This window comes from Ammodytes marinus (assembly GCF_949987685.1).
Source record: "Ammodytes marinus genome assembly, chromosome: 15".
In the NCBI taxonomy this organism is placed as follows: domain Eukaryota; kingdom Metazoa; phylum Chordata; class Actinopteri; order Uranoscopiformes; family Ammodytidae; genus Ammodytes; species Ammodytes marinus.
This window is the reverse complement of record NC_137219.1, coordinates 27486107-27630285: the sequence shown is the minus strand read 5'-3', so window position 1 is coordinate 27630285 and position 144179 is coordinate 27486107. Positions and strand designations below refer to the sequence as shown.

General features: G+C 40.6%; 2 protein-coding genes across 2 annotated transcripts; both read left to right on the top strand.

The window, feature by feature from the left end:
- Positions 1–24055: 24055 nt before the first annotated feature.
- Positions 24056–86401, top strand: rragd (ras-related GTP binding D). The gene is made up of 7 exons (XM_080042101.1): positions 24056–24195; positions 29198–29493; positions 31488–31687; positions 34660–34774; positions 56398–56540; positions 73340–73488; positions 85749–86401. The coding sequence occupies exons 1-7, from the start codon at positions 24078–24080 to the stop codon at positions 85901–85903; spliced, it is 1176 nt and encodes a 391-aa protein (XP_079898227.1). The 5' UTR covers positions 24056–24077; the 3' UTR covers positions 85904–86401.
- Positions 86402–130858: 44457 nt separating this feature from the next.
- LOC307262024 (C-reactive protein-like) lies at positions 130859–134152 on the top strand (the record flags this gene model as incomplete). Its single annotated transcript, XM_080042756.1, has 4 exons — positions 130859–130913; positions 132512–132525; positions 133629–133802; positions 133940–134152. The coding sequence occupies 4 exons, from the start codon at positions 130859–130861 to the stop codon at positions 134150–134152; spliced, it is 456 nt and encodes a 151-aa protein (XP_079898882.1).
- Between the last annotated feature and the right edge of the window lie 10027 nt (positions 134153–144179).

Sequence of the window (144179 nt, the reverse complement as noted above, 5' to 3'; positions counted from 1 at the left end):
ACCCCCAGACACAAGCTGGCTCTAAGGGTCCTGTGTTCTGACCCCCAGACTGTGTTCTAATCTAACTGGTTCTATCTTTCATTAGAATCTTATTAAAACCTTTTGAATTATAATATGTTGTATTTGATTTTGTTCAGAGTTACTTTCAAGTGTTTAGAACATTTGCTTTGCTTAATTGACCAAACCCCATCATTCTTTTACTAGTCCGACATTAGTTCTGGAATGTGTGGCTAGCTTTCAGGATTCTTACTGTTACAATATGTGTTGTTATGGTAGTTTCAGAGTGGAAAAAGTCAGTTTACCCCACAGCTGGGGTAAAGTGAGCCACATGACAACTTTTTTTAAAACAATCATATTTTCACTGCCCTTTGTCTTGAAATAATTCTGCTAATGCCCATTTCTAGGAAACATCCTGAATTAATGGGAAATGTGTAAATTTGAGTGATAAATAATTTTAGCTCGCTTAGGCTTTTTAGATCAAGGTTAGCGGAGCCGCGGCTGTGTATTAACACCCAACTTCTTTTCAGTGTGCACATATGATGGAGATGTTGTGGATGGTGAGTAGATATTAGCTTTTTTTGACAAAAAACATCTCTGGATTGTGATCACTTAGTATGCCTCTAAAGCTGTGATTTGTAAGGGAAGAGAGTAGAAGTGGACCTGGTGTCTGTTCCTGCAGTCCATTTCGCCCAGCCTATTGTTGACCTGCTCCTGTACATTATGAATGCGTAGCCTCATTTCCTCCTGCGTGGCCTTCAGTTGGCCCTCCAGCTTCTTCACCTTGGGCGCACAGTGGCACCCATTGGCCTGAGCCTAAAAAGAATAGTCACATGTCCTCATGAAAAAAGAGCCAAAGTTAGATCAAAATAATTAAATGCGATAGTGTTATATTTATTTATTTACTACCTTCTGCTCTGTTTTTTACATGCACTTTTAATTATGCTCAATGTTTCTCACCTTTTATTGACTTATCTTACTGACTTTTATTGTTAGTTAAAGGCCTACTTCACCGGTTGGAATATGAAGGTGTATTGAACTCGGAGATCCTATTTAGTATAAATGTGCAAAAAAAATTAAATCGGATCATCTTAGCCTGAGAAAAGGCAGAAAGAGTGTTTTATGGTCTCACTGTCTAACCCTACAGTTTCCTTCTTGTGACATCACAGTAAGGGTTAGGATTAACAGGACAGCTGGGCCAAGGGAAGACTAAGGGAAGACTGAGGGAAGAAAAACCTAATTCATTATATTATAATAGTTATTTTATAATGATAGAACGCTGGTTCCGTATGGGTGAAGTATTCCTTTAATTGTACTGCAGGATCCCATAGAGATTCCTTAGAGAACCTTACCCTGTCTATGCTACGTCTCACTCAACATATAACATCATGCTCAACATGTAAAGCTTGAGAACCAGTACTTCAAAAAACACTGCTCCAAGCACTTGTTTTGTTCCTTAACCATTGTACCATATGTGATTGCAGCCGAGTCGTGAGATCGACACGCATGGACCGGCGGCTCTATTACACGCCTTGCCTGACCAGGGCGTGTGAGTTACACGCGCACCTCCCGTTGTCAAGATGGCCGCCGCGGTCGCGCACCTCCCGTTGTCAAGATGGCGGCCGCGGTTTTCCGTCAATGTTTTATCTATATTCTAACCTGTCCCTGTCCCCTTGCCCTAACCCTAACCACCCAGGGGGCTGCAGCTAGATAGTATTGAAATGCTGGGAGAACATGTCGTGCTATTCCTGGGAGAACATGTCGGCCAATGTTGGTGCTATTCCTCCGTTCATTTAGACTATTTCTCCGTTCATTTAGACGGCGGGAGGTGCGCGTGTAACTCACACGCCCTGGTCAGGCAAGGCGTGTAATAGAGCCGCCGGTCCATGCGTGTGGATCTCACGCCTCGGCGTGAGACCGGGTTGGTGATTGTGGGGTTTCCCCAACCCCCAACCCTAACCCTAATATAAATTAAGATCTGAGCATAACCACTGTTTAAAGGTGCAGTGAGCGATATATGTAGGTTAATATACATATTAAATCGCTCTATATTCATACAGTGATCACTTATACAGGTCGTTCTCATATAATTAGCATATTGTGATAAAGTTCAATATTTTCTGTAATGTACTGATAAACATTAGACTTTCATATATTTTAGATTCATTACACACAACTGAAGTAGTTCAAGCCTTTTATTGTTTTAATATTGATGATTTTGGCAAAAAAGTAAAGAAAAACCAAAAATCCCTATCTCAAAATATTAGCATATTTCCTCCGACCAATAAAAGAAAAGTGTTTTTAATACAAAAAAGTCAACCTTCAAATAATTATGTTCAGTTATGCACTCAATACTTGGTCGGGAATCCTTTCGCAGAAATGACTGCTTCAATGCGGCGTGGCATGGAGGCAATCAGCCTGTGGCACTGCTGAGGTGTTATGGAGGCCCAGGATGCTTCGATAGCGGCCTTAAGCTCATCCACAGTGTTGGGTCTGGTGTCTCTCAACTTCCTCTTCACAATATCCCACAGATTCTCTATGGGGTTCAGGTCAGGAGAGTTGGCAGGCCAATTGAGCACAGTAATACCATGGTCAGTAAACCATTTACCAGTGGTTTTGGCACTGTGAGCAGGTGCTTGGTGTCTTGTTGAAAAATTAAATCTTCATCTCCATAAAGCTTTTCAGCAGATGGAAGCATGAAGTGCTCCAAAATCTCTAGCTAGCTGCATTGACCCTGCCTTTGATAAAACACAGTGGACCAACACCAGCAGCTGACATGGCACCCCAGACCATCACTGACTGTGGGTACTTGACACTGGACTTCAGGCATTTTGGCATTTCCTTCTCCCCAGTCTTCCTCCAGACTCTGGCACCTTGATTTCCGAATGACATGCAAAATTTGCTTTCATCCGAAAAAAGTACTTTGGACCACTGAGCAACAGTCCAGTGCTGCTTCTCTGTAGCCCAGGTCAGGCGCTTCTGCCGCTGTTTCTGGTTCAAAAGTGGCTTGACCTGGGGAATGCGGCACCTGTAGCCCATTTCCTGCACACACCTGTGCACGGTGGCTCTGGATGTTTCTACTCCAGACTCAGTCCACTGCTTCCGCAGGTCCCCCAAGGTCTGGAATCGGCCCTTCTCCACAATCCTCCTCAGGGTCCGGTCACCTCTTCTGGTTGTGCAGCGTTTTCTGCCACACTTTTTCCTTCCCACAGACTTCCCACTGAGGTGCCTTGATACAGCACTCTGGGAACAGCCTATTCGCTCAGAAATTTCTTTCTGTGTCTTACCCTCTTGCTTAAGGGTGACAATGATGGCCTTCTGGACAGCAGTCAGGCCGGCAGTCTTACCCATGATTGCGGTTTTGAGTAATGAACCAGGCTGGGAGTTTTTAAAAGCCTCAGGAATCTTTTGCAGGTGTTTAGAGTTAATTAGTTGATTCAGATGATTAGGTTAAGAGCTCCTTTAGAGTACCTTTTCATGATATGCTAATTTTTTGAGATAGGAATTTGGGGTTTTCATGAGCTTTATGCCAAAATCATCAGTATTAAAACAACAAAAGACCTGAAATATTTCAGTTGGTGTGCAATGAATCTAAAATATATGAAAGTTCAATTATTATCATTACATTATGGAAAATAATCAACTTTATCACAATATGCTAATTATATGAGAAGGACCTGTATAGTGTGCGCGTTTCATACCTCCGATCTCTCCGTCACCCGCTCTGCATGTAATCGGCAAATTAAATTGTTCAGGGATCCCGAAAGTGGTATCCAATCAGAAGAAAGAACGCTACAAACCGGCACCCGTCTCACTGCCGGTGCACCCGCAGAGCAACAGATGGGTGAATGTTTATTCGCCTACAATGGCGGAGCAGGTAAAAATCCTTCCCAATGTCTGTTTTGATGGTTTTTATCATGTTTTATCACACTTATGTATCTGAAATTATGCTAGATAACTCGCTGCTTGAAGACCGCAGTGCATTAATGTGGTGACGTAGGGACGAGGGAGGGGACTGCTAACTGCAGTAACTGACAGGAGGTTAGCTAAACTGACCATTCCGCTTACAGCACCTTTAACAATAAAATACAAGAATCACTAGTGACCTGTCTAATGTGGCCATCTTTGTCACGGTACAGTGTGTAAAGCTGATACGTTTTTCCATTCTGAGCAGTATTATCTTCATCCTCATCAAAGTGCAGGCCCTTCTCAATGTGGCAGTGATGCTTGTCTTTCCTCAGATCATCTTCATTCAAGGCCTGCAAAGGAGAAAGAGTTACTTATTATATTGAGTCATTTTCTGTATTGTTCATTAGTCTGTATACTCATAAACACACAATAGTTAGCCTGGTGAGACCAGCCTGATCTTGCGGAATCTTCACGTTAGTTTTTTTTTTTTTTTTAAGATATTTTTTGGCATTTTTATGCTTTATTGATAGTGTAGAGACAGAGTTGAAATGGGGCAGAGAGGGGAGTGACATGCAGAGAGCGACCGCGGGCTGGAATCGAATCCGGGTCCGCTGCTGGCCGAGGCCAATGGGGGCGACGCCCTACCAACTGAGCTAAGGGCACCCCTACGTTAGTTTTCTCTCCCACAGATCAGTCTGGACTTTCCGGGTTCTTCTCCAATCTCCACGGGGAAGAACCCGGACCTGTCTGTTGGAAGGCAGCCCCTGATTGGTTTATTCAGTCATCAATCTAGCCTCCAGTAAGACCCGACCCTCCTAACTTCCTGTTTGTCAGTGGAAGGCAGCCCTTGTGCCACTTGTGAGATATGGGCTGTGTTTGGAAAGCCATACTAACGTCCTAGTCATACTCATTTTCACTTCAATTTGAGTATGTGGCGGTTTGGGTATGCAAGTTTGGGTATGCGAGAATTTCCCGGATGAGTACTAACTTCCAGGAAGATTTTGGGTATGGATCGATTGGATGCTTTTCCTACTCAACCGCCCCACAAAGCATTGCCTCTTTTCAAACAACAAGGAAGGTTTTTTTTTTATTCTTTATTTACAATTCTGCATTTCCTGCACAACACAGGACTGTATGTAATAATCTAGTTCTATATCTAACCTGTGGAGGGCCGAAAGATGCTAAACAGCGTCTAAACGGCCGGAATCTTATAAGAAGAAGAAGAAATTCTTTATTGCTTGAGTACAGTATACTTCAGTGTGACTGTTTCGACGCACCTCGCATACACAATCGATCTTTAAGTAGACAGTATGTAGTATATACAGTACATGTTGAGTATGTAGGAGGGAGAACGTTAGTATGGCTTTCCGAACACAGAGCTAGATTGAATAAAGTGATGAAGGCACAAACATTATGTCTGAACGCAGGCCCTGATTGGCCCCGTGCATTTTTTGACCAGGCTGTCCCCATGGAGACAGTCCAGACTTACAGGAGAGGAACAAATGTCAAGCTTGCAAGATCAGGCTGATTTCACCAGGCTATCAAATAGTGACCATTTATTGAATATGACACATTCAGTGGACAGGGCTCATTTCTATTATACTTTCTTCGTAGGAAAATGTGATCCCTGGAACACTGTTTGAAGTGAGAAAGTTTCCTGAAAAGTTACTGTTTCACTATTGTTGTTTACAGCAGCAGGGCCCAAAGTGTTGCTCACAAACATATTCCTGTCTTACGTTTGGTTCCAGGTTCCTCAAGATAATTTTGTCTTGATTTATGATGATATAATTACTCGATTCTAAGAATTACATGGAGTGAAAATATGTTTTGTAAAGTAACTGCGTGCTCTTCAAATGTATACAAATCCCCCTCCCCTGAAACTTCTTAAAACACTTCAAACAACCCAGAATATGTCTGTGTTGTTGAGCTACCTGGAGCATGACTCTCCTCCCTCTCTTGTGGTGTCTGTGAGGGCTGTTCCTGGCCTGGGTCTGGGGGTGAGGATCCGCCTTGACAGCAGTCCCAATCTGCATCTTTTCACTGCTGGTGCTCTCCCCTATGGGATAACTGCAGGCCTGCTCAGGACACACACACACACACACACACACACACACACAAGAGGCACAACGTGGAACTCAGTTCAGAATTCAAAATGAAAACTGCAGTCAATGAAACAATGATGGCAAATGCTAGGATCATGTATACATTTTTGGAATCTTAACGATTTGATGTGACATGACTTACCCTGCCGTATGGTAAGAAGCTCTCTAAATAGCTCATCCTATTTACCTCCCCATGCATGTCCTTACTTTGTCTGCTAGAATGTCCTCTCTGGTGGCCGACTGGGTCCTGCGCTCAGCTCTCACTTTTGCTCTCCGTTTTCTTATGGTTTTTCCTCGCAAGAAGCAATGTATCTAAAGCCAGGGTTAGAGTGTTAGAGTCAAATACAATTCATATTGATAGACATCTAATGTGGGATGTTTTGATTTAAAGTATCTATCTTAAACAAGAATATGAGCAATGAATGAATAATCAAAAGCAGCTCCGGGGTATGATGCGGATACCAACCTGAGGAGCTCTGGCCAGGAGAAGAGCCACCTCTTTGTGGTTGTTATCTCTGGCCTTGTCCAGGGCGGTTTTACCTGCCTTTAAGTCAACACATGGATTTAGCTTGACTAAAGAGTAGGACCACTCAGTCTGTTAAAAACAGTTGAATACGTTTTCAAGGTTTAGGTGATGTCATCAGGGTTATCTCAGCTTGGGTTGTGTTGGAATGATGTAAGTAGGGATTTAGGAAGTAGGGGGGGATTTGATGAAAGACACAATCAAACTGCAGTATGGGAAATGTAGGATCCAGTGCTTTTGTATATATTCACCGAAACTACTAAATCACATCAAAGCAGGTTTTAAAGGTCTTAGTCAACATTGAATTGAATTCTGAGAGATCTGCATGGAATAAATAACGGTGGTGATGGTGTTCATATCATTCATTTTTAGGTGTCATTAAATGTGCCATTATCTCATCGAGCAACACATGAATCTACACATTCTATAGCTGCAATGAGCACCACTCGTTACTGCATCTAGACATAAGGCCATGGTGGTGAGCGTTGATGGGACTTACATTGTTTCTGATGTTGCCGTCAGTCCCTGCCTGCAGTAGCAGCTGAACTGTCTTCTTATGGTTGAGAGCAGCAGCCACATGGAGAGCTGTGTCCCCTCCCTACAGGCACAGTGCACACATACTATATATGCATGGCTCTTTAATAATAAGAATAATTGATAGGTTTTATATAGCGCTTTTTTGGAGGTCACTCAAAGATGCTTTACATCACATAGAATATACATAAAGAAAAGAAAAAACAGGAAAACAAGATAAAAAAACTAATTCAAAATGAGGTTTGAAATAGAGTCTTTGTTTGCTGGTTTGCAGCTCCTCTTGTGGTAACACTTTCATTTCACTGGTCCATCATTATATAAAAACGTTAAAGGAACGGGTGTTTTTATGTCATCTTCTACTTTATAAGTCTACTACAGTATTTGAGACTGAGATATTTGCCTTCTCGCTGCTGTACACACTCTACCTGGTTTGTCTCTGACACGGAGCACAGAGAAGTCAGCAGGATTTCCACCAGGGCCACGTTGTTGTAGCGAGCAGCCACATGCAGACAGGTGTCCCCCACCTGGAACCAAACACACACTCCTGTCATAGTGTCTGCCTCTGTTCCACGCCTGCCATCCTCATGCTGTCCACCAGAGGCCCTCAGACATTCTCTCCTTTCCATATGTTTAAGTTTGCTTCATTTGATACTTGCTAATGTCCCTGTTGACTCTTCTGAGCTTCTTTAAACCTGCCTGCTAGCATGTATATGCAATCAAATCTGCCTATTGGCTCCTCCGCCTACTGCCTCAGCTTCAAACTCTAACCACCTATTTGCCCTGAGTTCCAAATCGCATACTCCTTTCTTTTGACTGTACTGCAGCTGCCCTTAAAACATAGTATACTTTTGTTCTAACATGCTTAGTGATCGGTCACATCCCTGGTGGTTCTCTCTCAGTGTCTCAGTTGATAGGACATATCTCACACTGCACAGAGGATTGTGGGTCACAACAGACAACATAATTCTGGATTACATACTGCAAAATACAACAAATTGTAGTAGGACTTCTGGGTATCTTCCGGCATACTGCATTTAACATCATGCATTGAGACATTTTAAATTATTTTCTGACATGCTATAAGTACAGCATGGAATAATTGTATTGGAACTCAGGGTCAAAAACAGACAACCCAGTCTTGTACCCACATTCTGTTCCTATGAAGCCAAGCTGTATTAAGACGTGCAGAATGTGGCACTGTATTGTCTTGCTTAAATAAGAAGGGACGTCCCTGAAATAGACATTGTCTGGAAGGCAGCATGTTGACAGAGAAGTCAGCAGGATTTTCACAGTACATACCTGTCTCCTATTGAAAGAATGTGCTGCATATCATAATGGAGACCCCGGAATGTTGAGCATTTGAAGTTGTATTTCAAGGGTTTTCTTTACACATCAGGGATTTGTAAATTGCATTGTGAAACTATTCCTTTACTGTTGGACAGTGGTAATATAGATCAATGGTGTCATGGTGGGAGAGTCTACTTTAAATCATCCCTGCGTTCCAAATCGCATACTTTTCTTCGTACTATACATACTATACATATGCTGGTTTGCATACTGCAAAATGCAATTGGATGTATTAGGGCATCCATGTATTGTTGGCATACTGCATTTGACATGCATGTATTAGGACATTCTAAATATTTTTGTTGCATACTAAACAGTATGGAAGTACGGGGATTGGAATGCAGGGCGGTTGTTTATTCTCTGAGGAGAGCGCAGTGCATTGTGGGACAGTGGAGGACTCACATTGTTCTGTGTGTTGGATGTGGCTCCTCCCAGGAGCAGCAGGCGAGCGGCCGCAGCGTGTGCATTCTGACAGGCCAGGTGGAGGGCAGTGTTTCCTGCCTGAATCACAATACTACACTTACTACATAGTCATGGGTCAAACCACCTCTTCTTTGGGGGGGGGGTGTCCCAATACTGAGAAAACACCAATCTGCACCCCCCCCCCCCCAATCTACAGTAGAAAATGCATTCTCCTTTAACTATCCCATCTCAGAATTGTGAAAAGGCTCGTTTTTTGACCCCCCACCCCCCCCCCCCCCCCACAGAAATTTGCTATGAACCAGACTCGTTGTTGTACCCCATTATGTATTTTCTAGAGGTTTTTACTGATACAGATTTCGCGGTAATTAAATATGTAGTCAATAAAAATAGATAATTTCATTGGTAAAACAGTCCTTTGCAGCTACAGTATACCTTAGATTGATCGTTAATTGTAGTGCCTATATATTACAGTAAATTATTGAATTTACAGTCACCTCTATGTCAAAGCATACTCATATTTTTTTGATTCCCTGCACAGAAGTCATATGCTGAGTGGATACAAATCTAAACATTAATATGTCCTCTCCGGCCCAAATATGGACATTGCAATACAATATTATACGAAAGGTCTGGAGTAATTAAACAAATTGTAAGTATGTATGGGGCAGCAGTGGCGAAGTGGGTAGGGAGGCCGTCTCTGGAGTGCAGGGTCGGAGGTTGGGTCCCCAGCCAAACTGTCACATGTCGAAGTGTCCCTGGGCAAGACACTGAACCCCAAATCGCCCTCGATGGTTCAGAGAGCGCCTTGCATGGCAGCTACTGCCATCGGTGTATGAGTGTGTGTATGAATGGGTGAATGTGGTAAGAAATGTAAAACGCTTTCGGGATTAAGAAAATCGGCTAAAAAGCGCTATATATAAGTCAAGTCCATTTACCATTTATGTATGTTGTTGAAATGAAAGTATAACCTGTTTTTTTTAACCTTTATTTATACAGGTAAATCCCATTGAGACCGAATACTCTTTTGCAAGGGAGACCTATTTTCCTTTCCCACGTTACCATTCACACACATACACCGATAGCAGACTAACTATTGACATTCACACAAGGCAAGGTGGGTTAAGTGTCTTGCCCAAGGACACAACAACTATGACACAGGTGGCAGGGCGGGGATCGAACCTCCAACCCTTTGATCATCGGCCAACCCGCTCAACCAACACAGTCACCGCTCGTGTATGGTCCTACCTTGTTCCTGATGTTGACATCAGACGTGGCCTTGACCAGCAGTTTGACACAGTGAGAGAAGCCGTGCCAGGACACCTCATGCAGCGCTGTGTTGCCCTCCTGAAGACACACATTGGACACAGTGTTACCACAAACTCTTACCATTTTGGCAAAAACCTCACCAATTGAGAATACACAAATGATTATTTGTTTTCTTTGATGTTTTCTAAGATGCTATTTATTTTAATACTGCAGTATAAATGAATTAAAGCTGGGGTATATGATTTCTGATTGGTCAAAGTGAACATGAGCGGTACACTTTGACCAATCAGAGCAAGGCTCAGATTCTAAAATAAATAAATAAAACGATTCTCTGTTCTTATTGGCTGTTGGGACTGTCCATTCACTTTGGCATCGACGGTGTTGGTGTAGAGCGTGTCAGGGAGGGACCATAGGGGAGGGACCAAAGAGAACAAGTGGAGCGTTGAGGTATTTGGATTCAAATCTCTATCCCAACTGCTATTTTCTCCCCAAATCATATACCCCAGCTTTAAAGTTAGTAAGTAAGGATATTAGTATAATGCTCTTTTTAAATCTTTTTTCGGTAACACTTTACAAGAAGGGTACATTCATTAACTGTTACTTAATGCTAAGTTAATGCTATAAATGATTAGTTAATGTGTAGTTCAGGGGTGCCCACAAGTTTTCAGCTTGTGAGCTACTTTTATAATGACCAAGTCAAGAAGATCTACCTACTATAAAAATGCAAAACATATTAGGCCCTGGGGCTGAGAGGTTTCGTGGGCCCCTGAGAGTCCGTCTTACAACACAAAACGTGTAATATTTATTTTGATTAATAAACAAATCATATTAAGGTAATACTCAGGGCCTTTTAGTGGGGTCCGGGGGCATGCCCCCCCGGAAGAAAAATTTGAAACTACTATTTTCTGGAATAATGTGGGGACACAGAATTACCAAAAACCAGAAAGAAAAAATGTACAGTTTTAAAAAACCTCTCTGTGAAGTCTTTTTTTTTTTTTTTTAATACATGCGTACGTACGTGCTATACTCACTATAGGCCCCTGATCTTCGTAGCCACGAACAATGTAATTTAAAAAATATCAAAAATGTACTGGTGCCAGATCTCTGTATGCCCCCCCCCCCCCCACACCTACTAAGGTTAGGGGCCTGTAATGAGCCAGTCAATTGTTTATTTTTTTAAATAAAGTTGTTCGGGGTCTTCAAAGATAAGGAGCCTATATTGAGCCAGTAATTTTTTTTTTTTTTTTTAAGAATGCCTTCGCGATCTACCCACAATGCCTTCGACCGGTCGTCGATCGCGATCGATGTAATGGGCACCCTTGGTGTAGTTTATGCTTATTAGGCATTAACTAACTGTAAATGATTAGTTATTAACTGTAGGTTAATGCTCGGTTTATCATTTACCATCCTTAGTTAACTAATGCAGTTAGGCATTAACTAAGCATTGCAGTTACTAAATGACATTATTTTAGCAGTTAACAGTTAGTTAATGCTTAGATGATGCGTATTGAGCATTCACTAAGTATTACTATAATTTAATTAATGTACACTTATTGTAAAGTGTTACCCTTTTTTCCTTAACTCTATGTTATTTATCATACTGAGTTGTAAAGTGTTACCCTTTTTTTCTTAACTCTGTTATTTATCATACTGAGTTATTGTATGATTCCGATGTGTTATATTGGGTTTATGATACCTTTTAATATAGCCTACCTTTCAATTGTCATCCTACTACAGGTACCAATTAGCTGTCACAGCTAACCCCTGGCATATACCTTGGTTGTAATATTGAGGTTGATAAATGTGCGTTGTGCCATATAAAATGTGTTTTTTTTTCTTCTCCTGTGTGAAAGAGGTGTGGCATGTAATGTGTGTCCTGTGCTCACTCACTCTGTCCTGCAGGTCCACAGCACATCCGCCCTGGATGAGAGCAGCCAGGGCCTCACTGTGGCCCACCATGGCAGCTCTGTGCAGGGCCGTGTGGTGACCACGGGCCGGGGACTGCTCACTCATCCCTTCTTACTCATGCATGAAGGCCTACGGACTCTATACAGCATACAGTTGATGGAGAAAGAATTCAGAGGCCTTCACTTGTTGCACACATTAGGCCAAATCCACTAAGGATAGATTGCACACTACGTGTAGTGGTTAAATAATCACTGTCTAATAAAAGCAAAAATGCCATAAAAATAATCTTTAAGAAAAAGAAATAGTATCCACAATCTGCACAGTTTTAGCACCATACACAGAAAATGATTTGCACCTTTAGCCGGCGCTAACACGCCCACACAGTTTGGCAGCTGAAGGTTAATTGCCCTTAGTTTGTGTTTGACTGAGTTAGCAGGGGCCTATTTCAGGTAGCTGGTTTTACATACTCTGGGTTTAACCCTGCGCTCTGAGTTGGTAAACTCAGAGCGCAGGGTTGATAAGCAACTCTGGGTTTTCGGTTTCAGAACAGTGGATCAGCGTTGGGTTTATCAACTCTGAGCGTGTTCACTCTGGGTGGAGCGTGTGCATAAAAGCCATCGTCAATGGATCGCTGATAACATGATTCACCATGGAAACAGAAGAAACAAATGATTGATCCTCCCACTTCTCCACTTCTCAAAAAAGAAAAAAAGAAATCTCCGCTCCTCCCACTAGAGTTAGAAATATTAACGAATGAGCTTATGGTAGTCTATGGAGAAGAATTAACGGGATATTGTCTCATAACTCTGATCTAATCTCCTCGGCAATTCAGAAAAAAACAGAGCAAACATTTTTTGTCATTTCGCTTCCGTATGAGAAGCCATAGTCTATTTTAAAAAGTTACGCATATCAGCTGTAAAGTAATAAAGCTGGCGCGGCACAGCATTGCTTACAGTGCCTAAAGCCCACTGTGCAGTAAACAGAACAGACTGTCGCTTCTTTTAAATGGGGAGTGAAATACATTAACGTCAAGACACATAGGTGACAGTTTCCATTGAAGAGCCTGATTGATTTATTACCAGATCCATTTTCCTCAAGTGATCACAGTTTAAATTATTATATCATTTTTATATTCATATTAGGCTATTTAACGAGGCTTGTCTGTGACTTTAGGATCGCACAAGTGAACTACAACGATCGCGTGCAGCCGCAGCGTTACATGAATCCACCTGACATAAATCTGTTCAGTGGCACAGACGTTAAAAAACATACAATAGGCTACAAATAGGTATATTAATCTGAATGTAGAGCATGTCACGATGTGTAAGGTGACCGCCTATATGAACGGACCGAGGGCTGAGAACAAGGCTACTGATCAGATAAATGATTGGTCAAACGTAAAATCATCAGGAAATGATAAAAACATCCCGATGGAGATTTCTATAGAGTGATTTTGCTTCTAACTGTACAGGGACGCGTGTGACAGTGACACTCTTTCTTCAGTCGGAGCTTCAGCGTAAAGTGAAAACAAACTCAGAGTAGGTCTAACCACCTCCCGAGCAGGTTAGACCCATGGCGTATGTTGCCGCAGTAACTGACTCTCGGTTGCGCTGAACCTGCTACCTGAAACGGAAAACCCAGAGTTTCCACCAACTCAGAGCGAACAAACTCTGGGTTGCCTCAAAACCAGCTACCTGAAACAGGCCCCTGATCTGGTCCCAGTGTTTGTTGCTTCACTAGGACGATCAGCCAGGAGGTCGGCTGTTACACACTGATCAGATAGAAGTTCACAACCCAATCCCCCTGCCTGTAGATTTCACCTATAATATCCCTCAATATCAATTCAATATCATTCAAAGATCACAAGCATTGTACACTCTAAAAAGAAAATAGTTGAACCAACTTAATTGAATTAGGGCAACCGGTAACACACAATTGAATTAAGTTTATTGAAATAAAGAATGTAAGTTACACTTACACAATTGTTTCAAGTCAGATCAACTTAATAGTTTGTTTGTTTTCAAATCAAAAGTTTGCATTAATCCAACTTATAATTAAGGGACGACAACTTAAAATTTCAGTGTTTTCTGAATTAATTTCTTGTTTAATCCTAAAGTAAAATATTGCTTCTGTAGAACCTAAAAGAAAATAGTTGCACCAACTTAATTGAATTAAGGCAACCTTGACTAAATGTTTGTTATGTTGCTGTTTGCACCGTGAGCGAAGGGGATGTTATATTTCATTGGGCAGATGTGTTTCAACCCTATATAAGTTTACTATGTCCCCTATTTGTTAAAATTCTAAACATAGACAGCAGCTTCTGTTTGTTACTTCAACACACTTGTTACAATATATCAAGTTCAATGGAATGATTAATTTCTTTTGTAATTTGTCTCCGTTCTGTTATAACCAACAAAATCACAGTTAGTTCACAAAGAGATATTTTATTAAAACAAAATGCATAGTGACGTAATGGAATGAAACATCCCCTTCACTGAGGGTGCAAATAGCAACATAACAAAGGTTTAGACCAGTATACGTCATTGTGGGAAAGGGGGCGTTAGACAGGAAAACCTAATTGAATCGCTTTAATTTGCATAAGAAAATCAAGTCAATGTCAGGTCAATGTAGTAAAGTACAATTTCAATTTGATGTAATCCACAAAAGTACATTGCCATCACTAAAGCAGAAAACTGAGTCAGACTTATTCAAAAAAGTGCGTTACTTCAACTTTTCAAAAATATACTTTTTAGAGTGTAGTTATATTCAGGCCTATCTATTCTTATTGTATTTTGATGTATTATTATACGATGCTTTGGCAATATTGTTTTAATATATTCACAATAATAATTTAATTGATTGACAGAGACAACCAGATTCCCTTATTTAATACACAGGTCTCAATGGCATTAAATAGCAACACTGTAACTGTCAATTAGTGCTGGTCTTTGTGAAAGAGTATTTGCAACTAGGCTTATTTGCATAGGAAGGGGGCAATCTTGCGCTGAATTTTTGAATATTCCCTAATTCACACAGATGCAAATGGAACAGTTTGACTGTCTGCTTGTCAGCGCAGTTTGCTTGCATTTTTGTGTCCTTTGCGTGTGCCTTGTGAATTGGACAACGCTATCTTTTTCTCTCATTTGCAGAGGTTTAGCGGCCACAAAAGCAGAGCAGTCCATTTGTAGATTTGGCCCTTTGTGTTTTAGATTTCATTTTAAATGATGAAATTGCCATTTGGCTATCAATAACCCACACTGACAAAGTGAAAGTGAACTGAAAGTGGCCCAGTTAAATGCAGAGTTGTGATGGTGTGTAGGTGATAATTCTTCATTGTGTTTGATGGGAACGTGAATGATAAAACTTACACCCAGTGTGTTAGCATATTATTTTAAGATTCATATTCCTAAACAAAAATGTAAACCATAAATGTCAGTCAGGTATTGTTCATCTCAATGGCAACACGCTAACATGTTGTCAGCTGACCTGAATTCTCCTGGTCACTGTCCTGCTCCTCCAATGGTAAGCATCTGACCTTAATGACAAAAGGATTTCATGTGAATGCTGCTGCACTATCTGATCGGGTGGTGGGATTATGCTCTATGTCAATGGTCAACCTTTAATCTTTGTTGGTGATTATAAACAGTCTTCAACCCAAAGCATGGACAGCACATACAACACCCAAATCATCAGTCATTCATTCTTTACTAATCCAACATGTATTTAACAGACATCTTCTGTATCAATCTGGTCTGTCTATTTTTTATTTATACTGTCTACACTTTGTATGTTGTATGACGTTTCCTTGTGTGTTTGAGTGAGTGTTTAAAGGGATAGTTCAGTATTTCTGATATGGGGTTTTGGGGTACAATGCTGACATGATCTGCTAGAGCGGCGTCTCCCCCAAACTCCTTATAGTGACTGCGCTGACTGCCATCTCCATAAGGTAACACACTAACTATGCATACGTCACCTAATACAACCACACTTCAAAAATACTGAACTATCCCTTTAACTCCTGGAGCTTGTTGATGCACTTTTTCCAATCCCATATGTGTCTGTGTACTGAGCATGTGCAGAGTCAGGTTGCCTTATTGGTGCAGTGTGCTCATGGTCCTTTACAATGATGTGTGATGTCTTCTTGGAGTCACCATCAGCTCCATCAGATCAGAATTGACCCTTCACCAACACTTTAATCCATGCAAGCAAGTGGTGGTGGAAAGTCACTAAGTATATTTACTTCAGTACTATTTTTTACTTTATTCTTTACTTGAGCATTTCAATTTTTCTGCAACCATACTTTAACTCATCAGGTACAGTACATACTGCTTTTAACTGCACTAAATGTATGCCACTGCACGCAAGAGTGACTAGTAACCTTGCAGAACAAGATTTTACAAAGATCCTACTGCTAAGAAAAAAACCTGGACCTTACCTTCTTGTGATGGGTCACAGGAGACATTTCACTGCACAATCACTACTTTAACTTTGATACTTGAGGTGCTTTTTGCCAATAATTCATCTGTACTTGTGCTGTATTATGAGAGAAAAAAGTGATTTAAACTCATATTTAAATATGTTTTACTTTTGTGGTACAATTTTCTTGTACCATACAACGTTGATGTAGCTGTGGTTGGCTGTGACACTAGACTGAGGTTAGTGAGGTTGTAGTTTGGCTTTTGTATTGGACATGTTTTGTGCTTCAACTAACTTATGAGCCTTTCAATATTTGCACAAGACCACGATACTTCTCTTCCATTAACCAACTGTGCTCTGAGTGCCTCAATAGAAGCATAACACGTTGAAAAAATGCTTTACAAGCAGATACTGTAGGAGAACCAATTACATTACAGTCAATGTGTTGTTGGTATGTTTACAGTGGTCCATTTATATTTTTTTATGAATGATTCCAAATGCTTTTTTACATTGATCAAAAAAGTAATTCATGCAGAATTATGATTCTTTCAGAACTGCAACCCCAATTCCGAAAAAGTTGGGACATTATGTAAAACATATATAAAACAGAATGTGATCATTTGTCAATCCTTTTTCACATTCAATTAAGTTGAAAACAATACAAAGGCAATATATTTTATGTATTATATATATACCCTATCTATTTCATTGTTTTTTGTAAATACATGCTTATTATGAATTTGATTACAGCAACAGATTTCAAAAAAGTTGGGACAGGAGCATAAAAAGATTAGGAAAGCTGTAGAATGTTAAAAAATACCTGTTTGGACATTACTGACATAAACATGTTAACTGGTAACAGGTGATATTATCATGAATGGATATAAAGGGTCATCCCGTAAAGATTCAGTCTCCACAAGCAATAATGGGGTGAGGCTCACCACTTTGTGAAGAACTGCAGAGGAAAACAGTCTAACAGTTTAAAAACAACATTACTGCAAAGAATTTAAGGATTTCATCATCTACAATCCATAATATAATTAAAATATTTAGAGAATCCAGAGTAAGGGGCAAGGTCCAACATTAAATTGTAATGCCCATGACCTCAGGTGGCACTGCATTAAAAACTGACATGATTTTATAAAGGGTATCACTACATGGGCCATGGAACACTTCAGAAAACCATTGTCTGTAAACACAGTTCATCACTACATCCACAAATGCAAGATAAGACTCTACCATGCAAAGTGAAAGACATATATCAACAACATCCACACATGCTGCAGACTTCTCTGGGCCTGGGCTCATCTGAGACGGACTGATGCAAAGTGGAACAGTGTGCTGTGGTCTGATGAGTCTACATTTCAAATAGTTTTTGTAAATCATGGATGTTGTGTCCTCCGGGCTCCAGAGGAAAAGGACCATCCAGATTGTTACCAATACAAAGTTGAAAAGCCAGCGTTTGTGATGGTATGGGGGTGGGTTAGTGCCTATGGCATGGGTAACACATCTATGAAGGCACCATTAATGCTGAAAGGTACATACAGGTTTTGGAGCAACATGCTGCCATCCAGACAACGTCTATTTCAGGGACGTCCCTTCTTATTTAAGCAAGACTATACCGAGACACATTCTGCACGTCTTAATACAGCTTGGCTTTGTAGGAACATAGTGTGGGTACTAGACTGGCCTGTCTGCAGTCCATACCTGTCTCCTATTGAAATTAAGTGGTGCATTATGAAGCACAACATATCACAATGGAGACCCAGGAATGTTGAGCATCTGAAGTTGTATTTCAAGCAAGAATGGGAAATGATTTTGCTCAAAATGTCAACAAATAATGTCCTCAGTTCCCAAACGCTTACTCAGTGTTGTTAAAATAAAGGGTGATGTAACACAGCGGTAAACATGCCCCTGTCCCAACTGTTTTGGAACGTGTTTCAGGCACCAAAGTTAAAATGTGTTTCTATATACAAAAAAACAATAAGGTTTATGAGTTTAAACAGATACATAGGATGTGTTTGTACTGTTTAATATTGAATACATGTTGAAAAGGATTAGGAAATTATCCTTTTATTCACATCTTTCACAACGTCCTAACTTTCCCGGAAATGAGGGTTGTATTTACTGTTGCACACTAGTTGTAAATAAAGTGTCAAATGTTTCCAGGTTGACTCATTCTTAAGGTTTGAAGTGCCATTGTCAATTAGTAGTGTAAGAATAGTGTAAATGTGGTACCGTATTATCAAACAAAACATCTACAATAAAAAAATATAGCTTATATACTGTACATCATACATATGTAGACAATGTTTGCTTTTGTCAAAAAATGTCTATTCAATTCTAGGTTCTTCTAGGAAAAGAAGTGCATTGTCCAGTTGCGTATATTTTTACCTTATCCTGCATTGAGCCTGCAGACTTCTGTTCAACTCCCCGTCGTAGCAAAAAGACGCATCCATGCAAAATCCAAAACAAGCCCTTTCCAGTGAGCGGGGCAGCAGCTGTGTTGTGGTGTGTAAGAGGATGACAGTGATGTAACAGCAGGCTCACAACTCTGTGTGTGAACCATAGGAGGCCATCTGCTGTAGTGTATTACAGAGGAGAGAGAGAGAGAGAGAGAGAGAGAGTAAAAGAGAGGGAGAGAGTAAGACAGAGGGTGAGAGAGAGATAAAGAGAGGGTGAGAGAGGGAGAGAGAGATAGACCTTCCAACTGCATGTGCACACTGTCATGAAAAAAGCTTGTCTTGTGTATAGGGTGCTTCGAATATCCCTTACACACACACATACACAGATTCACATGCTGTAGCTTGGACCTTTTTACACACACACACACACACACACACACACACACACACAGATACACACGCTGTAGTAGCGTGGGCCTTTACACAAAAACACACACACACACACACACAGACGCACACACTGTATTAGCAAGAGCCTGCATGTCTTTGATGATTCTGTCTAAAATGCATTATATGTGGATTAGGATCAGGACCGTGCAGATGAAATCTCTGGCTTAACCCCAGCTGCATGTTGTCATTGTAAACTTAGCTTTTATTGCACACGTTAACAGAACAGGATAGAGAAGAAGATAAAAATACAATGAAACTATTCAAACTGCGAGCAGTGATGACCGGGCCCTCGCACTCTCGTGCTGGACGCCGCCCCGGCCGGCCGGTGAGAGAACGTGCCGCAGCGCTCCTCTTCGGAGCACGCGGCGCGTTCACAGCAATACTAGTCACCGGAAGTGCAGAAGTTGCCGCGACGCGCTCGATACGGACGCGAGGACGTCCTCAGGCCTGGGCTCTTACCAGGCGGGTGAAGTTTGGAGCACATGGGACAGTGCTGAGCAAAATTACAGCGACTTCCTGTTTCGTGGCGATGACGCAGAGAAAGTACGAAGGCCACACGGAGCCGATAGAAGCAGCTTCCCGTGTTATCATTGTCTCTAGACCTCCCTGAGCTGCTTGGAGGTTGATCTGATCAAAGTGTGTCGGACATGTAGCTAAATCACCAACATGCAATATTTGCTTTGCCCAGCAGGTGGCGCTCTAACTTTATATGAATATTAGTGTGTGGGCCTCCTCAGGCCTTGGGTCTCATTAACCATAACACATTTGGAGAAGATGAGACAGACCCTGCGTTCCAATACCCGTTCAACATGCCCTCGTTCACTTGCCCTCGGGGGAATCCCCGCCGCCATCTTAAAGGCCTACTTCACCGGTTTGAATATGAAGGTGTATTGAATTCTGAGATCCTATGTAGTATAAATGTGCGAAAAAAATTGAAATCGGTTCATCCTAGCCTGAGAAAAGGCAGAAAGAGTGTTTTTTTTAACCCTATATTTCTCCTTCTCGTGACATCACAGAAAGAGAAATATAGGGTTAAAAAAAACGTACTTTGTAAATATTACTGTGATGTCACAGTAAAAGACATCACAGTAATATTTACAAAGAAAGTTTTTTTGATTTCAATTTTTTTCACACATTTATACTACATAGGATCTCAGAATTCAATACACCTTCATATTCAAACCGGTGAAGTCGGCCTTTAAGTGTCGTTCCAATTGTCTGGAAACTGAAGTGAACTTCGTGATATAGACCCTCGGAGGGCTGAGTGATCAAGTTAACATCCATGGTCACTCCGAGGTGAATATCACCCACAGTGCATTGCAGTTCGTCTTCTTCTTCTTCTCCTTTTATTTTCCGGTAGACTGTATGCTTTTAGGGACATCGCGGCCACCCGCAGGACAAATATATATATATATAAATATATTCAAAACGCCTCAATTAGGCTATCCTATTTCCATACGAACAATCCAGTGAATGTATTGCAGTTTACACATTGCTGCTATAACACAGATGGCTGCCAATTAGAGGACTATTTAAAACAAATGTTTTTGGTTGAAACTAACATAAATAAGAAAATATGTCGGAGCAAACAATTTACATGTGTAAGTAACAATATCTTGATAATCTGAGTTACCGTGTCGAAATTCAATGTTTGTTATGCTATGGAAATGGCTTTCTGCAACATAGGCTACCTTAGCAGAATGTTATAATTCTGTATATTTGCATTCAGAACTACCTATGTAGACTGACGGTCCATTGCGACTACAAGGGCAAGTGGGCAAGTGGGTTCCATTTAAATCCCCCGCTCCTCCCCCGCCCAGTCTCCCTCCGCGCTCCAAGTTCCCTCCGTGCAACGTATGCTGTTACGTCATACCAAGGGCTGAGGGTAAATGAACGAGGGGAAGTGCAACTACTATTGGAATGCAGCTAGAGTATGGTGGAGTTAGGCCAACTTCCCGTTTTTTGGCGAATACTTCAAAATAAAAGACTTCCTGTTGATTTTGGGGCGTCAAGAGGCTGTTTTGTTTGTACTGGGATTGTACATTGTCATATGAAATTGTGTGGTTCTAAGTATAACACAGCCTGAGTTAAGATCAATTAAAGAGTTCATGACGTCCGTTTTTGATGTGTTTTGGCGAATGTCGCGGCGGTGCTGCAAGACGGTAGTTCCGGATAAAACGAGCTTTCGGGTATATCATCTTCCATGTCTGAGGACTTAACCTATCATATTTTTTTTTTGCACAAAAAGTTGTTATGAGTCCACTTTACTCTGCAATTCTGCAGAGTAATGTGGAGTTATGACATATTAGTGCATTTTGGTGAATATTGGCCGGCATTTCGTCATAGTTATTGATTTTGGGGCGGGGCTTCAAGAGGCTTTTTTGTGGGGCCTGCAAAGATACATTTGGGTTTTAAATTTGGTGCAGCTAGGTATAACACAGCCTGAGTTATGATGAATTAAAGTTTCATGAGGTTCGTTTTTATGATGTTTACGTCAATTTTGACCCCCAATAGCTCCCTGGTACAATGCTAATTAAATTTTTTATTTTTTTTAAAGATATTTTGGGGCATTTTTATGCTTTATTGATAGTGCAGAGAGACAGAGGTGAAATGGGGCAGAGAGGGGAGTGACATGCAGAGAACGACCGCGGGTGGGAATCGAACCCGGGTCTGCTGCTGGGCACGGCCCGGGAGGGGGACGCCTTACCAACTGAGCTAAAGGCGCCCCCTACAATGCTAATTTTTTAATCTTTTCGCAATTTAACATCGGGCAAGCGTCTTGAGTATTTGAGAGGTGGTTCGACGTCCCTGGCGTAAAAACTCTAGGACGAGTTTGTCCATCTTTGAAATGTTGTAATATTGCGATTTTAGGCACTAAATCCAAAATGGCGGACTTCCTGTTGAGTTTGGCCCAGGACATAAAATTGCAATTGCCAATTTTTTTAGATCAAATCTTGAAACCACTGATAAGTTGCAATTTTTTGCAGGTCTGATGTGCTAGTCAAGTTTTTTCAACTTTTGCATGACGCGAAGTAGGTGAAAAGTGCCAAAAATGACTAAGAACGACGACGCGTAATACAAATCCTTAGGGTTTCAATAGGGCATCGCACCAGTCGGTGTAAGATGATGATATAACGACAGCTGTGTTCCACTTCCATACTGTGTTCCTTATCAGACAGGAACATACACTGGTCACACAGACCTCAGGTAGACTTTCATTATCCCTTACATGAACTTGTCCCTCTCCTATTTTCCTATATCCCGTTAGATGGAAACTACAGATGATGGGTAACAAATGTACAGCCTCCATAATAAAGTGTATTATTATTAATAATGGATTTATATAGCACTTTATTTCCTAGGAACTCAAAGCACTTTACAGGGTTCCAGGTTCCATTCATTCGCACACAGTCATACTGGTGGTGCTAAACTACGATAGTAGCCACAGCTGGGCAGACTGACTGAAGCGTGGCCCTCCGACCACCACCTCAAACATACGGCAGTCATACACATTTTCACGTGGCAAGGTGGGTGAAGTGTCTTGCCCAAGGACACAAGTGGCAGGGCGGGAATCGAACCGCCAACCCTTGGCCAACCCGCTTTACCACTTGAGCCACACTGCTATGTATTAAGGTACTATTGGTATTGGGCCTAGTGTGCAATGATGTGATCAGTAAGGGATAGTGATTGAAAGTGTTGACTGAATTAATGATGAAGACGTTGGTCACATGCTAAGGTGTAGGCCTATGGTGTCGTATTGAGCTAGTAGAACTTCAATGTTTAGAGATTAGAACATCAATGAAAGGGTGCTGGTGTAGGTTGTTCCATAAAGCAACATTACAGTTTCCCTACTGGTTTGTCCCTCAAATAGAACACTGTTCAGCAGATGTATTCATTTATCAGACACCTTTCTTTTTCTCATTGCATGTTTTTAATCATACAAACATTTAAGCAGATAGCCTCTGCCACTTTTTCTTTTTTTTCTCCCAAATATATAGGCCTATTGTCTTTCCAGCAATTCCATTGTGTGTGAAGTACAATATGTCGTTTTATCTGGGCTACTCGACATTATTTGAACTGTTTTCTTTTATGAGTAGAATATGAGAGGCGAGTATGCACATACTGTACGTGCAAGTCATTGTGGCATGTGTATCAATTTCCATTTCCAATCCAAAAACACTATTATTGTTAATACTTTTTTTGTGGACACAGTATTTGAAGCACAGGTCTAAATGAAAGTTGTGAGCAAGTACTATAGGCTACATGTAGGCTACCCTTAGCCTACTGTAGTAAATGCTTTTGATTTATTGTTACCTTGTTATCTCCCCCCCCATACACACCTATGCTAGGCGGCATTAGGTTGTCTACACATATTTGTGTTTTTCCTTGTTTAGTTTTTTCTTATAAACAGATTTGTATACAAATATGTATGTATGCCTAAACCACGCAATGAAGTTTATATCAAACGTTTTCATCGTTGAATTATTTTTGGTAGGCCTAATACACTTAATTTATTGGTTCCTTGAATTGATTGACTGCATGGTCTCCTCCATGACAAAGCCCCAGCAGCAGCTCGCCCCCTCCCCGCCGTGTCGCTGCAGTGTGAAGGTTCACCAGCATGGCCCTCACGGATCAGATGACAATGTTAGAAAAGTAAAAGTTGGGACGGCACGAGCGGCTTCAACCTAGCACGTACCGACATCACAGAGGGGACTGACGGCCTGACAGACAGACAAACATACTGACAGACAGACAAACATACTGACAGACAGACAGACGGACGGACAGACAGCAGTCATGACTAGCGAGTGGGTTCCTGCGCTGAGCAGGGAGGCGGAGGACGAGGCTTTGGGAGACTACGACGACGACGACCTGGAGGCGTTTACAGACGAGGAGCCGGGCGCTGAGGAGGGAGGTAGGGCCGATGAAGGTCACACTTCGGCGGGGGAGCGAAGGGGGACGCTACACACTCCACACGGCTCTATGTAGGCTACTGCTCCTAACACAGCCCGTTTTACACGGCTCTATGAAGGCTACTGCTCCTAACACAGCCCGCTAAAAAGCGGGCATACGGAGGCTGCTTTAGGCTACACACGGACACACGGACACAACATAGCCGATAACGTTTCCTTCTGCGTCAGCTGACAACGTGGGGGGTGGACGTCTTTTTTAAAGTTACCACAGAGGTAGAGACACTGCTTAAAACTGACACACACACTATGCCTATATGAGACTACTATTAACTATATTCATATAATAGGCTATTGCAGAACGGTAAATGAAGATTACTCAGGCTTCTCACAGAGCTGCTTATGATGCCTGGAGATGAAACTAGATATGTGACAGTTGACACTCACTTGTTTATTTAGGCTACATAGGCCTAAAGTGGGTCAGAATCAGGGTTGCACAGTGCGGAAAGTTTCCATGGGAAGTTAAACTGGGGAAATTTGGGAATAGGCTATTCAAAATTGGGAATTGGGCTAACTGGAAATGGGATAATAAACATAAACTGGATCATATCCAAACATACATAAACATTATGTTTTGTCATAGACAGACATCCATGAAAAATAATACAATTCAAACATACATTTCAAAAGAGTTAAGAGTAAGTAGAACTTCATTAAGTTTGAATTAAATCAAATAAAAACATGAATGTTGAGGTAAATATCACCTCATCCACCCAATGACAATGAGCTCATAAATGTGGCCTCAGTAGTCCAGGGTTCTAGAAATCATCTGTGCACGTGATGGAGAGACAGTGTATGTAGGGGCCTCAATACCCCTGCAGATGTGCGTGTGATTGAGGAATAGCATAAATATTCTCAAGTGTACATGCATGAAATCGAGTTGTTTTAGTCAAGATTATTCTAAAATATAATTTCCCCAAATATATTTGAAATCACAGTTAATGGCATACTTCAATGTAGTTATAATTCCCTGTTTATTCCCGTTTATTCCCATAATTCCCATACATTCCCATGGCAAGTTTCCAATTTAGAAAATTCCCGAAATTTTGCAACCCTAGTCAGAATTTGAATCGGTCAGAGTTTTACTGGCCCTATGCCAAGCCTATTCTAAATGTTTGGTTTTTATGAGGTGTTGTCAAATAACGACTATGTGTAGCTAATTTAATTCTTTATTTATGGACATGGACAAAGCGTCATATATCCTAGGTGACAAAGAGTTACAGTTGAAAGTGAAAGTAGGCTACAGGCTAAGAGAGGACAAGAGAACCACTGGGTTATTTAGTGCTGAACAATTTGGTAATTTCATTTTTGTTTACCAATATTGCAAATTAATTTGATATGTGGTTACTTTAAGTTCCTATTATTCAACATACACAAACAATAAGTAATTCTGTAATATGACAAACACAATATTAGATAGAAAGAACTGTTGTTTCCTGTAGGCCAGTTAGGATGAAATCAGATTATGCATGTATATGGAAGATGACACATTTTTAATTTGACTAGACTGGCTACTTCAATCATAGTAGGCTGACTGATTTATTACATTTTCAGACTTGTAAAGCATGCCATCATTTTTCAGGCTAACATGACAAAGGACTGCCAAATAAGCCTGGTGTAAACATCAATATGACATTCAGTAAGAAATCACACAAACTAAAGTGCAGATGGCAAAACAATAAATACAAACCAATCTGTGGCTGTGACCACTGTGTATTAAGATTATTTAGATATGTTATAGCTTGATAAGGTTTTGTACATTTGGTACATAGGCTACAATCTTTACCCCATTCTTTATTAGTCATATGCAGTAATTGGCCTACTGTACATGTAATAGAATAATGTTAAATATAATTTAAAAAAACATGTGTATGCGATATGGTGTGGTTTACATTCTAAATATGTGCAGCATGAACATTAATATGTGAACAGACCTGTATTTTATTTGAATGTTGGTACCAGGCTAAGAGGTGGCTGTTTATGGCCTAACCTGATCAGTGCGTCATGAACCGTTAGCTGACGTGTCCTAGCATGCACTCACTGGAGTCCCACTCACTCGCTTTCTGCAAAACTGCTCCATGCTCACAAAGGACACGTTTAGCTTAGATATGTTCATTTTCATGCTGTGTTGTTGCATTTACCAAACCAGTTTTATTCCACAAAATCACTTTTTATGTCAAAATAGGTGAATATCTCCTCATGGTCCACTACATGTACCTAAGTGTGTGTTCTGAAAAATTTCCTGCATAAATACACAGCCTGGGCTCTGTAAACTAGTATCTCAACAACGATTATGTTAACAAAGGGGGCCCACGCTAGCTAGCAACATACCTGTTTACAGAGCCTAGGCTGTGTATTAACACTAGATTTGTTTTTCAGCGCACACATAGAACGGACAGGTAGCGGTTCGTCAGGAGATAATCACTGATTTTGACAAAGTGATTTTGTTAAACAAACATTCAATCTTTAATATGCTTTCTCGTGTTTTGCACTTACAGCTCTGTAAAAAATGAAGAGACCACTCCAAATGTTCAGTTTCTCTTGTCTCTTACTCTTTATAGGCATATGTTTGAGTAAAATTAACATTTAGATTTTATAGTATAAACTACTGACAACATTTCTACCAAATTCACAATACAATAATTGTCATTTAGAGCATTTTCAATAAGTAATGTAGAGTTGAAGATTGAAGAAAAATCCAGACTGGTCTCTTAATTGTTTAAAACCAAACCACTTCCACACTATAACTGCATACATGTATTTGTGTCTGTGACTGGGCCAAATAGTGTCACAGCACATGACACAAATATAAAATACCTCTATGGGATTTGCACTCAGAATGGATTACTGACTAGACGGGTGAATTTACATCACATTGGACAAGTCAGAGACATGTTTACAACAAGGAATATAAATTTTATTTTCCTAATAAATGACAGTTTTATTCCATTGCTAACCCACAGTGGGCACACCTGTAGCTCAATGCGCAAAACTCTAACTACAGTCTGCACTACCAACATTCACTGGAGCTGAACAGTTCACTTTACCTGCAAAATATAGGCTCAGTGCAGCAAACGCTATTAACCAGCCTCATTGAGATAACACACACTGTCACTCAGAACCTGCTCAGAGTATAAACACTAGCATCAAACCCCAATACATAAATTACAAACTTTTAATCTTTATAGTTTGAATAATTTGAGTTACTTCACACAAATCACATAATATTTTCTTTGATGAAAGGGTGAAATTCTTTCACATGAAATTGTTTTATAACATACCAGTTTTTTTAGGAAACAAAAATAAATGAAAATCTGAAGTTTGCTTCAATAGATACATATTCTGTACATTTTATTGATACCATTTCCAAATGTAGTATTTATCTGTGTAAATAATATTCTATCAATGTAATACAGAATTCAATTCCTGTAATGTTGTCGTTTGCTGTAAGATGCAACTCTGAGCTGTTAGTTTGCTGGAAAATTCGTATTACAGATGCTACTTTAGATCTTAGCAGATTGGGTTGCACCCTCAACCCTGCCTCTCTCAATGAGAGACCATGATTCACAACAGGGTCTATCAGTGTTGCCCTTACTGCGGTTCATCAGAAATTACAGCTCTTCTAGGTCTTCCTCCACACATCCAGTCTCACTGCCACTCTTCTCCCTCCAACAACCTGTCTTCATTGGTCCATTTCCAAAATAAAGTATTTTTGAGCTTTCCCTATATAGCCTACTGTATATACTGTATGTTCACTAACAAGTCTAAAACAGGACACCTTCTTAGTGATTCAGTTGAAATTGCAATCCATAGTGTTTAAAATGCACCAGGATGAAATCCATTCTGTTTTGAATGTGTGGTTTACAGTTGTGACAGCAGTGTGTTAGCATTTGAACAAAGTGCTGGAAATCCACAGTGTTGTGCAGGTTGTGATATAAGCCATGAGATAAGTGTGTAGGGTTTTGAAAATTGGGTTGAAGCAATGGAAAGCAAGATAGAGTTTGGTCCACATGAACTGTATCTGTGCATAGTATTGTTAGAGTTTTGCACATGTCGCTCCAGTTGTGCCTACTGTGGTTTAGCGATTGAAAAAAACGAGGCAACGGCTTGGAAGATGTGGCGTGAAACAACTGGGGGTATTTATTTGGGAGTGAGTGATTGGCTTTTTAGGGTGTTACTTAACCAGCTGGTTACAAGTCAATCCCTTTGATAAACTGAGTTGAGTTGTTAGTTTTTTTTTTTCTGGAATAGGCCGTTATCAACTAACCATTTCAAAGCACTTTAACTTTGGATGAGACTATAAGCACAGTTCACTTGCTGTCCAGTCAGAATCTTAAATCGTGAAGTGATTCCAATGTCAGACAGTGTAACGGATGAAGAAGACATATGACCTAATGAATAGTCTAGCAGTGTCAAGTGCTTTTCCATGGGCTCTGCAGTATTCAGCTCTGCACTCCTTCATGCCCACGCTGGAATACAAAATGAGAATTGTGCATTTTGTAGGATAGGAAGTCAAAAGGAGTTGAGATATAATGGAAGCTATTGTTTGACCAAACACTGTGTTGGTGACTTTCTACAGAGAATGCGGTTCCCCCGTGTCTTTTTAGGGCAGGAAGCCTTTTGGTGAGAATGAACTTGACAAATCCCAACATAGCGCAATTAAGTAGGAATGTGACACACACACACACACACACACACACACACACACACACACACACACACACACACACACACACACACACACACACACACACTTGTCTTGTACTGAAGTAAGTACTGTAAATTTGCCTGTGGGAATAGAAGATAACTCATCTTTTGTTTTTCCCTCAAATAAGGACAACATTTTTATCATCATCTTATTACATTAAGAAATAATGTCTGTCTATCCCCAGCATACATTCTGCTCCACCTATTTCTCATCTTATCCGTCTTCTTGTTGGTGTGTAGAGTTGGAGGTGAGTGACCCTCTGAAGAGGGAGGTGAAGCCCCGCATACTGCTGATGGGCCTGAGGAGGAGTGGCAAGTCCTCCATCCAGAAGGTGGTGTTCCACAAGATGTCTCCTAACGAGACCCTGTTCCTGGAGAGCACCAATAAGATCTGCAGGGAGGACGTGTCCAGCAGCTCCTTCGTCAGCTTCCAGATCTGGGACTTCCCCGGACAGATCGACTTCTTTGACCCCACCTTTGACTACCAGATGATCTTCAGAGGCACCGGAGCACTCATCTTTGTCATTGACTCACAGGTCTGTTGGTCAATGTATTTTAACATGTAAAGTTAAGCCTATCAGTCCGCAAACCAGGAGTGAAAATATCCTAAAATATGTAGATGTATGATTGAAGGGATAATTATTTTTTAGGTAATATATATATACTGTATATATATATATATATATATATATATATATATATATATATATATATATATATATATACAGGTCCTTCTCATATAATTAGCATATTGTGATAAAGTTAAATATTTTCTGTAATGTACTGATAAACATTAGACTTTCATATATTTTAGATTCATTACACACAACTGAAGTAGTTCATGCCTTTTATTGTTTTAATATTGATGATTTTGGCAAAAAAGTAAAGAAAAACCAAAAATCCCTATCTCAAAGAATTTGCATATTTCATCCGACCAATAAAAGAAAACTGTTTTTAATACAAAAAAGTCAATCTTCAAATAATTATGTTCAGTTATGCACTCAATACTTGGTCGGGAATCCTTTCGCAGAAATGACTGCTTCAATGCGGCGTGGCATGTAGGCAATCAGCCTGTGGCACTGCTGAGGTGTTATGGAGGCCCAGGATGCTTCGATAACGGCCTTAAGCTCATCCACAGTGTTGGGTCTGGTGTCTCTCAACTTCCTCTTCACAATATCCCACAGATTCTCTATGGGGTTCAGGTCAGGAGAGTTGGCAGGCCAATTGAGCACAGTAATACCATGGTCAGTAAACCATTTACCAGTGGTTTTGGCACTGTGAGCAGGTGCCAGGTCTTGTTGAAAAATGAAATCTTCATCTCCATAAAGCTTTTCAGCAGATGGAAGCATGAAGTGCTGAAATCTCCTGATAGCTAGCTGCATTGACCCTGCCTTTGATAAAACACAGTGGACCAACACCAGCAGCTGACATGGCACCCCAGACCATCACTGACTGTGGGTACTTGACACTGGACTTCAGGCATTTTGGCATTTCCTTCTCCCCAGTCTTCCTCCAGACTCTGGCACCTTGATTTCCGAATGACATGCAAAATTTGCTTTCATCCGAAAAAAGTACTTTGGACCACTGAGCAACAGTCCAGTGCTGCTTCTCTGTAGCCCAGGTCAGGCGCTTCTGCCGCTGTTTCTGGTTCAAAAGTGGCTTGACCTGGGGAATGCGGCACCTGTAGCCCATTTCCTGCACACGCATGTTCACGGTGGCTCTGGATGTTTCTACTCCAGACTCAGTCCACTGCTTCCGCAGGTCCCCCAAGGTCTGGAATCGGCCCTTCTCCACAATCCTCCTCAGGGTCCGGTCACCTCTTCTGGTTGTGCAGCGTTTTCTGCCACACTTTTTCCTTCCCACAGACTTCCCACTGAGGTGCCTTGATACAGCACTCTGGGAACAGCCTATTCGCTCAGAAATGTATTTCTGTGTCTTACCCTCTTGCTTGAGGGTGTCAATGATGGCCTTCTGGACAGCAGTCAGGTCGGCAGTCTTACCCATGATTGCGGTTTTGAGTAATGAACCAGGCTGGGAGTTTTTAAAAGCCTCAGGAATCTTTTGCAGGTGTTTAGAGTTAATTAGTTGATTCAGATGATTAGGTTAAGAGCTCGTTTAGAGTACCTTTTCATGATATGCTAATTTTTTGAGATAGGAATTTGGGGTTTTCATGAGCTGTATGCCAAAATCATCAGTATTAAAACAACAAAAGACCTGAAATATTTCAGTTGGTGTGCAATGAATCTAAAATATATGAAAGTTCAATTATTATCATTACATTATGGAAAATAATCAACTTTATCACAATATGCTAATTATATGAGAAGGACCTGTATATATATATATATATATATATATATATATATATATATATATATATATATATATATATATATATATGGAGAAAAAACGTTAATCCGGCCCCTTCAGCAACAGTAGAAAGGGAAGATCAAATTCTAGTTATTGGAAGCAAAGGAACTGCCAGGTATTGCTTGCTGTGTTGTGTTAATCTTTCTCCTCCTGGTGACAGGATGACTATGTGGAGGCTCTGAGCAGACTGCATCTCACAGTGACCAGGGCCTACAAGGTCAACCCAGACATCAACTTTGAGGTGTTCATCCACAAAGTGGACGGCCTGTCAGACGACCATAAGATTGAGAAGCAGAGGGACATCCACAAACGAACCAACGATGACCTGGTAGACGCAGGCCTGGAACGGATACACCTCAGGTGGGGTTGGCCCGCAGCTTTGGGACTGTTTGTGCTTTCAGAATTTGCATGGATGAAATGGGTAGAGTAATGCAAGAAGACTTCAAAGGTTTACTAATAATAGATAAGTGGAGAAGGAGTAGGATTGAACAAGTTTATTCTTTTTCCTACTCCTTTTCAGACATATCAATACTTGTTTATTGAATATAATGTAATATGTTTTCTTCTTCTATTTGTGAGCTAATTGATTTTTTTTTTTGTGTGTGATTTTCTTGTTTTGTTTTGTATAATTGTTGATATATCTGAAATAAATGTATGCAATTCCATTTAAAATACTGTAAATTGAGTGATACATCTTAGCAGTCCTTTTAAAGTCAGTGTTCTTTTATTTTCAGGCCATGGACACGTTCAAACTGACTTACTCCTACATTTGATTAGGACCCACATACACTCGGACAGTTACATAGAGATCTAGTATTGTAATTGCACAACTTTCTAACTGGTGATGATGTAGCTTGGTTTGGATAAAGTCATGTAGAAAAAAGACAACTTCTATTGCTACAGAAACACCAGACCTCCACCAGAATAGTGTTGGTATCTGTATTGAAAGTTACTAGTGATATAAGATGTAGGATACCCAGCCCTCAGCCCTAACACCTTTATTTCTATCAAATAATATAAAATGAATATGCTCAATGGGCGTCTCATTTTTGCCTTTTACAAGAATTGCATTGTTTTGTTTTTTTCAAACATATATTTATTGGATTTTTGTTTGTTTTTACAGCATAGACAAGCACAACAACAGACAGTGTGCAAAAACAGCGCACATAACAGAGCAATCACTCAAAACGCATCACCCCCCACCCCTCCTCCCCACAAAAAAAAAACAAAAACAAAACAAAACAACAGTTACGTTAAATTAACATAAAGCGTATGTGATTGTATGACAAATTCAGCATACATCTCTGAATAATAAAACAACATATGTGCACATAAGCATGCCTTCACACAGTAATGAATAAGCATAAATTAAGAATGGATGAAAAAAAAATAAAAATAAAAAAAAGCCACAGTTACAATCAGATCAGTTCAAATCATCACTCCCTCCATCACTTCGTATACCTTCATTTTCAAGGAAATTATAAAAGACCTTCCAAATTCTCCAAAACCTATCGATCCTGTTTTTTGTGAAATAACTGATCTTTTCCAGTGCCAGATAGGAAGTCACTCCGTTTAACCATTCAGAAACGCCACAAACAGTTGGTTTTTTCCATGACCTAGCAATGCACCTTTTAGCCTCCAAAAGGCACATACCAATTAAAGATTTCTTATCATTAGTTACCACAAAATTGGCAGGGTAAATATTTAGGATACATAGCTTAGGATCAGAAGGCATCACCTTGCCAATAATACGACCAATAATGTTCAGGACCTCTCGCCAAAAGAGTGCAACCTGTGGACAGCTCCACATACAATGGAACAGTGAACCCTTCTGCTGGCTACATTTAATGCACGTGTCGGGAATATTGGGGTTAAAGTGGTTTAGCTTCACAGGAGTAATGTACTGTCTACTCAGCCATTTATATTGTAAGAGTATAGAATGTGTGTTTACAGATTGGGTTTTTACCAAAGAGCAGGCTTTTGACCATTCTTCCTCTGATACATTTTCCACTAAATCCATATTCCAGGCCCGTAAAATATTATTTGATGACTTATTAGATCCACTAACAAGCAGATTGTAAAGCATAGACACCCCCCCCCCTAGCTTTCAAATATTTTAAAGTGATGTCTTCTAAAATGGACAAGGGGGGGGGGGGGAGCGTCAGGCTATTACATTGCTTTGATAGAACAACATTTCTGATTTGGAGATATTTAAAGAAATGTTTTGTAGGAATGTCATATTTGGATTTAAGATCTTCAAATGACATACATTCACCTCCATTGTACAAATCAGATATTTTAGCTAGACCTTTGGAGGACCAAAGTTTAAAACCCGGGTCTGCCCTTCCTGGGTGAAAGTCATCATTATCGAAAATGGGCGTGAATTGGGAGAGACTTTTTGTCATACCCCAGTAAGCAATGGCATTATGCCAAATCCTTATCGTATTTTTCAAAAAAGGATTTTTGGTATTTTTAAGGAGCTTTTTTTTGTCTGCCGAATACATGTACAAATGCAGTGGCACTGTAATATTTTGGGATTCCATTGCAACCCAAGCTGGGGGGTGGTCATTCACAAAATAAAACATACCGGCCCTAATTTGCGCTGCCCAAAAGTACCAAAGGAAATTTGGAAATTGCAGTCCACCTCTGTCATATGGTAAATACAACAAGGAAAGTCTGAGTCTAGGGCGTTTGTTATTCCAAATGAAGTTTGTGAAAGTTTTGTTAAGCAATTTAAAGAAGGAAGGAGCTGGAGAGAGTGGAATTGACTGGAAGAGGTATAAAAATGTACTTAAAATCGACATTTTTAGGACATTAATGCGTCCGATTAAGGATATGGGTAATTTGGTCCATCTATTTATCAATTGTGTGACGTTATCCACAAGGGGGTCATAATTAGCTGAAATGATTTTGTCAATAGTAGGAGTAATTTTGACACCTAAGTAAGTAAATCCTTGTTTTGACACAGTAAATGGTGTAGGGATCGGGGGACTATTTCTCTCATTTTCTGTCAAAAACATTATCACTGATTTACTATTGTTTACTTTATAGCCTGAAAAGGTACCAAATGTTCTCATCAAACTCAGCAGGCTAGGAAGCGTTTTCTCCAATCTGGAACAAAATAAAATGACGTCATCCGCATACAACGAGATACGATGTTCTATGCCTCCGACTTTAATTCCTGTAATGCCAGCATGCTTGCGAATTGCCATGGCAAGTGGCTCAATAGCAAGAATTGCATTGTTGATTTGTAACACTATTTATTGTTGTCTTGGCCTTACCTGTGTAAAGCTAAGAAGACATATTCTGATTGCGTTTCTTCTCCCCTGCAGCATCTATTTAACCAGTATATACGACCACTCCATCTTTGAGGCTTTCAGTAAAGTGGTTCAGAAGCTCATCCCACAGTTGCCCACACTGGAAAACCTGCTGAACATCTTCATTTCTGTGAGTAACAATGTGACCCTGAATGAGCTCTATCTCAAAGACATTCTCCATACATCACAACCTCTATGGAAACCCATGGCTTCTGTATTTCCTTCGCATTGTATAAACAGCTCCGGAAAAAATAAAGAGACCACTCCAAATGAGTCTCTTGTTTTTACTATTTATAGGCATATGTTTGAGTAGAATGAACATGTTGATTTTATAATAGAAACTACTGACAACATTTCTACTGAAATTCACAATAAAAATATTGTCATTTAGAGCATGTTCAATAAGTAATGTAGAGATAAAGATTTAAGAAAAATCCAGACTGGTCTCTTAATTTTTTTTCCGGGGCTGTACTGTATATCAAGTTGGACAAGGCACATTACTGTATTTTGGATGTGCAAGTCCTCTTGTACTTGTACCATTCAGTCACTAGGTGGCAGGGATACATGACAAATATACTGGTTGCTTTTCATGAACCCAGACATTTGCCAGCACTGTTTTTTTGTGTTCTGCCTGCGCAATAGAATAAAATAAAGGATTTACATTATATTTGCCCATTGATAAGTATTATTCACTGACTGCCTTTGGCCACCACACCACCAAGAAACCCATACTCGTGTGTCCCTAGTCAATGAATAACAGAGAGAAAGAGCAGCTCTCTGGTGTAGTGGTTACAGGTCATTCAGATTAATTTTGCTATTGGAAATGATCTGAAATTAATTTTACTTTAATGATAATTGAAGTTCCAATCGGGACTCCACCATTCCCTTAGGAATGGAAAAATAGTATGTCTGGTTTTATCAATGGTATATCTTTAATGTTGATGAGCTTAGTGATCAGTTAAATAAATCAATATTAATAAAACCTATAGTCAAATGATCGCTCTATAAAATCCTTACAAAAGGAAGTGACTCCTCAGGGAACTAAAAGGTTTCCTTGTTTCTCTTATACATTTATTAACAAAGTCAGTCAATCAGAAGTTACCGCGGCCAAGTGGTAACATTTAGAAAAACGTGTCTCTTTGTTCATTTAGGAAGGAGGGGAAGAATACTTTTGCTCTAGAAAGAGCATCTCTATATAACAAAGCAGATTACTGAGACAGAGAGACTCTACCCAGCTTGGCTTTTTATACGGGTCAAAGGTGGAGTCCTCTCCGGCCACCCTGGCCAATCAAAGGGGAGATTTGGTGTCTGTGGGAATGGCAGCCAGGTAAAATGGCCTTAAAACACCCCCCTCCATGTGGTCGGCCGCATGGCCTTTAGCCCGCTGAGCTAACATGGCAGCTACACTGGGCTCCAGGGGTTTTCCTGGCTCAGGATGGGCTTTCGGGGGGTGACTACACGGACACATTTTGGTCACCACTTTTGGTGTCACAACTGTAGACAACAGTAAAGACAAGACGTCTGTGTCTGTTATCTTTATTTGACGATTTAAAAAATAATTTTATCTAAAAACAAAAGTCTGCGATGCTTGGACAGGAATCCTATTGGGAATCATGGGTCATTTTCTGAATTATACCGATAAAGAACACAAAGGCATGAAGACATTTTTTTTAATACTGATTAGTAACCTGTTAAATATGTGACTATTTAGAATTGATCCAATCCAGGGAAGCTGCAAGAACAAGTATTGAATTGGGCTGAACTAGAAAAACATTTGGAGAAGTTTTAAAGTGCTATTTCTATTTTCAGTTTTTTATCATTTTGGTGCTGGTGATTTTCCTTTGGTGCTAGTTGAGACTTTGGCGGCGCCAAAACAATCTCTGTGCAGGAAAAACCCTGGGTTCCTATCAGTAAGAACCGGACCTGGACTCACCACATCAACACTATTATGCCTTATTAAACTGCTCAACACATCTCCAGGGCAGAGCTGCTATCATGGAGGATCTCTAGCACACCCAGCAGGACCGAGGCCAACAGGATTATTAAAGATCCCAATCACCCCAGCAACAAACTGCTCTATCTGCTGCAGACGGTTCCACCACACCACAAGCAGCCAACACAATGTGGGAGTGGCTTAGTGCCTAATGTCCTGGGGCTGTATTTTTTTTTTTTTTAACAAATTTTTATTATTTTCCAAACAAACAAGACAAACAAACAACAACAACGAAAACATAACAGAGACACACAAACCCCCACCCCCCCACCCCTCCCACCCACAGGACAGGAAAACAGATCATACACTACAACAATAATTTGACACTTTCTGCGGCATCAACTAAAATGTTCAAGTTCTTTGTTTTTGCACCATGAAATTTTCCCACTGATTGTTCCATGTTGAGAATGTCCAGAAAGGCAAGCAACCATTGTTGTCTGTACAAAGAATGTGGGGCCTTCCAACGTAATGCAACCATTTTCTTTGCTGCCGTTAGACCGGCCATCCACACTCGCCTTTGTTGGAAGGAAAAACCTAGAATAGAATCATCATTCAAAATAAGAACCAAAGGAGAACAGGGTACAGTGCATTCCATGATAACTGACAGACAAGAAGAGACACATTTCCAAAATTTGAAAACTTCAGGACATTCCCAAATCATATGAATAAAAGTGCCCGGAAGACCCTGGGTGCAAAGTGTGCAGTTCGGGGAGTGTCTGGCTTTCATCAAAAATAATTTCCGGGGCGTACAGTAAGATCTCCAGACAAAATTATAATGTGTCATCTGATGGTTAGGGTTTCTAGAAGAAATTAAAATATTGGACCAGACTCTAGGCCAATTTATAGAAGAATGAATTAAAGATAAGTCCTTCCTCCATTTGTTATCAATTGGCAAAGGATTTAATGTTGCCTTTATCAACATGAAATATAATTTTGAGACCAGACCTCGGGTAGCAATGCATGAATATATACAATGTATTGGATGTGTTGGTAACTCTTGCCCCCAGGGGATTCTTAAGGTATTTAGAGCAGAACGCAACTGCAAATAAAAGAAAAAGGACGACGTTGGTACATTGAACTGCTGCTGAATGTCATGAAATGAGCCAAGATCTAAGTCTTTTGTGATATCAGAAATGATATGGATCCCTCTATCAGACCAGTAAGGAAATGAGACAGGCCGACCTCCAAGTCGTAAGTCATAATTATGAAATAAAGGAAAATGCTGATGAATTTTTATGTTGCTCTTGGTGTGCTTGCTCACCAGGCGCCAGACTGAAATTAAATGTGAGATTATTGGCCCAAATTTAAGGTTACAGAATTTAAGAGGAATATTACAATGTACTACATCTTGTAGTCTATGTGGAAACACCAGTTTTTCCTCTATCGAGCGCCAAGAGACAGAAATATCACTGTTCAACCAAGAGTGCAGGGGACGAAGGGTAAAAGCCCAAAAATAAAATTTGAAATTAGGGAGATTTTGGCCGCCTGCACATTTTCCCCTTTGCAAAGTGGAAAATTTAATTCGAGGGCGTTTGGCATTCCAAATAAATTTAGTTAACAGTGAATTCAGCCTATCCCAGTATCCCACTGGAGGTGGCAGAGGAATCATAGAACTGAAAAAGTTTATCCGAGGGAGAACATTCATTTTAATTATAGAAAACCTTGACTGAATAGAGGTTGGTATTTTAATCCATCTCTCCAAATCTGATTCCACAGCTCTAAAAATAGAATTAAAATTGTTTTTAGTTATTGTATTAACTGAAGAATATATTTGAATACCTAAATAACGGAAATGTTTGACAAATGGGATCCCAGAGATCTCTTTGGAATTACACATAGCTTCATTCAGGGGAAGTAGGGCTGATTTGGACCAATTAATTTTATAACCAGAGAGACTGCCAAAGTCATTAAAGATCTGAAGAAGATAAGGTATAGATTGAGGAGCATTACCAAGATAAAGCAAAATGTCATCGGCATACAACGATATATGATGGTCTGTATTATGCACAGTTATGGGAACTTGGTGCTCCGATAAACGTATAGCCTGTGCAAGTGGTTCTAAAGATAAATCAAATAAGAAAGGGGAAAGAACACAACCTTGCCGGCTGCCCCTTGCAACTTTGAACTGCGATGAGCAGATCTTCCCCGTTAATACCATAGCTGTAGGATTGGAATAAAGAACCTGAATCAGAGAAATAAAATGTTCCCCAAAGCCCATATGTCTTAGGACCTCCCACAAATATCCCCACTCCAGCCGGTCAAAAGCCTTCTCTGCATCTAAAGACAAGACCGCCGCCGGAGTGGGGACACTGTGGGAGGCCCCTATGATATGCAGTAAACGGCGTATGTTATCCGAAGCTAGGCGGGTTTTAATAAAACCTGTTTGTTCATGGTGAACAAGGGAGGTCATGTACGGCTCCAAACGCCGGGAGAGTACCTTTGCATACAACTTAACATCTGAATTCAACAAAGAAAGAGGACGATAGTTTGCACAAAACAAGGGATCTTTATCTTTTTTGAGGAGTAATGAGATCATTGCAGTGTCAACATCTCTGGAAAAAGAGCCCTTCAAAATAGCAAACTGGATCATATCCAAAAGTATTTGTCCTAATTGTGGCCAGAAAGCTAGGATAAATTCAGGGGGAATCCCATCGAAACCAGGTGATTTTCCTATATTCATACTGTGCAATGCTTCCTTCAATTCAGGCAGGGTGATGGGAGCATCAAGTGAAGCCCTATCTTCTTGATCCAACTGAGGTAATTGAAGATTGCGGAGAAAATTTTTGCATTTTTCAGCATTATATGGGACTTCAGAGCTGTAAAGCTCAGTGTAAAAATCACGAAAAGCTAAATTTACTGCCGAAGGTTCAGAGGTTATTAAACCGTCCTGCAAGCTAATGGCAGAGATATTCGAAAAATTTTCATTAACACAAAGTTTCTGAGCAAGCAAGTGGCTAGGACGTGAGCCTTGGAAGTAATGGTTCGAACGGGATCTACGGATAAGAAATTCCGCACGGCTTCTTTCAAGCAGCCAAAGTTCTTTCCTCGCAATTTCACGTTCAAGGGAAGCTTGAGCAGAGAAGTCATCATGCAATTTTGCATCCAAATATAACAATTTGGCTTCTAATGCCGCCATTTTACTTAAGCGAGATTTATTCAAGTTAGATGCAAAGAGAGTAGAGTTAGATCTTATAAAACCTTTAACCGCATCCCATACAATCCGTGGGTCTTCCACCGAATTCCTGTTTAAATCTATAAATTCTTTCAAATGCAACTCCATCTGAGATAAAAACATTTTATTTTGCAGAAGTGTAGTATTGAATCGCCAGCGGGCTGCACGAGTTAATCCTTCCTTGAGAGAGGCTTTGCAGATCAACGCATTATGATCGGATAAAGTGAAGGGAATGTACTCAATGTTGTGGACATTCGAAAATATATCTTTAGAGGCAAAAATGAAATCTATACGAGAAAAAGTTTTATGCCTTGGGGAGTAAAAGGAATAATCTTTAAATGTAATATTTTTGAGGCGCCAGAGATCCACAACGGCCATATCCTCAGCCCATTGACGCAGAGCAGAAGAAGCCAGGCGTTGATCTCTAGACTCCGTCTGACCCGTCCTATCCAACACATGATCCCACACTGAATTAAAGTCACCGCCAATAACTAAATGGAATTCTGATAGATCTAATAGCATGGTGTTTAATAGCTGCAAAAAATTCTTGTCAAATTTGTTAGGAGCATACACTGAAACAAAAGCGACCTTTTTTTCTTCAATTATAGTTTTAACAAAAGAAATTCTGCCCATAGTATCGCCTCCTGAGCCCAAATTTGTAAGTTGAAGATTTTTTTTAGCAACAATAGCTACACCTCTTGACTTTTTATCAAATGAGGAGGAAGCTAACACATTGTAGTGTTTGCTGTTAATGCGATACATGTCTTTTTGTAACAGGTGGGTTTCCTGTAGAAATGCAATGTCTACCTTCTTCCTCCGCAAAAAATCCAACACACTCACTCTTTTATAAGGAAGATTCAGCCCCCGTACATTACAGGAAAATAATGTTAAATGATTCATTAAAGGAAGCAAAACTTAGGCGATGCAGTCATCATAAAGAAACATAGAATGCCAGCGATAAGTGTCAAATATTCAAATCCTGTCCCAACCCTCATCCCCACAAAAAATACAAAAAAGACAGGATGTACACAAACACGAATCCAAACAAATACCCCGCCCACCCATGTGGGACAATGGAGAGTACAGTGAAGTTCGCAAGGAACCTCTGGCTCTCCCGTCTCCATGAAAAAAAAAGGTTGAGAAGAAAAAAAAGATCTCAACCTAACCCATCCCATCAAAAATGCGATAGGTGCATCTACCTTGTTCATAATAGGCATAAAAAAAAAATAATGGTATTGGCATCTTGGAGCTTCCTTCCACAGTGCACCTAGATAATTACAAGAGTCAAAAATATTCTACATCTCCCCCCTAAACGTAAAGATAAGTAAGGGAACTATTTTGTAGACTGTTATTTAATATACAAAGTAAAATTAGAATGAAACAAAAGAGCGAGAGAGAAAAAAAGAAGAGAAAAAAAAGAAGAGAGAGCAATCGAATGCCAAACATTCTTGCTATCTCCCCCTCCTGCAGACCAACGTGGTGTAATCCATTATTTCGTACGTAGCACATTTGCACACTATTAAATAGGCCGGCCTAAACATTTACTGAGGGGGGAACCCCCGCACTTCCAAAAACAAGAGGAGAGAAAGAAAATATATATAAATATACATATATATATACACACATACATACACACACATACATATATATATACATATATATATATATATATATATATATATATATATATATATATATATACACACATATACATACATACATACACACATTGAAGAAAAAAGGAAGGCAACGATCACCAATCATATAATCGTGATATTTGAAGGGGAGAAAGAAAGAAATGTTATACTAATTAAAGCCGGACTATCGTCACCGACTTGTAAAGTCCCCCCTCCCTCTGCTCCTACATTCAACCATGGTATTGAACGACTATCGTCATTCATTGTTGCAGGAAGTAAACACTGGTAAAAATAGCACACGGGTGAACCAGCTATCAAAATAGAAGTATCCACTTAAAAAAAAATAAAAAAATAAAATAAAATAAAATGCCCTTAACACTATAAGTCTTAACAGTCATATCGAAGGGAGTAGAATAATAACGTTTTACCTCCACTGGTTTTCAATGCTGTAGACTAGCCGAGACTCATTTCAGCTGCATAACGAAGGATTCTGCTTCTTTTGGTTCGTCAAAAAAGACGATACTGTGTTGATGAAGAACACGAAGACGATGGGGATATGCGAATCCTCGGAACATATTCTTTTCAATGAGCATTTTAATCACCCGATCGAAGTCCTTGCGCTTTCGGCGAACTTCTGCAGATAGATCCTGGCGGATGGTGAGTTTAGCATTCCCATGAAGTATCGGCATTTTCTTTGCAGACTGTAGTATCATTTCTTTATCTCTGAATCGTAGAAAGCGGATTAAGACTGGCCTTGGAGGCTTGCCTGGTTCTGGTTGTGGGCGTAGTGAGCGGTGAACTCGTTCCAGCTCAAGTTGTTGGTCTGTGGAGAGTTGCAGCCAGCTGGGCAGCTTCTGTTGAATATATTCGAGTAGCACTTGGTTGCCTTCCGACTTTTCCGGGAGCCCCAGCAAAATCAAATTCTTCCTCCTCCCTCTGTTTTCAAGATCATCGGTCTTAGATTCCAACGCTTTTATCAGTTTTTCGGCTCGGTCTAGTGCTCGCTGGGAAGTGTGTACGGTGTCCTCTAATGTTGAAATCCTTTGTTCGGCTTCGACCGTGCGCCGCTGCTGTTTCTCGAGTACTTGATTTGTTTGTGTCAGCGCTTCTTTCATGGTTGAAACTTGCCTTGTCACGTTCTCCAAACGAGTATCAATGCCATCCAGTCGGCCCAATATTACATGGCGTTGTGATTTTAGCTCTGTCATTATCTCAACAAGAGAGGGGTTCACCTCATTTTCCATAGCTGCCATACTTTGTGCTAGTTCCTCTGTGTCTTGTCTGGTTTGTACGTTTTTTCTGTTTGGCATCCTTTTTTCACCCTCTATCTTTTTAAGCAAGAGTATTAGTATGCTTAACTCAAAGGTTAAATAGAAATGTGGGTGATGATCCAATTCAGTGGAGGTAAAAACTCACTTTAAGCACTGAGGTAATGCGGAGCTCTCAACTCAAGCTGCCATCTTGTCTCAAGGCAACACCTCCTCTGGGGCTGTATTCACAAAACATTTTAAAGCTGCGAACACACCGCACTGGCCCCCTGCAGCGGTTGGCCACGTGAACGCAAGTTGCTCGCCGCTTGATCATATTGGGCCATATATTCCTGACGCCGACGCCGTTTCTGAGATCAGACCCGTCACACTTACGGTGCAACAACAACAACAACATGGTCCAGCTGTGCCAAAAAATACAGATGTAGGTACGCTGTGTAACCAGCGGCAGTCATGTCACAAATAGCATTAAAACAGTATGAAGACGCACCCCGATCGCAAATACACACACATTAAAGGGGTAGTTCGGAATTTTGGACATGGGGCATGATTCCCAAGTTAGCCTTAGTGTTCTTTATCATTGGAGACAGTTTTCAACACATTTCATTCAGGCCTTCTAGTTGCAGAGTTTGCTCGTGCTAGGCTAGCGTGAGGCATTAGGGTCAAATTAGCCTGCTACTAAAACAGTCTTACCCACTCCACAGTCCACAGTACACCGTAGGCAAATCAAATATAAAGCCAGACTATAGATGTAAATGTCTGTGTTGATAGAATAATGTTAGAAATAAAACCAACCTTGCATATTGCATTTTGAGGGGCTTGCTGTGTCTCAGCAGCAGCGTTATATTCCTGGTAGCGGCGGACTGATATTACCTAGGTTACAGGCTCTAATAGTTTGTTTACCTGCCGCTGTCATTGCTACAGAGGCAGAGTACAGTGCACAAAGGAATTTTATTAGGCCATGTTTGGAGGATTTAGCGATGCGTCTGCTTTTGAAGACGATTATGAGGAATTTGTTGTATCCAACACTAATCTCCACTAACGTTGTCATCAATCTGTCAGTAGGCTAACATTATGAAAGGGACCAGCTTTATTAGCTAGTGTAGCCTACCAAAAGTTATTACCTGTTCATCAGTGGCTGTTGGTGCATCTGAAAAGACGGATGGCACCGCTTTCGTTTTCAGTGATGTATTGCTCGTCAGATTGCGGGGGTTTCTCGAAGTTGAAATTATTGCTACAAATACTCCGTTTGCGAACAGTTTCCACCGGTGTTTTTATGTCCAAACCAGCAGCAACAAGCCATTGGAAATTGGTGGAACTTTGAGGTGCCCATATGTAGGGTTTATTTGTACAATTCCTAAATGCACACTGAACCACCGTGTTGCCTTGTCCTTCGTTTCCGCTTCTGTCGCACGCTACTCTGTTTACTTTATGCTGTAGTGATTCGGTTACACAACTAGCCGGAGCAAAGTAAGATTCCGCTGCTGCTGAGAAAGTAGTCCCTCAAAATGTGATGATTCATGCGATGAGAGGTTGGTTTTATTTCTAACATACAACACAGACATGTACATCAATAGTCTGCGTTATAATTGATTTGCCTCGGGTGTACTGTGGAGTGGGTAAGACTGTTTTAGTAGCTGGCTAATTTGACCCCAATGCCGTGTGCTAGCCTAGCACGAGCAAACTCTGCAACTAGAAGGACTGAATGAAATGTGTTAAACTGTCTCCAATGATAAAGAACATTAAGGCTAACTTGGGAATAAGGCCCTATGTCCAAAATTCTGAACTACCCCTTTAACAGCAATTCAGCAACATACTAAACACATTAACAACAGCAGTGTGTGCTCAGCGGCAAAAATAAAGGCAGACATCAGCCTACCTTAAAATGAATGCGCGGTCTGGCGGAGGACAACACCGGTGCTTCGCTGTACTATATTGGAATTCCACACGGACACTGCCGTCAAGTTTGGGTTCATATTATCCTCCGGAACAGCACACAGCTGGGTGAGTTTCACTATGCTAACCGGCGCTACCTTGGCTAAAGTACAACCAACAGCTAAACAGATGCAAAATACACATATTTTCAGAATGTATTGGAAGCACAATGTCCTCACTCCACACGCCCACCTCGGCTTGCAGACCACCGGGCAATCTCAACGCTGATTGACTATCGCGCAAATGGTCCTCGAGAGGACTCCTAAGTCACTAAGAGTAAATCACAGACAACCATTTGATGGCATTTTGGAGAGATTTAATGCTAGTGAGCTTTACAAAAGGTAGCTTTAAGGGTTTAATGATCTTAGTAAAGCTATATTTAGAAAGTATAGACACATTTATATTTATTATATTTATATAAAAAAATATTTATTAAGTTCCTTTTCCTGCAGTTGCTTTGGGTTTACGATGCACTGCAAGTTACTGTTGGTGTCACATTTGGGTTTAATTTGTTACTAGAGTAGGCCTATATGTGGCGCTTCGCAGCATCTCCTCCGTTCCACAAGTCCGCTACTTTATAGTTGCGCGTCTCGCCTTTTTCCTTCCGCATGCACTTTACGATTTCGCCGGCTGTTGTTTCTAAATTGTGAATTTCCTGGTTTGTCGCTGTCTGACTATTGCTGCATAGTCCGCCATTGAGAGAAATACAGTGAGAGTGCATGGCGTGCAGCTGTTCAATGAGGATATTTTTTCCGATTCAAATCATTGTAAAATTTAAAATTAATAGACCTATGTGGCGCTATTGTAGGTTAATTGTGAACGAATGTTTGGGAAACCCTGCAGTATCTTGGTGTCATGTTAAATCAGTGTAATTAATTGTATATAAAAACGCTATACTTTAATATAGCGACATGCAGGGGTGGACTGGGACAAAAATTCAGCCCTGGCATTTTTGGCCATGGCAGCCCACCATGATTATTTATACGATATGTGGAGGCAGGGGCGTTGCTCCAAATTCTGGGCCCCTATACAGGAAGTCCTGATGGGCCCTCTGAGAGGCAGTGTTACAATACAAACATGTAAAAGCTATGTTTGTCTATAGTCCAAAACGTATGAGTGACTGGTCACTCTCTGAGCCAGATAACAACACAATGTTTCTATTGATGAATGACCAAATCATTACGCGTACTTGAACACAACCCCTGGTCTAATGACTCTTAATAACCATGCACACACACAGTGTTTCTCACAGGAATTTGGGAGACTGTGTCGTGGACCCTGGACCTTCTAGAGCAGGGGTTCTCAACCTTCTGCAAGCTGGGTCATTGCAGTTGGGCCCCCCCACCGACCCTGACACCCCCCCCCCCACACACACACACACACACACACCACCCTACACAGATAGATAGATAGATAGATAGATAGATAGATAGATAGATGGATAGATGGATAGATAGATAGATAGATAGATAGATAGATAGATAGATAGATAGATAGATAGATAGATAGATAGATAGATAGATAGATAGATAGATAGATAGATAGATAGATAGATAGATAGATAGATAGATAGATAGATGGATGGATGGATGGATGGATAGATGGATGGATAGATAGATGGATGGATAGATAGATAGATACTCTATTATTGTTATTATCACAAGGGCTAGGCCAGTGGCGCACCTTTGAGTTGAACATTGGGTTTAGGGTTGGGGTCCGGACATTTCTTATAATTTAACGTTAAATTCTGGTGCACTTTTATGTGACACTGAGGAAATGTTTTTTTTTTAAAATCTCCTTAGAAGAGAAGAAAATAGTAGCCTAAATAGAACATACACAGAATAAATTCTACAATAGGTATACCTGTTATGAAAAAGCTTCACAAAACAAAGTCTATGATCAATGGGAAACACTGCTGTCTGACAACCCAGTTCAGAGAATGTTTCAACTATTGAGTCTTGGATTTGGAAAGTGGCCAGATTTAGCTCAAAATGCTACCTGCGATTAATGTGCTGTGCAGCCTGAACGCGGAGTTGTGTGTGTCTCAGTGGCGATTCCAGGAAATTTTGACTGGGGGTGGCCAAGGTGGGCCACAGAGCTAGAGTGGGGTGGCCATCACACCCCTGAATGAATAGCATGTGATATGCTGTACAACCAATTCAAAGATGATTTATAATCCCAAATGCCCAAATCATGTTAGTATCCATTGTAATGTTTGTCAGAAAACTAAACCCCTGAAGGGGGGTCTGGGGGCATCCCCCCCAGAATATTTTTTTGTGTTTTTAACATGTAATCTAAGCATTCTGGTGCATTCTGGTGAAGATAATAAAGGAAAAAGTCAATATTCATTTCAGTTCAGATGAATAGTAAAATTAGCAAGACAACATAACTTGCTAGCAGCCAGATGCCTAACAACTGGACAGAGGGACGGATGACAACTAGATTTTGACCAAATATCTTGCTAAAAAAATAAACCTTTATTTATGAAATTCTGCTACGTTACACTTGCTAACTACAAACTTAAATTTTTTTATTCAGATTTCAAAAATCTGCTGGGACACGTGCCCATACACATGCATGGGTGGCACGCATGTCACAAGCACATTTATGCTGTTTTCAAGACCTTTGCTGACCAGAGACCAGTTCTAGTGGCCACAGTCCTACCATTAATTCAGTACTTGAAAATTGCAAACTGATCTCATATCAGTGGATTGGAGTGTTTGTGTGATGAACTTGGCAACTACCTATCAAAAAAAGTTAAGAAAGAAAAAAAATACATATCATCTCTGAACTAGGCTACATATCAGGATTAAAATTTAAATTACAAAAAAAAAAAAAAAAAAAAATTAAGATTAAGATTTTGAATTGAACTGGTGGCGAAAATAAACGCAGCAATGTTTCTATGGGGATATTTAGCTGTACAGATATAAGTGCTGGCAAAGCTAGAACAGTTTAAGACTCCACATCACTGTGGCAACACAACCTATCTATCCGCTCAGACAGCGCAAAGAAAAGTCTGATAAATACATGAGAGTGATGGCCCAGGCAAGTTTCAGTAAGTTTAAAGAAGTGCCACACTGTTACTGACTTTGAAATGCATTTAGACATTTTAAGGGGAAAACACATTGTATTTATTATTTCAACTATTGAGTTATTTGTAGAACAGCATGCTAGTGTAGGACAAGAAGATTGATTTTCTGAATTTTCAATGCTGCTTTATTTTTATGTTTTAAATTGGGAAAGACATGTTCCAAAACGACCAATAACCTTTGTATTTAAAAATAAATCAATCAAGTAGGCTAATAATAACCATTAATGAATTATAGGCTATCGCATCACAGTAGGCCTATTGTCCACAATAATCACAGCCCCCCATCCATAAAGGAACTTTAAGAAGTTGAATTTGCACTTGTTGTGCATACATAAGTGTATGGTCTATTATTTGTATTTAGTGTCTGCATAGCATTGCACCAAAACAGTAGAAGTTTTCTTTAATTGTGTTTTGTACTGTCTGTAAAATGTTACCTGCACATAGCAAACAAAATTGCACAACTGTAAGGTCAGTGTCTGTTGTATTTTTGTATTCAAATAAACAGTTGTTTATTTCTATAGTGCGCATTGGCATCTTTGAGCAAAATACCCCCAACATTTTCGCCGCGGCGCAACTCGCCACGCCTCCTGTGACCCTGGCCAGTGACCACCTTGACTAAGACATTTTCTGGGGGAAACACTGGTAAAAGTAATGATTTGGTCATTCTTCAAATAAATGTATTGTGGAGTTGTCTGGCTCAGAGAGCCATGTGTAATGTAAGACCGCCTTTCAGGGGGCCCATCAGGACTTTTTGTATAGGGGCCCATAATTTGGTGCAACGCCCCTGCAATTGCGCTTGCTAGCACTTAAAAAAACTTTTTGGTCAGTTGGAAATCAAGGCAGCCAGCGCCCCTCCCCCCCCCTGACAACTCACGGCGCCCCCCACCATTTGAGAAGCACTGCTCTAGACTGTGGGACCTTGATTTCAAAATGAAACGCAACATTTCATTTGGATCAGTGATGATTTGAGGTATCGTGTCATCTGCTGCTGTTAGTCCACTGTGTTATCAAGTCCAGAGTTACCACAGCCGTCTACCAGAAGATTTTAGAGCACTTCATGCTTCTGTCTGCTGACAAGCTTTATAGAGATGACAATATCCTTTTCCAGCAAGATTTGGCACCTGTCCACAGTGCCAGAAACCACTAGTGACTGGTTAGCTGACCATGGTATTACTGTACTTGAATGGCCAGACAACTATCCTGACCTGAACTCCATAGAGAATCTATGGGTTATTGTCAAGAGGAAGATGCCAGAGGCAGTGCCACAGACTGATCGTCACCATGCCATGCCACATTAAAGCAATAATTCATGCAAAATAAGAACCCAGACCAGATTATTCTTCATATTAAGAGAAATACTTTTTGTATTACACTTTGTCTAAAAAATGTAATACAATATGCAAATGAGGCAATATCTCATTAAATATGCGTAGCCTACAACCCTTTAGACTTTTTTTTCCCCTTTATAGATATCCTCATACTTTTTTACCAGATTAATCTTCATATTAAGAGAAATACTTTTCGTATTACACTTTGTCTAACAAAAAAAATGCAAAAATTAGGCAATATCTCATTAAATATGCATAGCCTATAAACCCTAAAGTAGAGGTCCTGGATACGATTTGTATGCGCTTCATTTAGCGAAGAATATCTCAACTGTTATAGACTAATATGACCCCAGTGAACAACGTGGGATATTCTTTGCTAAATGAAGCGCATACAAAACATTCCCAGGACCTCCACTAGTAGATGAATGAAAATACTAAAGAGCGACATTTCTGTATTATAAATATTTGTTTTGATTGGCCTTATGGAATATTCTAATATTTTGAGATGCTCGATTTCTGGTTTTCATGAGCTGTAAACCAGAATCCTGTAAATTTAAACAAAAACATGCCTGAAATATATCACTATATGTCTAATATATCTAGAATATATGGAACTTTCACTTATTTAATTAAATTAGATAAAAAAAGAGCTTTTCCATGATATTCTAATAATATGAGTTTCACCTGTATATTGAAGAAAGAACATAAATCACATTGACGAGCGATGTGACAGCCATTTCAATGACTGTGTGACACTGCCTATGTGTAGGCTACATCTGTTTCTGTGTCCCACTTTGATAGACGGGTTACATTTGAGCATGCATAAGCTGCTGCTTTCTACGGGCACTGCACTACTAATGTTAATACAAAACACTGTCTGTGCTTGGCTTTTGTTTAACTGCAAAAGAGGAAGATTTCAAATATGATTTCATTAATGAAGAAAAAATAATAATTCTTATTCTAGGTTGGCTAATAGTGATTGAATGTGAATCTTGAGCAGCAGAGGAAAGCTGCTCACTGTGGATGAGGAGGCCTGCACACATAGATATGACCTCATAACCTCAAAAGCTCCTCTAATGGTTTGTAACTGAAACCAAAATTCAATATACACTGCATTCCAAATTATAAGGCAAATTATATTTTCTCACAGATTTTCCTAAATAGTCGATGCAAATCACAGTCAGTATAATTTTCAAGTCATCAACCGTTAGAGTATAATTCTAATTTTATTGAACAAACCTCCAAATGATAAAAGTATTTTTTTCAAAAATAAAAAACTCCAAATGCACTGTTCCAAATTATTATGCACAACAGAGTTTCAAAACATTTTATAGGTTGTAAACAACTAAAAATGGTCATTTGTTGAATTTGCAGGATGTGGAGGTCATATTTAGTGAAATCAAAAGCTATTTCAATCAAAAACATCTTAACAGGCCAAGTTACATGTTAACATAGGACCCCTTCTTTGATATCACCTTCACAATTCTTGCATCCATTGAACTTGTGAGTTCTTGGAGAGTTTCTGCTTGAATATCTTTGCAGGATGCCAGACTAGCCTCCCATAGCTGCTGTTTTGATGTGAACTGCCTCCCAACCTCATAGATGTTTTTCTTGAGGATGCTCCAAAGGTTCTCAATAGGGTTGAGGTCAGGGGAAGATGGGGGCCACACCATGAGGTTCTCTCCTTTTATGCCCAAAGCAGCCAGTGACACAGAGGTATTCTTTGCAGCATGAGATGGTGCATTGGCATGCATGAAGATGATTTTACTACGGAAGGCACTGTCCTTCTTTTTGTACCACGGAAGAAAGTGGTCAGTCAGAAACTAAACATACTTTGCCGAGGTCATTTTCACACCGTCAGGGACCCTAAAGGGGCCTACCAGCTCTCTCCCCATGATTCCGGCCTAAAACATGACTCCGCCACCTCCTGTCTGCCGTCGCAGCCTTGTGGCCATTCACCAACTATCCACTACTCCATCCATCTGGACCATCCAGGGTTGCTCGGCACTCATCAGTAAACAAGACTGTTTGAAGATGAGTCTTCATGTATTCCTGAGCCCACTGCAACTGTTTCAGCTTGTGATCATTGTTTAGGGGTGGCCGAATAATCGGTTTATGCACAACTGCCTACACCTTGAGGTTTGCGGGACTCCAGAGGCACCAGACGCTTCAAATACCTGTCTGCTGCTTTGTGATGGCATTTTAGCAGCTGCTCTCTGGCAGAAACCTTCCTCATATTACCTTTATCTGCACCAACCCGTCTGTGCTCTGAATCAGCCACAAATCTCTTCACAGTACGATGATCACACTTAAGTTTTCGTGAAATATGTAATGTTTTCATACCTTGTCCAAGGTATTGCACTATTTGACGCTTTTAGGCAGCAGAGAGATCCTTTTTCTTTCCCATATTGCTTGAAACCTGTGGCCTGCTTAATCATGTGGAACGTCCTTGTTAAGTAGATTTCCTTTGATTGGGCTTACTTAGCAAACTGATTATCACAGGTGTCTGAGATTGATTTCAATGATCCAAAGCGCCCTGAGACACGATACCATCCATGAGTTTAAATTAAATACAAAAAATTAAATGTTTATGACACTTAATTCCAATTTGCATAATAATGTGTGATAGACTGTACATTCAGTGCGGTTTCATGGGTCAACTAGATTGGATTAAGACATATATCAAACTTGCCACTCGAATGGACCGCGTCACTTGAGTAGGGGTGGGAATCTCTTGGCACCTCACAATTCGATTCGATTCCGATTCAGAGGTCAACGATTCGATTCAAAATCGATTTTCAATGCATCTCAATGCAAAACATTTTTTATGTACATACCCATGTGTGAATTTCAAAAATATATTTATATGCACATCTGAGTTTGCTACTCGGAGTTTGCTAATCACTTCCTACTTTTGTGATGATCATTAAAGACAATCAACAGATGAATTGCCTTCTCTAATATTGTATTAAGAGAAAAGCTTTTCTTGTCACAAATATGACTTTCTATGAACAGTGCAATAATCAATGCAGCTTGCATTTCAACACAATATGGAACTATGTAAAAACTAAACCGATTCAGTTTTATTTTATTTCTAATCTCGTAAATCATGTTTCTATAGGATTTCTATTCTATTATCTATTATTTTCTATGTCATTTCAACACATTGTACAAAAAGTATGGCTTGGAATTCAGCTCTCATACAAAAACGTAAACAGAGATAAAGCCGGTGCAGGTCATGGGTTTGCTGCTCTCAGCCCTTTTGAAGCCACTTTGGAAACAACTCGCACATGTGTGGTGTGCATGCGCAATGGCGCAGGAAGTATTAGTATTTACAAAAAAAAATTTAAAATTTAAAAAAATTTAAAAAATAATATAAAATAAAAAATCGATTATTAACTTTTCTGAATCGATTCAGAATCGTCCGAGAGAGAATCGATATTAATCGGAAAATCGATTTTTTTTCCCACCCCTACACTTGAGTATACATGGCCTGTCAAAGATTCCATAAAAGGCTGGAGCATAGCTGTCTCCACTATGCTAGGTGGCGCTGTAGCCCTTTCAACAAGTGGTTATAGAGCCACGTCCAGTTCCTTTACGGCAACAACACTACTATTTATTACGTTGTCTCCATCCTCTTCCTTGTGAAATCCACGGCACGGATTCTCTAGCAAGCGCAGAACGAGAACTCCGATATGCGATCCTGTATACATGCAGGTAAAATGCCGACTATGGCAGAGTTATCTAGGTGTTCTTATCCGACTTCGCTTGTCCGTTAAATAAATCGGATAAAGGTGTTTATATGCATTTTACAAGTCCTGTTGAAGTCTTATTCGTTTATTTTCCCAATTATGAGTCTGCATGTAACCGCACTGACTGTGCATTACACATTGTTTTCAATTTGTTTAAAATGTTTAAGTAACACTGACTCATGTATATTTGCCACCTGAGGTCATGGGCTCTACATTTTAAATGTGGACCTTGCTCTTTATGTGCAGATTTCTCCAGATTCTCTAAGTATTTTAATTATATTATGGATTGTAGATGGTGAAATCCTTAAATTCTTTGCAGTAATGTTGTTTTCAAACTGTTGGACTGTTTTCCTCTGCAGTTCTTCACAAAGTGTTGAGGCTCATCCCATTATTGCTTGTGAAGACTGAATGTTTACGGGATCCCCCTTTATAGCCATTACATGACAATGGTCAGAAACCCTTGTCTGGGGGTCATTACCTTTGACCTTGTAGGAGTTAAACCTCTTAATAAAGTTAGCATCAAAACTTCTAATCCAAAAGTACCTAGCATAAATGCCTTAATGAAAACCAAACTATCTAGCAGGTTCAAACCTAATATAAAGCTTCATCCAGAGACACAATATGTGGTATAAGGCCTCACATAGAGAATAAATATGCATCGTATACATTAAATGGTACAAAAGATCAAGTGGAGTGAATTGAGTCAACCTCAGGCCATTAGAAAACTACTCCTACAGATGAAAATTAGCGTATAGCTAACATTGGTCCTGCAAATGAGCTGTGCGTTGTCCCTGTCAAATAAACCAATACATAAATAAATCTGGAGGCTGCCACCAAGTTTGACTCCTAAACAGTAAACACAGTACTTCACAAACAAACAAACCCCATTATCAAGTTCTTTAAAAATGAAGGGTTTTTTAAACTTCACAGTACGCACACACACACACACACACACACACACACACACACACACACACACACACACACACACACACACACACACACACACACACTAATAGATAACATAGAAACAAATGAGTAAATGCAACTGTGAATATATGTAAAGAACAAAGCGATAAACATGACTGCATGGATGAATGATGACCAGCGTGTAGCAGATAAAGAGGTGAATGATAATCAAATCTAACTTTTCTGACATGGCTGGTAGATTTAACAATAAATAGTGAATGTCAGGAAAGGCAACATCAGGAGCTCAAAGATTGTTGGCAAACCTAAGACACCGTTTCCACTTGTCTTTAACATCTGATCACATCTGGACAGCTCTAACTACAGCTGGAAACACTCTCACGACGCATTGACAAATAGTAGTGTAAACAGCGATGTGACTCTTGTCCACATTATTATTTTTTTTCATTGAACTTTTATTTATCCTCGAGAGAGCAATTGAGGGGTGACTCTCATTTACAATTACGTCAAGTTCAAACAAATTCAAAGGAAAAACAACAATACATAAACAATATTCAATGCAAATACATCAAATACACATAAAAACAGGTGAAGAGAAAAACAATTGAAACATTTACACAGTGGTGAAGAGTGGCAGCAATTAAAATGAAATGGGTGAAAGTACAGTTACAGGTAGAGTTTGACAGATTTAAGTTTGAGTTTGTTTAAATTGGTTAAAGGATATGAAGGTATTTAGTTTAATTTGTTGCTGTAAGTTGTTCCAGGAGTCAGGGGCACTGAAGCTAAAAGCTGTCTTTCCCAGCTCAGACCGGGCTTGTGGGACATAAAGCATAAGCATGTCAGTGGAGCGGGTCTGATAAAGCCCATCTGAAATTTGCAGCATTTCTGTTAAATAACGAGGAAGCTTCCCGGTCTCTCTTTAAGGGAGGACCACCCAACCTTTTCATATAAAAGACAATGGTGTGTGTCATAAGCATCTCCTGTGATGAACCTTAAAGCAGAGTGAAAAACAGAGTCCAGGAGTTTAAGACATGAATGTGATGCATGCCGATAAACCACATCACCGTAATCAAGGACAGACATGAAAACTGCCTCAATAATCCTTTTCCTACTAAATAAACCTTCGATCGGATTACCAAAATCACATCATAATCCATTCTCAGGTGGAAACGGGGCCTATAGGAAGATACCTGAAGCATTTCAATATGACTCCATTGATGGGCCCTTCCTACCTCCAGTGCAGAATTGACACCAGCTCTGTTGTAGGTTTCAGACAACTGCTGTGACTGGTTCCGTTCTCTTAGCAATCAGCCAGACTATTAGGTCCTCACCTACAAAGCCCTCCACCATCTGCCCCCCCCCCCCCCCCCCCAAATATCTCACTGACCTCCTCTCCCCCTATCAACCCCCCCGGGCCCTCAAATCCTCCTCAGCCGGTCTCCTCTCCACCCACACATCAAACCTCCGCAGCCTTGGTGACAGAGCTTTCTCCAGGGCAGCTCCCAGGCTCTGGAACAGCCTCCCCCAACATATCCGTGACTCTGAGTCCCTCACCATCTTCCAGTGCCACCTCAAGACCCATCTCTTCTCCTCTGCCTACCCCTAGTTCACCCACCAACCCAAGCCCCATCAACTTTACATTTTCCTTTTGTTTGTTTACTGTTGTGCTCCTATGTAAAGCGCTTTGAGTGCGAGAAAAGCGCTATATAAATTAAATATATTATTTTTATTATTATTGTTGTTGTTGTTGTTGTTGTTGTTGTTGTTGTTGTTGTTATTATTACCTGCTCGTTGCAGTATTGTCTTATCTCAGATCATTCTTGCCTCAAAGGTTTCAATGCCAACCTTCCTCATGATCAAGTGTGGTGGAGTTCAGCTGCGTTCTGGCTCCAGGGCAATGAGCCCTGAGAGCAAGCAACCAGATTTCTTTAGAGCATAAGAAGAGATCAGAGTGGTAAAAAGAACCAAAATGTTTTATGGATCTCTTCAAAAAGTGGTGGCCCCTAGATGAGGGCGTGTCACTTTACTTTCTCATAATTTTCGTCACTTTCTCTAGCCTGGAAATCTAGACCCATATCTAGAACGATAGAGGGTCTGGCCACGATCAATAGTAATTCCCGACTCAAGGGGCGGCTCCTACTCGTGCATTTTAAATGCCACTGCACGCAATTGGATAGCACTACAACCAATCAGAGCAATGAACAAGGTGACATATTAAGCCCCGTCGTTTAGCGACCAACTGTTTAAACTTTTGTCGTGGTCAGTCGGCAAAACAGAACATTCCTCTTACTTGCTAATGAAAGATTTGAGTGCCGTCTTCAAAATCGTAAAGGGTCGAGGCCAAAGCCGTCTCAAACTCAAACAACATATCCGCAGCCATCTTTGATGTTGGCTATCACGTAATACTCCGTTATACTCAGGTCTTATTCACCCGTATATGAAATTTTGCCCTTCTTTGTTCCTGAATATAATCACATGGTATGAATGAGTATCAGCCTCAAATTTCATAAGTGAAGAAGAACATAGTGCATGGTTTTGAGGAGGATAGTATTCCAGTGCTCACTGAAAGTTCTTAATGGCCAGCAGAGGTCAGGTGTGGCAGTATGAATAGTATGTACTGAATTATCCTCTTCTTTGCCTCTGTTTTCAGAACTCAGGTATTGAGAAGGCCTTCCTGTTCGATGTGGTCAGTAAGATTTACATTGCCACAGACAGCAGTCCAGTGGACATGCAGACATATGAACTGTGTTGTGACATGATTGATGTGGTCATTGACATCTCCTGCATCTATGGGTAAGCCAATGAAGACTCAACAAAGCATGATGTCAGAGAATTGTTCCAGCTTTAAGCTGTAATGTCACAAAACAAAACAGTGTTTCAGCTCCATCATAAAATAGGTGAAGTAAGCGATTTATTTATGTTAATATAAGTGTTAAATCGCTCTTTATTCATACAGTGATCACTTATAAAGTGTGCGCGTTTCATAAAGCCGATCTCTCAGTCACTTGCTCTGCATGTAATCGTCAAATAAACTTTTCAGAAGAGAGAACACTACAAACCGGCACCCGTCTCACTGCCGGTGCACGTGCAGAGCGACAGATGGGTGAATGTGTATGCTCCTACAATGGCAGAGCAGGTAAAAATCCTTCCCAATGTCTGTTTTGATGGTCTTTATCATGTTTTATCGCACTTATGGATCTGAGATGATGCTAGATAACTCGCTGCTTGAAGACCGCAGTGAATTAATGTGGTGACGTGGGGACGAGGGAGGGGACTGCTAACTGCAGTCACTGACAGGAAGTTAGCTAAACTGACCATTCCGCTAACTGAACCTTTAAATATCAAAAAACGGGCAGATATGGTTTGAGTGAGAGGCACTAACCAGAGGGGTACTATGAATCCAGATGAATGGGTTAGTGAGGAATGTTGAATCTTAAGCCAGATAAAGAGTTTTACTATGTCACAGAGCCTGACTAGATCACCATTGTGACTTAACCTGCCGTGTTTAGTTCGGTCGAACTAAACGCGCACTTCCGCCTTCGGTGCACATCTTTCAGGCAAGTGTGAATACAGCAATCGCACTCGGGGGCGGACCAAACAAGCAAAACTGCTTTTCTCTGCCCCAGAATGTCTGTGCAATGAATGAATGAATGACCTCAGCACACGTGTGGTTTTGCTTCGTCAGGCTGGTTCACTTGCAAAAGGGTCAATATGAAAGTGGACCACACCAAACAAAAAAATTATATATTTTTGGTCTGGACCTTAGCAAGTGAACTAGTGTGAATACAGCCATAGTCTAAATGCACGTAGAATTCTCCAGGTTCAGAGTTTAGGATTGATGAGTGTGTTTTTATCTCATCTACCTTTCGATCCTTCTATCCATCCATCCATCCATCCATCCATCTAGTCTCTTTCACACATGCACCGTGAAATTATCCAGAGTTTACCCAGTTGAGCTATGTGTTTGAACAAAATGGTCTGGGTTATTCAACCCTGACTTTACCCAGGTGGACTCGGTCAGTGTCACTTAACATTCTGATTCTCAGAAACAAACTTTGGCAACTCGTTATACAGTGCATTCCAAATTATTATGCAAATTATATTTTTCTCAGATTTTCCTAAATAGTCGATGCAAATCACAGTCAGTATAATTTTCAAGTCATCAACCGTTAAAGTATGATTACAATTTTGTTGAACAAACCTCCAAATGATAACGGTATTTTTTTCAAAAATAAAAAACTCAAAATGCACCGTTCCAAATTATTATGCACAAAACATTTTATAGATTGTAAAGAAATAAAAATTGTCATTTGTTGAATTTGCAGAATGTGGAGGTCATATTTAGTGAAATCAAAAGCTATTTCAATCAAAAACATCTTAACAGGCCAAGTTACATGTTAACATAGGACCCCTTCTTTGATATCACCTTCACAATTCTTGCATCCATTGAACTTGTGAGTTCTTGGAGAGTTTCTGCTTGAATATCTTTGCAGGATGCCAGACTAGCCTCCCATAGCTGCTGTTTTGATGTGAACTGCCTCCCAACCTCATAGATGTTTTACCTGAGGATGCTCCAAAGGTTCTCAATAGGGTTGAGGTCAGGGGAAGATGGGGCCACACCATGAGGTTCTCTCCTTTTATGCCCATAGCAGCCAATGACACAGAGGTATTATTTGCATTTTACTACGTAAGGCACTGTCCTTCTTTTTGTACCACGGAAGAAAGTTGTCAGTCAGAAACTAAACATACTTTGTCAAGGTCATTTTCACACCGTCAGGGACCCTAAAGGGGCCTACCAGCTCTCTCCCCATGATTCCGGCCTAAAACATGACTCCGCCACCTCCTTGCTGACGTCGCAGCCTTGTTGGGACATTGTGGTCATTCACCAACCATCCACTACTCCATCCATCTGGACCATCCAGGGTTGCACGGCACTCATCAGTAAACAAGACTGTTTGAAAATGAGTCTTCATGTATTTCTGAGCCCAGTGCAACCGTTTCTGCTTGTGAGCATTGTTTAGGAGTGGCCGAATAATAGGTTTATGCACAACTGCAAACCTCTGGAGGATCCTACACCTTAAGGTTCGCGGGACTCCAGAGGCACCAGCGGCTTCAAATACCTGTCTGCTGCTCTGTAACGGCATTTTAGCAGCTGCTCTCCTTATCCGATGAATTTGTCTGGCAGAAACCTTCCTCATTATGCCTTTATCTGCACCAACCCGTCTGTGCTCTGAATCAGCCACAAATCTCTTCACAGTATGATGATCACGCTTAAGTTTCTGTGAAATATCTAATGTTGTCATACCTTATCCAAGGTATTGCACTATTTGACACTTTTCGGCCAACACAGTCTCACTCCTAGAACGTCAAAGTGCGACTGTGGGACAGGGCCTCTCACCGTCCGTCACTGACGTGAAATCAGACTTTCACTACAATGTAATGCCACCCCGGGCGCTATTAATTTCTATTGGACAGATACATGTCACGTGACTTTCAAGTTTCTCCTGGCGAAAATGAAATCCAAGCTGTGGCCGCCATTGCTACAGTTTTTAATTCAGATTTTTAAAAGATTTGTAAGTTATTAATTGGGTTTTTGATAACATTGTTGGTGAGAAATGTGTCATACTTTCACAATCTTCACTCAGTGAATGTGTACGATGTAGTTTGATGGTTATCACAAATATTATTCTGGACATCGCAAGGTTTGTTTATCTTTCTTTCAAAGGTTTTTTTATTAAATCACAGAGTAGCAAAGCAACTGCAGTACAATGGATTATACATTTTTTCCCCTTTTTTTGTTTCTTTATCTTTGATCAGCTGCTTGAACAACGTGCATTTGTTGTAGAGATTGCACTCAAAGATGTTATACACACACACACAGCTGAGAAGAGCGCTCACTCCAACCATTTTTCCAAAAAACAACTCGCCAGTAAACTCGAGAAAAGGACGAACGGAGTAATATGAAACAATATGAATAGGTTATAGAACCAACAGCGTTTCACAGTTAAAACATGGAAATGGCCTTGTTAACTCAATATTAAGATGGGTTAACCTTTGGACAATCAGTTTCTTTTCGATTCTGGGAGAGTTTTTTTCCCCAGAGCAATTTTTTGTTGTCAAGGGTTGCAATGGTGACACAAAAACTTCACAAATTAGCTAGTAAGGGCATAAAAATATGTCTTTACAACTTTTCCAGTGAGAAATACATCAGAATATCATAATGTTCGTTTATTGGAAGTATCAGATCTCTATTTTGTTAGTTATAAGGATGGTTTGCCGACGTAAGCCTATTTAGCCCTGTTGCTACGTAATACTTCATTACCCATCATTCTTTAGGGCTAGGTTGCCGCGTTCGACTCCTATCAGACCGACTGTCAGCCGTGAATTCTGGGCGCATTCCATTGCGAATCCAGGTCCTCCGCCGTAAAAACCAACAAGTCAGACACATTCACACGGCTGACACCGTTCTGACCCTTCATAATAAAAGCACAAATAGGTTATACCTCCCCTCCTCCAAAACAAAACGTCCCTGTTTCCACACAGAAACATCATGGGCACTTAAAAATAATGGAACCACTTACAGTGTCACATCTTCTACCCTGACATATAGTAGCCTAGGATAGAATTGGTTGTTCTCTTTTAGTTAATGATATGAAATGTTGTTGAAGAAGTAGGCCATTAATTCAAATGGGAGTAGTTTGAAGATTGCTTAATTCATGCACATTTTAAGAGATGTGAAAGAGGTGAAATAGGTTTTAGAGGAAATCAATGCTAAGGCTTTACATTTGTCATTATTAAAACAATGTTAGTTTTTTTAATCAAATTGTTATGATACAATTACGAATCAAATTATGCAATACTATTTGGAAAATGTATTTAGGTTTTTTATCTAGCAGGAAGCAAGAACATATTGTTCAAATTTTAACCATCAAACCTGAGTAATGCATCTTAGACCATGAGTGTTTATGACTTGCATTTATTAAGGGGATATTGTTTTTTTATGCATAATACAGACTGTCCCAGATTAGAGCAAACATATTTTCGTGAGCTATTTTGCACGTGGACCACTAATATATGTGCCATTTCTTTTCTGAGTATGATAGGCCTATCTGAATCATTTATTGTAAAAATTTGAAACGCTGTTGTTTCTATAACCTATTCATATGGTTTCATACTCCGTTCGTCTTTCTCTTAAACCTACTGGCGAGTTGGTTTTTATGAAAAACGATTGGAGTGAGCGCTCTTCTCAGCTGTGTGTGTAAAACATCTTTCAGTGCAGTTAGAATAGCTACCGAAAATTCCGTGACAACTATCAGGCTTCAGACAGATCATATGAATTTGCTGTGTCAAGATTATGAAAGTAAAGGACAAAGTTCTAGCTAGAAATCTTATAAAAACAACACCACACAAGGATTTATGCTCTTTTTAGCTCCCAATTCGCATTGAAAAAGGCATTGGTGGCAGCCATTACAAGTCCACAAGGGCTGCCGCTATAGGCTCGTCTACTGTCACGTGATACACGCTCAATCTCCGCTGTCAACAAATGCACGTTGTTGAGGCAGCGTCATAAGCGTCATAGCAAGCAGCTGATCAAAGATAAACAAACCTTGCGATGTCCAGAATAATATTCGTGATAACCATCAAACTAAATCGTACACATTCACTGAGTGAAGACTGTGAAAGTATGACACACATTTCTCACCAACAATGTTATCAAAAACCCAATTAATAACTTATAAATCTTTTAAAAATCTGAATTAAAAACTGTAGCAATGGCGGCCACAGCTTGGATTTCATTTTCGCCAGGAGAAACTTGAAAGTCACGTGACATGTATCTGTCCAATAGAAATGAATAGCGCCCGGGGTGGCATTACATTGTAGTGAATTGAACCCCCAATCCGTCTTCAGACGATGCCAAAGTCTGATTTCACGTCAGTGACGGACGGTAAGAGGCCCTGGCCCACAGTCGCACTTTGACGTTCTAGGAGTGAGACTGTGTTGTTTCGGCAGCAGAGACATCCTTTTTCTTTCCCATATTGCTTGAAACATGTGGCCTGCTTAATAATGTGGAACGTCCTTCTTAAGTGTTTGTCAGTGGTGTGCCATACAGGGATGGAAATTAACTTTTTTGCCTACCAGCCACTGTGGCAGGTAGATTTAAAAATCTACCAGCCACTCATCTTTTTTACCAGCCACTTTTTATACGCAATATCTTTTTTAATATATGCGTTAATGTTAAACAATACAATAGTAAGAATAGCTAATGAAAGTGTTTTTCATACAAATGTTTTCCATCAGAAGTCATTTCTACTGTAAGTAGGTGCTACCAAGGAACTGAGTTGCAAATTAAATTGTACACTCTTACTATATATGATACACAATACACGCCATCTTTATTTCAAAACATTGTATAATTGAACTCCATATATACTCTGGGTTCAATGCAACTTTTTTTCCCAACTGGCCCGCTTGGCCAATAGATCCGAGTTTTACTGGCCCCTTGTATATTTTCACTGGCCCTGCAGACACCTTTTTTTCATCATTTAGTCAATAATTATAATACAGTATTGAAGTTACCTTTAGATTTCTTTTTTCTTTTTAGTTAATGATATGAAATGTTGATATTGTTTATCACTTTCTCCATATGCATTAGGGATGTGAATGTGTCGACACATTGACCGGTTTTCCACTTGCCTCAAGTCGAATTTAAAAATAGAAATCTGAAAATCAGGGAGTTATGCCGTTTTATTAATGGGAGATGTCACCGTGTCACGTCTGGTCGTGAGCGCGCTGCAGGAGCGTCACTTCTGCAAGGTGCGTGCATGAAGTAATCAGCTACACATAAGAGTCCGGTGTGGGACCATTTTTTCACTGTTGATAAAAAACAGTGCAGTGCAAAAGATGCAGCATAATGTTAAACGCTCGTCTGAGACTATGGTGTTAAATCATCTAGAAACACACGATGCCTTCGTCCGAGCAAAGCAGCGTTTCACCGTGAGATCACTAGTGAGTGCGCGAGCCACCGCACGGGGAAGAACTCTGTTTGAGGCTCAAATAATAACCGGGGGTATTCTCCCCGTTAGCGATACCGATGTGAAAGGCTTCCCTGTTTGTATGCGATCTGATTGTATGTCTCGAGCCTTAAATACAAAGCCATGTCGGCAAACTGACTGCGCGATTCAAGGGACTGTATGTGAGCCGAATCCCTCCGTTAGTTCTGTTTCAGCCGACACAATTAAAATCACCTCTAAGCACGGACAGCGTTTAAATAAAGCATCTCATTTGTATTACCATTAGGGCTTTGATGCAAATACTGTAACAACGGCGGCAGCTCTGCTGCTTAAAGGAAAAGCGCAGTTTTCACTTTATTTTCAGCACCTCAACCTCTGCTGTGGGAAGAAAAAAAGGGGTCAAAGTAAGTCGATTGATTTGTCGACTTATGCCTCCACACGTTAACTCGCAGATAGTATTTCCTCGCGGAGCGGATCGCGCCGTAGTTCAGTTCGACTAGACAGGCAAAAATAAACTGTTGAACTGTGTAGCGCCCTGTCATCATGTTCATGACGAATGTATTAAATATGCAAATTAGATCGGACCTGACTGGAAAGTATTACCCGACACAGTGGCGGGTGAAGTGACACAATTTACACGCCAGCACGCAAATCTACCCGCATTTGGCGAGTGGCGGGTGTTAATTTCCATCCCTGGTGCCATATCTGCATGATAAGCGTCATATGAAACCCCCCAGCACAAAGCAGCACAAACACAGGACCACACTGCTTATAAAGTATACTATGAAGTTGAACTAAGCAAAAAGAGTGAATTTAAAGGCATGCCTTGGATGTTGCCATTAACGTGTCTTGGAGCCAATCTTGTTGGTGTCCACAGATATGTTCAAAAACCAACTGTATCCGTATAGTGTAGGCTACATTACAAAAAGTTTTCAGTCTGACTGCAAAGACAATTCTGTTCCTCCTTAGGATTTTTTTTAGATTGGTGTGAGGAAAAATATAGAGTATACCCATGTATAATCTCTTCATATGTGAAGTAATGCTTTTGATTTTAGATATGCTATTCAAAATAGAGAAGCAACATTTTAGTTTAGCATATAAAAGAGTTGAAGATGTTATTTGTAAGAGAAAGGAATGACAGAAGTTTGGACTGCGTCCCTTAAGACATCTCAAGAGTCATAACTCACTCGTAGATCTAGAAAAAGTACTTTTACTTATGTACAGACTCCTTCTCCAGGCTTCAAACCTGGACTGACACTCTCAGTGGTCTGTCTGAAAGCATGCAGTGGATGACTAGCCTTGATCAGGTCATAGACATATTCACTGTGTCACTTGTCTCCAGCATCAAAAGGCTGCAGTAAGGGAACAGACTCTGTCCCCCACCGGCTGACAGTTACTACATTATCTGAGGAATGCTATATGTCTATAGGCTGACATTCAGTTTTAGTCTGAAATATTCAAATACCTGACTGATAGAGCTCGGCACACTACAGCTTATGAACAGGCAAGCAAATGGACAATGCAAAAACAAATTAAGACACATTTGAATCGCCTCAACAACATACATACCCTTCTTCTTCTTTTTTACTTGAAACAGACAAATTGAAAAACAAATTCACATTGTTATCAACATATACCGTAAGTGGAACGTATACACCATTGGAGAAACATAATAAATGCGGATGCCTCAGGTGGTAGAGGGCTAAACATACTTAGCATAGAGTCTACTTTTAAAATAGTGTCAAGCAATTCCTGGAGGCATCAATATAAATATAAAATGAATGTCTGCATCAAAGTAATTCTTCATGCTGACTTTGCGAGCGTGTGTGTGTGTGTGTGTGTGTGTGTGTGTGTCAGTTATTTGGCGAGCATGTGTTCTTTCACACTGTGCTGCCTCTGTAGCAGGTAACCAGGAGGGAGAGTAGAGGGCATCTCCAGGGAGCTCCAACCTCTTCACATTCACTCAATCAATACATATGTTCAACAGGGCGCTGTGTGTGTGCACTAACACAAATCTATTGAATGACTTATGGAAAAAACACCGGAAAAGGGCACACAAATCATTTCCGCATTACATTGCTGTGTGTAGTCACCTCGGCAAGAGTGAAGAGAGTCTTGTGTTTAGCGAAAAATGTCGGTGCAGTGTTCTTCCTCTTCATTAAATTGATCAGTGGGCTACACTGTGTCCCGCTGCTATGATGTCACCATAGTTATGTAGCTGCCGCGGCCAGCGCTGTTGGCCCACTGTGCCTGTCTCTGTACATTTACCTACGAAAACGTTCGCAATACGGGGGGCTTTAAATATAGGTTCGGCTGGTTTGACCAAGCAAAAACGAGAAACGGCTGGCTTGTCCACAATTGTTCCACGGCCCAATACCTTGACCCATATTCTGGCGGCAGCTATCGCCTAAACCCCGCCTACCTAAAGGATAGGGTCGGCGGTGGAAGCACTGAGACGCACTGACCCGAACTGACCTCAGCAGAGAGGCTGGGGTCGGGGCTGCTCAGTCCGCTTATATTGGTGTTTCCATAGTAGGTAGGGTCCCAAAATAAGCCGCTCCTACATGTTTAAGTAGCTTCTTCCAAACATTTGCTGTGTGTGCGCCAAACAATATATAGGGGAGAGTGGCCTAAGTTGTGCCACTTTTTACTCAAAGTGACTTTAAAGTGAGGCCTTGACAGTAAAGTCTCCAACTCAAATATGTACATATATTTCAGGGTGTTGTGCATCCCTGGCAATAAAAACTTTGGATCTGGAATAAACTGTTGAAGAAATATAGCTTTCGGAAAAAAAGTAGTCTTGTGGCACAACTTGCCCCCGGTGTGGTGTAAGTTGTGCCATTGGAGAGAATACCATGGGGTAAATTGGGCCATTGATATACAGGTGAAACTCGAAAAATTTGAATATCGTGCAAAAATGTATTTATTTCAGTATTCAACTTTAAAGGTGAAAATAATATCGTATACAGACTCATTACATGCAAAGTAAGATATGTGAAGCCTTTATTTGTTATAATTGCGACTATTATGGCTTACAGTTTATAAAAACCCCAAATTCATAATCTCAGAAAATTTGAATATTACATAAAATCAATAAAAAAAGGATTTTAAATACAGAAATGTCGGCCCTCTAGAAAGTATAATCATGCATATGTACTAAGTACTTGGTATGGGCCCCTTTTGCATGAATTCTTGCCTCAATGCGGCGTGGCATGGATGCTATCAGTCTGTGGCTCTGCTGAGGTGTTATGGAAGCCCAGGTTGCATTGATAGAGGCCTTCAGCTCGTCTGTATCGTTGGGTCTGGTGTGTATCATCTTCCTCTTGACAATAGTCCATAGTTTCTCTATGGAGTTCAGGTCAGGAGAGTTGTCTGGCCATTCATGCACAGTAATACCATGGTCAGTCAACCAGTTACCAGTGGTTTATGGTACTGTGGGCAGGTGCCAAGTCTAGCTGGAAATGGAAATTGTCATCACCATAAAGCTGGTCAACAGACAGAAGCATGAAGTGCTCTAAAATCTTCTGGTAGATTGCTGTGGTGACTTTTGACTTGATAACACAGTGGACCAACAGCAGCAGATGACATGATACCTCAAATCATCACTGATCCAAATGAAATGTTGCATTTCATTTTGAAATCAATTAAGGTCCCACAGTCTAGAGGAAGAGTGGAGGGGCACAAAATCCAAGGGGCTTGAAGACCACTGTCAAGTTTCAACAGTCACTGATGATTTGAGGCACCATGTCATCTGATGGTGTTGGTCCACTGTGTTATCAAGTCCAAAGTCACCACAGCCATCCATCAGGAGATTTTAGAGCACTTCATGCTTCTGTCTGTTGACAAGCTTTATGGAGATGCTGAATTACTTTTTCCTGCAAGACTTGACACCTGTCCACAGTGCCAAAACCACAGGTAACTGGTTGACTGACCATGGTATTACTGTGTTGATTGGCCAGACAACTCTCCTGACCTGAACCCAATAGAGAAACTATGGAGTATTGTCAAGAGGCAGATGAGACACACCAGACCCAACAATACAGACGAGCTGAAGGCCACTATCAAAGCAACCTGGGCTTCCATAACACCTCAGCAGTGCCACAGGCTGATAGCATCCATGCCACGTCACATTTAGGCAATAATTAATGTAAAAGGGGCCCAAACCAAGTACTTAATACATACGCATGATTATACTTTCTAGAGGGCCGACATTTCTGTATTTAAAATCCTTTTTTTATTGATTTTATGTAATATTCTAATTTTCTGAGATTTTGAATTTGGGGTTTTCATAAGCTGTAAGCCATAATAATCACAATTATAACAAATGAAGGCTTGAAATATCTCACTTTGCATGCTATGAGTCTATATAATAGATTAGTTTAACCTTTTAGGTTGAATTACTGAAATAAATGAACTTTTGCACGATATTCAAATTTTTCGAGTTTCCCCTGTATATCTCATAAACTGTAATGCAAGACAAATCCATAAGACAATTACTTATTTAAGGTTTATTTAAAGTAAATAAAGTAAATGTGTTTTGAAGATTGAAGGACAATTTTCTTAAACAAGGCCTAGCAGATCTAATGGTTTTACCTGCAAAGCTCACAATGACAAAGTCACCATCATCATCTTTCTGGCCATCTGAACTGTCATCAGTGGTGTCGTTAAGTGGAATGGAGATGTCAGTCTCTTCTGAGCTACTGTAGAAAATAACTTTCTTTTGGTGACCAGCGTATACAGCCATGCCAATGGCACAACTCTCAGAAATGTACTTTGCACTAGCTGCTCCGCCCTTGTAGAACCAACTGCCACCTGGCATATGCGATTCCCCCTACATTTCTGCTTTTAAATCAAGGCTCAAAACCCATCTGTACACCCTGGTTTTTCCTCCCCATTAACTATCTTACCTCTGCACTACTATCTTTGTTTATATGTGGATGTATGGGCTTTATGTCTTTTATTTTTGTTATTGTTATTTCATTGTTTGCCTACTGAATGCACTATGTTCAGCACTTTGGACAGTGCAAACTGTTATACATGTGCTTTTATAAATACATTTTACTTACTTACTTACTTACTTACTTACTTACTTACTTACTTACTTACTTACTTACTTACTTACTTACTTACTTATAACTCACCCAGGCCCTCTGGCACACATCACCCCAACCCCAGAATGTTGGATAATTAGCATGATGCAGCAGTTTAGGACTGACATTGTGCTAACTATATAGACACAAAGTGTAGCATACTGAAGCACTAAAACATGTGTCAAATGTTTTCAAACATGTCTATAATTGTTCAGACACAATAATCAAAAAACCTTGATCATGGAAATTTTACTTTTAGAGGCAAAAAACTGTTTTTTGAGCTTAAATGTGCTTATATCTTATTCCATGTTTCTCCCTTCTTTACAGGATGAGTTAAATGGATGGCTCTTCATAAATATGTGGTCAAATTTCCAATTTCTTCCACGGTTTTCTAGAAACAAGGGGTCGCACAACTTCCCCACCGGCACAATTTAGGCCACTCTCCCCTACGTATATATTTTTTTCTTTATCATACCGTTACATTTTGCACTATTTAGAACCTACCTGTGGTATGTTTACTTATCTCATCTTATTTGATCCTTTTGTTCTTACTGCACCGTGGGTCGGTGAGAAACGTCATTTTGTTTCCTTTGTATGTTTGGCACATATTGCAGAAATGTACAATAAATTTGACTTGACTTATAAATGATTCAATTCTTATTAGCGAATATGCATGTAGCACTTTGAGATTCCAGTAATATAGAGTGCAATACAAATAAAATGTATTATTACTATTATTATTATATACATAACTTTGTGAAGACGTTACTGTGTACTCCTTTTTTAAGTTTCTTGAATCTGCTCATTTGCCTTACAGATGAAAAAGAACACAGCTTGCTTTGAAAAAATAAATAAAAAAGCCAGGACTTAGAGAGGCAGAAATGTAAGGCTTGATGCACTGACTCAAATGGAAGCTGGTAGAAGAGAGGCCGATATTAGAGCCGCTAAATCAGACCAAGTAAGATGTAGAACAGATCCAGATAATGTATTTTCTAACCGGTCAATAGTTAATGTTTAAGATCAATGGAGAGCCTTCACAGCAGCAGTTGAGATCAAGCACAGAACATCAGAGGGCTGCTTTCAAATCATTCATGAGAACCTGAAGCAGAAAGAGCCACACCATACCAGCATCAAGGCCGCTCACATTACTTATACGCTTCACTGAATGCTACGTTATGCTACTGTCCGTTGAGCTCAGAGAGAAACAATCTGAAGCCAGGAGTTGGGACTATGTCTATCAGTTCCATTTTAAAGGTGAAACCCTTACTGAGAAACAGGCTAAACAATGATCACCTTAAAACATCGATAGATAGATAGATAGATAGATAGATAGATAGATAGATAGATAGATAGATAGATAGATAGATAGATAGATAGATAGATAGATAGATACTTTATTGATTAATTTCAAACATGTGATTCTGTGAAATGGACTTTTGACTATAAATACAATACAGTTGTGTTGCCAGCCTTAGTTTACAAAATAACACTTACACACCAATAGTTTTTATAATACAAACAGGGAGGATAAAACTTCAGATTTCCTTAAAATAGTTTCAAACTATTATTAAAAGACTATATAAAAATAGCATTCTTTGCACTGATGGTCTCGTTTGCTGTGAATTGTTCAGTGCTAAAAACAAGTATGGAAGCCTTGTAGGACCATGCTCACATAAATCAGCAGATTGTTGTACAGGAGGCTGCCATCACCTGCTATCATCACTAAACAGCTGGGATACTGTCTGTAATTAGAAGGCTTTACTGACTGGAGTCTTTTTTCACCCTCATTTAATTAATGACACCTGTTTTGTGACCAAACCTGGCATGCCACACTTTTGGAAAGCTCAAATGCGACTAAAATATAATTTGGCCAAAAAAACTGAGCCAAGCCTTTTGTCAGTGCAATGCAATGGTTTCCTTTTTATTCTTTTTTTTTTTACGTTGACAATGATACATTCCCATCTCACTGACTGAGCTCACATTAGCTATGCGTGTTTCTCTTCTTTAGCTGTCCCCAATCTGCACCTATTCTTAGCCTACGTATGTCATCATCTCTAGGCCAATGCATGAAAACAGGAGATTATGTATGAGAGAGCATTTCTATTCATTTTGATAATTGCATTTAATCCAACATCTGCTGTATAAAGATGATGGTTATCATGTTTCTACTGCAGGATGTGTGTGTGTGTGTGTGTGTGTGTGTGTGTGTGTGTGTGTGTGTGTGTGTGTGTGTGTGTGTGTGTGTGTGTGTGTGTGTGTGTGTGTGTGTGTGTGTGTGTGTGTGTGTGTGTGTGTGTGTGTGTGTGTGTGTGTGTGTGTGTGTGTGTGTGTGTGTGTGTGTGTGTGTGTGTGTGTGTGTGTGTGTGTGTGTGTGTGTGTGTGTTGCCAGCACTGCCTCAGGTTCAGATCAGAGCTCTATTTAAAACTAATAAATGCTCAGCTTGGTGTCCTGTCTATTTGACCTTATAAAGTGTGGATTGATTGCTAATGTGTAAAGAATAATTCATTTCTTCTTTCTAGTTCTTCCCAGCTACATACTGTAGATATGGTTGAGTAGCCTGGAACTCCAGACCTGCTGCTGGCAAATTTAATTTGCTGCACCTGTTGGTCTGGACACTATCCATTGTAGCTCATTAAATATGTCAGAAAATTATGAGCTACGTTTCACTGGGTTCTATCTGATATGGGCGGGCCAGAGCCTTATGTGCTCTGGGGCGGACGTAACCGGATGAAGACAGTGCTGTGCATGCGACGTCGAAGCCGTGATAGTAAACATCAAAGATGGCTGTGGATACGTTGCTTGATTTTGAAACGGCTTTGGCCTCGACCCTTAATGATTTGGAAGACGGCACTCAAATCTTTCATTAGCAAGTAAGAGAAATGTTCTGTTTTGCCGACCGACCACGGCAAAAGTTTAATTTACCAGTTAACCTTGCTGTTCGCTAAACGGACGGGGCTTAATACATCACCTTGTTCAATGCTCTGATTGGTCATAGTGCTATCCAATTGCGTGCAGTGGTATTTGAAATGCATGAGTAGGAGCCGCCCCTTGAGTTGGGAAGGTCTATTGATCGTTGCCTGACCCATATGTCGTTCAAGATGTGGCTCTGGATTTCTAGGCTAATTGTTGGTTGGAAGTTATTCCAATTCCAAAGGTTCTGAAACTTTAAACTGTTAATTTTTTTTATTTCATTCATCTTTTTGGTTTGCACACATTCATTGAAATACAAAATGATACACCATAAAACACAACAGATATATCTTCCATATGGACAGAGATAGGAGTGTGTGCTGGAGTCAGCTCAGAAATGTGTGGGGGGGCTTATAAGGAAAGCTCACCAGGGGCAAACTATGATATGAGCAATAATTAGAGCAACATAAAGCTCTGCTATATAGTAATACAGACGCACCATGATCGTCCTAAATTAATTCACGTATATAAACAGGTTTGATCTCTGGCTGTATAAGAGCGTCACTGTTTCACTTGTGTTCAACACAGTTCACTGCCAACCAGAGGTGTTTTTTTTTTTATGGTTCAAGTTTTTTTTCTTCTTTTCAGTCATGTCCCTGGCTGGGATGCAGCTGCATTTAGTTGTTTGTGTGTGAGGCATAGAAGGTTTTTTTGACAATTGCTCAGCACCTCACTGCAGACCTTGGGGCTGTTTGAAAAGACTCTCCATTGTTCCAGTCCACACTGCTGAAATCAACTAGGAGAGTGTGTTTAGCTCAGGGGGGGAAAGAAGATTCAAAATGAACACAAGATTAAATTGTAAAAAAAAGAACAGAAGTTCTGTTAATCTGTTGTGTTGTTGTTTTCTCCATCCTGAGCTAGGGGGGTCAGATGTTTAGTATTCACATACTGTTTGAAGCCCTGTTATGAAAGAACTATAGTACTTTAGAAATCCTTAGTTTTTTTGTGATCCAGTGGTAAGAGTTAATGCTACATTGGGCCAGGGTAGGAAACTACACAGCTTTTTTCTTTCTTTCTTTCTGGCCCCATGTGAAATACGTTTCAGGGCATTTTGAATCTTTTCAAGTGCAAATGTATCAAATGTTGGGAAATACTTTGTTGTGGGTGTGCCAAAACATGACTATCTGCAAAGGTTATTTCATCCTGGTAAAGCTTGAAGACCCAGTGCTCTGTGTTCAGCTGCTGTAGGACTGATTGGAGCACACCCAGTCCCTTTCACCTGCTGAGATGCCTTTTTTCCCACTGAAATGACTTTTTGACAACTGATTACTTTCTTGGCACCACTCCGGTCCTGTGCTTTTGACCTATTGCATTTAGATTCAAAGGATTCTGTAGTCGGACCCTTTTTTTTTACTTGTGTATGTAAACTTTAAAATGAGCTCCATGGGGTTGACATTTTGTAAAATGTTTTTTTTTCTTAATTTGTAAAAACAGCATAAACTACAGGTGAAAACTGTGCTCAGTTTATTCTATGTCCTACTCTGCTAGAAGTTCAAATGATCTGACTCCCAGCTTGTCTTTAAAGCGCTCTTATCACTTCTTCCAGCCTGGGAATCCAGACCCATATCTAGAACGATAGAGGGTCTGGCCACGATCAATAGTAATTCCCAACTCAAGGGGCGGCTCCTACTCGTGCAATCAAATGCCACTGCACGCAATTGGATAGCACAACAACCAATCAGAGCAATGAACAAGGTAGCGTATTAAGTCACGTTTGTTTAGTGAACAGCGGGATTAACTGTTATATATATATTAAACTTTTGCCGTGGTCAGTCGGCAAAACAGAACATTCCTCTTACTTGCTAATGAAAGATTTGAGTGCCGTCTTCCAAATCATTAAGGGTCGAGGCCAAAGCAGTCTCAAACCCAAACAACATATCCGCAGCCATCTTTGATGTTTACTATCATGGCTTCGACGGCGCACTGTCGTCATACGGTTACGTCCGCCCCTGAGCACGCCTGAGCACCATACATAGGGCTCTGGCCCGCCCATATCAGAAAGAACGATTTGATTGGATTTCTTGACATAGTTAATGAGCTTCAATGGAGGATGTCCAGACCAACAGTCGCAGCAAATTTAATTTGCCAGCGCCTAGCGGCAGGTCTGGATTTCCAGGCTAAGATTGTATAGTAATTGGATGCTAAACGCGGTGTATGAGAATTGTATGTGAATGTGTGTATGTTAATTGTGCTTATTTTTCATTGTGCTGCTTTCTTGGTCAGGTCATACTTAGAAAAATAGATTTTAATCTCAATGAATTTGACCTGGTTAAAGAGGACCTATTGTACTTTCTCGACTTTTATGACCTATAAACGATGTTATTTAAGCAATAGGACACGAGAGGGAGCATGTTGTCGCTCTATATCAGCACTGCTGTGATTCGGTCGTAGGCACGAGGCCGCAGGCCGAGTGCCGAAGAGAAACACAGCAGTGCTGATGAAATGATATATAATATATACAATTATATGGACAAGAATGATTATTTATTTCCAGGTTGTTCTCTCTCTCCTCTCCTGCAGTCTGACAGACAGTGAAGCTGGTTTACCCTATGACCAGGAGTCCATGGCCATCATCCACCTCAACAACACCACAGTCATGTACCTGAAGGAGGTGACCAAGTTCCTGGCCGTGGTCTGCTTCCTGCGCAAGGAAAGCTTTGAGAGGAAAGGTCAGTGTGTCTCTACAGCACTGGTGGAAAGTAACAAAGTCAATATACGAGTACTCAACTTAAAGCTGGTGTATATGATTTGGGAGAAAATAGCAGTTGGGATAGAGATTTGAATCCAAATACCTCAACCACTCCACTTGTGTTCTCTCTGGTCCCTCCCTGACACGCTCTACCTGCTGTAGCTCCTCCCTCCCAACGACAGTTATGCACGTTCATGTCTTTTCAACTAGTGTCTTTCCTCGTATCCTTGCTGTCTTAGTGGTGTAAGCAGTTGTTGTTAAACGAGAAATAGGACCTTTAGGGGCCGTTGATGGTAGGCATTGCTGTTTGTTGGCTGCCGTAGTGCCAAACTGTCAGACTGCTAGGGTCGTGAACGCTCACGCCACTGACGCAACAACGTCAGTGCTAAAGTGAATGGACAGTCCCAACAGCCAATAAGAACGGAGAATCGGAGCCTCGCTCTGATTGGTCAAAGTGTACATGAGCGGTGGCAATTTTTGGGGGCGGCACACAGAGGCAGGGGAGAGCAAAGTGATGAGTAGATATTCTCAGACCACTTCACCTACATGTAGCTTAATGGCTAATATGACATTTTTGCAAAATATTACAGTGAAGAAGTTACCCACCCCAGCTTTAATTATATTTGTTTGAGTATCTGTACTTTACTGCTCTTTTGAAAACGTGTGACTTTCACTCTAACTACAACTACATTTCAAAACCAAAATGTGACTTGTGACTCCACTACATTTTAAAAGGAAGCTTGTCGTTAACTCGTTGCTTCCATGCTAAGTAAAGCTTTGAAGTCGGCAGTCGATTTTTCAATGTGTAAAATACAATTGTCCACACGCAAGACTTTCGATTGTTGTCACGATTGTACATGTATGTGATGAACGATAATCCAGATGTTAATTAATAACGTTATAAGTTGAGTGAAATATGTGTCACTTCACTTCTCAGTTTGATCCAGTAGTCTTGTTGGAACCCGAGTCCTATGTTAATCCTTTGACTAAATCAAGCAGACATCTTTGAATCCTTTAAAAAGCAAATATTCTGGTACTTTGATTGTAGTGAATTTGACTGGGAATCTTTCACTTGTAGTTGGGTAATATTTGACCGTGAGTATCTACACTTGTGAGTTAAGTACTTGAGGTCAATACTTTTGTCAACCATTGGTTTCTAGTCAGCTCACACACCATGTTTAAGGGCACCAGAAGAGAAAAAAATCAGATAAGGAAGATTTAATTTTCATTATGTCAAGAAATGTGAAGAATAAACACGAATACTCCAAAATGCTATTGAGTTAGTGGGACATTGATGTATTTACTATTTTCAGCATATTACAATTGACTTTCATGTATTGGGACATCCTAAATTGTTTTCTGGCATACTAAATAGTAGGGAAGTATGGGTATTTGAACGCAGGGCATGTCAGGACTCCATATAGGGCTGCACAATGGGAGGGGCTATTTTTGGCTCTGGTCCTGGAAGTAAATGTCCTACTTTTTTTCTTTTGAATGACAACTCACATTGTCTCAATGACATAAGACAATGATGTGTGACTGACGGCTGGTGCTCTGCTTAAACAGTAGCCCCTTTTACACAGAGATTGCGGCATATTGACGGAACAACATCACTCCAATATGCCGGCTTTGCTTGCTTCTGTGTTATTTACACAGAACCAAGCAATCAGCTGGCGCATCAGTAGCTCCTTTTACACAGCGTTCCGGAATGAAAGAGGTGCTTGTAAACAGCGTCAGGTGTGACGTAAACATTTAGCGCCGCGCCGGTCAGCTGCTTTACAACAACAACACTGGCAGGTGAATTGAGAGCAGAAGTGCTGGAGCTTGCAGTAAGAGGGCCGTATTTTACTGTCCCCACGATGTGCCAGTTGATCTCGCTACGCGCTGAGTCCAACATCACTGGGACTGTTAACCAAACTGACAAAATCAATCCTCTTCACCTCTGTGTCTGTGTCTGTGTGTGTGTGTGTGTGTGTGTGTGTGTGTGTGTGTGTGTGTGTGTGTGTGTGTGTGTGTGTGTGTGTGTGTGTGTGTGTGTGTGTGTGTGTGTGTGTGTGTGTGTGTGTGTGTGTGTGTGTGTGTGTGTGTGTGTGTGTGTGTGTGTGTGTGGCTTAGCCTAGCCTAGCTTTCCCATTGTACAACTTCCCCTGGGCAGAAATAGACTCATACACTCTGCAAAATGAAGCGCGGGGGTTTGGATTGAGCAGCGGACCTTATGACCAGCTACACTGTAAGAAATTTCCCTGTAAAAAACATTAATCAACTGGCAGCAGGGTTGCCATTTTCTTACTGTTAAATTAACATTATATGACTGTCAATAAAATTGACAGGATTATGCTGTTAATGAAGAAAACTGTATGAACCTGTTTTTTCAGTAAAAACAGTAATCAACTGGCAGCAGGGTTGCCATTTTCTTACTGTTAAATTAACATTATTTGACTGTCACTAAAATTGACAGGATTATACTGTTAATGAAAAAAGGGATGAACCTGGACTAAATGTTTATGTTGTTTGCACCGTGAGCGAAGGGGATGTTATATTTCATTGGGCAGATCTGTTTCATTGCATATGTAAATTTACTATGTCCCCTATTTGTTCAAATGCTAAACACAGAGAGCAGCTTCTGTTTGTTACTTCAAGACACTTTTTACAATATATTAAGTTCAATGGAATGATTAATTTCTATTGTAAATTGTCTCCTGAGTTGAACTAGGGATCTTGTTTAAGATGTCCACAAACCGTTTGTTATAACCAAAAATAACAGTTAGTTCACACAGAAATGTTTTATTTAAACAAAATGCATAGTGAGGTAATGGAGTGAAACATCCCCTTTACTGAGGGTGCAAATAGCAACATAACAAACATTTAGTCCACTGCAAGTCATTGTGGGAAAGGGGGCGTCTCTACAATACACTTTGTTGTGCTTACTTGATTTATCTAAGGCAATCCGTTTCCTTAATTCTACTGAGTAAACACAACTCTTCAGTTAAAGCCACTACGAGTAAGTCGGCACGTTGGCGACACCTTTGAACAAAAGCGGTAGTATTATTACGACGCCAGCTGTTTTCTAGCTCGTGCAGGGCGTTCAGATTCAAATAATCAGGAAGCAATATGGTGCGTGTCCGTGTGTTGAAAGCAAAGTGTGAGGGCACCGGACTCTTTTCGGCTCCGTGAGTCTATGGGTGACACAGCATCAACTAATGCCAGTAAGTGCTAAACACACCTGATTGCAATGAGTTGATGCATTGTCACCTCTCACGGAGCTGAACGAGTCCGTGTCCCCACACAAAGCGAATGAACAAGAGATGGCAGTTAGTTAGAATGGATCACGATGAGGTAATGTGTTTATGTTGTAAATAATGACTATTTCAGATGAATAATGGTCATCTGATGATGCTGGTGAGGCAAAGTAAACTTTGTTTTAGTAGGCTACCGCTCATTCATTTAGGAGTAAACACTGCAGTCTACGTTCGCTGCGTGAAATTGTGTATACGTTGCTTGGCAACGCCCTCCCGCCCGACTATCACTCTCCCTTTTCGCTTTTCTTCATTGCATTTTCTTTTTTTTCTTTTATGGTTCAGCCCCGTTATCAGTCATTATGACGACAAACAACCGTCTCAAACAAGGCTCCCGCTCCCCTTCCCTCACCTGGAGGGATAGGCTTCTCAAATCGCGTAACTGCGCCACACTGAAATCTGTGACCAATACGGATATGTGACCATAGAGCCTGCACGAGCGAACCGAAAATCGGACTGGGTGTACGACCAGATCAAATGCAGTAATAAAAACTATATAAAAACGTCTTTCTTTGCACTGATGGTCTCGTTTGCTGTTAAAGGTAATTTATGATTATGAGAGGAAACATGAGGCTGTTTAAAAGATATTTAAAAGTTACTCGTTGCCGCTTTAAGTAAGACTAACTTGGTTTAATTATGTTAACTGCACTTTCCATTTCCAAGTAGATATAACTCAACTTTAAGTAAACTTAACCAGAGGATATACAGTAAACAACACTTATTAGTTAAGATGTGGATGGATGAGGATTAATGAAGAAAACTGTATAAGCTTCACATGTGCAGGCAGCTCATGTCAAGTTTGATGGTAAATTAACAGGAAAGTTCAGTATTTTTGAAAAACATTACCGTTCCGTAAAATAACAGCAAAGGACTGTAATTTAACAGACTGCCTTTTATTTTAACAGTTAAATGCTGTTTTTATAAATAACAGGTAAATGCTGTTGAAATCCTGCTGTAAATTTACAGCAATTGTTTACAGTGTAGATTATACGCCATTCCTTTTATTTGGTGATTTTTACGGGACATCAGGCCGCCGTGATTAATGATAAACACACGTCAAAACTGACAAAATCAATCCGCTTCACCTCTGTGTCTGTGTGTGTGTTTGTGTGACAGGTTGGCTGTAAGCGAGTCTCTTTGTGAGAGCAGAGATCTGCCAATCAGACACACATACACATACACACAGTGTGTGAAGTCACGTTACTGTAGGCAGAAATAAAGTGTGGATATACGCTCAGATTTAGGATAATAATAGTGGCGGCGATCCGGTAGCAGCCGCTTAGCCTAGCCTAGCTTAGCCTAGCCTAGCTTTTCCATTGTACAACTTCTACTGGGCAGAAATAGACTCATACACTCTGCAAAATGAAGCGCGGGGGTTTGGATTGAGCAGCGGACCTTATGATCAGATAGATTATACGCCGTTCCTTTTATTTGGTGATTTTTACGGGACATCAGGCCGCCGTGATTAATGTTAAACACACGTCCTTCAACTGCTAACATGGTCGCATGTTTAGAACGTAGGCTATGGAACGTCAAACACCCCCCTGTTCCGCAACAACAAGCTGGAGCATTTAAACAGAGAGGCGGAACTGATTGTGTCGGGAATCTTACTACCCCCCGAGGTAGTAAAATTCCCGGAACAATCACTCGCACCTTTCTTCCCTCGTTCCGCAACGGTCGCATTTAAACAGCAGGGCGGAGGGCCGAAAGGCCGGCATATTCCCGGCTTTCACTGGCTGTGTAAAAGGGGCTAGTATCTGGTTCTTCTGGAACTAGCTTGTGTGCAGAATTAACTTGTTCACACCTCAGCAAGAAAATCCACAGAACTTAAACAAAATTGTGTGAAATGGAAAACAAAGGGCTCAAATCCATTAAAGAGGACCTATTATACTACTTTTCTGGTCTTAATGTCTTGTTTTACACTGCTATAGAGCAACCTGACACGAATCACTTCACAAAAAACTATGTAGATTTTCGGGAAGCTCTTTCTCTTATTTTGGCGATCCAGCACGTCCTGTCAACACTTGAGTGTGTGTGCATCGGCCATCTCCGCTGCCTCCGCCTGTGCTTCGGCAATCTCCACTCCCCTCCCCCCTCCTGCAAACCCCACTCCGTTGTGATTGGTTACCTTCCTTCCGGAACACTTTCAGTGGCGGGAAGCGCGAGCATGGACCTATAAGGGCGCGAGGCAGACGCGAGGCAGACGCGAACAGGGAAGTGACAGCATTACCATACATGGAAACATCCGCGTGGTGACTTCACAAAGTTACATGCGACGTCACAAAGTTACAAAGGGTAGACCGCTTTGAACACGTGACTTCTCGACTGGCTAGAATAGTGTTTAGTGCTCTGCACAGACACCCCAGACGGTCAGCAGGGAATACGTCAAAATGCATGTAAGTCATTATTTGATAATTTAGTATGGTTAAGCATGACTATGAATCATCATAACAACGTTTATAGGTCATAAAAGTCAAAAAGCATCATAGGTCGTCTTTAACCATTCCTGTCTGGTTTTCAGGGGAAGTGATCCGCTATGGCAGCATATTTCATTCTCAACTCTAACAGTGAAGCTGTTGTGAATTCTCTAGCACTCTGATTGGTGCTTCTGCTTGGCTTCAGCAACGCTGGCCAAGAGTGTTGTCGTATTCAGAGCCTGGAATTATGAAGACAAAGATTCTTAAAATCAAAGTTGAATGAATTATAACCGATAGCAAAAGCATAAACCGACGGCCAACAGACAGTGGAGCAGGGAAAAGAGCACACAGTATATAACAATGTAATCTACTGCCAGCTTGGACTCATTCTTTGATCAGATAGTTCTCGATTTTAATAATCATTTTGCTAATTGCAAACTATGTTTTGAAAAAAGTTATTGTACAGATACCTTTGTTTGGACACATTTAAAACTTTAGAACTTTTGCTTTTGGTAAATGAAAAAAAGGAGGTTATTTCATTTGTATTGACATTGTTACCGACATTTGTACAAGAAACCAATCACTATATTGATGCCACATTGTCTCAACAAGCACACTGTCTGTTTTGTCTATTAAGTTCCTGTCTGTCTGCACCAGAGGTTTGAATTTGAAATGTTGTTAGGACCTAGACATAGACATTCTAGAATGTATACTGTATGTTATGTCATGTATTTAGCACACCATGTGTTACATCCCCTTTAGACTGGGAGCAGCACTATACACCAACCACCAATTCTACCCTAATCTATCATGACGAAATGTTGTATTCTGTATCCCAAAGCCTTTGATACCATGAGTAGAATGTATTACCCCAGTGTAATGAAACTGAAACTCTTTTATTATTCATTTGGTTTAATTTGATGTCGATGTGATTTATTTTCAGTCCACTTAAATTAATTTAGTTTTGCTCATCTATGCAGATTGCCTCTGCGTTCCAAAGATTATATACAAATAGACGTGTCATCTTGCCAAGTAGACTGACTAAACAACATCAATGCGTTTGAATTTGATCCCTTTGGAAGTCAGACAGGAAGAATGGGTATTCAGTGGGTTTGCGCGTGTTTGCTTTAATGATTGAGCTGGCAGGGCTGCTGCTGGGTACTTCACTGAAAGGTACTGGCTATTGATGGAGTGAAGAGCATTTCTTTGTTCTTCAGCCCACAAACCAGACTACCCAGGTTTCAATGATTTGAATCTTCAATGCTTTGGTCGCAGGTCGACACACGACATATAAAAGTACACGAGACAGTGTAAAAAGTACCTGACCGAATACAACCAAGAAAAAGAAAAAGATACTGTTCGTTACTAAAGAAGGCAAGGCAAGGCAATGCAATGCAAGGCAAGTTTATTTATATAGCACAATTCAGACGCAAGGCCAAGTGCTTTACAGGGGCATGAAATACATCAAGATTAAAATAAGTATAGAATAGACATTAGAAAAGTGAATAAAAAAAATAAGAATAGAAATAAGAAACATTTAAATTAAATTAAAATTGCAGGTTAAAAGGGAAACAGAAAAGTCTTCAGACTTGATTTAAAAGAGCTCTGAGAGTTGCAGCAGACCTCAAGTTTTCTGGGAGTTTGTTCCAGAGATTTGGTGCATAAAAACTAAAAGCTGCTTCTCCTTGTTTAGTCCTAACTCTGGGGGACAGAGAGTAGACCTGTCCCAGACAACCTAAGAGCTCTGGACGGTTCATAACACATTGTTCCCCAGTTATATGAAAGGATGACAGGTGTGAGCCTACAACCTTTGGATGTCCTCCTATACTTGATGCAGTACTCTAACCTCTTTTCTCACAGTGCTGTGGTGATTGCATGGGGATGAGTCAAGTTGAGCAGTCTGGTTAAGTGAGGCCACTTTGTCTGATAAAGTAATCTCAGGTCATGTTGAGACGCGTGTGTGACTCAGAGTGTAAGATGTGCTTTCAAACTGAAGAGCAGCCTCTGACAGCTTGCTAAATTGCCTGACCCTTAACTTAACGTGTTATTGTAAAAATATAATTAGATTTCTCACAGAAAGATGTGAAAGAAATAGATCTTGTTTTAGCCTGGGTAATCTCTCTTGTCTGGTGGGTGAACAGTAAAGGGAAATTCGTTTTTAAGAGTGATTTGATCTGAGAGGAAGGATATATCTCCTCATCATCTTAAGATCTGCTCTGTCACGGGTTCAGAGTTTATTCAAACTGATTTCATTTTCTGTGTGGATAAATAGAGAGATAATACTCGATTTTTTTGCAATGACCTTAGAAGGCCTGCCGATCAATTCAAAATCAAATTTATGATAAACTGTGTCTAATATTAATCCCAGCTGTTGCCTGGCAGTGACTCCCTCCATGATCCAGGTAGTGAATATCACACACATCGTGATATTGTACTAAATGGTTCTGTCATGTCTAAACAAAGCAGTAAGGAACAGTAATATAAAACACAGCTTAGTCTAAATGACAGAGAGTCATCACATACAGATAGATCAGTATAGTCAGCATCTTAAATATTTCAAGGCTGTTGACAGCAGCACCATGCTAATGTCCCACAGACATACAGTATCTCACAAAAGTGAGTACACCCCTCAAATTTTTTCAAATATTTAATTATATCTTTTTATGGAACAACACTGAATAAATGACACTTTGTTACAATGTTAAGTAGTCAGTGTACAGCTTATATAACAGTGTAAATGTACTGTCCCCTCAAAATAACTCGACACACAGCCATTAATGTCTAAACTGCTGGCAACAAAAGTGAGTACACCCCTAAGTGAAAATGTCCAAATTGGGCCCATAGTGTCAATAATTTGTGTTGCCCAGGTAGACTTGTTTCTGACCTGTTGTTTAGCATATCTCTATCAGCGTTCCAATACCCATACTTCCCTGCTATTTAGTTTGCCAAAAAAAGATTTAGGATGTCCCAATACATGCACATCAATTGTAGTATACTAAAAGTACATAAATGCCCCACTAACTCCAATAGCATTTTGGAGTATTCGTCTGTATTCTTGACATTTCTCAACATAATGAAAAAAAAACTTCCTTATCTGATTTTTTCTCTCTCCTGTGGCCCTAAAACTCTTCTGTACTTTAGTATGTAGTGTATGTAGTAAAAAGAAAGAGTATGTGATTTGGAACGCAGGGAATGTCTGCTTTGTGTTGCTATAGAAACCAGTAATAATAACGCTCATAGACTGGCAATGGTTTTTTGGTTTCCTGTATTTATATTCATTAGGAAAAATTACAACAAGCAAATAGAAAAGTAACATAAAGCAAGAACAAATGTAGCACATAACACTATTGAAAAGAGAAACAAAACAATGTCAAAACAACAGTGTCCTGGACATCATCTAGTGTTCAGCCTTACGTCTGTAGAGAAATAGGAGAAAGACAGCTTTCAGCTTCAGTGCCCCTGACTCCTGGAACAACTTACAGCAACACATTAAAATAAAATACCTTCATATCCTTTAACCAAACTCTACCTGTAACTGTTTTAATTAGGCTATATTGTACTTTCACCCATTTCATTTTAATTGCAGCCATTCTACATTGCTGTGTATATTTTCAATGGTTTTGACTCGTAGTGTATTTGAGGGATTTGCATTGTACATTGTGTTTGTGTTGTTGAATTTTGCTTTTGACTCAACGTCATTGGAAATGGTCACCCCTCAACGATCTCCCCAGCATAAATAAAGGTTAAATGAAAGTTAATAGATGTGTTTGCAAAGTCAGGGGAGCACAGTCTATGCTGTTCCAGGATCTCTTTCGCTCAAATTTACTTTGCTGCATTCAACTTTCTTAATTAATTTTTTTTTAATTGTATTGGCACATATTGTGTTTTGACCGTCCCTAAGGTGATCCAATATAAACTTGCATATAAATAGAGATTGTTGTTGGCATCTCTTGGATCTGGCATCCTCTACCTCTATATAGTCGACATCATTTCCAATTTGTATGCACAACATGTTATCATTATGTTAAAGCGGCAACGAGTAACTTTTAAATATCTTTTAAACAGCCTCATGTTTCCTCTCATAATCATAAATTACCTTTAACAGCAAACAAGTCCATCAGTGCAAAGAAAGACGTTTTTATATAGTTTTTATTACTGCATTTGATCTGGTCGTACACCCAGTCCGATTTTCGGTTCACGCGTGCATGCTCTATGGTCACATATCCGCATTGGTCGCAGATTTCAGTGTGGCGCAGGAACGCGATTTGAGAAGCCTATGGCTGCAGGTGAGGGAAGGGGATAGGGAGACCAGATCCCAATTCACCAGATGTGGGACAAAGACTACGTTTGTGCGGGACAAAGTGCCGTTTTCTTTAGCAAAATAAACTCGTGTCACCACCAGTAATGCCAGAGACACGGCTTTCTATATTAAAAAACACTATCTTTAGATCAGCGCGCAGCAGTTAAGTTAGCTACTGTTAAACAAATAGAGTTAAGGCTGCGGCTTCACATTAAAAGCATTTCACTGGCTTCACATAAGCATTTCACTTGACAAACGTGAGTTGGCTTTTATTTTGAAGTAACAGAAAGGAAATGCCGAAGCAGGCAGCACCTTCACAGAGCCACTGAGCCCAGCAGCCCCCCGACAGTGCGATACACACACACAGAGACAAACGGAGAGACGCACACTCACAGACTGCTGTCTCCACACAGCTATCGGATATATAGGCTACCAGATTATAAAACACGCATTTAAAAAGGGGGGCTCACTTTCAATAACAATGCGGGACAACGTCTCAATTTGCGGGACGTGTGAAAAGTAATGGAAATGCGATCTGGTCACCCTAGCAGGGGAGCGGGAGCCTTGTTTGAGACAGTTATTTGTCGTCATAATTGATAACGGGGCTGAACCATCAAAGCAAAAAAAGAAAATGCAATGAAGAAAAGCAAAAAAGGGAGAGTGATAGGCGGGTGGGAGGGCGTTGCCAAGCAACGTATAGGCCTACACAATTTCACGGAGTGAACCTAGACTGCAGTGTTTACTCCTAAATGAATGAGCGGTAGCCTACTAAAGACTCGTTCAGCTCCGTGAGAGGTGACAATGCATCAACTCATTGCAATCAGGAGTGTTTAGCACTTACTGGCATTAGTAGATGCTGTGTCACCACCACTCTCACCGAGCCGAAATGAGTCCACACACGGACACGCACCATATTGCTTCCTGATTATTTGAATCTTGCAGCCCTGCACGAGCAAGCAAACAGCTTCACGACAGCTGGCGTCGTAATAATACTACCGCTTTTGTTCAAAGGTGTCGCCAACGTGCCGACTTACTCGTAGTGCCTTTAATGTCATTTTTATAATTGGATAAGTTTTCATTTTTGGAGCATGAACATTTGTTAGTGACTATTTGAAAGTGTTTTCCCAGCAATATAGTTTCATTTTAAAAGTATGTCCACCACTGAGGTTTGTTCTGTTTATTTGATGACACTTAGGACAATAACACAAATAAACATAACTTCTCCTCTTTTTTCAGTAAACATCTCCCCTGTCACAAATGCAGATCTTCTTAACCTTTTATTTCTAAAACTCTGATCCGTACGATATCTTCAAGCTAGTCTTGTTATTCACTGTGATGGTTGTTCTCTAGCAGGAGGCTAGTAGTATGGCAGACAAAAGACAGATGACAAAACGTGCAGATGTTGTTACTATCAAAGCAGAAAAGGCTCATATATCAGCATTTTATTATTTTAACAGTCCTTAGTTTTTGTCAAGCTCCTTTATTTCTCATAAGGCATCCATTGGCATCTGTCAGACTGACTGCGTTAAATGATCTTGTGTGAAAACAGTAGAGGACCTTTATCAAGTTTCTTATTTATTTATTTATTTTTCAAAGTTAACATGAGCTGTACACTTTGACCAATCAGAGCGAGGCTCCGATTCTCTGTTCTTATTGGCTGTTGGGACTGTCCATACACTTTGGCACAACGTTGTTGGTGTAGAGCGTGTCAGGAAGGGACCATAGGGGAGAGACCAAAGAGAACAAGTGGAGCAGTTGAGGTATTTGAATTCGACTCTCTATCCCAACTGCCATTTTCTCCCCAAATCCTCCACCCCAGCTTTAATACACAACTACTAAGGTACAGCATACATTTAGAGGTGGTTACCTTTACTTGGCTCTTAAAGGTGGCCAGAGTGGGACGTTCCCTTATAGTTGGGGGTAGTGTGTTCCATAATGCACTATCTTTAATAGATAGTGCATTATGGCTGTAGGCAGTTTTTCTAAAAGGAACCTCACAGTCCCTGTTTACAACAGCTCTGGTGATCCGAGTCTGTCTGTACTTAATAAACTCTAACGGTGGGAGTGGTGCCAAGCCATGTAGTACTTTATAAATGAAGCATACAGAGGAAAATGTAGAATAATTATCAAAACTCAGTAGCTTACATGGTGTCATGGTTTTGGCTTTAATGTCTAAATAAATAATATTCACCTTCTGATCAACTCTGCCTACTCTTTCTCCTTCCAGGACTGATTGACTACAACTTCCACTGCTTCAAGAACGCCATCCAGGAGGTGTTTGATGTCCGGGTGAAGATCCAACAAAATCGCAAACTCCTCAGCCAGAGGAGGTGGAGCAAACTAACTATGAGCAATGGAGTGAACAGCAACCCCAACAACTGAGCTCTGATGACTGCTAACTCTAAGATGGACCTGAGCTGCACCATGACATATCCTGGACACTCAGTCATTAATCTAAGGAGCAATATACATTTTTTTTTTCTTTTACTGGGAATGGCTCAATCTGTTTCGCCCATACGACTCCCATCTCCATGGTTTCTGTCATAAAGAGACAATTGTCTGTCTGGCAGCAGAGAGGAAAAGTGTCCTTCGCCACGCTGACTAACACTCACTGGCTAAAGAAGGGTTCAGAGAAAGGCTCCAAGAAAACAACACAGGAAGATTTAAGAAATTAAACTTCACTAGACACCCTATGGAAAGAAAATAGACAAGGGGAGTTAAAAACACTGGGCTAGAATGTATAGAGATATGATTGGATAGTGTACATGTGACTGTAAAATAACTTCCATGTCCATCTGATCTCCATGGCTAACCCTAACCCTAACCCTAACCCTGGCCCTTTAGACACCAAATCCCTCCTGAGTCTGTGTGGAGAGGAGCAGCTGCAGTGCTACATGCTAACACTGGAGCTTATGCTAACTGTGTAGCGTATGGACTCCCACGCCTGTTAAACTCAATCTGAGAGGCATTTTATAGGCCGTTACATCCCTTAAATAATTCACTTTGGCCTGTAGCCGACATCAATTAAATTGACTCAAAACCCCATTCAGACTGGATTTATGTCTTTGAGAGTTGGGGTGACATTAGGCGCTTGTCAATGCAATTTTTTCCAATTCGATTTATTATTTTGCTCATTTGGTCCTTGTACTTTATTTATTTTCAGCTCCGTTTGTAATTTAACCTTAGTGTGAAAATAAAGGAAATTAAAAAAAGGTTTTACTAATTTGATATATGTAAACATGCTAGCACCAACACATAGGCATAGTTGCGAACCAATATGAAAACAGAAAAAAGGAAAGCCGGGGGGGGGGGGGGGGGGGGGGGGGGAATAAGCTATTTGCAGTTTTTCTATTTGCAATGTGTATGGCTGGATGTTTTTATGTATGATGAATAATAGCATGTGCTGTAAATTGAGATTTGACGGAGTTATGACTCAGAGAAGGAGTAGAATTTTTGACTTCAGAATGATGAGTTAAATAACAGAGGAGCACAGTGTATCACCCCCCCCCCCCCCCCCCCCACCCTCTCTTGTAATGTTAAATCCTTTCGTGTTTTTTTGTGCTGAAGTTAAAGGAAGAGTTCGACATTTAAAATTGTTTAGCTTTTTGCCTCACTCTCCGGCTCAAGAAAAGGTGACAGAGACCGTTCCTGTAACGGTGTGCATTTTAGATATAGAAAGGGTCTGTCATCCAGGTTAGCTTAGCTCAAACACTGGTAGTCAAGGGGAGCAGGTCAAAAGATGAACTTTACAACATCACTAAACGCTCCTGTGTGCTTGTTGGAGACATTCTATATTTTTACACGTTAAGTGATTTTGGAACCAAATACATACGTGACCATAACGGGTACATAGAGTGCAACATAAGGTGGTAAATAAACAAGTCCCAACGAGCGCACAGGAACGTTTAGTGATGTTGTAAAGTTCATCTTTAACCTGCTCCCCTTGACTACCAGTGTTTGAGCTAAGCTAACCTGGATGAGACACCTTTGTCCATTTCTGTACAAAAAAATGCACGCACAGTTACAGGAACGGTTTTTCTTGGGCCGGAGAGAAAGGCAAAAAGCTAAACATGTTGAATTATTCCTTTAAATGCCACATATTCACGCTCAGTCTTATCATGAACTCCCAAAAAGGCTTTTAGCTGCTGTTTGTCATTTAAAAAGTTCTATTCATGATAGGTACTTGTTTGCTGAGGTGCATTGTCATTGGTCTAAGGACTTACTGAAGGATGCAAATGTTGTTCTCTAAACAGGAAATATATATTACAATGCAAGCATCGTTAAAACACCATACATTATATTTTATAATCAACATTGTTTTTTGTAGTCTTTGCCAACTGTTTATCATTGTGATATACACTCACTGGCCACTTTATTATTGGGTACACCTGTTCAATTATAGGGGAGACAGAGCCTTTGCTATGAAATGTAACTGGTGTACCTCATAAAGTAGCCGGTGAGTGTACAGTATAAGTTCTTAACCAAATCTACTTTAATTGAATGTACAAATATCTGACAATGTGCACCTTATTCATGTTCAACACTGCCTGCTGTTATCAAATACATTTCAGTTAACTTTGATAACTTATTAAATTAAAATGTAATCTATTTATGCATTTATTAATATTTGTGACTTAATATATTTTACCATGATGCTGTCCATGTTCTTGAGCTGTATAAATACATGCTAAATAAGAGAATGAACTTTGAGTATAAGATTAAAACATAAATGTCCTCAACATCTACAAGTCCATCCTACCTTGACAAATCCCATCTATTGACAAAGATCATGTGATTGTTTCTATCAAACAATCAATTACATCCCCATTTTGGCTAGGGGGAAGGACTGTAACGTAAAACCAGGCAGTCAAATTATGTCTATTAATTCTCAAAACAAGGAATAACACAGGGGGGGGGGAGGCTGAGGTTTCTCCTCCTGCTCTTATGCTGCTCACTGATTATAACACCTGAGCATGATTGAGTGAGGCAGCACACCTGCTCACTCAATCAGTGGCACATTAAAGAGAGGAAAAGAACAAACTAAGGACAACACACACAACACAAGCCCATAAGTAACAACAAGAAAGATGAATTTTCTGTTTTGCCAACCGACCACGGCAAAAGTTTTTACCAGTTAACCGCTAAACAAACAGGGCTTAATACGTCACCTTGTTCATTGCTCTGATTGGTCGTAGTGCTATCCAATTGCATGCAGTGGTATTTGTGCAGTCTTTTGAGTTGGGAAGGTCTATTGCTCGTGGCCAGACCCTATATCGTTCTAGATATGAGTCCGTATTGCCACGCTAGAAGACATCGTTTTGGTAAGGAATGTATTCCCAGATTGGCCAAATATCTGATAATATTTCCTGATTAATAAGACACTGGCCAATGAATAGTAATCACATGTTTCTTACCATATCATTGGTGATGCTGAAGGAACATTCCTATCATAGTTATCATATCATATTGGAGATTGCGTGTGCATAATTGTGGTGTAGATGAAAAGATGAAAACTTCAAAACTTGGCCAAACTTCTGTATTATCTATATGTTAGCCAACTGCTTTTGTTCCCCAAACAGGTTATAACTGAACATTAAAGAATGTAACGTTTAATTACAATAAGATTGTATCAGCATGTATCATCAATTAGGGAAATTCATGTCTGGTAAATAATGAATGGCTGACCTATAAGTCAAACTTAAGCCCTATTTATACTTCAGCTGTGACCCGTGCGCAGAGCCCCCGCGGATGACACAGACACCGCAGCGATTTGATTGGACGTCAGAGCAGCAAGGCGGGGTTTTCACAGCACAGGAGCTCATCCACATTATCGTCAAACTCAATATCTTTCCATTTTTCATTTGTTTAGCAACAGAGTTCACCGGTTCACATCAAAAGTGTTGTGTGAAAACTGGTGCACGGGCAAACAGTCAACAGTTCATGAGAGCATGAGATGTCTGTATATCTAGGTCCACTTTCCACAACATGAAGATTAAAAGCGTCAATCCTCCATTGATGATTGATTGGTTGTTTCATTAACACAATGAATTTCGAAACAAAGTCGATGGAGTCAAGAGTTTGTTCCATCTCAGTGCTTTCTTGAACAGGCCCCCTGCTCTAACAATGCTGAGATTAAGATGTATGATACTATTCTTCTACTGTATGATCATCATGTATTAGAGAAAAATGTCCTCATCTTTATTTTCTTATTAAACCTTCCCAGTAAAGGCAAAACCCATGATGCCTGGTTATTGTGGCCTTTCTCTGTGTTACTGTAACAATCTCAGCACAAGAACTTCTTAAAAGCCTTTGTGGAGTTTTCAGTTATCACATTTATGTTCCTCTGCCAATGAGCTCAATTGTCATGTACATTTTCAAATTTCCATTTTTTCAAGGACTTCTGGTCCATGTTGACTGAGATTGTAATTCTCCACACAAGGTCAATTTAAGTAAGGAACATCTGGAGCTTCATAGGTTTGTACCATCTTCCTCAGCTTACCCTAACCCTAACCCTCATGGAAATCAATCAAAAGGTTTTTACAATCGGGCCGGAACACTTCTGTATTGATGCGACCATCTGCAATTGCCAGCTGGGGACGGGGCAATCTTTTTAGATTAATTTAATTGAGTCTGAAATAAGCCGTTCTTTTCATAAATGATGTGTCTTGTACACAGTATCGTAGTGAGCCTCCCATACAGACATTAACCCTGCGTTCCGAATCGCATACTCTTTATTTTTTCTATTCTACATACTACATCTGACAATAAAAATAATCTAGTTAGGATGCAGTATGCTACCATTGGGACATACTTTTACTTATTTATTTCATCATAATATCGTGCCTTGATCTTGCCACTTGCTTTTACATCCGTCGCATCCCTGGTTGTTTTCATATGGAGGCTTCGTCGATGTGACGTCACTTCACGTGCGCGCTGGATTATGGGTCAGAATCGCCCAAAAAGGAAGCTGTTTTCAACACTACAAATCTTGGCTGAATGTAGTAGACTTCTAATCATCCTAAATCTGGCCACAAGAATCTGGACATCCTAAATCTTTTTTCTACCATACTAAATAGTAGAAAGTATGCGATTTGGAACGCAGTGATTGTATTAAATAGTTGTAGTCAGGCAACAGCAGAAAGCAAATCATGCCTTTGCTTTAGATTGTACACTCCATCAAGTATTTAGTCCAACAAGGTTTAGCTTTTAAGAGGTCATGTTGAAGAGATGGTAAACCTCTTAAAGACATCTTCTTAAAGACAAGACAGAAGACGCCACGGCTTCTCAAAGTGGTCGGAGACACACAAGCGTGAATACAGCAGTCCTACACACAGAACTGAATACTAGGCTTATTGAGCAATGATGTCATCCGACTCGGATGACGTCATTGCTCAATAAGCCGGATGATCCGAGTAATAGCTGTTACTCAAAATATCTTTTTCACTCTCTTTTTTATTTTGTTATACACTAAACCTTTTAGTTAAACTTCTTACTCATCTTTACATGTATAGTGGGGCTTTAAAACAGTGAATGGAAGCTAGAAAAAAGTGACACTAATTTTTTAATCATGAGCATTTGATCAGGCATTCAACCAATAGGCACATATTACCCTACCGGTATTTTCGATAAATCTGGATAAGGTTATGGCTCACTAGTTGGTGAAGTGCTGGCATCAAAATAATGGCTGCAGGTTTGTGATGCATACAGTGGATACAACACCAGTATCTGGACTATTTTTAGGGTCACTCCACTCTGGCTGGCAAAAGTGTTTCAGAGCTATGACACAACTAATGTGACTGGCTGAGGGGATAGTGAGTCATCATCTTTACACAGCCCTCTGGCACATGGCTGTGGTGTTTACAAGCAGAGATAGCAGCTTTGCCTGAAGACTCCCACACATAACAGACTCATGGGAGAAAGAGGAGATCCCCTGCTGTCGAGAAAGCACGGTATGTCCTCCATCCCATCATGTCTGGAACCAGTGCATAGTGACTGTGTTACATGTCTTGAACTGGAAGAAAGCCTATATTAAATTGGTTGATAAGCATTGAGAAAATACTGACAGCTATCACACACACAGCCAAATCTCCTCTTCTCTTAACTAAAGTTCACAAATCAAAATCAAATCAGTTTTATTTGTATAGCTCAAAATCACAAATACATTTGTCTCAGTGGGCTTTACATTTCATACAATATGATACAATATGACACCCTGCCCTTACACCCTTAGCTCGGCTGAGAAAAAACTCCCAGTAAAAACCCTTTACCGGGATTAAAAAAAAAATTTAAGAAATCTCAGGGAGAGTCGACAAAGTAAGGGATCCCTCTCCCAGGACGGACATACTGCAATAGATGTCATAAGTAGAGAAAATCACAAAGGAATTTGATCATTGACCAGGTGATTACATGGTAATACTAAAGTTCACTTCTCACGTTATCGCCCATTATTATGTCCTTTTAGCTGATCACCACATCTCATCTACTCTTATCTCTTACATGATCGCACTTCATTTTTCTGTCATTTTTACATTTTAAGAGACTAATAATATAAAAATAGTCTAAAGATTGATTGATACTTCATCGGTGCTCTGAAATTGAATATGATTTAATGTATGTGTAATCTTAGGTAATTGAATTTAATTGAGTGTGATATTACTTTACATAACCTAAATCTAAATAAATGAAAACCATAATGCGTGTATGTTGACTTCACTTATGAATGAACATGTTATTGTTTATGGTGCGGTACTTCTAATTGATAATTTATTTATTTACCTTACAATGTTACAAATACAAGGTTGTGTGTGTGTGTGTGTGTGTGTGTGTGTGTGTACGCGCATGCATTTCTCCCTTCATTGCCAGGTCAGCTGTGGATTGTGTAATAGCTGCTGGTGGCTGCTGTCTGTATGTACAATGTGTTACATAAGACAATTTGATGTTCAGAGTGCTAATCCTCCCAGTGCTGCCTGAGTGCGCCCCATCTGGGATTTCCAGCTTGTCCACACACACACACACACACACACACACACACACACACACACACACACACACACACACACACACACACACACACACACACACACACACACACACACACACACACCTTAACATATAAAGACGGGTCAGAATATCCCCTTTGACCATTACTGTGATCCATGATAGGGTGTCTCCGCAACGGATGGTTAGTTTTAGTAAAACCTAGTGTAAAACATTGGCGGTTTCAAAGCAATACTGTGTTAATGCCTTATTAATTAGCGATTCCTGTCATTTTGTGTACTTTGATTTTTTTTAAGGGGGCCACCTGACAAACCCCAATTTTGTTTACTATTTAATGACTTCCCATTCAGTATATACTATCTTGTTGCTTTTTTCGGATCTATTATGCATTTTCTTAAGTGCAATAAATAAAATGAAATATGTACAGCCTTACAGTAGACTCTTAGTCTTGTCATATTGCATATTATAGCACTTTTACCTCAAGTAATTTGCGTTGCACCATTCACACACGACACAGGTAACAGTCCTGAATGCTCAACATAGGTTGGTTATTGCTCTATGAAATATGAAATAATTGTACTGCATACAATTTGTTTGGCTCGTGTGTTTAAAACAGCAATGGTGCTTTTGGCACATCAGTGTGAAATATATTGCTTTTGGACAGAGAGCGGTGAATTAACCCTCCAGGCAATAGCCTGTACCACCAACTGTTTCTGTATGTGCTGCACCTATGCCTTCTTAAGACAAACATTTTACTTTTACTAATGGAGCTTGGTATTACTCCATTTTAAGATGAACAATTCTCCTGACAATTGCTATATCTGAACTTGTAAAGCTCCTCCTGTGTCAGTGTGCTGGAGTGTTAGAATGACAAGCCCTAAAGTTCCAGCAGCTACAAATGGAAGCTGTAAATATAAAGCCTGAACATGTGTGTGTGTGTGTGTGTGTGTGTGTGTGTGTGTGTGTGTGTGTGTGTGTGTGTGTGTGTGTGTGTGTGTGTGTGTGTGTGTGTGTGTGTGTGTGTGTGTGTGTGTGTGTGTGCAGCTCTGCTCACTAAGTGGGACCTTTGTCATGGCCACACGCTGCATCACATGATATAAACAAATTCCCTGAACGTGAGTTTGCCTCAAAGGGCTCTTTTATGCAATTGTACTTCTATGCAACAACATATTTTTTATTTAACATGCTCCATGTGATACTTCTTCCTACCTTCCCTTCAGTGATTGATAGGGATACACACTCCATATAAAAAGTGTGTAGATAGATAGATAGATAGATAGATAGATAGATAGATAGATAGATAGATAGATTAATTTATTAGTTATTAGTTTGTCCTTTTTCTCCCAATTGACAGTATATCCCTATGCTATATCAATCTTCAATACTTGAGCATACTTGTAACCTCTAATCTCTGAAAGCGCTGGAACTTGAAAGTCCTCTTTTCTTACGATGAAAAGGGGTAAGGATTGAGAAATGCAGAAAACCATGTTTCGTATGTGTTATATTATACAGTATATTATTTAAAGTGACTAAAGTTCCTCTATTGTAGCTACTATGGTGAAATAAATGATGAATAAAGACCAGTTCATACCTATCTCTATTTCCATCTGTAGTGACAATACATGCACATAAATGGCCTTGATTGAGGCTGTGAGAGTGCTTGGTTCTGAACCATTACTGAATGAAATGAAAACAAAGGAGGTGGGCAGATGGGTCGAACAAGGTTGAAGCATGAAAGGCTGTGGCATTTGTTTTTTATAATATAACATTATATTCCTGTCCTTGATCAAAATGATAAGTGCCTTCAGCAGCTGCATGAAATGGAAATCAACCAGCCTTCTTTTGTCTGGTCTGCTTTTGTCTTCTGCTATCAGGTGAACACCTTTGCCATGTTTCCACACTGCAGCTCTCAAACATCCGCAGGCAAACTATCTTTTAGATAAAGAAGTTTCTGTGACAACTTTTCATTTTCTTTTGCTGTTCATGCTAACTGCCAAGTTCTAGTTCCCTGTTTTTTGTCATACAATTTGTAAAAAAAAGTTACACCATCATTTGCTGTGTATAATACATGGCTATACAGTGTTGGAGAAAAAGAACAGTGAAACACATGGTCCCCCTTTGTTTTACATTTGGGACTTTTCAAAAGCGTTTGGTCTGTCTGATCTGAGCGATCTGGAACCAGAGTATAGGGAGCTATGGTACCATATCTCAAATGAAACCAGGCCAGAAAGGGATTTAAATGTAATCAATACAATCTTCAACAGAAGTCTGTATAGCAGATTGGAAGCCACTGTATTGGAGCCAGGCCTGGAGTGATGTGTTGGTGAGTGAGTCTCACTATGTTCTGTACTACCTTACCTTCTGTACTATCAGTTAGGCAGGTCACATTAGTCTAGGCAAGAGGTTGATTGAATGTATTTGGGGACCTTATTTGTTTTATTTTGGACAATGGGCCGGTTTCACAGACAAGGCTTAAGCCTAGTCCGAGATTAAAATGCCTGTTTAAACTGGATTAATTCAAAGCTACTTGCACAGACTCAGTTTAAAATAGTCCTAGATTAAAGCTATTCTGGATTAAACAAAGCCAATTGCAAGACGGTCTAAATTTGATCTTAAATTAATCCTCCAAAGAGGCAGGTTTAACTTCAGTTTAGTGGTGTTTGTGAGAGAGCATGGACTATTTGGAATATCTAAATGAAGACCAACTCCCACTGCAGAGGCCAGCCAGAAGAGTACTTGTGGATAGGTCTTATCCAAAACATTTATTTTATGAATTTACATTTTGAGACCGCTTTCAATATGGAAAATGCACTGGAAATAACAACTTTCCTGCTGCTGCTGCAGCGCTGCTTTTAAAAGCCCTGTCTTTCTACACAGAGTTTTCATAGATAATTCCCATTAAAAGTGATTTAATTTCATTTATGATGCATATGATTTATATTGAGTCTAATATTGAGTCTCGACAGTAATCCATGCGCCCCATTGCCTTTTTTTTATATAGGGGAGAACGGGGGAATCTGAGGCATCGGGTAATGTGAGCCACCCCCTGTATCTAGGCAACGGAAAACATTTGTGGTCATGTGAGATATATGTTTTCAAGGCCCTCTCATTTCCCCATGGCCCTGAAAGAGAGGACCTCATGGTGCTGTGGTAAGCATGTTTTTTTCACCAAAATAGGTATTTTGCATGTAAAAGTACATTTTCTTGCTGTCAACTTAATCAACTGTTGTGCCAAAGCAAATGTATTTACGTAGAAAAACTTCTATCATACGTGTTGATGAACTACCAACATATGAAACCATGTGATGCTGATAACTGAAGATTAGCCTGAAATGCTAAGAGAGGTAGTTTTTTCTCAAATTGTGGTGGTGGGGGAAAGTGAGCCAAATGCTGTGGGGGAAAGTGAGCCACTGTCTCACTTTCCCCCACCATGAGGCACAAGTTAAGTTTAGTCTTAAACATATTGTAACGTAATATTACATGACATATGTTTTATTTTAATGTCATACACATTGTAGAAAAGCCATCATGCCAAGGAAATACACCAGGAAGACGACCTGGGGCAACCACACGGAAAGAGCACCTTCTCATCTTTCCCTGTAACCTTCAGGGCTGGAATGTAGAGTAGGCCTAGTTGTAGAGTATGACAGGCTGATGTTATAATCCAGTTGGGTCTTCTCCTGTGTTCTGAGTCCCAGGCTGTTCTCGCTGGTTCTGATTTTCCTATGTTTTGACTCCCAGACACTAGCTGGCTCTAAGGGTCCTGTGTTCTGACCCCCAGACTGTGTTCTATCTTTCATTTGAATCTTATTAAAACATTTTGAATTATAATATGTTGTATTTGATTTTGTTCAGAGTTACTTTCAAGTGTTTAGAAAATTTGCTTTGCTTAATTGACCAAACCCCATCATTCTTTTACTAGTCCGACATTAGTTCTGGAATGTGTGGCTAGCTTTCAGGATTCTTACTGTTACAATATGTGTTGTTATGGTAGTTTCAGAGTGGAAAAAGTAAGTGGATCAGTTTACCCCACAGCTGGGGTAAAGTGAGCCACATGACAACTTTTTTTAAAACAATCATATTTTCACTGCCCTTTGTCTTGAAAAAATTCTGCTAATGCCCATTTCTAGGAAACATCCTGAATTAATGGGAAATGTGCAAATTTGAGTGATAAATCATTTTAGCTCGCTTAGGCTTTTTAGATCAAGGTTAGCGGAGCCGCGGCTGTGTATTAACACCCAACTTCTTTTCAGTGTGCACATATGATGGAGATGTTGTGGATGGTGAGTAGATATTAGCTTTTTTTGTTCTCCATCAAGCGGTCATTGCAGGTGTTTAGTTCCATCCTTGCAGCTGGGGCCATCCCATGATAATCTCGGTCATTCATCTGTCCACAGCCTCAAGACAAAGTCCAGAAGGCACAGATTCATCTTTATCCCTGAAAAGTTGCACCGTTTGATACAATAACCCTTCTACCCTTCACCGACAATTAGAGTCTGTCTTTCTCAGATTTCTTTGGGATTACACAACGTGATTAAACAACTTAACCCTGACTCCTATACATTTAGATATAACTTAACTGCTTTTCCAGAGATATTGTGAGGAAGCCAAACATTAAACTAATCTGTATGTTTAGGGCTTAATCTATCGATAAAAGAATGTTAATAATCATCACACAATTTGTTGTGAATATGTCATAATGAATCGCTTTCCTTTCTTTAGACCGAAGCTTGCAATAACGAGTATTTCAATGTAAAATCACAGAATGAATGTAAAATCAACACAAAGGAAGTATATTTAAATTAATTTTCTTTTGTTTAAAAGTGTCTATTTATCTTTAAAAACATATTCACACTCCTGTTCACTCCAGATTTACCCTAAAACCATCAACGCTATCAAAACTAACTGTCAGCTGGAAAGAAATATTTCTTATGCACAGAATGATTAAACAAACCTAGGCCTAAAACGTATGTTCAAGTGCAAGTCTGATTGAAAACCATCCAGGCCAATACAATTAGATATGAGAGAGCCTAGAGGGCAGCCATTTCTTATATGCGTAAGTATAAATGATACTTACAAACAAAAGCACTAGGAATGATTCTGTTGGGAGATCAGAATGTTAAGAATGGATGAGAGCAAAACAAGACACAGAGGAAGGGAGGGGGAGATAAATTATAAGAGCTTTATCTGCAAGGTTAAACTTATTCCTCGTGCTTTAGCGGTTTGGGTAGCTCCTGTGCAGTCAATATTGCAACTTTGCTGTTTTGTTGAGAATCGGTAGTGGTCAGTGCTTGAACATATCCTGGGTAGAACTGGTACCTGGTCAGTCTTGGGGTAGTTATTGCATTAGACATATGCTAGCTACTTTAAAACATTAAAAAAGCCTTACTTTACAAAATGATTTCACCTCTCAGAGTAATAAGTTACAGTTATAGTTGTAGTTAAATTAATTTTGGATTACTCCGTTACATCACCTGAGATTACATTATTTGTCAAATAACAATATAAATGTAAACCTCATGCCCAGATCAGCAAAAACCTTTATGTAATAAGGAGGACATAATGCAAGATCTCTCTTGTATGTTACAACATAGAAGCTAACAACAGAGCCTGAAAATCTGATTGTTGGAGACTTTTCTGTTAGAGATATGAAAAGCATGTGTAGTGTTGATACCAAAGTACTCTGCTTTCCCAATGATATGGTGTCGGACTTAGAAAAAAGAATCCTGGAAATTGCAGCAGCACACACAACTGTAAAGAAAATAATTCTGCACATCGGGTCAAATGATGTTGTAAAGCAGGAGTCTGAAATGTTGAAACAGGACTTTAAGAATCTCCTGAACACGGTCAGCTCACTGAATGCTGAGGTGTTTATCAGTGGTCCTCTGTCACCAATCAGAAGAGGACCTGAGAGATTCACTAGACTGTTAGCACTGAACACGTGGCTTTCAATAGCGTGCTCTGACCACTCAGTGCATTTTATTGACAATTTTAACATTTTCTGGAACCGCAGGCAGCTTTTTAAGACGGATGGACTTTGTCTAAATAAGGCTGGAGTCAAACTATTCACATCCAACGTGATTTACGTCCTACGTCACCCATCTGTTCGTGCCAAGGACAAGGCCCAGGAGGAGAAGATAACACAGTAGCAGCAGCACCGAAGGACAACTGCCGGCCCCAGATGACAGCTCACACCATGAGAGATATCAGGGCAGAGAGGAGGGGGCCCCACCCATAACAAGCCCACCTCTTGCTCATTCAATCTCTCCTACAACCACCCTTTCTCCATCCTCTCCTGATCTGGGATTCAAGGAAATCATATGTACCCCCAGCAGTCAACGTCCCCCTCAACTCGCCAATCTAAGCCACAGCGCCCGGCTCTTCATCCCTCCACGCACACCCCCTCCGATCCCACCGCGACGTCATCATCATCAGGCTTGGGAGACTGATGATGTCAGCACTTGTTGATATGTGCCGGGCCGCGGCTACACAGTTATCGCCTTCGACCCACAGGATAAGCCGGGGCCCTGTTTTTCAAGGTTTATCTCAAGAAACGGGAAACCGTTATCAAATCTGATAAGCATTCCTCTTCAGCCACAATCTGCTGAAATAAATCGGGCTGACAATGCTTCGAACACACTAAATTTAGCTTTATTAAACATCAGATCCTTGGCAGGTAAAACATTTTTAATTAATGATCTTATTACTAGGCACAATCTTAATTTTATGTTTTTAACTGAAACTTGGTTAGACCAAGATAACAGCTCAGCTGTTCTGATAGAGTCCGCCCCCCCAAACTACACTTTCGTGAGTGAATCCAGAGTGCATAAAAAAGGAGGGGGTTGCTATTTTGTTTAAAGAATCTCTACAATGCAAAAAGATGTCTTATGGACATGTTTATTCATTTGAGTATGTGGCTCTCCAGTTAAATTCAGCCTCTAGAGCTATTTTCATCAATATCTACCGGCCACCACAATACAATACAAGCTTTTTAGATGACCTTTCTGAGCTGCTGTCTGTAATTTGTATTGAGTTTCACTGTGTATTAATTGTTGGAGACTTAAATATTCATATCGACAAACCCGAGGACAGATGTGCGAAAGAACTGTGCTGTGTCCTTGACAACTTTGGACTAAATCAGCATGTTGACAAACCAACTCATAACAAAGGGCACACTCTGGACCTTATCATTTCCAGAGAAATGAACATTTCAGACGTAACAGTGGCAGATATAGGTCCCCTCTCAGACCATTCCTGTTTATTTTTTGAGAGTAAAATGTCTGTGCACACAACTGATCAATCAAAAGTAATCAAAAAACGGTATATTGCAGAAAATACCAGTGAAACATTCATTCAAGCATTTTCTTTAATACCACCCCTCCCCTGTAACTCAGTTAATGAGCTTTAAGACAACTTTAATGGCAAAATTACAAGTGTTATAGATGCTATTGCGCCCACTAAGATGAAGGTTGTCTCTGGTAAGAAAAGATCTCCTTGGAGAAATGCCCCGCAGGTCAGAATAGAAAAAAGAGAGTGCCGTAAAGCAGAACGCAGGTGGCGAAAAACAAATCTCCAGGTTCATTATGACATCTTCAAAGAGACACTTTGCACTTTTAACTCAGAGATGAAAAGTGCAAGGCAGTCTTTCTTTTCTGACATCATCACCAAAAACAACAACAATGTACGTGCCCTGTTTGCTACTGTCGACAGATTAACAAACCCTCCTGTGTCAGTACCGTCTGAACATCTCTCCACAAGGGCCTGCAATGAATTTGCCTCCTTCTTTACTGAGAAAATTCACAAAATTAGACAGGCTGTCACTGCATCAATACAAAGTTCAACATATGTGTCATCGCTATGCCCACTTAAAATCAATCCAAATGCAATGACACAATTTTATCTTATAAACCACAAAAACCTGGAGGACATTATACAACACCTGAACTCCTCCTCCTGTTGCCTTGACATTCTTCCCACAGGCTTCTTTAAAACAGTTTTTAGCTGTATGGCCTCAGATGTTCTACAAATTGTCAACATGTCCCTTCGGACAGGTGTATTCCCACAGGCCCTGAAAACAGCAGTCATCAAGCCACTCCTAAAAAAGAACAATCTAGATACATCGCTCATGAACAATTATAGGCCCATATCTAACCTACCATTTTTAAGCAAAATCATTGAAAAAGCCGTTTATCAACAGCTAAAAAACTACTTAGCAATGAACAACTGCTTTGATGTTTTCCAGTCAGGATTTCGACAACACCACAGCACTGAGACTGCTCTGGTTAAGGTCCTCAATGAGATCCACTTAAACACAGACAGTGGCAAAAGTTCTGTTTTAGTTTTACTGGATCTCAGTGCCGCTTTTGACACAGTTGACCACAGCATATTACTAGATCGACTAGCAAACTGGGTTGGACTCTCTGGAACTGTACTAAACTGGTTTGAATCCTACTTAAAGAGGACCTATGATGCTTTTTGACTTTTATGACCTATAAACGTTGTTATGATGATTCATAGTCATGCTTAACCATACTAAATTATCAAATAATGACTTACATGCATTTCGACGTATTCCCTGCTGACCGTCTGGGGTGTCTGTGCAGAGCACTAAACACTATTCTAGCCAGTCGAGAAGTCACGTCTTCAAAGCGGTCTACCCTTTCATAATTGGTGACGTCGCATAAAAATTGGTGATGTGACCACGCGGATGTTTCCATGTATGGTAATGCTGTCACTTCCCTGTTCGCGTCTGCCTCGCGCCCTTATAGGTCCATGCTCGCGCTTCCCGCCACTGAAAGTGTTTCGGAAGGAAGGTAACCAATCACAACGGAGTGGGGTTTGCAGGAGGGGGGGGGAGGGTAGCGGAGATGGCCGATGCACAGGCGGAGGGAGCTGAGATTGCCGAAGCACACACACTCAAGTGTTGACAGGATGTGCTGGATCGCCAAAATAAGAGAAAGAGCTTCCCGAAAATCTACATAGTTTTTTGTGATGTGATTCGTGTCAGGTTGCTCTATAGCAGTGTAAAACAAGAAATTAAGACCAGAAAAGTAGTATAATAGGTCCTCTTTAAAGGACAGAGACTACTATGTGTCAATAGGCAATTTCACATCTGAGCAGACACATATTGAATGTGGGGTCCCCCAAGGTTCCATTCTTGGGCCTCTTCTGTTTAACATCTACATGCTCCCACTAGCTCAGATTATGAATAAGAACAAATTATGCTACCATAATTATGCAGACGACACACAAATTTACATAACCATATCACCAGGAGACTACAGTCCGATACAAGCACTGAGTAAGTGCATTGAACAAATCAATGATTGGATGTGCCAAAATTTCCTTCAATTAAACAACGACAAAACTGAAGTAATTGTCTTTGGTGCCAAAGATGAACAATTAAAAGTCAGCGCACAGCTTACATCCGTTATGCTAGAAACCACACACCAAGCCAGAAATCTTGGTGTCATAGACTCCGACTTGAATTTCAAGAAACACATTAAATCAATTAATAAGTCAGCATACTACCACCTTAAAAACATATCAAGAATTAAAGGATTTATGTCTCAGCAAGATTTAGAAAAACTTGTCCATGCATTTATCTTTAGTAGACTTGACTACTGTAACAGTGTCCTTGCAGGCCTTCCAAAAAAATCTATCAGACAGCTTCAGCTAATTCAGAACGCTGCTGCTCGAGTCATCATAGGACCAAAAAAGTGGATCACATTACCCCAGTTCTGAGGTCTTTACACTGGCTTCCTGTCACTCAAAGAATTGATTTCAAAATACTGATGTTAGTTTATAAAGCACTAAATGGTTTAGCGTCAAAATACATTACTGATACGTTATGAACCGTCCAGAGCCCTTAGGTCGTCTGGGACAGGTTTACTTAAAGTCCCAAGAGTTATGACTAAACGAGGAGAAGCAGCTTTTAGTTTTTATGCACCAAATATCTGGAACAAACTTCCAGAAAACTTGAGGTCTGCTGCAACCCTCAGTTCTTTTAAATCGAGTCTGAAGACTTTTCTGTTTCCATTTTAACCTGTACTTTTTATTTTATTTAAATGTTTTACTTCTTTTCATTCGCTTTTAAATGTCTTCTAATGTGTTTTATGTATTTTAATCTTGCCCCTGTAAAGCACTATGAGTGACCTTGTGTTTGAATTGTGCTATATAAATAAACTTGCCTTGCCTTGCCTTGCCTTGCCCTGCCCTGCCCTGCCCTGCCCTGCCCTGCCCTGCCCTGCCCTGCCTTGCCCTGCCCTGCCTTGCCTTGCCTTAAGGTGCGAACACACTGCACAGCGCGGCGCGGCGGTTGGCCGCGTGAATCGCAGGTTCCGCGCCGCGTGATCATTTTGGCTCATTTGTGTCCGCTGCCGGCAGCCGCCCGCCGCCCGATGACTCATTGAATGTGCACGCCCAGTTTCTTCCCGCTATTTACATCTCTCTCATCATCGTCGTCATCCTCACTGATTTGTTTTTGTTGGGAGCGTCTCTGAAGTAGGCTATTCTGCCTTCATCATCTCTGCCATCGGCCCTTGTATTGGTCTCACTGCACCTCTCACAGATTTCTCCCCGCCATCTGCCACCCAAGCTTCGTAAACACACCCACACATGCGCCCACACACAACCCGCCCACACACACACACACACACACACACGCACATATGTATCCATGGCCGTGCATATAGGCTACACATTCACGCCGGCATATCAACATGTAGAGAAAACCCAAACAGATTTTCAGATGTTTAGGGAAATGTTTGGAAGTGTCAGTTGTCGTATTTAGTTTTTATTGTCTCTGCATATTCACTCATCTGCAGTACATCTTCCCTGGCTTTCTCTCCTTCTCTCTTCTATAATGTGAGTCTATTCCTTGCTCCTTTTACTAAAAGGTGTCTCATTAAACTGCTGTCATACATTTTATCGATGTGTTGGAACTTTCTCTCTCTCTCTCTCTCTCTCGCCATGTCTCTCTGTCTTTTCCTTCTTTTTTCCCTTCAATCCCTCCTTTCCCGACTGCAGCGCCAGCCAGGTTTCACATGTCTTGTAGCTCAGCAGACTCACCCGAGTGATGTTGGGAGGAGCTCAACGCTGATTGGCTATCGCGGCGCGGCCGGCGGCGAAAAGTTCAATATTTTCAACTTCTGCGGCGGCCGCAGCATTTGCGCCGCGCCGTGCCGCCCCTGGCCGCGCCGCGTGATCCGCTCGCCGCCGGCCGCTCCCTGCCGGCCGCCGATTCGCGCGGCTGCGCTCGAAATACATTGACTTTCTATGTAAACTCGCCGCGCGGCGATGTGCAGTGTGTTCGTACCTTTAGGCTACCCCGCCGACTTACCCTGCACCCACCGAAGGTAGGGCCAAAACTCACATGATAGTGTGCAACTAAGATAAGTTAAGTTAAGTTATCTTTATTTGTCAGTTGTACACGAGGCACATTGAAATTTGTCTTTTCGCATATCCCCTCTCAAGTTACCACACTTATTAGATCACTTATTGGCCTATCTATTATTTAGATAGGCCATTCTAAATATTTTCCGCCACTGCTGTAACTTGTTATCTTTTCTTAAGGACACTTGAGGAAGATTACAACGCCTAAGCCAATGTGAGGGTATCACAGGAGCCGCTGTGATCCCAGCTATTGGATTATTTCCAAACCCATCTGTAGAGCACCTCCATGAAGAGGCGGAAAATATTCTACGCAGATGTTACCACTAGCCCACACATGGGTTCAAAGAAAATATGGACTCTGCCCTAGGCAACACCCATGGATTTGGGAGGGCATACATACCTAAAAAATGTAATCAGAGAGAAGGGAAAAGGGAGGGTGCAATCTGTCTTGCACTGACTGAAATACCCACACACTAATATTCTAAAAGGTATACCATAATGAACCGTCCAGAGCCCTCAGGTCGTCTGGGACAGGTCTACTTACAGTCCCCAGAGTTAGAACAAGGAGAAGCAGCTTTCAGTTTGTATGCACCACTCTGAATAACAAACTCCCAGAAAACTTGAGTTCTGCTGCAACTCTCAGCTCCTTTTAAAACTGAAGACTTTTCTGTTTCCCTTTTAACCTGTCATTTTTATTTTATTTAAATGTTTTATTTCTATTCATATTTATTTATTTATTCACTTTTCTATATGTGTATTCTATACTTGATGTATTTTAATCTTGATGTAGTTCATGCCCCTGTAAAGCACTTTGAATGGCCTTGTGTCTGAATTGTGCTATACAAATAAACTTGCCTTGCCTTGTTCTTTAATACGAAAAACCTAACAGTAAAGTTGTGAAAATCAACCCAAAAGTTGTCATACTCAGCATTCCATTCAGTGAGCCCTCATGCCCTATGTATGGGAACAGCATCATACTGGAAGAGACCATTCCCAATCAGAATAGAGATGTTTCATCGTAGCATGAAGTTGATCTTTCAGAACAACTTTTTATTGTTTTTCAGTGACTGTTTACTCTGAGGCACATGTGTCAAACTCAAGGCCTGCGGGCTAAATCCGTCCCGTTTCAATTGTTGATCTGGCCCCCGAATCAATTCGGCAATTCCATTCAATTTATTCCCAGATTTTCACAATATGCCCTCTCTAATTGTAGAACTTTTCCATGCATTATTTAGCAATGAAGGGTCATTTTATTGAAATGAGAAATGGTCATAACATGTATTTGCATCAAAGGGCAAATCGCTCTATGACATAAGATGTACTGATGCTTCCACCCTTTTAAAGCTGTTTGGGCCATCTAGGGAGAGGTTGCACATAGAAAAAAAATGTACTTTGATGGATGGAAAAAAAAAGAAAAAAAGTCTCCTGCAATAAGGAGCCAGGGAGCATTTAACAAAGTGCATGAACTTCATGTTAACCTTATGTTGTACACTTGCTATTTCTTCAGTTTACTGCATTTAGCATACATTGTAAATAATGTTCTTCATATTGCACATTTACATTTCTATATATATACACATTTTGAGAACAGTTCAACAACAAATGAACAAGAATAAACCCACATGCTCCAGTCCTCATCATGTGCTGGCAGACAGTACGATGCCTATAGGAAGTGTACATCTGCCAGACACCAGACAGGCTTGCATCAGTGGACGTGGGAGCTAGAACAGTCCGTCAGTCGGAATCAGCAGCTTTCAGAGATTTATTTAAATATTTGTTATGTAAGACATAATCTTGCTCAAATAAACTTATTCCGCATATGTTCCAAGTGTCATGGTGTGTTTTTTTTGTCTCAGGGTTTGTTTTTCCCCTTCCCCTATCTGTTTCTCTCCCTGGCAGTGTGGGTGCAGCAGCGGGTGTGGCTGGCTAAGCTGGGTCTCCGTAACAAGGCCCACCTGGGATTCATCACCAAATCAAGCCCCAATATAAGCCTGGACAAGACACCACTCCTGTGCCAGATTATCCCGTTGCAATCGGTAGAGAGCAGTGCCTCATTTCGCTGTGTTTCCAGTTTGTATTCAGTTTTCTATTGAGTGTGCTTAGCCTATGGTTTTGCAGTGATTTTTTGTGACACTTACAGTTATTAAGGTACCTTTTATAAAGCTCACTAGCATTAAATCTCTCCAAAACACCATCAAATGGTTGTCTGTGATTTACTCTTAGTGACTTAGGAGTCCTCCTAGCTTTTCATAGATTTAGGAGCTAGTTTTAGCGCTAAAATGCTTTGTGAATTGTCCAATTTCAGTCGGACTAACACAATAAACCAATTTTCTCTAACGTCAAGTAAATGTAGTGACTCAGCGTCTGTGAGTATGTTAATGGTAGAGTTACTTTCCTTTTATTTAGTTATCCAAGGGTGCATGATAAATTAAGCGCGGTATTATATATCATTGTGTAAATGTGCTTTTAGATGTGCAAAGTTTAGCCGGGCGTTATGTTATAAAGCTGGTTGTATTTCCTTATGCATGCTAATAACCATGACGGATGAGGGCAGTGGGCAGGATTCTCACCGGTAACCTGGGACCATTTTTGAACAGTTCATGTTGAATATGAGACATAGATAAACTGCATCAGTTGTATTGATTTGAACTGGTGTCATCAAAGCATTAAATAAGGACTGCAAGTAAGGACTATTGCAAAAAAAAACGGCATAGGGGAGAACGGGGTAATCTGAGCCACTTTTTACATTTGCTCCCCTCTAAGGGAGGTAAAATGATTTATCACTCAAATTTACACATTTCCCATTAATTCAGGATGTTTCCTAGAAATGGGCATTAGCAGAATTTTTTCAAGACAAAGGGCAGTGAAAATATGATTGTTTTAAAAAAAGTTGTCATGTGGCTCACTTTACCCCAGCTGTGGGGTAAACTGATCCACTTACTTTTTCCACTCTGAAACTACCATAACAACACATATTGTAACAGTAAGAATCCTGAAAGCTAGCCACACATTCCAGAACTATTGTCGGACTATTAAAAGAATGATGGTCATTTAAGCAAAGCAAATTTTTTTTAAACTTGAAAGTAACTCTGAACAAAATCAAATGCAACATATTATAATTGTAAAGGTATAATAAGATTCAAATGAAAGATAGAACCAGTTAGATTATAACACAGTCTGGGGTCAGAACACAGGACCCTTAGAGCCAGCTAGTGTCTGGGGGTCAAAACATAGGAAAATCAGAACCAGCGAGAACAGCCTGGGACTCAGAACACAGGAGAAGACCCAACTGGATTATAACATCAGCCTGTCATACTCTACAACTAGGCCTACTCTACATTCCAGCCCTGAAGGTTACAGGGAAAGGTGAGAAGGTGCTCTTTCCGTGTGGTTGCCCCAGGTCGTCTTCCTGGTGTATTTCCTTGGCATGATGGCTTTTCTACAATGTGTATGACATTAAAATAAAACATATGTTATGTAATATTACATTACAATATGTTTAAGACTACACTTAACTTGTGCCTCATGGTGGGGGAAAGTGAGACAGTGGCTAACAGCATTTGGCTCACTTTCCCCCACCACCACAATTTGAGAAAAAACTACCTTTCTTAGCATTTCAGGCTAATCTTCAGTTATCAGCATCACATGGTTTCATATGTTGGTAGTTCATCAACACGCATGACATAAGTTTTTCTACGTGAATACATTTGCTTTGGCACAACAGTTGATTAAGTTGACAGCAAGAAAATGTACTTTTACATGCAAAATACCTATTTTGGTGAAAAAAACATGCTTACCACAGCACCATGAGGTCCTCTCTTTCAGGGCAATGGGGAAATGAGAGGGGCTTGAAAACATATATCTCACATGACCACAAATGTTTTCCGTTGCCTAGATACAGGGGGTGGCTCACATTACCCGATGCCTCAGATTCCCCCGTTCTCCCCTATAGGTATTCCCATTGTTTTAAAGATTTTTCATGCTGCTTGACAGGAAACAAACGCTATAATTTCTGAATTTTGACTTTGTTTATGTTCCAGAATCAGTTATAAGCCTCTGGGCAGAAAAATATTTTTGTATTCATGTGACGATAATGCTGGTGGAGGCTTGCAATACAAAATACCTAGCCACCTTGATCTTATTTATCTGCCTCTCTCTCTCTCCCTCTCTCTCCCTCTCTGTGTGTGAGCTGGCATTACATCCATTTCTGAAGCTCCACAAAAGGCAAATAAATGAAAAAGCAGGGGCAGAAAAGGTTGGCGCTTGGTATACAATATATAATACAATTTTGATAAATTGCAAGTGTATAGGGTAAACATTCCTCTCTACCACTCCATCTCTCCATCCTTTTCAAATATGGTGTGGCATTTTTATAGAGTGCTTGGCGGCCTTATCAGATGCATTTTTATTATTGTATTGTTGTTGCATGTTTGAAATCAATTATTCATTCATTCATTCTCTGTGCATGAAAGCATAAAATTGTTTAATCAAATCCTACCAACCTGCTGTGTGCGTGGGAATAAAAGGAAAACTTGACCTTTTCATTGATTTACAGTCCCCTCCATAAGTATCGGAACAGTGAGGCCAATTCCTTTATTTTTGCTGTAGACTGGAAACATTTGGGTTTGACAACAAAAGATAAATATGAGACAATAGATCAACATTTCAGCTTTCATTTCCAGGTATTCACATCTGGATCTGATCCACAACTGAGAAGATATAATTTTTTGAAAAGGAACACCACATTTGTAGGTAAGTAAAAGTATTGGAACAGATAGACTTTAAATAAATTAAAGTAAATAAATCATGATATTTTGTCGCAAATCCTGCGCTTGCAATAACTGCATTAAGCCTGTGACCCATTGACATCACAAAACGTTTAAATTCTTCTTTTGTGATGCTTTTCCAGGCTTTCACCGCAGCCTCATTCAGTTGCAGTTTGTTTTGGGGGGTTACTCCCTTCGATCTCCTCTTTAGCAGGTAAAATGCATGCTCTATAGCGTTTAAGTCTGGAGATTGACTTGGCCAGTCTAAAACCTTCCATTTCTTGCCCCTGATGAACTCCTTTGTTGTTTTTGCAGTTTGTTTTTGGATCATTATCTTGCTGCATGATGAAGGATCTTCCAATCAGTTTGGTTGCATCTTTCTTTAAATTGGCAGACCAAATGTTTCTGTAGACTTCTAAGTTAATTTTGCTGTTGCCATCATGTGTTACTGTGTTGTTGTCAAGATGAACCTTTACCAAAGTGATGGAAAGGCTAAAGTTTGGAGAAAGAAAGGATCTACTCATGATCCCAAACATACAGGCTCATCTGTGAAACACGGTGGAGGCAATGTCATGGCTTGGGCTTGCATGGCTTCTTCTGGGACGGGCTCATTATTCTTCATTGATGATGTAACACATCATGGCAACAGCAAAATTAACTCAGAAGTTTACAGAAACAGAAAGTGTCAGAAACAGTCTGACACTTTAAGGAAAGATGCAACCAAACTGATTGGAAGATCCTTCATCATGCAGCAAGATAATGACACAAAACACAACAAAGGAGTTAATCATGGGCAAGAAGTGGAAGGTTTTAGACTGGCTAAGTCAATCTCCAGACTTAAACGCTATAGAGCATGCATTTTACCTTTTAAAGAGGAGACTTAAGAGAGTAACCCCCTAACACAAACAGCAACTGAATGAGGCTGTGGTGAAAGCCTGGAAAAGCATCACAAAAAAAGAATGCAAAAGTTTGGTGATGTCAATTGGTCACAGGCTTGATGCGGTTATTGCAAGCAAAGGATTTGCGACAAAATAGTATGTTTTATTAACTTTAATTTATTTAAAGTCTATCTGTTCCAATACTTCTGCTCGCCTAAAAATGTGGTGTTCCTTTACAAATAATGATATCTTCTCAGTTGTGTATTGGATCCAGATGTGAATACCTGGAAATGAAAGCTGAAATGTTGAGCTATTGTCTCATATTCATCTTTTGGTGTCAAACCCAAATGTTCCCACTGTCTACAGCAAAAATACTTATGGAGGGGACTGTAGATTTGTATGGGGTGTGTATAGTATGTGTCAGAGTCGATTAAACTTTGCATTACAGGAAAAAAAAGTTTTCCATTGATTTGATCATGAATAGTGATGTTGTGCCTTGGCTTTTATAAGCTCACAGTGAAAAGCTTTTGGTAGACTGCAGTGATATTTATTTATTTATTATTCTTTTCACAATTCCACACAATACACAATTTTCTCTTGCAAATATTCATACATCATACTTTGTGTTGTCCGAAGGGAGACGGAAGAAGCCAAAGGCTTATCAGGTCCCGCCCCCATTAAATATCAGCTCTGTCTGTGGTCATGTGCATTGGCTATGCTTCATATGCCTTGTTAACAGTATTGGCGTTGTGTGCGCCAGCCAGAGCGAGGCGTGCCTCTTTCTCCCATGTTCCCATGTTAACAGGTTTAATCAGGTTCATGTTTACAGGTTTAATCAGGTTCATGTTAACAGGTTTAATCAGGTTCATGATAACAGGTTTACTCAGGTTCATGTTAACAGGTTTAATCAGGTTCATGTTAACAGGTTTACTCAGGTTCATGTTAACAGGTTTAATCAGGTTCATGTTAACAGGTTTAATCAGGTTCATGATAACAGGTTTACTCAGGTTCATGTTAACAGGTTTAATCAGGTTCATGTTTACAGGTTTAATCAGGTTCATGTTAACAGGTTTAATCAGGTTCATGTTAAGAGGTTTAATCAGGTTCATGTTAAGAGGTTTAATCAGGTTCATGTTAAGAGGTTTAATCAGGTTCATGTTAACAGGTTTAATCAGGTTCATGTTAAGAGGTTTAATCAGGTTCATGTTAAGAGGTTTAATCAGGTTCATGTTAACAGGTTTAATCAGGTTCATGTTTACAGGTTTAATCAGGTTCCCATGTTAACAGGTTTAATCAAGTTTATGTTAACAGGTTTAATCAGGTTCATGTTAAGAGGTTTAATCAGGTTCATGTTAACAGGTTTAATCAGGTTCCCATGTTAACAGGTTTAATCAAGTTTATGTTAACAGGTTTAATCAGGTTCATGTTAAGAGGTTTAATCAGGTTCATGTTAAGAGGTTTACTCAGGTTCAAGTTTACAGGTTTAATCAGGTTCATGTTAACCGGTTTAATCAGGTTCATGTTAACCGGTTTAATCAGGTTCATGTTAACAGGTTTAATCAGTTTCATGTTAACAGGTTTAATCAGGTTCATGTTAACAGGTTTAATCAGGGTCATGTTAACAGGTTTAATCAGGTTCATGTTAAGAGGTTTAATCAGGTTCATGTTAACAGGTTTAATCAGGTTCATGTTAACAGGTTTAATCAGGTTCATGTTAAGAGGTTTAATCAGGTTCATGTTTACAGGTTTAATCAGGTTCCCATGTTAACAGGTTTAATCAAGTTTATGTTAACAGGTTTAATCAGGTTCATGTTAAGAGGTTTAATCAGGTTCATGTTAAGAGGTTTAATCAGGTTCATGTTAACAGGTTTACTCAGGTTCAAGTTTACAGGTTTAATCAGGTTCATGTTAACCGGTTTAATCAGGTTCATGTTAACCGGTTTAATCAGGTTCATGTTAACAGGTTTAATCAGTTTCATGTTAACAGGTTTAATCAGGTTCATGTTAACAGGTTTAATCAGGGTCATGTTAACAGGTTTAATCAGGTTCATGTTAAGAGGTTTAATCAGGTTCATGTTAACAGGTTTAATCAGGTTCATGTTAACAGGTTTAATCAGGTTCATGTTAAGAGGTTTAATCAGGTTCATGTTAACAGGTTTAATCAGGTTCCCATGTTAACCAGGTTCATGTTAACAGGTTTAATCAGGTTCATGTTAACAGGTTTACTCAGGTTCATGTTAACAGGTTTAATCAGGTTCATGTTAACAGGTTTAATCAGGTTCATGATAACAGGTTTACTCAGGTTCATGTTAACAGGTTTAATCAGGTTCATGTTTACAGGTTTAATCAGGTTCATGTTAACAGGTTTAATCAGGTTCATGTTAAGAGGTTTAATCAGGTTCATGTTAAGAGGTTTAATCAGGTTCATGTTAAGAGGTTTAATCAGGTTCATGTTAACAGGTTTAATCAGGTTCCCATGTTAACAGGTTTAATCAAGTTTATGTTAACAGGTTTAATCAGGTTCATGTTAAGAGGTTTAATCAGGTTCATGTTAAGAGGTTTAATCAGGTTCATGTTTACAGGTTTAATCAGGTTCCCATGTTAACAGGTTTAATCAAGTTTATGTTAACAGGTTTAATCAGGTTCATGTTAACAGGTTTAATCAGGTTCATGTTAACAGGTTTAATCAGGTTCCCATGTTAACAGGTTTAATCAAGTTTATGTTAACAGGTTTAATCAGGTTCATGTTAAGAGGTTTAATCAGGTTCATGTTAAGAGGTTTAATCAGGTTCATGTTAACAGGTTTAATCAGGTTCATGTTAACCGGTTTAATCAGGTTCATGTTAACCGGTTTAATCAGGTTCATGTTAACAGGTTTAATCAGTTTCATGTTAACAGGTTTAATCAGGTTCATGTTAACAGGTTTAATCAGGGTCATGTTAACAGGTTTAATCAGGTTCATGTTAAGAGGTTTAATCAGGTTCATGTTAACAGGTTTAATCAGGTTCATGTTAACAGGTTTAATCAGGTTCATGTTAAGAGGTTTAATCAGGTTCATGTTAACAGGTTTAATCAGGTTCCCATGTTAACCAGGTTCATGTTAACAGGTTTAATCAGGTTCATGTTAACAGGTTTACTCAGGTTCATGTTAACAGGTTTAATCAGGTTCATGTTAACAGGTTTAATCAGGTTCATGATAACAGGTTTACTCAGGTTCATGTTAACAGGTTTAATCAGGTTCATGTTTACAGGTTTAATCAGGTTCATGTTAACAGGTTTAATCAGGTTCATGTTAAGAGGTTTAATCAGGTTCATGTTAAGAGGTTTAATCAGGTTCATGTTAAGAGGTTTAATCAGGTTCATGTTAACAGGTTTAATCAGGTTCCCATGTTAACAGGTTTAATCAAGTTTATGTTAACAGGTTTAATCAGGTTCATGTTAAGAGGTTTAATCAGGTTCATGTTAAGAGGTTTAATCAGGTTCATGTTTACAGGTTTAATCAGGTTCCCATGTTAACAGGTTTAATCAAGTTTATGTTAACAGGTTTAATCAGGTTCATGTTAAGAGGTTTAATCAGGTTCATGTTAACAGGTTTAATCAGGTTCCCATGTTAACAGGTTTAATCAAGTTTATGTTAACAGGTTTAATCAGGTTCATGTTAAGAGGTTTAATCAGGTTCATGTTAAGAGGTTTAATTAGGTTCATGTTAACAGGTTTACTCAGGTTCAAGTTTACAGGTTTAATCAGGTTCATGTTAACCGGTTTAATCAGGTTCATGTTAACCGGTTTAATCAGGTTCATGTTAACAGGTTTAATCAGTTTCATGTTAACAGGTTTAATCAGGTTCATGTTAACAGGTTTAATCAGGGTCATGTTAACAGGTTTAATCAGGTTCATGTTAAGAGGTTTAATCAGGTTCATGTTAACAGGTTTAATCAGGTTCATGTTAACAGGTTTAATCAGGTTCATGTTAAGAGGTTTAATCAGGTTCATGTTTACAGGTTTAATCAGGTTCCCATGTTAACAGGTTTAATCAAGTTTATGTTAACAGGTTTAATCAGGTTCATGTTAAGAGGTTTAATCAGGTTCATGTTAAGAGGTTTAATCAGGTTCATGTTAACAGGTTTACTCAGGTTCAAGTTTACAGGTTTAATCAGGTTCATGTTAACCGGTTTAATCAGGTTCATGTTAACCGGTTTAATCAGGTTCATGTTAACAGGTTTAATCAGTTTCATGTTAACAGGTTTAATCAGGTTCATGTTAACAGGTTTAATCAGGGTCATGTTAACAGGTTTAATCAGGTTCATGTTAAGAGGTTTAATCAGGTTCATGTTAACAGGTTTAATCAGGTTCCCATGTTAACCAGGTTCATGTTAACAGGTTTAATCAAGTTTATGTTAACAGGTTTAATCAGGTTCATGTTAAGAGGTTTAATCAGGTTCATGTTAAGAGGTTTAATCAGTTTCATGTTAAGAGGTTTAATCAGGTTTATGTTAACAGGTTTAATCAGGTTCATGTTAACCGGTTTAATCAGGTTCATGTTAACAGGTTTAATCAGTTTCATGTTAACAGGTTTAATCAGGTTCATGTTAACAGGTTTAATCAGGGTCATGTTAACAGGTTTAATCAGGTTCATGTTAAGAGGTTTAATCAGGTTCATGTTAACAGGTTTAATCAGGTTCATGTTAACAGGTTTAATCAGGTTCATGTTAAGAGGTTTAATCAGGTTCATGTTAACAGGTTTAATCAGGTTCCCATGTTAACCAGGTTCATGTTAACAGGTTTAATCAAGTTTATGTTAACAGGTTTAATCAGGTTCATGTTAAGAGGTTTAATCAGGTTCATGTTAAGAGGTTTAATCAGTTTCATGTTAAGAGGTTTAATCAGGTTTATGTTAACAGGTTTAATCAGGTTCATGTTAACCCGTTTAATCAGGTTCATGTTAACAGGTTTAATCAGGTTCATGTTAACCGGTTTAATCAGGTTTATGTTAACAGGTTTAATCAGGTTCATGTTAACAGGTTTAATCAGGTTTATGTTAATAGGTTTACTCAGGGAGAGTGTCTGCTCCAGCTCAGGAGGGATGCCTATTTTTGCCGTCGATGTGACATCACTTCCGGTAGGCACTGGATTGTGGGTCAGAATCGGCTAAATTGCATGCTGATTTCAACAGTAAAATTCTCGACCGGTTGTAGTAGGCATCCGGGTATTTATTATATATACTCACAAATGACCACTAGGATGAATATATCCACCTAGCTGTCTTCTGTTCACAGCCATTTCCACCACCACACTTGCTTGATGGCTACAAGGGATCATCCCACTGTTCCTAGAGCTCAATGTTCCCAGATTTACATGGCTCCAAAAGGGGATGCTTTGATAATGTCATATTTGGTTTTGTGGATAAAATAAAGTTGTAAACAACACTGACGTGATTTACCTTATTGATTCATCTTTTCAGTTCAGATCAATTCAGTTTATTTTCTTGATTGTTCATTGTAGCGCAAAACACAGACAGGAATACAGTTTTAGTTGTCCACCCATTTTATACATCATTTAAATCTCTATGAATCAATCACCCAATACTTTACATATAATAACTCCCCATAAATACCATAAATACTTCATAAACTCCCCATAACCAGTAAAGGGCTTAGTGCAATAAATAGATACATCTGATGGGGGCAGTTTTGTTGGAGTGTTTTTCAGCAATGCAAAGTCCAGGGGCCTCATTTATTATTTAAGGTGTGCGTAGAAACCTTCCCAAAACATTGCGTTCACACAAATCCAAGAATGTGCTGCGCAAAAAAAATAAAACTGTGCGGCGCACTGTTGCACGTAATCTTCCCTTTATAATTACCCACCTGCGGTGAATTGTGCGCAGACGATCTCCACCCCGTGTCCTCCCACTTCACCTCCCAGTTTCATCCCACAATCTTCCATACATGGCGAATGCTAAACAGCTCCTGAATATGATGACGCTCTTAATAAGCACGTCATTTTGACTGACATGAGGAGAAAAGGGAGGCAACCGGCCGCAAAGAAAGCGACTGGGAAGGAAGAAAGCCTGTGCCATGCGCCGCTGTAACTGGCACACAAACACACACATATCATGATTGGCACAGTCATTACAGTCTTTGTTAAGCTGTTTTGCCCAACGTTGTACTGTATGAAATATCACATACAGTATGAGCGAACCTGTACGACTATATGTAGGCCTATATAAAATGAGTTGTGAGAAGTGAAATAATGCATTAGCCTGTAGTCTATGCCAAAGCATTGTTTCCCTTCCATGAGATCCACACATTTCCAACAACGTCAGATTATAGTTTAAACTTCCAGTGTAAGTTGTTATAGGAAAGAGATGCAATAATTTGCTAAATTCGTAACATGATTTTATCTAACAAAATATATAGTTTCAATTTATATTTTTGACCTTAACTTTGTACAAAACTACTTTTTACACACAGCCTAAAATATAGACAATTTGCTCTCCCGCTGGCCACTCACGGACACACCTCCCGACATATATGATATTATTATAAAGTAGAACTATAAGATTCAATTTAAAAATATAACCAAAGTTTTTGTGCGCAGCAAGCTTTATAAATGAGGCCCCAGGTCATAGTAATGGAGGTGTATGGGAGGCAATTATGTCACAGAGGGGTGTCCAATGGGGAGTGTTTGTATGTGAGGGGTGGGGGGGGGCAGACTGTCTATTTAGCAGCCTGACTGCCTGGGGTATAGACTGTTGGCCAGCCTGCTAGTTTTGGCCCTGATGGACCTATATCTTCTCCCAGAGGGCATTGGTTGAAAAAGATGGTGTGCTGGGTGTAGATTGTCCTGAAGGTTGTTTCTCACATGGTGCATGCAGCGAAAGGTGTACACAGTCGTGATGTCTGGAGGGTTGACCACAATGATCTTCCCTGCAGCTCTCACCACTCTGTGTATGGCCTCCTTCTCTGTGCTGGTGCAGCCGGCAAACCATACCAATAACACATACACACTCTCCACTGCACAGTTGTAGAAGTTGACCATTGTTCTCTGGGGCAGTATCGAACATCTCAGCCTCCTGAGAAAGTAGATGCGTTGTTGGGGCTTTGCTGTGGCAGGGGCAATGTTTTTCCCATAGATAGTAAATAATATGGATGTAGCATCCGGGCTGACCTCAGTTATTCACACGGCATCCAATAATCCTGGTTTGTGCGCGTCGCCATTTTGTGAGGGGGAGGGAGACGTATACCTCCGAGGCAAAGTGAGGGACAACGGGCGGAGAGCTTTCACTCAAGAGATCGCGCCAATACATTTTAACCTCCAAAAGAATAAAAACTAGCGTAGGCCAAAGAAATTCACCCCCCTCAGTGTTGTCATGGAGATATGACCTGAACATACTGACTAACATACTTTCGTGGCCCAGGCTGTAAATATGTTTAATAATGCTGTGAAAACGGCATGTTTAACATTGGAGTCAATGAGAGATGGCTGTCTTCTGTTTCCAGCCCCCAGTGGCACTTCCTGGTTACTACAGTTGTGGTCACTTCCTTATTGGATGGTGGTAAAAATCGCTGAGGTTGGGGCTTGGTTTTTCCCCATGACAGGTCCTCCGACAGTCACACCTAAAAACTTAATGAGGAGTGGGGAGTGGCTCAGTTGTCCGGTCTTATGGAAATCCACAATAACTTCCTTGGTCTTTTTTGTGTTGAGGGCCAGGTTGTTGCTGCTGCACCATGCTGCCAGCAGTTGGACTTCTCGCCTATATGCAGTCTCATCATTCCCGGTGATGAGACCGAGCACTGTTGTGTCGTCGGCAAATTTGGGTGGATGGGGAGGAAGAGCTGCAGTCTTATGTGGAAAGTGTGTAGAGAAGTGGGCTAAGCACACAGCCCTGGGGGGCCCGGGGTTGATGGTCAAAGTGGAGGACTTGTGCTTGCCCACCCTTACATCTTATATGTGGTTTGTTAGAAAGTCCAGTATCCAGTTGCATAATGTGGTGCTGAGTCCAAGTCCATGGAGTTTGTGACTGAGTTTGTTTCGCAAGATTGTGTTGAATGCTGAGCTAAAATCAACAAAGAGAAGCCTTGCATATGTTCCCCTGTGTGCTCTAGATCTTCTAGCAGAGTGTGTAAAACAATAGCTATGGTATCCTCTGTTGACCTGTTCTTCCTGTATGCAAATTATTTTACCCTTTATTTATAGAGACTCTTTTACAAAGGAGACCTGTTCCCATTCCCACTTTACCGTTCACACACACATTCACACACCGATAGCAGGCTAACTATCGACATTCACACGAGGCAAGGTGGGTGAAGTGTCTTGCCCAAGGACACAACAACCATGACTCAGGTGGCAAGGCGTGGATTGAGCCGCCAACCCTTTGATCATTGGCCGACCCGCTCTACCACCTGAGCCACAGTTGCCCCGGTATTGATCTAGTGAGGGCGGTATGGCAGCTTTATGTGTGTGATGACCAGTCTCTCAAAACATTTAGCAGCGATGGGGGTGAGTGCCACTGGCCTGTAGTCATTCAGGCCTGTGACATTAGACTGCTTGGGGACTGGAAGTTGTGGCTGATTTGAAGCATGCAGGGACCCATGAATTCGCCAGAGACAGGTTGAAGATGGTAGTGAAGACCTGTGCTAAACCACCGGCTGTGTTATGTTATGCAGAAGGAAAAAGATCCATTATATATCAGTGTGTACATGAATAATTTGCCTTGTCCACCTCCTAGGAAATAAGTATTAGAAATTTCACTCTGGGCATGTAGACTAGTTTTTCCCCGACATATTAACCCATTGTGATGAGGTGTCGACTTGGTGTATGATCCATTTTGAAAGTGCATGACGTTGTCACTACTTCAGCCACAATTTAGTTTTTTGTCACTTGTCTGTTCCCATATTAACTCTCTTGTCATTTCAGACCCGGCCACTCCCCCCTGCTCTGCACTCCCTGCTGATTACTTCCACCTGGTCTAACCACACTCACCTGCTCCCCATCAGCTATTAGCCCCACAGTATATATACCGGTTCATTCCCTCAGTTCCCTGCCAGATTGTCTTTGTGTTACATTGCTCTCCAGCCATTCTGAATTCCTGCCTGTTTACCTGCCCGCCTATTCGTGTTTTGACCCAGCCTTTTTGGATTTCGGATTATCCCTTTGCCTGCCCCTCTTGGACTTGTTGCCTCGCTACCACCTGGTTTGATTCCTTATTAAACTTTGTTGCTATACCTGAACTGTTTGTTGTCGTGCTATTGGGTTCTGGCCTGCCATTTTGGTACAATCCTGACAGTACAATCTGGCCATAAGATGAACCCAGCCGACACAAAGGCTCTTAAGGAAGAAGTGGCAGCACAAGGTGCCGCCCTACACCAGCATTCGAGACAGTTCACCGCTATGGAAGTGGCTTTCCAGGAAGCTTCGGAACGCCACAATCAGCATTTTGAGGTTCTGAGCGGCCAGCTCCAGCAGCTCACACTGGACAGTCAGACCCCAGCGGTTCAACCACCCACCAGCCCTCCTGTCCCTGCTGTCTCCCGTCCAGAGCCCCGCTTAAGTGCTCTAGAGCGCTTTTCTGGAGCTCCAGATACCTGTCGCTCCTTTCTGACTCTGTGCTCATTGACTTTTGAACTACAACCTCTCACATATCCCACGGAGAGGTCGAGAGTGGCTTTCATGATCACCCAGCTTACTGGGCGGGCCCGGAACTGGGGTGCCGCCGAGTGGGAGAAGCAGTCGGCTCTCTGTTCTTCTGTGGCTGCCTTCTCTGAGGGTCTTCGGAAGGTGTTTGATCATGCTACCCCTGGTCGAGAGGCTGCTCGGGGTCTGTTTAACCTGGCTCAGGGGAGCCGGAGAGTGACTGATTATTCCATCGAGTTCCGGACTATCGCTGCAGAGAGTGACTGGAACTCTTCCTCCCTGGCTGACGCCTTTTACAACGGACTTTCTGATGCCATCAAGGACGAGCTGGCGGCCCGGGATCCTCCAGGGGATTTGGACGTTCTCATCGCCACCGCTATCCGCATCGATGGACGTATCCAGGAGAGGAGACGAGAGAAGGTACTGACCAGCACTTCCCGTAGCCTTCCACGTCTTCCAGTTTCACCTTCCACTTCAACGTGTTTTCCTACCGCTGCTGCCTCTAGTGACCCAGTTGAACCCATGCAGCTGGGCAGGACCAGGCTGTCAGCTGCTGAACGACAACGGCGCCAAAGGGAGAACTGTTGCATGTACTGTGGAGAGGGAGGCCATTACGTGTCATCCTGTCCAGTAAAAGACAGGGCTCACCAGGAATCCAGAGGGCGCTGGTGAGCCGCATCAAGAACTTTGAAGGTCCCTCTCGAGCACTACTTCATGCCCAGCTCAACTTTAATGGTCTGTCCCATACTGTCGCTGTCCTCATTGACTCGGGAGCTGACACCAACCTTCTGGATCGGGGCCTTGCCATGCAGCTGGGTGTTAACCAGGAACCCTTGGCCGAGCCTATTGAGGCTACTGCTCTCGATGGGCGCCTCCTCTGCACTGTAACCCATCGCACAGTTCCTATTCATCTGGGCATATCAGGTAACCACACTGAATCACTAACCTTTCACCTGATTAATGCACCTCAGCAGCCAGTTGTCTTGGGGTATCCTTGGTTAATTAAACATAATCCACACATTGACTGGAGAACCGGTTCCATTCTACAATGGAGTGATCAATGTCTTGCGGTCTGTCTGAAATCTGCCTTGTTACCTGCCTGCAGCACCTCTTCTTCTAATGAATTCCCAGATCTCTCAGGTGTCCCGTCGGAGTACTACGACTTAAAGGAGGTGTTTAACAAGGTACGGGCCACCTCTCTTCCCCCACACCGCCCGTATGATTGTGCCATTGACCTCCTCCCTGGCTCATCCCCACCCAGGGGGAGGCTCTACTCTCTGTCAGCCCCGGAAACCAGGACCATGGACGAATACATAAACAACTCACTGGCAGCAGGCCTCATCCGTCCCTCTTCATCACCTGCTGGAGCAGGGTTTTTCTTCGTGGGTAAGAAGGACAAATCCCTCCGGCCCTGCATCGATTACCGCGGTCTGAATGATGTCACCATTAAGAACAGGTACCCCCTCCCACTCGTCTCTTCTGCATTTGAACTTTTGCAAGGGGCCTCTGTGTTTACCAAGCTTGATCTCAGGAATGCCTATCACCTAGTTCGCATTCGGGAGGGGGATGAGTGGAAGACGGCGTTCAATACCCCTAGGGGCCACTACGAGTACCTGGTAATGCCTTTCGGACTCACAAATGCTCCTGCAGTATTCCAAGCCTTAGTGAATGATGTGCTCCGGGATTTTCTCAATGTATTTGTGTTTGTTTATCTTGATGACATCCTCATCTTTTCCAAGTCCGAACAGGACCATGTGCAGCATGTCCGCAGGGTTCTCCAGAGACTCCTAGAGAACCAGCTGTTCGTGAAGGTCGAGAAGTCCGAGTTCCATGCCACTGAGGTGTCGTTCCTGGGATACATAATTTCAGTCGGAAGTATTCACATGGATCCCACCAAGATTAAAGCGGTGGTGGATTGGCCGGTCCCCACCACTCGTAAGAAGCTTCAACAATTTCTGGGGTTTGCCAATTTCTATCGTAGGTTTATCCGCAACTATAGTTCTGTAGCAGCTCCCCTGACAGCCCTCACCTCCCAAAAGGTAGCCTTCCAATGGTCCCCTGCTGCAGGAAGGGTGTTCAGTGAGTTAAGGTCACGGTTCTCTTCTGCTCCCATCCTCATCCTACCAGATCCAGAACGCCAGTTTGTCGTTGAGGTGGATGCGTCAGACTCCGGGGTGGGGGCAGTCCTGTCTCAGCGGTCAGGTAAAGACCAAAAGTTACATCCATGTGCCTTTTTCTCCCGCAAATTGTCCCCAGCGGAGAGAAATTATGACGTTGGTAACCGGGAGCTATTGGCGGTTAAGATGGCTCTCGAGGAGTGGAGGCACTGGTTGGAGGGGGCGAAGAATCCGTTTGTGGTGTGGACGGACCACAAAAACCTGGAGTACATCCGGTCAGCCAAACGGTTGAACTCCCGTCAGGCCAGGTGGGCGTTGTTCTTTAATCGTTTTGATTTTACCCTGTCTTATCGCCCAGGTTCTAGGAACGTCAAACCAGATGCCCTGTCCCGTCAGTTCCAATCCGAACATGTTCCCACACATCCTGAGAGCATCCTCCCCACTAAGATGGTCATCGGCGCAGTTACCTGGGACATTGTGGACAAGGTAAAACGGGCCCAGGCCGACCACCCGGGCCCCAGTGCTTGCCCTGATAATCGTCTGTATGTGCCTGTGAATCTCCGCTCTCAGGTCCTCCAGTGGGGACATTCTTCTCGCCTTGCCTGTCATCCAGGGGTTAGGCGCACTCTAGCCCTGCTGAAGCAACGGTTCTGGTGGGCTACCATGGAAGAGGACGCCAAGGAGTTCATCGCTGCTTGCTGTGTTTGCTCCCAGCACAAGATCGCTCGCCATGCCCCTGCGGGCCTTCTTCAGCCACTGCCTGTTCCTCATCGTCCGTGGTCCCACATTTCGATCGACTTCGTCACCGGACTGCCTCCCTCCGAGGGTAACACCACTATTCTTACTATTGTGGACAGATTTTCTAAATCTGCTCAGTTTGTTCCGTTGCCCAAGTTACCATCTGCCAAGGAAACAGCTGAAATTATGTTGCATCATGTTTTCCGTCTGCACGGCCTTCCCTGTGACATTGTCTCCGACCGGGGGCCGCAGTTCACTTCTCGTTTCTGGACAGAGTTTTGTCAGCTGTTGGGGGCCACGGTCAGCTTATCCTCGGGTTTCCATCCTCAATCCAACGGCCAGACTGAGCGGATGAACCAGGAGATGGAGACTGCCTTGCGCTGCATCACATCCCAGAACCCGTCCTCCTGGTCCAAGCAGCTCCTATGGGTGGAGTATGCTCACAACACACTTCCAAGTTCAGCAACAGGTCTTTCCCCCTTCCAGTGCTCTCGAGGATATCAACCTCCATTGTTCCCTGAGCAGGAGCGAGAGGCCAGTGTCCCGTCTGTCCAGGCGTTCGTCCAGCGATGTCGGCGCACCTGGGTGCGGGCCCGTGCTGCTCTCCTGCGCTCGTCCGACCGATACCAGAGATATGCCAATCGCCGTCGGACCCCTGCACCCGGTTACACTCCGGGTCAGAAGGTTTGGTTGTCTACACGGGACCTTCCGCTCCGGGTGGAGTCTAGGAAGTTGGCTCCCAGGTTTGTGGGTCCGTTCTCCATCAATAAAGTCATCAATCCTGCTGCAGTCCGTCTCCGTCTTCCTCGCTCCATGAGGATCCATCCCACCTTCCATGTATCCAAGATCAAACCCGTTAAAGAGTCCCAGCTCCAGCCCTCCTCCAGACCCCCGCCGCCCCCCCAGCTCATTGATGGAGGGCCTGCCTACTCGGTTCGTCGTCTCATCAGGTCGCGACGACGGGGAAGGGGTTTCCAATACTTGGTTGATTGGGAGGGTTATGGCCCTGAGGAGCGCTCGTGGGTCCCGGCTCGCCACATCCTGGACCCCGACCTCATCACCACATTCCATAGGGACCATCCTGATCAGCCTGGTGGGACGTCAGGAGCCGTTCCTAGAGGGGGGGGTTCTGTCACTACTTCAGCCACAATTTAGTTTTTTGTCACTTGTCTGTTCCCATATTAACTCTCTTGTCATTTCAGACCCGGCCACTCCCCCCTGCTCTGCACTCCCTGCTGATTACTTCCACCTGGTCTAACCACACTCACCTGCTCCCCATCAGCTATTAGCCCCACAGTATATATACCGGTTCATTCCCTCAGTTCCCTGCCAGATTGTCTTTGTGTTACATTGCTCTCCAGCCATTCTGAATTCCTGCCTGTTTACCTGCCCGCCTATTCGTGTTTTGACCCAGCCTTTTTGGATTTCGGATTATCCCTTTGCCTGCCCCTCTTGGACTTGTTGCCTCGCTACCACCTGGTTTGATTCCTTATTAAACTTTGTTGCTATACCTGAACTGTTTGTTGTCGTGCTATTGGGTTCTGGCCTGCCATTTTGGTACAATCCTGACAGACGTAATGACTTTTCTGACCTATCGCTGACTTTGGTCGCTCCAGTTGTAAGTCGCTTTGGATAATGACATGTAATGTAATGTAATGTAATGTAACAAAAACAACAATAAAAAATTATTTCTTAAAGAGTCACGACCCCCTTTCAGATGTAATCTTCCTCACGGTATGACTATATATCAGTTTGTTAATTTTTAAGTCACTGAATGGTTCAAGTCTCTTCTGATTGAAAGCTGCAGTTCCATGGCCTTGACAATCTAACTGTGAATAAAATGACAAAGAAGTTTCCGATGGCCGCGTTTCCTTGAACTTAAGGTGAGACACTGAAGGCAGAAAAACATACTTGTATCAAGCACTGCTCAGTTTAGAGATTTGTGTCTATTTTGCTTCTATAACTTCTCTCTTCTTTCATACTAGAATAAAGTAAAGGTCCAAAATGTACAAATAGGTGTTTAATTGACTACACAAATGACTGTACAAATCAATGTGCCTCATTTGACCTTTCAGGTTTGAAGAAATGTTTTTTTTTAAAGCCAAAGATAATTACAGTCCTTTCCCGATCCCAAGAACTTCTGTTGTCTAAATTTATGTCAGTCAGAAACTGGCAATAGTAATGGTTTGATTTATCTCACTCTTTTTGTCAGGGGTAAAAAAAAGTCTTTTCAAGAGGATGGCATTTGAAAGGTTTCCTGAGTGACGCGTGTGCAGATGGAGAACACTGGAGAAAGGTAAAACATGTGTTGGGATCAATCCCCTAATCAACGTTCATGTGTCTGTGCTTCTGTAAATCAAAGAGATCAGCATGAGATGAAATGTTTGGAAGAGAAAAGCAGTGCCAGTAGCTATTAAATGACTTACCAACTTCTTGGGTTTTGTTCTTTTGCAAGATATTCTAGAAGTGATTTGGTATAGGTGTCTTTCCTCAAATGAATCCGTCAGCTGTTTTTATTGTGAACATCAGTTGAAGTGTACAGCCAAAGGGAAATAATAATATTTTTTTATTGATGAATTGTTAAGCTGCAGGAGGATGGGCTTTACCATGCCAGTAGCATTTTATGCCTTTGATACTGCAGTGCTAGGACCGACGGGCATGTAGACACAGGCAAAGGACATAATGTTGACTGAGGGGTTTGAGAGGTAAGCTTCCAGGGTGTGAAAATGCTGATTCAGTTTAATTTTTCTTCAGAAGTGTATTGCTGCCATGCTAGAAAAATTGTGAACAGACCAGGAGTGAAAAACAAAGCGGAACCAATGAATAAGAAATACCAGTGTACAAAATGTAAGCATTCAACATAGCAATCAACAGTGGCATTCATGGATCATTTCTACATCTCTCCATGAGGAGTATGGACAATTGTTTAGAATAGTGACATGTGTCGTTACTTGTCTTTCTTATTGTTTAAGAACATATGATATGAAAATGTTTGGGGTAGGGAGGGGGGGCTGAAACTTGGATTACAGACAATGCAGACTTCTTAACTGACATCGTATTATACAGTAAGTTAACTCTATTTAAAAGATTGTGTAATTCTTCTTTCTAATAATAATTTAGAATATAGTCATAATGGGTTGTGGTATGCCATGCCCTCTGCAGAGATGATTTTCAATAATCTTCTCTGTTTTACAAAGTGACATATTGGTGGTAGAAGATGATTGTAACTTTAAGACAAAAATGCTCTGATATAGAGACAGGATTGTTGTGTCTGATTATAGGCAAACACAATATTAAGACACACAAAAAGTCCTTTTTTCGATCTGTTTTTCTCTTCTACGATTTAATCTCACTGCCAAAGCCTGAAATATAATCAAATTGGGATAACTTCATTGTTCTTGAAAATTTAGATTTCCCTATCTTCAACCAAAAATAAAAGCAATAACTCTCCTTCATTTCTGACACCTCAATTTTGGTATATTGCCTCATGTATTACTTTCCACTTATTTTCTCTTTGTGAAACAATGCTGCACACTTTGCATGTGTGTGAGGCTCTTTGGTATCCCAGTACAATATATTCCCTCATGTTTGGACAGTGTGGGGATCCCTTTATGATGAAATAAGTATTCTTTTTTTATATTAAAATGTTGCCTATTTTGACATCCTTTTGACATTATAATTAAAAGGAGACGAAAAATACCGTTTTGACCATATTACTTGGACTGCTATATATGATTTACATTTGAAGTTCTTTAGATTGTGATGAAAAATGTGCAGGATTTCTCTACGGTTTTCTACTCAAAAATACCAATAACTTCACTAGAGACTATGTCTTCATCATGTAAAATGGCATGTTTTTTCAGATTGCATTCGGACAGATATGCTGTGGGCAGTATGTGAATTCAAATGCTTGATTCAGCTGCTGTTTTATAAATGAAAGCATAACATAAATTGCAGAGACGTTTTTTAAAATAAGATAAGTAGGGAGGAAGAGGCTGTGGGAGGGGTGGTGAAGATCCTGAATGATGGCGGTGGCTCTGTGGGTACAGTGTTGCTGGAAAGGCCACCATCAGTGAATATGTCCTCATGACCTGCTACCTGTCTGAATTTGTGTGCACTGAAAAATAAATCCAGTGTTTCTGTAACACACAGCTAAGCCTCCATTAACTGCCATGTTGCTAGCTACAGTAGGCCCCTTCAGCACACAGATAGTATGGACAGGTAGCCGATTGTGAGGAGATATTCACTGATTTTGTCAATTTAGGATTTTGACAACAAGTGTTCTCCAGTGATTCCACCTTTAAGACAAGTTACGGCATCTTGTTGTGCATGACATTTACCAGTGGTCTAGACACAGGAAGAAAAAAACTAATTTGACCTGAAAACATTGACGCTTTTCTCTTGATTAGTTTTGAGTTTGTCTATTATATTGAACTAAATAATATAACATAAATAGACAGACCAAAGGCAAGTGTAATTTTTCAAATGGCTTTTTTAAATCTCATATTTGGTATAGCAACTTATGCTAAAGATTAGTACTTACTAGGACAATTCTTTCATTGAGTTTCCCCTTATCCGAATCCTAAATCGAAATAATGGTAATTTTTCAAAAAAGGCTCGCTAACTTCATTGCCCTGCACTGCGGATAGATAAGCAGGTACGATTTAAAAGCAGCATGTACTGTTTGTCATTTCAATAGCTACGGTACCTGCAGCTAGTTTACTGTAACAAATGTAGGGGAGAACGGGGGCATCTGAGGCATCGGGTAATATGAGCCACCCCCTGTATCTAGGCAATGGAAAACATTTGTGGTCATGTAAGATATATGTTTTCAAGCCCCTCTCATTTCCCCTTGGCCCTGAAAGAGAGGACATCATGGTGCTGTGGTAAGCATGTTTTTTTCACCAAAATAGGTATTTTGCATGTAAAAGTACATTTTCTTGCTGTCAACTTAATCGATTGTTGTGCCAAAGCAAATGTATTCACGTAGAAAAACTTCTATCATACGTGTTGATGAACTACCAACATATGAAACTATGTGATGCTGATAACTGAAGATTAGCCTGAAATGCTAAAGGTGCCAACACACTGCACACCGCGGCGCGGCGGTTGGCCGTGCGAATCGCAGGTTCCGCGCCGCGTGATCATTTTGGCTCATTTGTGTCCGCCGCCGCCGGCCGCCCGATGACTCATTGAATGTGCACGCCCAGTTTCTTCCCGCTATTTACATCTCTCTCATCATCATCGTCATCCTCACTGATTTGTTTTTGTTGTTTGTCTGAAGTATTCTGCCTTCATCATCTCTGCCATCGGCCCTTGTATTGGTCTCACTGCACCTCTCACACATTTCTCCCCGCCACCTGCCACCCAAGCTTCGTAAACACACCCACACATGCGCCCACACACACATACACACACACACACGCACATATGTATCCATGGCCGTGCATATACACACTCACGCCGGCATATCAACATGTAGAGAAAACCCAAACAGATTTTCATATGTTTAGGGAAATGTTTGGAAGTGTCAGTTGTCGTGTTTGGTTTGCATCGTCTCTGCATATTCACTCATCTGCAGTACATCTTCCCTGGCTTTCTCTCCTTCTCTCTTCTATAATGTGAGTCTATTCCTTGCTCCTTTTACTAAAAGGTGTCTCATTAAACTGCTGTCAAACATTTTATCGATGTGTTGGAACTTTCTTCCTCTCTCTCTCTTTCTCTCTCTCTCTCTCTCTGTCTTTTCCTTCTTTTTTCCCTTCATCCCTCCTTTCCCGACTGCACCGCCAGCCAGGTTTCACGTGTCTTGGAGCTCAGCAGACTCAACCGAGTGACGTCGGGAGGAGCTCAACGCTGATTGGCTACCGCGGCGCGGCCGGCGGCGAAAAGTTCAATATTTTCAACTTCTGCGGCGGCCGCGCCGCCCCATTCGCGCCGCGCCGCCCCTGGCCGCGCCGCGTGAACCGCTCGCCGCCGGCCGCCGATTCGCGTGGCGGCGCTCGAAATACATTGACTTTCTATGTAAACTCGCCGCGCGGCGATGTGCAGTATGTTGGCACCTTAAGAGAGGTAGTTTTTTCTCAAATTGTGGTGGTGGGGGAAAGTGAGCCAAATGCTGTGGGGGAAAGTGAGCCACTGTCTCACTTTTCCCCACCATGAGGCACAAGTTAAGTTTAGTCTTAAACATATTTTAATGTAATATTACATGACATATGTTTTATTTTAATGTCATACACATTGTAGAAAAGCCATCATGCCAAGGAAATACACCAGGAAGACGACCTGGGGCAACCACACGTAAAGAACACCTTCTCATCTTTCCCTGTAACCTTCAGGGCTGGAATGTAGAGTAGGCCTAGTTGTAGAGTATGACAGGCTGATTTTATAATCCTGTTGGGTCTTCTCCTGTGTTCTGAGTCCCAGGCTGTTCTCGCTGGTTCTGATTTTCCCATGCTTTGACCCCCAGACACTGGCTGGCTCTAAGGGTCCTGTGTTATGACCCCCAGACTGTGTTCTAATCTAACTGGTTCTATCTTTAATTTGAATTTTATTAAAACCTTTTGAATTATAATATGTTGTATTGGATTTTGTTCAGAGTTACTTTCAAGTGTTTAGAAAATTTGCTTTGCTTAATTGACCAAACCCCATCATTCTTTTAAATCAAATCATCAAATCAAAATCAGTATTATTTGTATAGCCCAAAATCACAAACACATTTGTCTCAGTGGGCTTTACATTTCATACAATATGATATATGATACAATATGACACCCTGCCCTTACACCCTTAGCTCGGCTGGGAAAAACTCCCAGTAAAAACCCTTTACCGGGAATAAAAAAAAATTGAAGAAATCTCAGGGGGAGTCGACAGAGTATGGGATCCCTCTCCCAGGACGGACATGCTGCAATAGATGTCATAAGTAGAGAAAATCACAAAGGAATTTGATCATTGACCAGGTGATTACATGGTAATACTAAATAAAGTGCGAATAGTGTGGATGCAGTGACCTTACTGAACTATTGTCGGACTTTACTAGTCCGACAATAGTTCTGGAATGTGTGGCTAACTTTCAGGATTCTTACTGTTACAATATGTGTTGTTATGGTAGTTTCAGAGTGGAAAAAGTAAGTGGATCAGTTTACCCCACAGCTGGGGTAAAGTGAGCCACATGACAACTTTTTTTAAAACAATCATATTTTCACTGCCCTTTGTCTTGAAAAAATTCTGCTAATGCCCATTTCTAGGAAACATCCTGAATTAATGGGAAATGTGTAAATTTGAGTGATAAATAATTTTAGCTCGCTTAGAGGGGAGCAAATGTAAAAAGTGGCTCAGATTACCCCGTTCTCCCCTATACTGTAAAAATTGAATTGATCATAAAAACACTTTTGTCGACACTATGACTAAATGTGCCTTGCTTGACATAGTTTTGGGGCCTTGCCCAAATACCTTTTCAAACACTGGTTCTTTCATAAAAAAGAATGTGTCATATGAGGAAGCAGCAACAGTATTTATATTGCGATCATTTTCACTGTAGCGCACAACATTCTCATGCAGACTAAAAGGTAAGGTCAAAAAATATTTTCCAGTGTAAAGTAGAGTAAATGGGTATAGTAAAAGGTGACTGCAAGTAACGGCATTAATAGTTAATTGATTTAAAGCATTGGTATTTAATAATATGATAGATATTATTATATATCAATAATTGTTTCACTAGCAACTAGTGGTGGGCCGATAACGGCGTTAACGTGCTGCGTTAACGCCAGACTCTTATCGGCGATAAAAAAAATATCGCCGTTAATCTCTTGTTCCTCTTATTTTAGCGCGAATAGGCTATATACCTGGCCGAATTGCACTGTAGTGCACGAGTCAGAACGAGTCCGACTTCGCACCTGTGTAGCCTACCACATCAAACGTAACGTGCTGACATGGATGCAGCTAGGAAGCCGCCGGGTTTGCTTCAGGGAAAATGTATTTTTAAGAAGCTTCCCAATGGAAACTTCGACAAGACCAAGGTTGTTTGCACCTTGTGCAATGCGGAATTGGTTTACTGTAGGAGTTCTAACAGTCTGTGCTCTCGGAAGCGGCCGGGGCATGCGTGTGTGCAATGGGAGAGCTTTGTGTGGAGAGAAAAAAAAGAGGCAAGGGAAATCGCCAATGCCAAGGCATTGCCTCGACTCATTAAAGGTTGAAAATCACTGAATTACACAACATGTAGGCTAGCCTATGGCTTAAGGCTATGGAAATCATTATGGAAACAATATTTTTTTTTATCAGTGATAGCTCAGCTGATCTCGTTGCTATAGAGACCACGTCCGTCCGCTTTGTTTGACAACTGACAGAGCTGCCAAGTCTCACCCTTTTGGCCATGAGACACACTCATATCAACCAGCTCACACTCTCACACGCTAGCCTACAACTCAAATTTCTCACGCGGAGAAGTTAATCCCCAAAATAACGATTGTTTTGCGGGACTTTTATTTTGACAGTCTTATATTGAAAAGCTAACGGACATGAGTTCCGTGACATCCTCTTTCTGCACGCAAGTTAACTTGATGCATTAGGTGTGCACCTGCACAGGAGATGAGCCCCTGGTCTGATGCGCCACCTGGCTTGAGAAACACGTTCTCAAAGACTTACTTTGAGTCATTATTTAGGGAGCACACACATATTATGAATGAATTCAAATGAGCCATTTTAATCTAGATTCATCTAGATTCATTCCAAAATTAATCTAGATTAATCTAGATTAAAAAAATGAATCTATGCCCACCTCTACTAGCAACACAACAGAACTGTTTATTTGTCTTTCAGATGAGGTTTTTGCTTTTCCTGGTGATGCTGACAGCATGTGCTGCTACGCCTCAAGGTAAAAGAAACTACTACACCTACATCCTTCTATTCCTTTCTTTAGACAATTAAGTTAGGCCACATGCACACAAAACAAATAGGATAAAACTATTATGCTATCTAATTGATACTGGAAGAAAAATGTCAAATGTATGACACAATTGCTAATGTTGAGTAGGTATTTAGTTGTTGAATGAATCATTTTATTCAGCTGAGTGTTTTTTTAAAGGAGAGAAAGAAAGAGAGCTGTATTAAAGAACCAGTTGAACCAATATAAAAAAGAAGCAATATGCAGATAAGGATTTTTGTTTTATTATATTCCAACATGACATTCATTTGTTTCATTCACAGACTTAACATCAAACCATTTATTCAATGAGGAATTAAGCATTCTGTTTGCAGAATAACATAAACCAACTTTACATTTGTGTAAAACAGAAAAAGTATTTTGTTAACAGAGCTGTATTGTGTAATGAATGTCCTCATTTTAAAATGAACCTGAACACAGTACTTTTATTTATTTATTTACTTTTTATTTTTATAGATCTGTCTGGTAAAATGTTCATCTTCCCAGAGGAAACCAGAACAGCTAATGGCCGCGTTTCCCAGATTCGATCGTTCTTTGGGACCAAAGAAGGGTCGAAAGAAGGGTTCGCCTAAGACGGAGCGCTAAGATACGGGTGTTTCCCAGATGGCTTCTTAAGTGCCATCTTTGGAGAAGCCGTAAGATGAAGCGAAAGAAGCTCTTTAGTGGGAGCTGTCCACCGCGGTGGTGCTGACACTGAATAAATCGGTGCCAGGCAAATCGATCACCCACCTCTTTATCAGCGCATAAGTCACACACAGCGCCCCGTGGTCTCCCCCACATAGGTGCAATTAGGCTACGCATGTATCGTGTGTGTGGGGGGGTGTGTGGGTGCGGGTGTGTGTGTGGCAACAAGTGTATCCAAGTAGTAATCAAGCCCATTAGCGCATATATACCCGTGGATATAGGCACACACACGTGAGAATGGAAGAAAGCGGCAGCAAAAGAAACAAGTGGGCACCGTCGTTTACCGCGGAGGAGATGGGCGTCTTAGTGGACGAGGTCTGGCAGCGCCGAGGAGTTTTATTCGGGGGAACAAGGGGCAAAAAGAACATCACGGTGAAGAACCGTGTTAGGCAGACCATAGCCGAAAATATGTCCCCCTCCAGCCCATGTGGCCTGCGTGACTGGCGTGCTGTGAGGAAGAAGTGGCAGGAGTTCTAGAACCAAACAAAAAGGAAGAGTGCAAAGGTTTCACTAATCTCCCTTCGTTGCAGGTGATGCAGACGCCCAGTAAAGACAGCGCGGAGTAACCCCTCCCCCATATGGTTTCAATAAACTACATTGGTTTCCTTTTCAACCATGTATTGTGTGGATCATTTTGCATTGAAATGAGAGTGTCAAACCTATAGCAACAAAAAGTCCCAGGCAATTTGTAATTTATCTAAGCGTAGGTTGATGAGGTGTGCGTATTGTGCGCCCTCAGCACAGCATGTTTTCCGCTAATTTCCCACTTGTTACATGGTCACCTCAGAAACGTGGACACTACACTCCCACATACTGTAGGCAACTATACTTCCTTAACATTCCAGTGCCAGACTTTCAGGTAAAGCACCCGGACACTGCAGCAATAATCATAGTGTGCAGGACGTTATATGTAGCCTACATCTGCTGGTTCTGTTTATTTATTTCAGCCTTCAGGCCTGACAGTTGATATGGGTGATGTGGTGGTTGTGGGTTTATGGTTTAGTGATCAGTGCTTGGTGACTGGTGGTGAAGACGTAGGGGCTGGGGGTTGTTGGACCTCAGAAGAGGTTGATATGTTGCTAAAAACGCTGCGCAGCCAGGGGCTGCATCTCCGGGCTGAAGGCAAAATTGCAGCGGGTTGCTCTGTATGTGTGGAGACACCAGAGTGATCAGCCGTTGGATCTCCGCACGGGGAAGTACTTTGCCTGGACAGCCTGGTCTGATAGCACGTCCAGTGGGGAGAAGTGCCGAAGCACGTATGCATTTATGTAAACCGTCTGGCTTCGCGCACGGCGAGGCTGTTGGTTCGCAGCGAGAAGGTGTTGTATTACAGCCATGGTTTCTCACACGCGCTGACTTTGGCAACGTCTTTTTAGCAGGTGGAGCCGCTCTGGATGAGGCTCAGCTGAGTTCAATTAAATCTGTTTCCTTGATATCTGTGAAATGCCACAGGGTTGTTGATGTTTTTTATGTGTAGTAGTACTATAAACTCACGTGTGGAAAACGTAAACGTGTAATTCATTAAAAACATTTTTTCTCTACTATTAGTCTATGTTTCTTGCGCCAGTGGTCCGCATTGAGCATTGTTTTATTTTATTCGAAAAGTGGAGGAAATAAATTTCCCTGACGCGGCATGATCACTGACGATTTGGTCGCTAAGAAGGTTGAAAGAGTGGGTCAGCTCCATCTTACAGTTCTGTCTTAGTGAAAGAGCTACTTTCGCTAAGAACGAATCTGGGAAACGCATTCTTCTTTCACAGAGCGCTCCAAAGAAGTACTTAGCCCAAAGAGGCTCTAAACGAATCTGGGAAACGCGGCCAATGTGAGACTGGCGATCAATGCAGGTCATACACAGACCTCCGAAGAAATCACGTCCTTTTTTCTCTGGCCACAACTTCTTCTGCCAATGCCATTATTATTTTCAAGCAAACTAACAACGATGTGATTGAGTTCGTTATCCAGGGTAAAGCTATCAATTTTGGAGGACAGGACTACAAGCCGAACATGTGGCACACTATTTGTTCCACATGGGACTCTGCATCTGGTCTGGTGCAGCTCTGGTTTGATGGAAACCCCACAATTAAGAAATTCCGTGGCGGAACAAAGATCATAAACCCCATAGTTATCCTTGGACAGGTATGTTCAGTTTGTAAACATTGTAGTTCATCGGATTACAGAAAAATTATACATATGCATTTTTTTCTTACTGTAAAATATTGATATCAAAATCAGGATTCTCAAATCTCAATTCTTTCCAATGTCTACTGGAGCAGGATACCTATGGTGGGGGGTTTGACGCTGGGCAGTCTTTCGTGGGCATGATCTCTGATGTCCACATGTGGGACTACATCCTTTCCTCCTGTGAGATCAAGCGCTATGTGGATGATCTGAACTTCACCCCAGGGAATGTCCTCAACTGGGCTGCGCTGGAGTTCAACACCACCGGAAGAGTGCTGATTGAAAAAAATTATGTGACCTGCCACTAAAGTCACACAAAACCTGAAGTGGTACCTCACACAAGGTCTATAACTGTGTATTAAAAAATGTCCATAATTAAGTCTTTGGAAAGAGCATTGGCTTTAATATGCTTAATTTTCCTTAAAAAAAAATTATAATTACCGTATGTGTTTACCTTTTGTCTTGGGTTTGCCATGTCGGCTGCTTCTTATGTGATTTTCATCTTGGCACTTCATTAAACATTTTGCATTACAGTCGAGTCTCATCATTTGGAAATACAGTTAAGCATTCCACAATGTTCAGCACACCAGTGAAAGGCACGGGTGCTCTGAAAATATTGGGTACCTTGATGACAGCTCAACAAGTCTTGCTGCGACACATTTCTGCTTCAACTCTACTTTTGTACACATATATTTTAGCTTGTAGGCAATAACGAAGTAAATAGCTCCTGAAGACATGGGTAGGTTCCACAGGAGTCATTTCCACTCAGGATGGAGAGACACTTCTTTATCGCTTTTTACCAAACACCTTTAATAACTTATTTCCGACCCGTGGACCTTTACTGCAGGTCATCCCCTCCCCCCTCTCTCTCTGTCTCCCCATTTCAACTCTGTACTATCTAATAAAGTTTGAAAATGCCCAAAAATAATCTCAAAAAAATATAGGGGAGAACGGGGTAATCTGAGCCACTTTTTACATTTGCTCCCCTCTAAGCGAGCTAAAATGATTTATCACTCAAATTTACACATTTCCCATTAATTCAGGATGTTTCCTATAAATGGGCATTAGCAGATTTTTTTCAAGACAAAGGGCAGTGAAAATATGATTGTTTTAAAAAAAGTTGTCATGTGGCTCACTTTACCCCAGCTGTGGGGTAAACTGAGACAGACCAGAAAAATCAAGGGGGTAAAGTGAACCAGCTGGGGTTAAACTGATCCACTTACTTTCTCCACTCTGAAACTACCATAACAACACATATTGTAACAGTTAGAATCCTGAAAGCTAGCCACACATTCCAGAACTAATGTCGGACTAGTAAAAGAATGATGGGGTTTGGTCAATTAAATGGTCAAAGCAAATTTTCTAAACACTTGAAAGTAACTCTGAACAAAATCAAATACAACATATTATAATTCAAAAGGTTTTAATAAAATTCAAATTAAAGATAGAACCAGTTAGATTAGAACACAGTATGGGGGTCAGAACACAGGACCCTTAGAGCCAGCTTGTGTCTGGGGGTCAAAGCATAGGAAAATCAGAACCAGCGAGAACAGCCTGGGACTCAGAACACAGGAGAAGACCCAACAGGATTATAACAACAGCCTGTCATACTCTACAACTAGGCCTACACTACATTCCAGCCCTGACGGTTACAGGGAAAGATGAGAAGGTGCTCTTTCCATGTGGTTGCCCCAGGTCGTCTTCCTGGTGTATTTCCTTGGCATGATGGCTTTTCTACAATGTGTATGACATTAAAATAAAACACATGTTATGTAATATTACATTAAAATATGTTTAAGACTAAACTTAACTTGTGCCTCATGGTGGGGGAAAGTGAGACACTGTCACAGCATTTGGCTCACTTTCCCCCACCACCACAATTTGAGAAAAAACTAACTCTCAGCATTTCAGGCAGCTAATATCATCACATTGTTACGGTTGGGTCTGGAGGACACAGGAGCAGAGACAGTGTGAGTAAAAGAAGATTTATTTTAGGAGAAAACCAGCAGGGTGTTAGGACCGGGATCCGGGGAGGGAAACTGGCTGGCATGGGGGTCCAGGGAGAGAGCAACGGGGCAAGTCCAGGGGGCTGAGTGGAAGCAGGCTAGAGCGGGCAGGCAGGAGGGGTCCGAGGAGTAGTGCTGGAGAGCTAGGGCTGGAGCTGGTGGCTGGAGTCAGGCCGGGAGAACTGTGGCAGAGAAACAGGGGTTAACCAGGAAAAAGTGGAACAGAGCATAGCTGAAAACAAGTGAGCGAGAGAGTGAACTGACTGTGTGAAAAACAGAAGCTACAATCTGGCAGTGTCTGGAAGGTAGGCCCGGGTATAAGTAGCGCAGTTGATGAAGATTGAAGGCAGCTGCGAATGTTGTTAATTGACTCCAGCACACCAGGCTCCACCCCTGCAATTAGCTCAGCACACAAACACAGGTGAAAAGGGAAAACACATATAAGGCCAAGGAGCCCAAACGGGATCATGACACACATGGTTTTTAGATGTTGGTAGTTCATCAACACGTATGATAGAAGTTTTTCTACGTGAATACATTTGCTTTGGCACAACAGTTGATTAAGTTGACAGCAAGAAAATTTACTTTTACATGCAAAATACCTATTTTGGCGAAAAAAAACATGCTTACCACAGCACCATGAGGTCCTCTCTTTCAGGGCCATGGGGAAATGAGAGGGGCTTGAAAACATATATCTCACATGACCACAAATGTTTTCCGTTGCCTAGATACAGGGGGTGGCTCACATTACCCGATGCCTCAGATTCCCCCGTTCTCCCCTATATATATATTTTTGTAATATCATAATAATATTATGGTCTGGGTTAGGGGAAGGGTTGCCTTTGGGAAGAACAGAAATTGATCCATCGATAACTTGTGAAATGAGGGAAGGCTAAGGAGCCCTTCTCTCTTCAAAAGAGATCAAAGAGCTTCAGGTCTCACTCTGGGCCTTTTATTTTGCCCTATGAATTTAGAGACAAGCCTGTCTGAGAATGGGAATGTAAGCTGCAAGAATAAACAAAAACAGCCGCTCAGTTCGGGCCGCATGTCCGCAATCAGATTCTATCAGAATCTATACTGATCCTCCATTATATCATTTAACCTTGTATGGGAAAGCAGTTGAAAAGTAGGTAACACTTTATAATAACTATCCGTTGTAACTTGTTAATAGATCATTAGTAAACTCTTAATTAATGATTTATTAATGATTTGTTAAGTGTTTGTTAGCAGTTTGTTAAGGATTTATAACAATGCCTTACAGACAGTTAATAGACCATTAATAAACTTTTAGTTAATGGGTTATAAATGACTTATTAAATGACAGTTAACCGTTTGTTAAGGATTTATAACTGTGCTTTATAGATAGCCGATAGATAATTTTCAAGCTAGTAGTGAATTACTTACTAATGACGTATTAAGTATCAGTTAATAGTTTATATGTGTTATCGGGACGTTATTATAAAGTTGCAACTATTCCTCATTTATTAATTGTTTGTAAATGAGGAATAGTTGCAACTTTAGAATAACGTCCCAATAACATATATAAACTATTAACTAATATATTAACTCACACTTTACATATCAGTTGTTAATAGATTATTAACCTTCTACTAATACCAGTGAAACTTTGTAAAACTGCACATGGGTGAAACAAGTTCAAGGTACAGAAATTTGACATGATATTTAAAATATCAAATGTTTGTACCTCAACCTTGTTCCACCCATAGGCTGTTCTGTGTACTGTTTTTTACCAAAGAAACACCACAGACGAAATGTTGAACATTGTGTTTAATCTATAGAAACAAAATAAATCAAAATTAAGCCATTGGCATTATTGATATGAACATGTCTTCGCACAACTTGGACCCTCTATACTTGGTACTGTATATATATATATATATATATATATATAGTACTATACTATATTGAACCAGACCTGAGCTTGGATTATTAATCAACACTTCCAGACATTTTTTTGCAAAGTCCTGCAGTCGTGCCAATGGCTTAATTTAGATTTATTTTGTTTTCATGTCCTGCACAAAAAGTTCCCAAACCTCATGGGACATTGCCGTGATGTATGGACATTAAATGTCCCTCTGAAATTCTGTTTATCCAGTGTTTACCACAAAAAGTTCCCAAACCTCATGGGTTTGTATGTTGTTGTATACTTTTGTATACTACTGTTATGCCATGTGATGGCTCAGTATGTGTGTTTCTATAGATTAAACACAATGTTCAACATTTCATCTGTGGTGTTTCTTTGGTAAAAAACAGTACACAGAACAGCCTATGGGTGGAACAAGGTTGAGGTACAAACATTTGATATTTTAAATATCATGTCAAATTTCTGTACCTTGAACTTGTTTCACCCATGTGCAGTTTTACAAAGTTTCACTGGTATTAGTAGAAGGTTAATAATCTATTAACAACTGATCTGTAAAGTGTGAGTTAATATATTAGTTAAGTATTAGTTAATAGTTTATATATGTTATCGGGACGTTATTCTAAAGTTGCAACTATTCCTCATTTACAAACCTTTAATAAATGAGGAATAGTTGCAACTTTAGAATAACGTCCCGATAACACATATAAACTATTAACTGATACTTAATACGTCATTAGTAAGTAATTCACTACTAGCTTGAAAATTATCTATTGTCTATCTATAAAGCACAGTTATAAATCCTTAACAAACGGTTAACTGTCATTTAACAAGTAATTTATAACCAATTAACAAAAAGTTTATTAATGGTCTATTAACTGTCTGTAAGGCATTGTTATACATCCTTAACAAACGGTTAACTGTCATTTAACAAGTCATTTATAACCAATTAACTAAAAGTTTATTAATGGTCTATTAACTGTCTGTAAGGCATTGTTATAAATTATTAACAAACTGCTAACAAACACTTAACAAGTCATTAATAAATCATAAATTAACAGTTTACTAATGATCTATTAACGAGTTACAACGGATAGTTATTATAAAGTGTTACCGAAAAGGCTTACATTTTATATGGAGAAACCTGGCAGTACCTGTTAGAACAGGCAAGGTATTGATGAAATGTCCCTGTAAATGATCCAGAATGCTCCCGAAACATACTTGACAGGGCAAAATAAACTGTTCATTTCCTTCCGTGCTGTGTATAATTGTGAAGAGCCGTCAAGTGAGCCATAAGTATCTAAAGCCTCCCTTTGACCTTCTGTATTTGGACTCTCTCTCTGTTATTGGACAACTTCCTGTGATAGTCCTTGCGTCAGATTTTGATTAATCAACCTCATACCTCAAAACATCTCATATTTGCTCAGGCATTGCAGGTAAAGATGATAATGGATTCTTATAAACAAAGAAATGTCATCTGCGAATGATGCCATTTCTGTCCTCCCAAAATCAATCATTCCCTCTCATCACTTAAGCTAATGGTTTCAATACATGAATCAAACTGAATAAGCAAGGTCAGGTTTCTCTGCTGAACAACCAAAAACCTTATTAAGTTTGAATCATTCAAAGCAGTTTATTATTGTATTGATTCCCATTTGTTTAAATTCCACCCTTTAAAGGCCTATCTGAGTCAAGGCTGAGAAGCAAATTTAAGGCTTTTTTAATATGATTTTTTTCCTTGAAGTCCTGCTGGTGTATAGCCAGCGTGTTCAGGGTTGATCAATTTCCCCTGAATATCTCTGCATCCTGCCTGGCAGTGTGAAGCTATAGCCTTTTTGCATCATTCCCTATCTGGATGAGAAGCCTCACTACAGGGTTCCTTCCTCTCCACATGAATGACGGATATTATAGCCGCTGACTAGCTCTACAGAATTCACTCAGTTTGTGTGTAAGCTCCGTCACAAAGGGATGTTCTTGTTGTATTTCAAAGATGTGAGGCGTTCGTCTATTTCTCTCTCTGACATTGGGACTGTTATGTTTAAGTTAACTTTGGCAAATTCATATTTTTTTTTAAATCCCTTTAATTTTTGCCGTACTTTGGGCCTCATCGGGGGTCTTATTATATTATGCACACAGGAACCTTGCGTCACAGAGCTGAAATGTACATAAGCATTTGTCACCGCAAATGTCAGTATTTAAAGAAATGTTCTATGCGGTAAAGTCTGCGTATTACTACCCCAACTTTCACCCAGGCGTAGAGCTCCCTCAAAGTTTTCCCGAATTTGTAATTTTTCGTTAGATAAATCATGTTATAAATTTAGCAAATGATTACTTTCATCACTTTTCGATAACATTTCACATTGGAAGTTTAAACTATTCTGGCATTGTTGGAAATGTTTGGATCTCATGGGAGGGAAACAATGCTCAGGAATAGACTTCAATGCATTTTGCACTTGGTATAGTTGTATTCACGTGTAGACTATGTTGAAATGGGGTGAAGGTGACACAGAAGCAAGACAATATGTGATGTCACAGTGGACAATGGATTTTGTTTAAACCAAGTTCTAAATCATTTGTATTATTATCCTCATCAGGGCAGTGGAAAAATACAGGGAAATTAGCTTTTTCAAATATATGTTTTTATTGTAAGAAGTAAAAGTATAAAATGTATAAAATATGAAATGCATACAATATCAAAATACAAAAAAATAGCCTTCAATAACAAATCTCAAGGATCCAGTCCAGAGTCATCACAGCTGTGTCAGGTTGTGCTCTTCACAGAAATGAGAAAATTACGTTCTAGATGGTGTAGTCAAGGCGAGTCACAAGATGTGGTGGAATCATCCTGAACTTGTCAGCTGTGTGTCAATTTTGGCGCGGATGAGCTCCGAACTGACACCTGGATAGTATTAACGCTCTAACCCGTTAACAAGCCAAATAAAAGCACAAACTTCATGCAAAGCGCAGCGTGAACCTTTTGGCACGGTGCGGGAGACGCTCCCCTCTCCTTCATCTGATCGCTGTAGCCTACACATTCAGCATTTTCACACGTCCTCTCGATCAAATGTAACAATTAACAATTGAGAAAACAGCACTTTCCCATGTAGCCTAATGTGAAGCTGACGGCGATTTATTAAGAAAATAAAGACAAAAAAGACCCAGTGCTTCCTGCATTTGGCTCGGATCGAGGATGAGGTCAGTATTCTGACCTAATTGGCCTGTAACTCACTGAGACACTCAATATGACCAATCCCTTAAGTAGGCCTACTCATAGATTTTGAGGAGATATAATGTACATACAAGTCATATATGTATTATAGAAACAAGAGCCCATCATGAAGTGAACGTCCCTATTATATAATCGTCTTAATTACAGAGCTACTCGTCCTTCCACACACAAAACAGAATCATTTAAATGATGCTCACAAGCTGACGTAATTAAGGAACGTCTATTAAAGATGAGTCCAATTGCATCCACGGACGCTGTGATGAGTGTCTGTGGTTAATTGATCATTCGGTATATAATTGTCATTGTTACAGAACCCCTCGTTGTAAATGGAGTGTTATTTAGCAGCACATACTGTGGTCTGCCAAACAGGTAATTACGAGTCCAGTTCAGTCATCATGAAAGCTGTCAGGATTGGACGAGTGCAGATTGCTGTGGATGGAATTAAATGCACTTGAAAGAAAATAAGAGACTGGGGCAGCATTCTATGACTGAGCTGTGATGGAAATCAACACACAGCACTCCTGGTAAGCAAAGAGGATGACACCCTCTCTCCCAGTTTTGATGGTGGGCAGCTTGAAAGGGCTCCAAGTACTCATTATCTCATCCAATCTTGCAGCTTCTCTTTTGAATCAATGAATCATGCTGTATAAGGATAGTGGGATGGAAATGAATGTGTGTGTGTGTGTGTGTGTGTGTGTGTGTTTATTTATTTATATATATATATATATATATATATATATATATATATATATACTGTATATAAAAATATATATAAACATATTTATACTGTATATATATAAATATATTTAAATATATATATTGCCATTGTGAAACTTCATACAAGTAATCTAATTGTCAAGAAGTTCTGACCTTAGTGTGTACAACAAAGTAAGGTTGTTGATTAGGTAGTAGGTACTGGGGACTAAGATTGCGTCAAAGTATGTATGTTATGACTTACTATGTGTAGAACTTATGACGTATGCAAATGTTTGTGTGTTAATCCTGATTACTATAATTGCTGAAGAGAAACCGTCTCTCTTCAGTCATAAGTATAGTGCCATTGTGAATTAGTTTGATGACTCTTGCTTGCAAGCAATAGCAACCTAATTTACTAACTTGAGTATTGTGTCAACTGGTATCTAATTGCCAACTCTCATCTTAACTAGACAAACTGAGATTTCAGTTGCCATGACAATATAAGGTTAGGCTGCATATTTGACTTTTTCTAGTTGTCTGGACAAATTGTTCCACAGCATTAAAACTGCAACAGATGAATACTGGAGCAGGAGACTCAGTTTACCATCACACAGTTCACTGTTTCTGTTGTGATGGTCTGCGAATATGGCACATTCCCTTGGTCATGTATCATACAGCATAATACGTCCTAAATAAATATGTTTTAAACATGTAAAGAGAGCATGAAATCACACATTTCAGAAGGTGTGAAAGGATAAAGGAGCATTAAAACCCTTTAACAGACAGTTTGTTTCTGACAGCTTTTTACAGTGGTATGTAGAGTATGTAATGAAATAGTAGCTGCCAAAATCAGGACTGTTAAAACAGTTTCCAATGTAGCATCACAAATGTTGATAACCAAAACTGATATCAAGGAAATCATTTAGTATCTGCAGGCATCTTCAATACCAAAATATAGCTGCTAGAAACTAAAGTTAAGGACTGTCATCACTTGGAATGGATTATTATGTGAATGTGAAATATGTACAGCACTCATTTACTCAATCATTTAGACCAGGGGTTTTCAAAGTGTGAGAGAGTGAGCCCTCCCTCAGAGAACAAATTTCAGCTGATTTTTTTTTCAAAATCCCCGAGTGTTTTGAAAGATCTTATCATTATTTTACACATTTTAAACATATTTTTGAAACATTCTAAACATCTTTGTGCGTTTTAAACACATTTCTTTAAACATTTTAACATCTTTATCGAAGTATGTTTTTGTTTTGCTTTTTTAAAATACATTTGAACATCTTTATCCAGTGGTTTAATCCTGCTTCCTTTAAGCATGGATAGTAGTGACTGAGTGTGCAATGGAGTGAGAGAGATAGGCAGAAAGACTTGCCCAAATTATTGACTATTGTTAAATGTCATTCACCCACCAGTGTTTTTTCGCGAGTGCCTCCAATGTCCTGCTGGGTGAAATTAGTAGCCAGCAGAGTTCCGGACCGGCAAATTAAATTTGCTGCGCCTGTTGGTCTGGACACTCTCCGTTGAAGCTTTTTCAAGAAGACCAGAAATCCGGGCTCACGTTTCAATTGGTTCTATCTAATATGGGCGCGCCAGAGCCCTTTATATGGTACTCTGGGGAGGACGTAACCGGATGACGACAGTGACGTGCATGCGACGTCGAAGCCGTGATAGTAAACATCAAAGATGGCTGCGGATATGTTGTGTGAGTTTGAGACTGCTTTGGCCTCGACCCTTTACGATTTGGAAGACGGCACTCAAATCTTTCATTAGCAAGTAAGTGGAATGTTCTGTTTTGCCGACCGACAACGGCAAACGTTTAATTTAACAGTTTAACAGCTGTTCGCTAAACGAACGGGACTTACGTCACCTTGTGCATCGCTCTGATTGGTTGTAGTGCTATCCAACTGCGTGCAGTGGCATTTGAAATGCACGAGTAGGAGCCGCCCCTTGAGTTGGAAATTACTATTGATCGTGGCCAGACCCTCTATCGTTCAAGATATCAGGGTCTGGATTTCCAGGCTATGAATCTGGTGCACTTTCAGAGAAAAATAGAGGCTAAATCTGAGGAATTTTGTGTGAACAAATATTTTGGAGACACTGGGTCGGATGAATTAGAAGCTATTGAAGAAAGACACATGGATTTTCCATAAAAATATTTATTTAAAATAAAATATTATGCAGGGTCCTCTGGGTTGGGCTTGGAGCTCTTTTTCTTTTACGAGACATATTTCTCTGTAATATAGTGAATGCATTTAAATGCAGTGAGAGGAACGAAGCAGAAGAACTCTTGTCCAGCTATCTTTATTTCCACAGACAAGGCTGAAATAGGATATAGACTATACACAGTGCATGGGAAACTGAGGGCAGCCCCATTTTCAAATATTTTAAAATAAACTCAATACACACTGCGCATGGACGTGAATGTGACTTGATCAGTTAACCTCGGATTATCTCTCAGATGATCTGATTTAATTATTAGGCTATTAACTATCTAGACCAAAACATTGTATTTT

What these genes read in the sequence shown, in the direction of transcription:
- rragd (XM_080042101.1), top strand. Translation starts at nt 24,078, where the DNA reads ATGACTAGCGAGTGGGTTCCTGCGCTGAGCAGGGAGGCGGAGGACGAG. An exon ending in GCCGGGCGCTGAGGAGGGAG is followed by an intron (nt 24,196 to 29,197) that starts GTAGGGCCGATG and finishes GTTGGTGTGTAG; the next exon opens with AGTTGGAGGTGAGTGACCCT. An exon ending in GACATCTCCTGCATCTATGG is followed by an intron (nt 56,541 to 73,339) that starts GTAAGCCAATGA and finishes CCTCTCCTGCAG; the next exon opens with TCTGACAGACAGTGAAGCTG.